This window comes from Paramisgurnus dabryanus, chromosome 7 (genome assembly GCF_030506205.2).
Source record: "Paramisgurnus dabryanus chromosome 7, PD_genome_1.1, whole genome shotgun sequence".
NCBI lineage: Eukaryota > Metazoa > Chordata > Actinopteri > Cypriniformes > Cobitidae > Paramisgurnus > Paramisgurnus dabryanus.
This window is the reverse complement of record NC_133343.1, coordinates 1322897-1467075: the sequence shown is the minus strand read 5'-3', so window position 1 is coordinate 1467075 and position 144179 is coordinate 1322897. Positions and strand designations below refer to the sequence as shown.

Sequence of the window (144179 nt, the reverse complement as noted above, 5' to 3'; positions counted from 1 at the left end):
TACTCTTTATTTTGCCTCAAAATGTATTGCAAGTAATGTTTTTAGTAGGCATGTTTGTTAAAACTAGTTATATTTAATAATTAAAATAAGGCCTAGTAAACTAATCCCTATCTGGGAAACCACACCGTAGAGTTTGAAAGTTAAGAATATCTTAACGTGAGCTTGCATTGTGAGAAAAGAATCAGAAGGCGGTTTTGTACAGTTTGAAACTTTATATAATGTTTCTATTAATAAATGTCAGGGATTGAGAGATCTGAAACAGAATACTGTAGCATTATGTCTTTATTTCTATTGTGTGAAACCATCACAAGGTCAATTCAATCCTTACTGCCTTAAAATGTCACCGGTTGGAAACAGACTTGGTATAGTCACTTCACATGCTCAGTAATTCATATTTGAAAATGATATGAAAAAATAAAGATGAAAAAGAGATAAAAAATATATATTTAAATTAGATTTCTATTCTCATTTTTCGTTTGGGTTTGTGTCTGTATTTAACGGTTGATGGTGATGGCAACCACACCACAATTGCACATCGACTCACAATAACTTTTAAGCATGGACAAAACCCAGCAAGCAATTTTGCTTTTAAAAGACATCTAGCCGTCCAAACACATCCCCAGACGTCTAGGTTAAAACGAGACAAAATTGGTGCTGTGAGTGAAAATTTCATAGACATCCAACTCTAACTCAAAAATAAATCAATAAATGAAAGCAAACAGCTTGTAATCACTTTTGACTTTGCTTACATAATGGATCTCACAACAAGTTATTTTGGCAAAAACCACATTAAATATCAAAATTTCAAAAGTTTATTTGTCTAGAAGTAGGTTACCCAAAGCCTGACTATATCAGATCTATCGTTAACCTACATTGTGAAAAAAATTCAAGATATTCAAGAAAAAAAAGAGGACCGCAAAAGTGCATGTTTGGTTACATGGATGTGTAATATTTCTGTTCAGATTGGCGATGTGTGGTCTCAGTGCTGAGTGCTGTGAAAGTTTGGCTTCGGCTCTCGGATCACTAAACTGTCCACTTAGAGATCTGGAGCTGAGTAACAATGACCTGCAGGTTTCAGGAGTAAAACTTATCTCTGCTGGACTGAAGAGTTCACATTGTCAACTGGAGATACTGAGGTTTGAGTCTCATAACAATGTTTTCAGACAGCATAAATAAGTGCTACTTAACTCATTCCCTGCCAACCTTTTTTTTTTAAAGTTTCACAAAATGGCGAAAATTTTCTCCTTTAAAAATATAAACATACAAATATATCAAATGAAAGAACAGACCCTCTGCTTTCACAGAAACAAATCGGAAAAAAACGTTTCATTCTATCTATATTTGTTCTCTTAACTCTTAAAGGTGCAGTGTGTAAAGTTTAGCAGCATCTAGTGGTGAGGTTGCGAATTGCAACCAATGGCTCAGTCCACTGCTCACCCCTTGCTTTTGAAATGCATAGAGAAGAAACGATAGCCAACACAGAAAAAACATGTCATCGTTGGAGACAACTTAGTAAAAAAGTTTGTCTCTTAATGGCTTCTGTAGAAACATGGCGTCACAAAATGGGCACTTCCATGTAAGGGGACCCTCTGTGTATGAAGATAAAAATGTCTCATTCTAAGGTAATAAACACATAACGGTTCATTATGAAAAGGTCTTTATACACACCTGATAATATAGTTTTGTATATTATTTTGCATTTCTGTCAAGAGATCCTTTTAAAAATTACACACTGCACCTTTAAGTATGGGTATTTTTCTTCAAAAATACAAATTTTTTAGCAAAAAAATGTTGTGAAGGAATTTTGTTAGAGATCAGATTCAGAACGATTATCAAAACATACACGAGTTCAAAAGTAATAAATAATCTTTGCTTCAGTTTTTTTGTAAATTGGGTAAGTGCGGTATTACAGATAACCATAAAACTCATCAGGAACACGTTTTTTTTTTCATGCAAATGTTTTCTCTTAATTGACGAGATAAATCATCAATGGCAGGGAAAGATTTAATTTGGTTGGAAAATAGGGAAACAGGGTTCATACACAGCAAAAGAGAAAGTAACTTAAATTAGTTTATTTTCCCAGAAATGTACACAAAGCAATGCAGGATTTATATTTAAGTTTACACTCTAATAACTTTGGGTCGTTTTAACCCATGGGTGGATTAAAACAACCCAACATTACCTGAGTAAGATTATAAACACAAAGTCAAGCAGAACAGAAGTATATATTAGAGATTGAGTAAATGACAATATTGTGCCCCTTCTTTCTCTCAGATGTGCATGTGTTTTCTGGAGAATGAGTCATGTTGATGAATGTTGATGTGTTATCTGTAGATTATCTGGCTGTATGGTGACAGAGGAAGGTTGTTTTTTTCTGGATTCAGCTCTCAATTCAAACCCTTCACATTTGAGAGAGTTGGATCTGAGCTACAATCATCCGGGATATTTAGGAGTCCAGCGGCTTTTTGATAAACTGAACGATCCAAACTACAAACTGGAGATATTGAAGTATGTTGGACATTGATTTGATCTGTCTGTTTATTAAAAAAACTTTAAAAGTGGACGAGTTAATGATCATTGTTTGTCAACAAATAAAAATAATGCAATAAAGTTTTTATTTTATATAAAAAAATAAAAAAGGAAATGTTTAATGCCCAAAAAAATAAAATAAATAAAGCCATACGTCTCAACTAGTTCAAATTTGAATCCAAGTTTCAAATTAAAATGGCAAAACAATGTTTTTTGTCACACTTTTAGTGGTTTTACCATCAAAGGCCACTAGGTGTCATTGGTTTGCTGCATACTATTGTCACAAATACATAAATTACTGTTACTGCATTATTATTACTACTGTAAAATATGAAAATGACATTCTTGGAGCTTTTCAATGGGTTGTCAAGATTTTTAATTGGATATTAGTGTTAATAACAAGTGAGCCCACCTAAGGGTCCATGACATTTTACACAATTGCCCTCAATACATCATTATTTTTGCAAAGTATTGAGGAAATATGAAAACTGTACTCTTAAAGCTTTCCAACGAGTAAATATTGTTTTAATTTTAGTCTTATTATATCGATTTAATAGTTATGCAAACAGTTATGAGAGTTAAGCGGTTTTAATATTTAAATGTTTACTATAGTAATTAGGGGTGTGACGAGATCTCGTGCGATGAGTTTCCCATTCATTTATTTTATCATTGAGGATTTCTTAAAAAATGTACAAATCTCGTCTCGTCTCGTTCTCGTGAACCCAATCTCGTGTCTCGTCTCGTAGATTAAGTGTCTCGTCACACCCATCATTTTAAAATTGTAGTAATAGTAAATTGTGTGTTTGTTTATAGTGTGGATAACAGGGGAGAGTTCAGGATAACAACAGGACTACACAAATGTAAGTCTACACACACACACACACACACACCCTGTAGTCATTGTTGTTATGTTGTGTTATAAATATTCTGTCCTCTCGTGTTTAGATGCCATTAATCTCACACTGGATCCAAACACGGCCCACCCTGATCTCGCTCTGTCCGAAGGAAACACAAAAGTGACCAAGACGACACTGCGGCAGTCTTACCCTGATCATCCCGAGAGATTCGATAAAGTTCCTCAGATTCTGTGTAGAGAGAGTCTGACCGGACGCTGTTACTGGGAGACTGAATGGTGCGGTTGGAGGCGGACTGAAATATCTGTGACATATAAGGGAATCGAGAGGAAAGGCTGGACCGACAACTGTGAGTTGGGACACAATGAAAAGTCCTGGAGTTCGCACTGGTCTGATAATAGCTTTAGTGCCCGTCACAATAAAAAGGAAAAAGTCATTCGACTGCCAGAAAACAGCGGTAGGAGAGTAGGTGTGTATCTGGACTGGACGGCCGGTGTTCTGTCCTTTTACAGCTTCTCTAAAACGCATGAGATCACACACATACACACATTCAAAAACACATTTACCGAACCTCTGTATGCTGCATTCAGAGTTTTTACTGACCACTCAGTGTCACTGCGTCACATAACACTACAAGAATAACACAGACAGACACATGTTTGATTGTTGTGTTATTTTGGGGGACTTGCATGCTGTTATTCAGTTTAATTCATACTTACCGTATTTCTATTGCGCTTTCCACAAGTTTGCATCGTTGCAGCTGTACAGAAAACACACTGTGAAACAAACAGACAACAAATAATAATGTAGTAATATATAGGGATAAGGGACAAAACACACTATAGATTAATTTGGTTTTTTTAATAGGAGTTCAATAGAGGTTATGCATCGACGTCACTTTACCACGTGAACATGCAGGAGCACGCCCCTTTAAGGAAGAATGAGTGGCAAAACATAAAAAAATGGCTGGGTGCCACCTATAGAGCGGGAGGGTAAAGCTCACTTCTAACGGTGCGTTCACACCAGAAGCGAATAAATCACGCACGTAACGTAGTTGGACGCTTGAACATTTTGAGTTAATTTGCGTGTGAAATTTGCGTCATTTGTGCATGAAATTCAGAAGTGAGTACGCTCAATTTGCCGGCTTTAGCTAGCTTTTAGTCTCAATATGAATATATAACTCAAATTGAGTAAAGAGCCAGGTTGTCCAAACTGCTTACTAATTTTCTTCCAAGCAAGATCCTTTTTATTCCTGTTTCTATAAAAATAGGAAGATGTGTTATACAACTCAGGATGTCCTCATGCAGCAACGATGATTTTTTCCTCCATTGTTGTTTAATTTTTCTGCTGCAGCTCCCTACATCATAGTCACATCACTAGTAGAGCAAGCTCCTGATTGGTTAAAAATCGACAGGAATATCTGTCAAAGTTCAGATTTTTCAACTCACCCAAAATGTTCAATTTGTGTCCTTCTTGCCGCCTCATTTGCTCCATCGGATGTCTATCGCGTCTTTGCGTTGACTTAACATGTAAATCACTCATGCTTAACCGTTCATTAACGTCTTATTTGAACGCACCATTATTGGGAAACGCTAACCTCTTTATCACTTGGGTAAAGTAAGTGCAAATACCCCAGGTGTGTTCAATTGGTTTATGATGTCAAAGCACCCCAAGATCAATTTAAAAAACTGCACACACCAGGTGCTTGCTGTTGTGACATCACAATCAAGATGCATTGTGGTCTATGGAGCAGTCTGAATGGGACAAGGATCTGTTCAAATAAACTTCCCTCGTCCATTTCACTATTAGGTGGCACTGAGTGGCTGGTTTGCCAACCACCCCCAAATACCACAAGAAGAAAATCGTGTTCATGTTAGGCAGACACTCAGGGTTCCCATGGGTCATGGAATTTCTGGAATATCATGGAATTTAAAAGGTCTTTTTCAGACATTGAAAGTCAGGGAATTTTTTCTGCAAGTCATGGAATATCAGGGATTTTTGTTTGTTGCTTTAAATTTTAGTTTCAATTTATCAGAATGTAATCTGTTTGCTAACTTGTTACGTAATGAAAAACTATTTTGCAACTGTTTACTGTCTTGTCCAAAGAAGTGGATTTTTTTTTGTTAATTTAGATTTTTGTAAAAATCTTGCATGCACTTAGAGGGTTTTGCAGCTAAAGGCAGTCACATTTGTTAAATACCAATCAAATGACTAAAGTGACACATTTGTGAGTCATTTGTGAGTTATTATTGACTAATAACCTTTTTATTTCCATTAAAGTGAAAATACTAAAACTTAACATAAAAGCCATGATTAGCCATGCATTTTTTGCATCTGAACACCTCATGTAAATTAAAACCATACAAACAGTCTGATGTTAAGGTGAGATTTGTCATGATAAAAAAGAAGAATCTAGTATTTAAACTAGAAATGATGTGTGTAGTTAATTGGCATGATTGATTCTGTAAGATTAATATGAATGGACGATGCTCCCTTTGTTTCCTGTAGAGTCGACTAATATATATCTGATCTAAGTCATTAGGAAAGCAAAGATATCATTGGTTGTGTTTTAATGAAGTGATCTTTTAAGGGATTAAATGTTCTGCTATAGTAAAACCTAATAGTCCCTGTATTAGGCTGAAAGATTTTTCATTTTGACATTAACACAGAAAGGATGGGTAATGATCTGAACTGAGAGGTGTTTGAAATTGAATCTCTGTAAAGTGCATCTTAATTGGGTGTGGAAATGTGTTTTTTTATTTCTTTCATTAAGACTATAGTCTTTAAAGTCACAGTAATGTATTTTTATATGACTCAAATTCCTGTGTTTCTCTCATCTGTGACCTCTCTTGTTGTATGTTTGATGACACTGTATTGATTTCCCTTTTTGAATGTTTCTTAAAATTACACTTTTTTAGACCTTTTCTTTAAGCTTCAATCTTTCTCAGCAAATATTTCACCCATTACTTTGATTTCATTCATTTTTGTAAAAAAATCCATCTGTGTGATTAAATGAGCTGCTTTAGCATAAAAACAATGAATTACTTAATATAGTCTCTGTTCAGCTGTTATTTATCGTTCAGGTATTAACATTAAGATTTTTTCTCGATTGGGCCAGTGGTTCAGATTTTTACTTGCCCTACCAAAACTTTCACTGGCCCCACCACAAAAAAAACACTAAAACAAATTAGGTCTGGTTAATCTTTATTGTTTTGACCCAAGCTTATTGACACTAAAACTACTAGCCTTTCTCATATAGATTTCAAATATTGTTTAAGTAAACAGTCTGTGTTAAAATGAGAACAAATAATCAAATTATGAGCAATAGACCCTTTTACAGCTCACGTAATCAAATAGCCTGCGCGCGCATTTAGGCAACAGAAGTGGTGTTGTTCCCCATTGGTTCTAACTTATTAGCAACTCAGAAAGTTTATTAAAACGGTTTCCCAGCATCAAAATGTCTGGTTGTTGCGTTTGGTTGCACTTTTAAATAGTATACTATTATATGTATCTGGCCACTTTATTTTTGGCCATCTGCTAACGTCTTTTATCCGCTCCACTATAGCACACGGATCTGGTAGCTGTTTTGAAAAAGTCGATAAAGTTAACTTTTTAAAATGTCTGCATTGCTTATCTGCTGATTTTTGCCAAAATGCACATACATTAACGTACATTACGTAATAAAATTACTTTTCTGAAGTAATGCGTAAAGTAACGCATTACTTTATAAATACATATTATATAAGTTTAAGTAGTTTATAAGTACATATTAATATTTGAGTTACTTTTCAGTTTAATTAATTCAATTTAAAAATTAAAGCTTGTACTAAATTAAACTGAACATATTAACGTAGGATTACACACTCTGTGCGCCTGAGCGGGAACAGTTTGAATCACAAACAGAGATGGCAGGCCAGAGCTTGATATTGCGATCATAAAAAACACCTGCATGACCTGAAAGAGATCAAGCCTCAGCCAAGAAAGAAAAAGTAACTTAAAAGTAACGTAAGCATTTTTTTCTTCATAAAAAGTAACTAAGTAACGCAATAAGTTACTTTTTTGGGGAAGTAACTTAATATTGTAATGCATTACTTTTAAAAGTTACTTTCCCCAACACTGTTAACAATATTAGGGTATTCAGGCCAATCACAACGTACAGATTAGCTGGCCAATTAGGGACACTTCGCTTTTCAGATCGGTGAGCTTTGTACACAATCAGAGCTTTTGAGGAAGGGATGATATCTGGAGCTTCAAAAATGTAAGGTATGTGGAAAGAATGTGTTTTTAACCAAAAACCACGTGAACACATTAAATTATACCAAATACACAAAATAATTTTTTTTAGCAACGAAATAGATGTACTTTAATATTTGAACTCTTCCTTATATGTATTCATTAGAATCTTCCTCTCTCTCTCGGTACTGGGGTGCGTTTCCATCATGTTGTTAGAGCAAATGACAGTGGTATTGTAGTAACCATCAGTAAATAAAACAAGACACACTTAGAAAATGGAGACAGACAGGACTGAATTTAGTTACTTAGTTACTTAATTAGTTCGGTGAAGTTATACATTTACTTGTAATTGCCAAACTGAATGCTGTGCACGGAAGAAGGAATGCAGAGTTTTTGATGCAGGCACCAGCAGCAAGGGAATTACGATGGCGTCGAGCCCCATATGTGATAAAGACAATGTCAGCGGAAACAGCTAGATGCTCACATGGGTTTCAAGTTTCACTACCTCTTTTTATTTGGCAAATGCGTTTCCATCTCCCATTATTTCCATTTATTAGTTTTCGCATAAGTCAAAAACTACCTTAAGTGAGCGTAAAATCTTGTCGTAACTCCTGTTTCTTATGTGATATACATCAAAATGCACATAAAATCAGTGTGATGGAAACTGTATGTGTGTTTAAAATGTCTCATATTTAATAGAAGTAAAGTGTTTGCCAAACGTGTATTTTGCCTTAGGCTTACCATTATAAATCCACACATGTCCTTCGAAAATAGTCCCTGTTGTAAAACAGTGTAAAAGTTAATTGCTAAATATTACAGTCTAGAATGCATGTTAATCTACAAAATAATTCAATGCCAAACACACACACACACACTTCTGTAAATAAAGCTGTTTAATTAGTTAAGGATAATTTGTATAAAAACCATTTTCATGCCTTACTCAATCCTGCCGTGAATATTTTAGTGGATGATTTGTTGCCTCAGGTGAGTTTTGGCGTGTGTGAGCTTCAGTTTGCTCATTTAATGTGAAAATCCCAATCATTTCACAATTATAAATGAATTGCAGTGTTTGAATGTTAAAATCCTTTATACCCGCCTTACTATATTTTACTTTGAAAGCATGTTTGTAACCTAATAGCAGGTTATACATTTTAATTTTCCAGTTTCATGAACTGCATAACCCTCATTATGTTACAATTGTTTTACAGTTCACAATGAAGTCAGAAATGTTTTACAAAACAGAACAAAGGTTGTATTATATCTGATTGTGGACTCATTATTTCGGGATGTGGTTTTTCTAAAGATTTTGCTTGTATTTTATTAATTTTTCTAATGCGCAGACCATTGCATGTACATTTGTCTGTGTGCATGTCTCATTGCATCTCCATTACAGAAACAAAAGCCTCAGAAATACGCTTTCGCTCCTGTAGATGTTGAATGCAGCTTTAATAACCTGCTGTGTCCTTTGAAGATAATGCACCATTAGACTCAAACACCATTCACAATCACACGTGTGTCCATCTCAACGCTTTTCAGAGAATTGGGAATTATTAAAATTCCTCTCTTGTCACAAATCTTTTCAGAACCATATTTTCAAGTTCTATTAATACGGATACACAACAAAAGAAACTAAATGAGAACCTTCTGTTGCCATGGAGCCTAAGGGCTGCGTTCAAATGTTTAATTCTCTCTCGCTCACACGTTCACTGTTGGTGATAATTAAGAGCAAAGGAAAACTGAAGAGAGAAAAAGGAGAATATTTAAAACAAGTTTATGTCTTAAAGTGATACTCCGGCATATAATACAAAAATTACCCCATGATTTACTCATCCTTAAGCCATCCAGATTCATAGGCCATCTTCTTTCAGACAAACACAATCAAAGTTATATTAAAAATGTCCATGCTCTTCCAAGCTTTGTTACGGTAGTAAACATGTGAATAATTGACATATCTGATAGTAAATTTGTAAAATTTGGATGCTGAAGCAAAATCAGCACTGTTTTAAAGCCATACTTCAGCAAAAAATTTAAATGACCCCATGATTTACTCACCCTCAAGCCACTTTCAAACAAACACCGAATTTATATTAAAAAATCTATATCCAAGCTTTATAACCAGGGAACAACTTCTGACTTGAAAACCCAAAAATGTGCATCCATCCTTCAGAAAAGTAATCCACACAGCTCTAGTGGATTAAAAAAGGACTTCTGAAGATAATCGATGCAACCAAAGTCAGAAGTTGCAACAAAAGAACCATTTGTGATTCTTTAAACCATTCAGTAAAAGGTTTTAAAAAGAACGATGGGGCTGGGAAAAACATGAATAGATGAACTATGCTGTAATGACAGTTATCGTGACCATAGTTGACTAAAGATGCTTTTGGGAAACGCACTCCTGGATGATTTGATATCAAATACATTTCTAAGATCAGACAAGAAATGAATGATGATGAGTATTTGGCCAAGGTCAATTCATCCAATGCCATACAATAAAGTGAACAATAACAACCATGTCTTTGTCTGCAGAAATGCATATAAAAATACATAAAGTGTTTGTAATGTTGATTTCAAGATAAAATGATTGACTGACAGATTCTATGATTTTATGAATCTAAATGTCATCTATAATCTCTGTATCAGCTTTCCTGTAGTTCAATCACAAAAATGATTTCATTTGACTGACAGCTGTTAGAAAGCAGCAGATCATCAGAAGAGTCACATGTTTGTTTTATCTCCAGCACACTTTATCAGACAGACGAGACTCACGCGTACACATCTGCATCCTGATATTAATGTCACTGAACTTTAAAATGCTCGGAAAACATCAGAACCAGATATTTCTGTCTGTGGTTATCTCATTTATTTCTGTACCTTTTACATGTAGTCATTTTGTTAAAGTTATATAGTATAGCAGTGTATATATGAAGAGTTTGGTTCCAAAACGCAATAAACGCCATTTTTGAAAAAAATGAGTTACTGCCAGAATCAGTATTTTAACAGGTCAGTATTAAAAAGTAAATTCTTAATTTTACGCAAAATCCAGTATCCGCCGTGTTATTCTGTCATCTTTTCTCCCTTTTTTCCCAAAACGCAATAAACGCCACTCCTCCTTTTTTACAGAACGCAATAAATCCGCTCCAGAAATTACAGCGCACCATTCACGCAATCTAAACAAACAATGGCGGCGCGTGGAGTACACAGAGTCCTAGTTTTCCTCATCTACTTTGTACTTCGTGATCAACAAACAAAATAATACTTTAATAGCATTGATAAACCTGTGATGGTTTTCTGTGACGGGAAAGAAACGTAAGCCATCAACATCTAATAATTTCCGCGAGAGGCACTTTGGGAGACGGGTGCTTGTTTGCCCGGGCCGACAGCATCAAGTTTCTGCATGATAACACATTGACCCCAGGAGATCTTATGAAAAACTTTCCATAATTTTACTCAAAGTCAACGAAAATCGAGTAGGACCAAAACATTTTACAGCTGATTGCTGTGAAAAACATTAAGCGACGACGTCCCAATTATAACCGTAGCAATGACAGTGTTCTTAATATGACAAAGTAAGTGTTTTGATTAATGACATTAATGTTTATATTTTTAATTAGTGTGTACAACTAGTCAACTAAATGAATATAGCATGGCAAAGATGAATGCACATTTATATAGGCGATTGATTCAATAGATTTATAGCATTTTGAATAAAAACTTGTCATGGATTTATTGCATTTTGTGGAAAAAAGAATCAGTTTTTATAATAAATCTTTGAAAATCAAGTTATGGATTAGAATTTTTTATGTTTTTATAACCTAAAGATGCTATGTGAAAGTTTGTAACAGAAAATTGTGGTTTTCATCTTGTCACTTTCTTGGTATAGAAAACACGTTTTTACCGAAATGGATTTATTGCGTTTTGGAACCAAACTCTTCATATGAAGTATGTAGTGTGTTTAAGAGGAATTCATATAGACTCAAAACACAACACATCATGATGTACTTATTGTTTAACATGAGCCTGCATCTCTTTTTTTATATTAATCAGGTAGCTTACTGTATGATAGAGACACAGTTTATGAAAGACAGAGATAATGATGATGATGTTAGAGCAGATTTTATTTTCCTATAAAAACAGAAATTACACTTTTATCTTTGTCTTTCTGTCAGTGCCGTTTCTAGTCAGGTGAACTAGGCGGTCGCCTAGGGCACAACCCGCTGCAGGGTAAAACTATGGTAATACAAATGGTTATTAAAGGCGCTCTAAGCGAATTCACGCGTTTTAGACCATAAATCATTTTTTTTGTTACATACAGCAAAATCTCCTCACTATCTGCTTGCTGCCTGATTGCTGATCAAACTGTAAAAAAACGCAATCTCTGTAGACAGCCTAGGCTCCACAAACTGCAATAAAAACAAACAATATGGAGCCAAAGATTTACAATAGTATAGAACGTTAGATCAATGTTTCGGAACAATACTAGGGGTGCGTCTCATTTCTCTGTCTTACCCCTTCCCCTTAACCCTACCCCTTGGTTTTGCGCGTTCATGTGAGGCGAAGTGGCATCTCAAATCTCAGTTTGATCAAGGGCTAGGGCCAACTGTCAAGGAGTCGCACAAATGAACGTAACGTTATTTTCTGCAGTTTAATTGAGATTATATTATTACACTCATGTTTTATGATACTTTTAATAAAATCGGTTCAAGCTGTTTTAATTGTAATGTTTTTGTTTTGAATCGCTAGTTTAGGCGCTAGGTAGCAGCTAAGCTATGCGCTATTTGTTGGCCTTATCTCAGGCAATCGATACCACAACCAGATACGACTGCATCTTCTTTGTTTATGTCAACCCTTGTCTGTTTACGTAGCAGCCAGTTAGCAACAAGGGAAGGTGATTCAAATGGTAATCGAGTGGTGTCTCATTTTTTAGAGTAACGAGCTGTCTTACCCCTTCACTTGGTTTTGAGGGGCAAGGGGAAGACGAAGACAAAGGGGAAGGTGTAAGACAGGGAAATGAGATTGGCCCTAGGTGTCCAGGTCTTCAGACTTGCCAAACGGCCCTTGCTTGATATTTAAATTCAACCAATACAGTTGTCTTCATATGGAGCCAAAGAGCTAGATTGTTAGATCAGTGTTTCAGAACAATGCTAGGTGTCCAGGTCTTCAGACCTAATGGCTACTCATACCAAACGGCCCTTACTTGATATTTAAATTCAACCAATCCAGTCGTCTTCATCCAATATGGAGCCAAAGAGCTAGATCGTTAGATCATTGTTTCAGAACAATGCTAGGTGTCCAGGTCTTCAGACCTAATGGGTACTCATGTCAAACGGCCCCTGCTTTATATTTAAATTCATCCAATCCAGTCATCTTCATTCAATATGGAGCCAAGGAGCTAGATCGTTAGATCATTGTTTAGGAACACTTTTAGGTGTCAATGCCTTCACACTTAGTGGCTACTCTTGCCAAACGTCCCTCTGCTTGATATTTTAAATCACCCTTTCTTAAAACACACACATTTTTCTTGGAGAAAACAGATTTTTTTGATTTTGTAATGTTTAAATGTAATTTAATTAAAAAAGTAGATGTAAGCATAGCACTGCTTATTCTTTTGTATTTTAGATGTTTACACAAATAAAGTCATATACATTTCGATATAAGCTTGCGTGGGTGAAATGTTCTGCCATTTGGCTTATACTGTTTACATTGTTATAATAGTAACAATGCATGTTTAAAATGTTAATATAGTAAATGTATGATTTTAAATAAAATTTTTCTTTTAACAGTGATGAGTAATTACAAACTTTTAACTACAGGCTTGTCTAAAAATGTACATGTTCATTCTGTGCACCGGTTTTCATGAGATATATTCTTTACATTATAATTGTATAAGTATTTATAATTTACAAGAATAGCTTATATTTTTAGTTGATAATCTTATTTAATAAAGTTTAAAAAAATAACCAAATAAAATATAGGGAGGGGACTGTGCCATGCAAATATGTGGGGTACGGCCTCCTGAGTCTGGCAAGCCCCGCCTCCATACTATAAAAAGGTCGGGATCTCATTTGGGCCCTTACAGCAGTAACTGATTTTCGCAAGGACATCTCTCTCTGTTATATTAAAGCAGCCTTGTTTATTTAAAACAATGGACTCAAGTCTTACTGGTAAGTTATTTTTGTTTTATATGTTTATTTATCAAGTTTGATTAACCAAGTTATCTTCATTTGTAAAACAGGATTTTAAATATATATATATATATTATATATATATATATATATATATATATATATATATATATATATATATATATATATATATATATATAGCAATAATAGGGACAAAATTAAAATGCAAAGTTCAGTTTTAATTTTATGATCTGTTTTTCTTTTTCATTTAAATTTTCGTGTTCATTTTTATTTTCACAAATCTTAAAACTGAACTTTACATTTTAATGTTGTCCCTATTATTGCTTGGGCATGAATAAAAAGCCTTTTAAAAGATTCCTTTTCAAGCTTGCTTTTTTATTTTAATATGGTCAGTCTTGACTCAAGATTATATTGAAAATGAAATGTCAAATCATCAATTTAATTAAATTTTTCAATTTGGCCGGAATGATGCTTCATCGCGTTAAAAATTTAAATGAAATAATTTAATATAAATGTAATTTTAATTATTTTTCATTTTCAAATTTGGGACATATTTTGCGATTTTATTTTATATTTTATAATTTAATTAATTATTTTATAATTTAATTAATTAATTTAAAAAAGTCCAAAAATACCTTCCATAGATACTAGCAACAGCGATCTGCAAGTTAATACGCTGTTATTTTAATTACACATTCTGTTTTTTTTTCTGAAAATGTGATACTTACACTTTACAATTTTTATACCAAATAGTAAATGCCCCAGCAATAAATGAGGGCTCTCAAAGCGTTAATGGTGCCTGTGAACTGCAAGGTAACTATATTATGTGATTTTTTTTACTTCTCTTTAATCTGTATTATTGACTATTTTTGATGTGTCGTAATTCTGTTTGAAAAAACTTTTCTTTCTGTTTTTTATACTTGTAGATGCAGCATTACTAGTTACACAGCCAGAGTTTGCACCACAGAATACCTCTACAAAATCTTCAAGACTTAGTCATAGTCGGAAACGAAAGCAGGCCGGTTCTATTCTCCATGAGAAAAGGACATGCCCGGACAATACACTAGTTTCTGAAGCGCAACCTCGAGATACTGCCACAGATTTTATTAAAACAGTTGGTAAGGGTGATTATGTAGCTAAATATTCGATTTGCTATGTTTAAATACTGCTTTGCTGTAGTGTACTAATTTTACTGTATTTAAAACCTATTAGGAGCTGGAGAAGGCACAAATTCTTGGTCTGCTGCGTTGGCAAGGGTCTCAGAAGCTAACGGTGATGCGATAGTACCGGATACTACTACCGTCCTGACATCGTCTTTGGACCCACATACATCTGCTGTGGTTAATCTGCCACAAGTGGTTGGAGCCGATGTTGAGCCTTCTGTGATTTTTGAACAATCTCTACCTGCAAATCAGGTTCATTTCAATGAGTTGTTGCTGAGTTTGACTGCACAAGTGAAAAGACAGAAGGAAGTTATCGCTGCATTAAATTTGAGGTATACAGATCAAGAGGCATTGTTGAGAAGACAGACTGAAGTTATCGCTGCATTAAATTTGAGGCATACAGATCAAGAGGCATTGTTGAGAAGACGGGCTGAAGGTATCGCTGCATTAATTACGAGGACTACAGCTCAAGAGGCATTGACCAGACTTATATTTGAAGCGCTCCAGAAGAAGTCTAAAGAACAAAAGTTGGTGAACAGAATATTGATTGACCGATTGGAGAACATTGAAAAAACCCAGAGAGAAAAAGTGTTGCAATTACGTGAAATGATAAACACAATCAACCAGATCCATAAACAAATTTTTCAACATGAAGTTATAAAACCTGTGCCTGTTTTGCCAGAGCTCTCACGTCCCCAAATATGTGAAATGCAGAATGAAATGATTCAGATTTTTGAAACAAATTTGTTACAAACAGGTCATGGCGGAGTAAATTCTGCAGATGATTGTAATTCGCCAAATACCCTTACTGGTTTAAGTCAGAGTGACGTAGACATACTAGTGCGTGATGGAGGGACAGAAGGTGTTTAGCATCCACATCACATCTGTTAACAGGTACGGTTACATCAGAGTTTTCATTAACGGTTTTATAAAGTAAGCTGGTCATCTCACATCTAATACGATGTTTAAGTAGACACTTTACCAATCCAGTCGCTAAGCATGTATTCCCCATGGTTTTTGTTAGACTCTAATATGAATATGAATGAAATCCTTACAGCTGTCTACAGCGTCACGGACAATCCTTTCGTTCAAAATATGAAATTGTATTTCTTTTTTTGTTATATTTTTGGCCATTTTTGCCTTTATTTAACAGTGTGTAAGGAGATGATAGGAAAGTACAGGGAAGAGAGAGGGGTATGGGATCGGCAAATGACTATGAGCCGGGAATTGAACTCGGGTCGACGAAAGTCGCACCACATGTCGGAGTGCTGCCCATTACACCATCGGCTCAGACGAAATTGTATTTCTTAAGGCAGGGTAAAGATGAATGTCCATGTATAACTATAGTACAGTAATAATTAATGTTGATTTGGATTAAATAAAGTATGCGGCTCTTCAATGTGGTCTTTGAAACAAATATTTGCCTACCCCTGGTCCAAAGGTGGCACAATCTGGGCACAGTCACCCTAAAATGTGATCCACCAATGATCTGTCAATCTGATGTACAGTATATATGCCATTGGATACTTTATTAGGTACAGCCTGATCCTTATTTACATGTAAAGTTTGCATTTTCAGCGCTCAACCATGACCATGCTCCTCCCAAACTTAAATAAACTTCATAAAAAAGTATTTATCTGCTTTGTTGAATTGAATGCATTTAAGATTTGAGTGTTTCATTATCACATGATTTTTACATGATTTGTGTTTTTTGTATGTAATATTGGATGTAAAATTGTATGATCTTGTTTGGGGAGTGGCAATAGGGCTTTAAATTATGGAGCTAGAAGAGTCTCAATAAAGATAAATGCACACACTAAATTCACATATGCACACACAGGATTCATAAATACACACGCAGGATACACAAATGCACACAAAATTCACAAATGCACACACAAAATTTAAGAAGCACAGAAGATTCACAAATGCACACAAAATTCACAAATGCACACAAAATTCAGAAATACATAACCAATTCAGAAATGCAAACAACATTTACAAATGCACTCAAGATTCACAAATGCACAGGACAAGATTCAGAAATGTATTTCTGATGCACACACAAATATATCTTGATTTACAAACTGTTTTTGGTCTGTGAACTTTACTGCATTTGTGTGTGAATTTTGAGACTCCCCTGACTTGGCTCGACACACAAATGCCTTTTTTTAAACAGGGAATGATCTGCAACCAATTAGATATCTCCCTTGTTTTAGCCAATCACAAGAACGCACCCCACGTGGGGGATTGTTTATTTATAAGCCAATCACATGACCTTTAAGCTGGTTTGCCAACCGCCAATTAAACCGAAAAAGACGAAGTAGTTTACACAGTGTGATATGCGCGTGGTGCGGGCGCGAGCTAAAGTTAGCGCGGTGAAGTTCTGCCTGTCAGTTGGTTGGTTGAGAATAATTGCAGATTATTCACATTGATATTGTAATCATGATTATCTGTATTTGGTGTCCAAACATATGTCCGAAACGCACAAAAATAAGCACATATGGATAGTTGTAATTGATGCTTTTGCCGATTATAACAAGGAGATAACTAGCTAAACACTTTAAGTTCTACATACCGCTCCCCTGTGGTTGCCAGAAGCCATGTTGAGGTCTCAACCAACCAACTGACAAACAGAACTCCACCGCGCCCGCAACCACGTGCATATCACGCTGTGTAAACTTCTTCTTCGGTTTTATTGGCGGTTGGCAAACCAGCTTAAAGGTCATGTGATTGGCTTATAAGTAAACAATCCCCCACGTGGGGTGCGTTCTTGTGATTGGCTAAAACAAGGGAGATATCTAATTGGTTGCAGATCATTCCCTGTTTAAAAAAGGCATTTGTGTGTCGAGTTCACAGACCAAAAACAGTTTGTAAATCAAGATATATTTGTGTGTGCATCAGAAATACATTTCTGAATCTTGTCCTGTGCATTTGTGAATCTTAAGTGCATTTGTAAATGTTGTTTGCATTTTTGAATTGGTTGTGTATTTCTGAATTTTGTGTGCATTTGTGAATTTTGTGTGCATTTGTGAATCTCCTGTGCTTCTTAAATTTTGTGTGTGCATTTGTGAATTTTGTGTGCATTTGTGTATCCTGCGTGTGTATTTATGAATCCTGTGTGTGCATATGTGAATGTAGTGTGTGCATTTATCTTTATTGAGACTCTTCTAGCTCCATATTAAATGGCCCTGTGCCTGAGATTGATAAGAAGCATGGCTGTTTTGGGTGAATCCTCAATGGACTAAAAAACTTTATGGCTTTGTTACGGCTGCTCAGCAACTGAATTTCCTGACTTTGGTGTTGAAATTCAGCTGTGGCTTTGAGACTGACGGTGGGCAAAACATTAAATATTCAGTAGTTTTGAATCACTGAAGAATCTTACAGACATTGGAGAAACTTCACTTCACTGCTCTGAATGTTTTCTGCCCTTTCACGCTTGCTTTCTTTGCTTCTTTCAATTTTTAACCCATCTCTTCTGTCCTCTTCAAGTTTCTTACTGGTTTCTTCCTCTCTGTTCCGCACAATATAGCTGGATTTCAGCTTTTTTACTCAACCTCATGTTGTTGTAGACTCATGACACATTTGGGGACATAAAACTGTAAATTTGTAATCTACTTTTTTATGGGCTCAACAAATCAGTGCTCATGAACAGTCACATAATAAGACTGCAGTAGATTTGGATGTGTCCTAAACACTGAAAGCAAAAACCATCTAACTCCAATGATAGCCATTAAAAACTTACAGTGTATTCTTATAAAACAACATTATTGCAGTCAGTCAGAGAGTTGTTTAATGTTTTCCCAATCTGCTACCTTTGACATCACAGCTCAGGATTAGAGATGCACAATCCTGGATTTTTGCCGATATCCTAATTTTCCACTCATTTTAGGCGATAGCAGATATTAGCTGGCAAAAAGACAACCTGTAAGTTGTTTTAGACATGCCGATAATTTATATAACACTTTTTTGGAGCGCTTTACATATTAAAGGGGGATTCTTCTTAACCACCACCACTTAACCAGTGTACAGTGGAAAGGCTGTTTAGCCTATATATCTTTAAAATATAAAAAAATTAAAGTGCAATTTTAGTCATTAGGAGATGACTGACTATATGTTGTAAATAAAATGTAACAATTTATAAAAAAAAGAGTTATAAACAAAAGAAGTTTAAGAGCTCTACATGTGTTGATCTTTTACACTTGTCCTTTTTTGTGCAATGTTAGTTGAACTATTAAAATTTGGTTCTTGCAATGTTAATCTGCTATTTTTTTATAAAATATAAAAAAATATGTGTTTTCAGTAATTAAAAAGCAAAATACTGGATACAAGAAGTGTGCATCTTTTTTGAAAATGCATGTTTTTATTTATGACCTATAACAAACACAACATAAGTTATAACATATACAATATATAATAGGTCAAAGTAAAAAAAAAAATATAAAGGTAAAAATAGGGGTAAAAGTTTGACCCGCATCGTATTTACAATTTTAAAATCTATTTCTCGAAGAAGAGTAGTCGAAGAGCGCTGCTTTAGATATTACAGATCTCATGATCTATTTATAGAGACGCAATGTATTTTATAATGTACTGTATGTACAAACTACCCCACTCCTGAACCCCAACCATCACAAAAACCTGTCTTAAATCTATGAAACACTAAAAATTGTTTTTAGTTTATAAACCATGTTTATAGCATGGTAAACATGTCATTTTACACTATTCATGTCCCCATAAACCCCACACACATATTTCCGTATTTCTCTCAACGGGTCTCATTAAGAGTGACACTGGACTCGGTCTGATTCATCTCAGATCAGCAGGACACAAACTGATTCACATGAATGAATATAATCTCATGTAATAACATTATCTCTCTCAGTCTGAATGCTTTAACAAAGGCCTCATATGTTTCTTTACTGCTTCAGTAGCTTGTTTTTCTCTGTGAAAACTCAAAGACTTTTCTGTCTCTTAAAATAAAACAGTCGTTCACTTCAATCCACTGAAATACAAAGCATGGGTTTAGTCACTGTAATAAGTTTGATCTTCTTGTCACATACTCACACAACAAACAGTTTGTGGTTTCTTCTGTCAAAACAGCAGACGAGGTGATGATGAGACATTAACATCAACATCTGATGACAGCACATCTGCTTAGAGGAAAACAAAGCAAACATCTACAGAAACCAAAAGATTTCTCTTCTTCCCAACAGAGGCTTTTTAAACATCGCTACTTCAAGTATACACAGCACAATAGCTCCTTTAAACAAGAGAGGAAAAGATATTAAAACAAAAGGTGACAGTGTTATTATCAACCATACACAATACAGATTATCACTCAGTCAATACACAACAGTTATACAGTACAGTTATTCCTCATCTTTAATTCACATGTGGTTTATGATAATAGCTGTGATGAGACATTAAACAGAAATTACTGTGCCCAGAGAAGCTTTCATCACAATCATACAGTCTCAGAATAAAGCTGTCACCGGGGTGATACCCTTTCCAAAAGTGCACCTTTGTACCTAAAGAGGACCTCTGAGGTGAATATCGGTACCTAAATGATAGTTTTTAAAGGGTACTGCCCCAGTGACAGCTCGTGTTTGATATCTCCTGGAGTTTCATGAGAAGATCAGATCTTTTTATGTTTTACTTTCTCTACTGTCTTTTGTCTTTGTATCTCTGCACAATGTAACCATGAAAAGATTACAACCAATGTATGCATTAAATGTTTATACTTGTTCTACAATGTAAAAAGTGAATGTTGGATCTACTTAAAAATTACTTCAATTGGTAACACTAAAAAAAGTTTTATCCATTTAAATTTTCTCACTTTAAGTGACAAATTTAAGGTAAAAAAAATTACTTCAAGTGGGACTGTAAAAATGATGTCAAATCAGCATTAAAAGTAACTGTATGTCAACTTATCAAGTTATTTTAACTTTATCCTGCATGCTTAAGCTTAAAAATTTGCCCTTAAAAGTGAGAAAATTAAAGTTTAAAAAAATCTATTTTCAAGGCTCAAACACACGCTATTTGAATTTGGCTTTATCATTAAAAAAATATTTAAGTTTTTTTTTTTTTACACATTTAACAAACACATCTCTGCTGCCTATGAACACTTAAATGTTGTTTGTGGGATCTACAGTTATCGTACAATTACACCAGAAGTGACAGGAGTGCAAACGTTACCCCATAGGTGAGGTTAATTGTAACAAACAGAGGGTTTTTGTTACACCTGCTAGAAAATGTATATATTATAAATAATTCAATAAAATTCTGTCTATACTAAAGGTGGATATTGTTTCTATATCTGCCTATAATAGATAGATATCCACACATTCATCCATGCATCATCCTTCATCTAACCATCATTGTGTTATGCAGCAATGAATAGAAATTAAGACAAAAAAAATCATAATAGTGAGTTATTTCCCCTGATATTGTATTAACAGTTATCATTTTAATGAAAAGTATTGACATTGTTTTCATTTCATTATCATTGTATACCTGAGACTGTGTGATAACTAACCCTGCTGTGTAAAACTGTTTTCAATTCCAGCTATCAGTTACTAGGAGTTGATGACATGTTTCTGTTATGTTTTAGGTAACAAGACAGAGATTAAAATAATATAAGGTTGGGTTTGGTGACTTACACACACCACATAGAAATAAAATAAACATAAGATGAAGAAATGCCTCCAAAACACTTTCTGTTTAATATCTCAATGAAAACACATCAAAACCTTTCACAAATTCACAAGAGATCTTCTGACAGTAAGAGAAAAAAAGCACAGCTTGCTCGGCCCTGTAGAAATATGTAAAGTAGCCGTGTTACAATTAATCCTGCGTTGCTTTGTGCCCTTCTCACCCCTACTATCAGACTCTTATTGATAGATTAGATATGAGCAGATATTTACTTCAGATATTGTAGTGATTATTACAGAAGTTTATGTACCACACACAACACCATCAGTCAGCCATAAGAACTTCAGACATATTGCTTTTTGTTTAATATACTCAGACGTCATTTTAACTTACTATTATTTATCTTGAAAAAAAAAAGAGTTGCTACAGCAAATATTTTTTTATAATATACTACTATACTGTATTATGCTTGGATGTGTGGATACCCTTCTATCCACACATCAAAGAATACAGTATAGTATATATTATAGAAAAAGTGTGTGCTTAAACTGTAAAAAATGTTTACTGGGGTTCTTTTAACCCAAAATTGGGTCAGATATGGACGAACCAAACGGTTGAATAATTTCAACCCATTTTTTATGACACAATTTCTGTAAAGTTGCGATTTCAATGAAGTTTGTAGATTTAGTGCCTCTTTCTGAGCTCAACAGCGCCGCCTGCTGTTAGACACACAAACCACATACAGGGTTTTATTATACTGTAGGCAATGTACATTTCAAATTTACTGGATGTGAAGCACATATCTGCAAATGTTTTCTAATAAAATGTATTGTTCATATTTGATACCCTGTTTTACTCTGAAATCAGATTATGATTTATCAATGAACTGCTTTTTAACTTTGGATTATTAATAAAAATGATGTTCATTTCAGTACAGAAAGATAAAACAACAAATGTATTTATTACAAAGCAAACATGGAAAATAACCAAAATACATGATGCTAGTTCTCTGTCAGAGACTACAAAAGTTTGAAGTTCAGATATTTTGACTTTTATATGTGACAGTAAAAGCACAATCGTTGTATACAATACAATGTTATTTTCAGCATTTGGTCAGAAAAGGAGAAACACAGGCGTTGGGTTAAATGTTTATATTTGACCCAACAATGGGTTAAAACAACCCAGCATAGGTTAAATCTCTTTTGGGGTTAAAAATATACAGTAACCCAGCATTTTTTAAAGTGTATATATTAAAAATATAGATCCATACAGCCAGACAAAAAAACATTTAATAAGAACCTCTATGTATTAAAGTGTTTATTTAAGTGTCAATGATCATAACACAGCAACACAACTCTGTATTAGAATAAATGTCATTGGGTGGTTTGGTCTAAGTATACCCAAGGATATTGACTTTCTTTCATGGCTGTTTAGATTTGCATGACTCACTCTCAGATCAAAGCAACAGCGGGGGATTCAGTCACTTATCAATAAAATAAAAAGAGTCTGAAGTGAGTCCAGCATTCACAACACAAACACAGTAAATCTGACGTTATTTCTGGGTCAGTGGGGAGACTAATGAGAGCGATAGTAAAAGGAAAACAGCACACACGAGCAGATCCTGATCGGTTTCATCTGACAGAGACAATAACAGACTGTTATAATGGTTTATTTATGGGCTTTCACACAAAACCTTCCAGAGAAAAACAATATAGAAATCTGTTATCACAGCAATGAAACAGCAGAAAGTTTACTGCCATCTTTCTCATCAAAACATGGGAGAAAAATAATCAAATGTACTTCCTCCGGATCACAAAACACAACAGGGAATGAAAATAATCACTGGCAACCGGTGCGCTCGTCTGTTTGGGCACTATACAGAATCTACTTGAAAACAGAACTCAAATCTAAACTAATAAACGTGTTGAATATCTTTCAACAAATATTTTCTAGACTATTTTAAGTCGTAAAGTGAGATGATGTTTTGAAATTGAGCTGATAAATTATACAAGTGCACCAAGTCGGTCAAATGCAAATATTGCTTACATTGTTCAAAACAAGATTTTTTCTGATAAGAGATGTGTGATGTTATCAAGTATCTGTTTACAATATTCACCTCTTAATTCTAAACAAAGACTTTAAAATGTTTTAAGGCATCTTTTATTGACTCCAAACAGCAGGTAAAGTAAATCTGTCAGGCGTCAGTAATTGTGTCTAATGAGATGAACAGAGCCATGAAAGGATGTTGAAGGTTAACCAATCACAGATCTTAATTTCTTTTGAATTCTCATAGATGAAGTGATCCATAGAAAAATGTGTGACCCCACAAATTCAATGTGTTTCCCACACTAATCCTGAATACTGAACACTCTTCTGTATGTATAACTATTAATAAATAGCAATACTTACACAAATGATAAACATTACAAATAATAAATACATTATCTCATGATTGATCTTGGCAATAAAATGATTATTGTTTCAATCTGTTTCAATATTTGTGTTTACAGTTTATAGTCCAGTAGTCCATGGAGAGCCATTCCAGAGCATTGTAATTCATCTCAATGACAGATTGTTTGTTGTATGTTTGTTTTTCATCATCTGTGCTGTAAATGTGTGTTACCGATCATTCAAGAGCGACAGTAAGTGACACCAGGAGACCTGTTAGGTTTTGGCAGCACAAGAAAACACACACATGCATTTCTTTACTAATGACTATTTTAAAAGCAACGGGGGAGAGAAAATCTATAAGTCTATTTCACAAGTCTTCAAAACTAATTGGTCCTGGGTGAAACATCTACAACAATATAATAAATGATTTGGTGTTTTTATTGTATGTTGCAGTTCAATATTAAAACAAAGTAGGTTCTTGAATCTGGAAACAGTACAAGTGTTGTGAACAGAGCCATGTATGTGTGAGAGCAGTCAGTGGATGTCTGGAGTCACATTAGCACGAACAGATTAATGTGTGCAGATCTGACAGTGTATGTCTGTGAATTCATGTGTAAGGCTTCATTCTGATAGAGATAAGAGCTGTCGTGAAACACAAGTTGTCAGTCTATAGACTAAAACATCACTGATGTCTGACACACTTTACATACAAACTCTAACATCCCTCACTCACTCACACACTGAACATTCAAGCAAAAATAATTATAATTGATTACATAAAAACAAATGACACCAAATGACATATGAAATAATCACTTATCAGCATTTGATACCTGGCTTTTCTTTAAGTGTGTAAATATGTTATGATATTTGAGTCCTGGGAGAAACAAGAATACAGGTGTAAATAAACCCTTATAAAAATTAACCACGGTTTTATTGTGGTAAAAGTGTGGTAATGTTTTTTGGTGTATTGATTACTATCAGCAAAACCATGGTTTTACTACACTTACTATTGTTTTTAAATATGTTTTTTGAAAACCATGGCTGTCAAAACCATGGTTATATTGTACTTACTATGGTTTTTTGGTTTAAACTGTAGCAAACCAATGGTTAATTTTTGTAAGGGAATGTTTATGAATCCAGGAATGATTTAATGTTGAGAGGTCTTTATGTTTGAGTATAATTAACACAGTCTCACCCCATTTCGTCAATATTTGACGACACTTGACCATTCGTCATATGTTGACGTGAAGGGTATACCTTTCGCGTCATTTTTTGACGAACTGGGGACTTCAATACTATTACGTCCGTTGCATTCTCTTTCCTATTTTATTACCATTTGCGCGTCGGTTTAGGGTTAGATTTACATAATGACATCCCTACCCAAACCTAACTCTAACCCCAACGCCAGGTGACAACTGTTTCTAACCCCAACGCCAGGTGACAACTGTTTAATTTCGCGTACACTGTTTAATTTCGCGTACACTGTTTAATTTTGCGTAATCTAACCCTAAACCGACGCGCAAATGGTAATAAAATAGGAAAGAGAATGCAACGGACGTAATAGTATTGAAGTCCCCAGTTCGTCAAAAAATGACGCGAAAGGTATACCCTTCACGTCAACATATGACGAATGGTCAAGTGTCGTCAAATATTGACGAAATGGGGTGAGACTATAATCACCAGCTTCACTTCGGTTGACTTTGTACAATATTTCTAAACATCATGGGCATCATGAGATCAAAGACTTTTGTTTGTGACAGTATAGGAATCTGGATTGGTTCATTCTGTATATTTAATCACACTGTGCATGACTAACTATAACTATAAACAGCTGAACAGAAAAACATAACATGCAAAAGCTGCAAACATGAACACATGTTTTCTTTTCTTTATGTACTGCTGAATAAGCTGTAGGAGTTTTAGGCAACACTTGTGTTTATGATTACTGTGTAGTGTATTCATATTTAAAGCACTTGCGCCCTCGTGTGGTTATTGCATGATACAACAATATAATATATATATAATGTATAATAATTCATATTATATTATTACATATTATTATATTATAAGATATTTATTGTATAAATAAACAAATAAATACCTATTGAGCTAAAAAAAATTGTGCATTTGTTTACATTTTAATTTATGAAATTAAAACTTCCACCACCAATCTTTGACACCCATATTGAGATCTCTGAACTGGGATTATTTTTATTCTTATAACAAATTCCTAAATCAAACATTTAATATAGAAATTGTCCCATGTTCTTTTGCAATAGGAATTCTGAAGACACTAATCAAACGTATTTTTCATGCAATTTTTCTGTTCATCAGTTCATCAGTTGGATATCAGTTCAGGACTGGTTAATAGAAAAGGAGGTGTTTGTTAATGGTTTTCCCTTTACTCTACAACATATTTTATTTGGAATATTCAAAGACTGCTATGTTAATATTTATTTGCTTAATAACATTGTAATATTTCGAAAATATTTCATTCATAAAAGTAGATTATTTCAATCCCTTCCACTACTCATCATATTCAAAAATGTTTTTCCAAAGTCCTTGATTAAATGAGAGGTCAGAGTGCAATTAAGCGATCTTTTGATACCACATGATTTGTTGTGATATTGCCCTTAATTATTTTATCCTTTCTTTTTTCTCTCTATCTAAGTTTATGTAAATTATATTTTTATTTATATTTATTTATTTTCTTTGTCTTTTCTCTAAATAATTTTATTGATTATACTGTGTTGAGCCTTACATTTCAATCCGCTTATGTAGAATAAACACATTTGCCTTTGTTTTATCTACAATTTTGTATTCAATTTTTTTTGTTGTATTTTGGACACTAGGTGGCGATAGTGTCCATAAAACCACCTCAAGGGTTCTAGGAAATCGCCTGATGGTTACTTTGCGCTTTTTGATGTTTCTTATCTGTCATATTCATCATATTTTTTGTGTATTCATCAGTATATTATTAATTAGAATAAATTTACAATTAAATAGTTTGAATCACTATTAAAGTTTTACAAAAATGAACTAATGGTCATTTGAACGATTTAAAATTTCTCAAAAAGCCATTTAAATAATTTAAATGTTTACTTTGCAGTTTAAATTATGTTATCAAAGTATTAGAAGTAATAAAAAGTATTTCGATTATTTTTTTATGATATGTTAATGAAGTTTTTCTGTCAGGCGCACGCAGGTCAGGCTGACGGGGTCTTATGTAAGAAGAGGCGCGCGCGAGGCGGAGCGTCATTCACCCGGTTGTTGGTAGTGTATAAAGTTGTCATATTTTCATCTGTCACGTCAGTTTTTAAGTCAGATCATGAATTTGTTTTAAGATCGAGTTTCGTATTATTTACAACCATTGCCTCAGGAAGCGTAAGAGCGCGGAATATCGATCAGTGATCAGTTATCGATCACCATGCCGCCCGTTGAGAATGACACTGGTCGCGAGCAGATCAGATTACGGATCAAAGATCTGATCGATTCTAATCAGGTGCTCGTGTTCAGTAAGAGCTACTGTCCGTACTGTCTCAAGGTGAGTTAACATTCGAGAGAAATTCACGATATTTCAAGTTAAAAGTTACTTCTTGAGCTTTATTAATGTGTTCATGACGTATGTAAGGGTTCGGAGATTTTGATGACATTTTAAACGTCATTTAAATGTCTAACTTAAGTTATTTTGAGTCTTTGTGTACAACTTTGTGTATTTGTCAGGGCCACATATTTTGACAGTGACATGAAACGTGTACATTAACTTAAGTTAACCTGTGTGAACATTGTAGGTGCTATTTATGGGTTAATTTTAAAGGGATAGTTCTCCCCAAAATGAGAATTCTGTCGTCATTTTCTCCCCCTCATGTTGTTACAAACCTGTATACATTTCTTTGTTTTGATGAACACAAAAGAAGATATTTTGAGGAATGTTTGTAACCAAACCTAGCATGAGCCCCATTCACTTCCATAGTATTCTTTATTCCTCCTATGTAAGTGAATGAGGTGCGTGATTTTTCATTTTTAGGTGAACTGTCCCTTTAAGTCTGCTTTATCATTAAATCTGTTTAGGGTTGTGCGTAGGGGATAGGAAATATTACCCTGATAAAAATAACAATGTTGGGTATGTTCTCAGTACAAACAGTGAAACAGATCTGTGTGTATTTGTTGTCCAAGCACACATGGCTTGGGCGAGACATTTCTAACCCAAATATCTCTTAGAAACCTGTTTTGTTTTTTATAGTTACATATATGTTAATCGTTAAGTAAGTGTTTAATGTCATGTAGGATGGTTAAGATGTTGGGTGTGGTAGCTTCATTTCCTAGACAAAAGTTATGGGAATGTTCTTATAGTTATGTGTGTATATGGTTGTTTAGTCTGATGTTTGTTATCTAGTTAGATTATTGGGACATATTGCCTATAGCATGTTTTTCAAAATAAAATTTATTATTATTATTATTATTATTATTATTAAATCTATGATTTTATATGTTGCTATTTAAAAGTTATTCTCATCGAAAAATGACTGAAGTTGTATCGTAAGGTTTTGGTAAAAGGTAGAGATGCACCAATATATCGGCCAATAATCCGTATCAGACAATAAAAGCTATATTTTTTTTACAGCCGATAGTCATGGTGGATATATCCTGTCTATTAAAAGAGATCAGGAAAATGCGTTGAATTTGAGCTCTGTGTATAGAAAATGTAAAGAAATATCACGTGTATATTATAATGCTTAATAATATTAATGGTCATTCTATGAATGAATAACATTCAGAAAATGTAATCTTCAGAGTTAAGTTAATGCAAGTTTACCCACCAAACTATCGGTATCTGGCGATATCAGTCAGAATAATCAGCTATCAGTATCGGTGAAAATTTTCATATCTGTGCATTTCTAATAAAAGGTGTGTGTTTTTTTTTTCTAAAATTGTAGTATTGATTATTTTCATTTTAAGTCAATAAAAGTGTGCATTAAGTCTATATATCAATTTTTTACACATCAGTCATTAAATTGTCACAGATATATTTTACTCATCTCTATCAGTAGCTATTTATTACTTCTCTGTGTTACAGTGAGTTTTTTGTAATGTTTGAATAAGATGATAAAGGACAAAAGTTTGTCGTCATGTTTATGTTATCTTCCTATTGTTAAATGTGACTCGGCTAAAATCCTAACATGGTTTTCTTTCATTTCAGGTGAAGGAACTCTTCAAAGAGCTGAATGTGAAATGTAACGCCATAGAGCTCGACCTGATGGGTAAGATCCCAGAAACTGTCAATCATTTGCATATTTCATGGCGTATCTTAAACAGAAATGAAGAACACAGACATATGGACTATTTTTAACTTGATGTTGTTTTATTAATTGCTACAACAGCTATTGTTTTAATGTATGCAGTTTTACATGAGTTTTACTTTGATTAATGTTGTTTTACCTATGAATGTTTATCTTTTTTATTGCATGACTAGATTTTAAAGGCGTAGTTCTTCCTGTTGTGTAAGTTAACTAAAGTCAGTTAAACAAGATTTGAGTATTTCCACTTTACTTAGTGTACTGATTGATATTATGTCGTGTTCATGGGGTTTTTTGCTCACCTGGCTGAGTCAGTGCTGAAATGATGTCCTGTGGTCTCTAAACATTAACTTCAGAGTTCAGCGCAATGTTCAAAGCACGCATTGAGACCTGCTGAGTCACTCCAGCGTTACTAATGTCTCAAATCATCTTTACATTCATTATCTTTACCCCTAACGTGACCCTGATCGTTCTGTTTTACTGTGAATTTTATCATTATAGCCATCATGACTATATGACAAATATCTCGTAGCTGTTAAACTGATTATCGTTAGTTTCAGCGGCAGACCTGATCCACATCTGATTTGATTATTCATCCTGGAGAGCAGATGATGTAATGGTGTAAGATGAGCTGTGTGATGAACGATCATGTCTGATCTGTGTTTCAGAGGACGGATCCAACTACCAGGACCTGCTGCATGAGATGACCGGGCAGAAAACTGTCCCCAGTGTTTTCATCAATAAGAAACACATTGGCGGCTGTGACAACACTTTAAAGGTAGACATTTACTGATTGTATTTGCTGGCATCTCCCTTGCATGAGCTTCTTTCTACAGAGATGGTTTTAGCGATGTCTGATCCACTTTGAAGCTCAAATGTTAAAAAAAGACAAGCTGAAATAATTTCCGGTCATAATCGAGGTTTTTCCACAGACAACGTTGTACCGTATTTTAAATCTGGAGTATTTGATGTTTATGGTTGAGGTCATGATCCGACTTTCATCTGGGTTTCAGCTATCAACATATGAATGTGTGCACCTGTATATCTGCATCACTGTGGGTTTATGGTGGCCAAAGTCTGAAGTCGATGGTTTTGTGTCTTGCAGAAACCTTTAGATGATCCATCAGTTGTCTGAATCAAATGTGTTCTTTACGCAGCATGCGTATTCATCATGATAAAATGCAGAAGTTAAAAAATACCCCAATTCACTCCAGAGACTTCAAATAAGACCTCAAATGTGTTAAAGAAAAAAAATCATTGAAGTTCTGTCCTGATTTACTCTCGACCTCATCTAAACCGCAAGCTGTTTTTCCTCCCTCGGTTAATCGATCTGAATAATGCACGAGTGCCTCTTCACAATGGCTCTTATCTGTGCCATTGCTAATGATTGTCTGGTTGTCATGGTAACAGGCTCACAAAGATGGCGTCCTGCAGCAGCTGTTGGGTGAAGGGAGCGAGGTGTACGACTATGACCTCATCGTCATTGGAGGCGGCTCTGGAGGCCTGGCGTGCTCAAAGGTGAGGGGTCCGCTCATGTATGTAGTCATAGACCAACATAGCAGCCAGGCCGTTTATCAGATTATCAGATGAGTTTTTGCACATAGTGTTCTGTTCTCACCCAAACAGCAAGCAGCGGCGTTGGGGAAGAAGGTCATGGTTCTGGATTATGTGGTCCCGACGCCGAAAGGCACGACCTGGGGTAAAGAATGAGTTTTTGATGTAAATATATACAATTATTGTGTAAATGTTTGCATTCTTGTAAAGGTATGGTTGTGTGTTTGTAGGTCTGGGTGGCACGTGTGTGAATGTGGGCTGTATACCTAAGAAACTCATGCATCAAACGGCACTGCTGGGTACAGCCATGCAAGACGCACGCAAGTTCGGCTGGGAGTTCAGTGAACAGGGTGAGACACAGTGCTTGTCCGTCTTATGTTACATGCTGATAATAACTGGGTTTTAAATGTTACTGTGATTAAAAAAAACTAAGTTATGACAGTATGTGTTCATGAAAGGGTTACAGTTGTGTTGTAATGTTGTGATTTTTAAGCTGAAGTCTTTGTGTTAAAAAGAGGAAATTAGTCTGACAAATGATGATGATGAAATGTGGGAATTTAAGATTTCATGTGATGAAACTCTTTTGTGAATATTGTAAGACTGTGATATCCCTGTCTGAATTAGACGATGAATAAAAAAGGCAGAACGTTCCTCCCACACACAAGCCAATGATCACAATGTTTTTGCTTTATGGGGTCTCTGAGGTTTCAGCTTCTTTTAATGCATTATGTGTTTTCCTTTTTAAGTGACCCACAACTGGGAGACGATGAAAACCGGTGTAAATAACTACATCGGTTCATTGAACTGGGGCTACAGGGTTGCCTTGCGTGACAAAAACGTCAATTACGTCAATGCGTTTGCTGAGTTTGTGGAGCCACACAAGATCAAGGCAAGTGTGTTTCAATAACACTAAATCTAATATTCATATAACTACACGCACACACACAAACTGAATATTACAAAAGAGATGGCATTGTTTTTATGGTTAGTAAACTTTCATAACATAAGAAATGAGTAAATAACTTTTCAGTAGATATGAAGTGGATAGTTTTGATAACTAACACACAGTTATAGCTCTTTAAACTGGGGTCACACTAGACCAGCATCATATCCAGATTATAACCGGTTGCAGAAACTGGATATGATTTCGGTTCAATTTCTGTCAACGAATTGCTTTTGGACTTCCGTAATTCTGAATGGGCATTTGGCTGGTTTTGTTACAAAGACGGAAGTAAAAGCGCAAATGAATGCTAGGTAATAAAAGTTTAATTTCGTCCTTTAATATAAGTGAGTTGTATTTTGTTTAAATGTGACATAGAATGATTGAATGGGATATCTATCCTTGTTCTGTGATGTGACATGTGGACAACAACATTTTGGTTGGGTCTGTAATGCTTTAGAAGCTTCCTAAAAACCTCTCAGAAAGCTATATTAGGGTGGGGGATTTTAAACGCTTCGTTTTGCACCTGTTTGGCGTCCATTCGTGGCTTAACTGGCAACCTCATTATGAAATGCAAGCATTTGATGCTGATTGGCTCCCTTTGCTGCCTTTTAAAAGAATGTAAAATTCGCCATCTTCAGAACATGGACAGACCAAAATCTTACAGATAGAAGAGCACACCTCGGGACACGACTTCGCGCAATTTACTTCCTGTTGGAGGCGAGAGGCCGGATGTATGCAAATTATTTTGAAGGGGAGGGAATTAAATGAAAGTGGGGGGAGTGAGATGCATTTTACGTAATATGTATCCGTTGTTCAGATTGGGCCATTTTCTGGCAAACATTCCTAAAGGAGGAATTTAGAAGAAACCGAGATGTTCAGAAGGTCTAGCACTTTCGTATATTCGTGAATGAGGGTAGACTACCGTTATTCAACTTAGACAAGGTAAAAAACTTATTTTCATTCTCTGTCACCTTTAAAATAGTAATGAACTCCAAACTAAACATCTGTTTTAAAGTAAGGGGGGAAATCTGATTCTTTATTACAGTAACAATGCGTGTATTTGAGTTTTATATCATAATGTTTGAAATGCATACTGATAAAATGTATACCTTGTAAAAAAGCATCTGCCAAATGCGTAAATTAGTGCCTTATAGCCATAATAAGTGAAAAATCGAATTGAGTAATATTCTTTTTTCAAATTAGCCGATTAATTGAAAGAATAATCGCCCGATTAATCGACTATGAAAATAATCTTTAGTTGCAGCCCTACTGTTATTTTTAGTTATTTCCTCTACCCAGGGTTCCCACAGGTCCTTGAAATCCTGAAAAAGTTTGTGAATCTGGGCCCTGGAAAGTTATTAAAAAGGAACTAGGGTTGTAACGGTGTGAGATTTCCACGGTATGATAATCATCTCAGAAACTTTCATGGTTTGCCGGTATTAAACACTTATTATTATTGTTATTATTATTATTATTATTATTAGCTACAATGAACCTTACATTAATAAAAAACAGATAGGGGATTTGGGTTGAACATATGGTTTATTATATTTTTTTTATTATATTATATTATAACTTTTTTGGGAAAAAATACATTTTCAAAAAATGTAAACTTTGATTCCTAATCTTTTTTGATTCTTTTAATTTTATTATTTTTAATAAAATGTTAAAATACTTCTTAAATTCTCCCAGAGCTGCTCTGGATATATTAATTTGTTCAGATTTTCATATAGTGAGTGAAATGGATAGTTTTTATTATATGGCCTAAGTATAATCAACTTAAATTGATCTGTAATATAAATCACTTAAATGGGCTTCAGTGCCTCTTTTTGCTGCCACTCTTCTTCCACATTTCTTGCAAACTGGATCTTCTTCTTCAAGGGTAACCACGCGTTCGTTTTACGTATTCCCAAAGTATTCCCATACTGTAGATTTTAACATTTTTTTTCTGGGGGGATAGAGGATAGAATTTGTAGTCTCTGACATTTTCTCTGCTGTACATAAACGAGTGGAGTCTAGCAGTCACTAGAAAAATGAAGTTGCATGTGCGTAGTAGCGCAGGTGAGATCTGCTTTATTTATTTTTCAAAACCGCGTATAAACAAATGTTTACGGTATGATAATCGTAAAAGTTAATATCAAGGTATACCGGTATACCGTTACAACTCTAAAAGGAACATAAATAGATATAGGTCATTGAAAGTGCTGGAATCTATGTTGTGTGAGAAATATCAATTTTTCTGGAAAAAAATCCATATTATTCCCTATGTAGTGTAGGATGACATAATAAATCCTCTAGACTTTTTAGGGAACGTGCTAAACTGTTCGTTTGAAATGCTTTTATCTCCTGGATTCAAATTTTGCTCAATACCAAAATGCTTTTTTTGCATTTGTTTGACACATGAAAACTGTTACAATTTATCTTTCAAGGTAACACAATGTAATCTTGCTGTCACTTGAAATGTGTCCCTACATTAAGTGCTTGAATTTGAGGGTATTGGACCTGGAAAGTCCTTGAACGAAGTTTACCGAGGTGTGGGAACCCTGCCTACCAGAAAGGTCACGCTTTGACGTATTAAATATCTGTTGGTCTTACGCTGTCACATGCTGCGAATTTGAAGGTCAAAGTTCACCAAACTCGAACTTTGAACTTTTCACATTTCTGGTCTGAAGCATTCACATACATATGAATGAAAGTCAATGAAAGGAAAAGTCTAGTGTGACCGTACCCTTACTGCGCTATGATGACATCACTACACATCAACCATAAATGATTCTTTTATATGTCAGCGTCTTTTACCAGAAGGATGACGTTTAATATTTTAATTTAAAAAAGCAAGTGTCTTATTTGTTGTGCTGTGTTGTAAATATAGTAATTGCTGAATGTCTTTAACCATCAGCTGTGATTAGATTCACCATATAGCACAACATCACGTGTCTTATTGGTTAAATATGCACTGCAATTTATGACTCTAAAGTCATTAGTTGTATTAATGTCCAGATGCTGTGAGTTAGTTTAACAAATCTTTTGTTTACTCTTATTAGGCGACAAACAAGCGTGGTAAAGAGATGTTTTATACGGCAGCTAAGTTTGTGGTGGCGACAGGAGAAAGACCTCGTTACCTGGGCGTCCCTGGAGATAAAGAGTACTGCATCACCAGGTGAGATGATCTTCATAAACGCTCCCCAGAGACCAGATCAAACCTTACATATCAACTCCAATCATTAATCACCCTCATCAAACAAGGGTTTAGTTAGTTTGTATAGGTTTACAAATAAGACTTTAGTGTTTGATCTAGGCTTTGTTGTATTATTACAGCAAATAAAGCAGGTTAACTTTGTTTGAGACAAAAATATACATGTGATGGATGGTTCAACATGCTACTTCTATTCAAAAGCCTTAAGGTTAATGGGATATTTCAGCCAAAAATTAAACTTACCACATGATTTACTCACCTGCAAGCCATACTCGACATATATGATTATCTAAAATCAGATAAACACAATCAAAGTTATATTAGAAAGTGTCCTGGCTCTTCCAAGCTTTATAATGGTAGTAAATAGTGCTTATGATTTGATATTTTTACTACATTTGCATCGATTGCAGTCAGAAGGCCTTTTTTAACCTCCTGGAGCTGTGTGGATGGACCTTTTTGGCCTTCAAATCTAAAGCACCATTTACTACCATTATAAAACAAATATAACTCAGAATGTGTTTGTCTGAAAAAGATAATGATAAAAATGGAGGATGGCTTGCGGGTGAGTAAATCATGGGATAATCTTAATTTTTGGGTGAACTATCCAGTTAAGGGCACTTTAAAACGGATAGACCTCACTGTGACTGTCCAGAAGTGGCACTAAATTTACTCTGAACGTTTGTGTGGCTTTGTCATTTATCAGAAGAGGAACAGCATCTGTGGTTTTCACAATGTTGACTTTTGTCTTCGTCAGTCTTTATGATGCTTAAACAAACATTTGTCTTGATTTTAAAAGAGGAATAAAGTTCATCTGTATTTTATTATAATTTATTAATTAGTATATCCTCGTTGTATCCTCATTCATTCTCTCTTTCGTGTTTCCGCAGTGATGACCTGTTCTCCTTGCCCTACTGTCCCGGGAAGACTTTACTGATCGGAGCGTCGTACGTCTCTCTGGAGTGCGGTGGCTTTCTGGCTGGTTTGGGCCTGGACGTCACCATCATGGTTCGCTCCATTCTGTTACGAGGGTTCGACCAGGACATGGCCAATCGCGCGGGTGAATACATGGAGACTCACGGAGTCAAATTCCTCAGGAAGTTTGTTCCTGTCAAGGTGTGTGTGTGTGCTGTTATGACATGAATCTGAAAGTATTAGCCGCTATCTGATGCAGCTATGGTTAAAACAAGACTGTGATAAACCTCAGATGTGATTGTTTCTCAGATAGAGGAGCTTGAAGCTGGAACACCGGGCCGACTGAAGGTAACGGCCAAATCTACAGAGACTGATGAAATCATCGAGGGAGAATACAACACTGTGAGTTTGAAAACTTACTACATTGCTTTGCCTGTCTGCTACTTACATAAGCAACACCGCTCTGAAACGTTACGTAGGCAAAGAAAGTTGATCTTTTATATATTTATGTTTTATTTGATATTTCAATAAAAATATAGAGATTACATGTCAGAAGGAACCTTTGGGAACAGACGCCATTTGGTTATTGCAGTCATCTGCATTGTTTTGGATCAGAAGCCATAACTTTGGATGAAGACATTTACATGCACAGAATAAGTGGTTAACTATCAAAAATCTGCTTATAGAAACCTGTTTACATGCAAATCAATAAACCGGCTATGCAGACAATGGCATTTACATATGGGATCTGAAGAATTGTCAGGTTTCTCGTACAAAGCTAGTTTAAAAAGCTAGCGGGAAATCTCTCTTAAGCTGATTGTAGTTTTTTCTCATGTCTGCAGAACCTGTACATATAACGTAAGCTTTTATTTTCGCCCATTGTTTGAGTCGAGCGCAGACTTTTATACATTTCTTTGCACTTACTTTCACGTGTGACGTTTATCTTTCATAACATGCACAACATGAATAAAACTGTGGGAAAGCCGGTTAAGGTGTTTGCATGCAATGCAAAATGAGTGTTCCCACGGGTCCTTGAAATCCTTGAAAGTTTGTGACTCTTGGCGAAAAAAATTCAAGGCCCTGGGAAGTTTTTGAAAATAAACATACATAGATACAGGTCATAGAAAGTGCTTGAATCTATTTTATGCAAGAAGTTTTCTGGAAAAAAAATCCATATTATTCCCTGTGTAGTGTAGGATAATATCATAAAAATTCTAGACTTTTTAAGCACACGTCCTAAACTGTTCGCTTTAAATGCTTATATCTTCTGTATGCGAATGTTGATTCATACTAAAATGCTTTTTTTGCATAGTTGTGTTTGACACATGAAAACGTCTCGGGTTACGTATGTAACTGTTGTTCCCTGAGAAGGGAACGAGAAGCTGCGTCTCCCTTGCCATACTTCCTGCGTCCCTGTAACGCCGTCTTTGGCAATATTTCAGATAGTGATATACTTGCTGACTCTCGCATCACCCTGTCTTTGTCGTTAAGCCTCACCATTGGTTGAATTTGATATACACATTCAGACGCACTTAACCTTGGAGGCGTTCCCAAAGTGTCACCGCAGTGACGCAGCGCGAGTTCCCTCAAAAGGGAACTGTAACAATGTATCTCAAAAGGTAACACAATGTAACCTTGCTCTCACTTAAAATGTGTCCCCACATTTAGTCCTTGAATTTGTGGGTATTGCACCTGGAAAGTCCTTGAAAAGTCCTTGAATTTGAAGTTAACTAAGGTGTGGGAACCTTGTCTCATGTCTACAAAACCTGTACATGTAACATGAGCATTATTTTCTCCCACTGTTTGTGTCGAGCACAGACTTTAATGCGTTACTTTGCACTTATTTCCACATGTGACATTTCTCTTTCACAAGTGGAGGCATGTGCACACGGATAAAACTGCCGGAAAGTTGGTTAAGGTGTTTGCATGCAATGCGAAATCAGGGTAATGAGCACAAAACTACCTGTGCCGATCAGTTTTTGCTTGCGCCGTTTGTGGGCTTCCCTCCTAAAAAAACGTTTATGTTTACATGAGCCCACGCATAATCGGCGTATGTAAAAGTGTATTTTATATTTTTCTTGTCCGGCTCTATTATTTTTTATTATTGTGTGTCACTTAAGTCATTTATTTTATAGACCTTTTACGAGTAGACGTCACAGTTACGTCACTGCAAGCTGTGTGCTCAATGTGGTGGCTGAAAAACAGTGAAACCGTGTTTGCAAACACGCAAATGGTCTATTAGTTAAAGTTATTTTCTGTGGTAATCTTCATTACACCACAAACGCTCTCAGTAGAGTTTACATTATGCCATTTGGCAGACGCTTTTATTGAAAGCCACTTATAGTGCAGTACAAGTTATACATTATTATCAGCCTCTGGGTTCAAACCCATGACCTTTTACATTGCATAACCATAAATCTACAAAATAATGTAACTGATCTTAAACTGGAACATGAGTGTTTGTTTAACACAGTCTCTCTCTCTCTCTCAGGTGTTGATCGCAGTCGGTCGTGATGCCTGTACGGGTAACATTGGACTGGATAAAGTTGGAGTTAAAGTCAACACTAAGTATGTCTACTCCTTCCTTGCAACATATTTCAACCATGACTCCTTCCTGCATTCATTCACAAAGACCTTTGTTGTCATGGTAACACAAGAGTGGGTGTGGACAGCCTGAGGGAGGGCAGGGATTGTAAAGTATCACGGTGAATCAGCAGTTTTCTTACTAAAACAACAACACTTGAACTGAAGACAAATCTTGTGTTTATACAGTTCACTGTGTTACAGGGCTGGGATGTGAGAATATATACACTTATAAAGGTGTGTGTGTGTGTGTGTCCATACATTAGAGATTAGAGACTTGTTTCATCATTAGAGAATGATTCAAACAGTCATATGATTTATAATGACCTCTATACACACATACATACATGCATGACTCTCTTATATTTCACCCATGAGTGAATCACCTCCTGACTGATTCATCTGAATGACTCGAGTCTTTGAATCATGTAGTTTATATGTAGGCGTATGCAAGCTCATTGTGTATCTGTACTGAAGATGTCGATCTTTCTCAATAACTTGAGTTGAGTGTCATTGCTGCTGCGCTGAGATATTTAACATCTGAACTAAAGTGTGTTTGACAGCAGACTTCAGGTCATTTTTTGAGCATGAAAGCTTTTTCAAACCTGGTCAAAATCTAGCTAAAAATCTTTGTCTGGGCTTCTGTTCAAGTGAAATGATAGCAATAAAAACAGACTTAAAGGGGACATTTCACAAGACTTTAAGATGTCAAATCCTAAAGTCCCCAGAGTACATTTTGTGAAGTTTTGGCTCAAAAACCATACAGATAATTTATTACATGTTAAAATTGACACTTTGTAGATGTGAGCAAAAATGTGTCATTTTTGGGTGGGTCCTTTAACAGGGTTTCTGTGGGGTCTTAAAATGAAAAAAAGTCTTACATTTGCTGATCTAGGTCTTAAATAATTGCCTGTTGCTTGTGTATCGTGTGCATTAGACGTGACGTGTCTCCTCAATTTAATTATTTCTAAAATATAACAATGTAATTGTTTTGTGTCTAGATGCACACCAGTAATGTATTTTGTAAGGTATAAATAAGAACTAGTCCTCGGAAACCACCAGTATATATTTTAATATTTTGTTATTTGGTTTGGATCATTTATTTAAACCAATTATTATTCTTTCATCATTATTGTCATTGTAAATTCTTTTGCCCACTTATGTCTATTTTTATTACCAAAATACTAGATTACGTCATCATCATTAATTGCCAAAAAATTGTTAATGAAAACTAGGGCTGGGCAAAAAAATCGATTTTTCGATTAATCGTTTTTTTTTTTTTTTTTTAAACGTGGTCGATTAAAAATCGATTCTCAAAGAGCAGAATCGATTTTTTTTTTTCATATTTATTTCTGCAAACATTGACCGGAGGAATGGAAGCATTTTAGATTTCGCAAGCAAGACCTGTTGTGGCTTTTAATTTCTTTTTATTAATTACCCACTTGTAAACTGCTGTTCACTGTTCTTTTTTATTAATATAGTATGTGTATTAAATCTATATTCATTGAGTTGAATCGAGAATCGAGTATAAAAACCTACCTGAGAACTGGAATCAAAAATTTAATCGAGAATCGGAATCGAATCGATTTGATAGCTTGTGAATCGAAATCGAATCGATCTGGAACATCTGAATCGATACCCAGCCCTAATGAAAACCATAAAATTAAGTTAAATTCAAGGCTATATTCTATTCTTTTTTTTCTTATTAAGGATTTCTTAAAAAATCATCCTGAAGTCTCAAGGGGAAAAACTGTCTCATAATTATTAACAAAGTGGTAAAAGTCTTGTCTAGTCTCTTTCTTATGAACCCAATCTCTTGTTTTGTCTTGCGGGGTGTCTCGTCACACCCTAAGAAAATACATCCTGTTTTTGTCATGAAAGATAAAAGGTCTTAAAAACACATGGACGCATGCACATAGGGCTGCACGGTTTGGCTAAAATGTGAATCACGATTTTTCTCCATGAGAATTGAGATCCCGATTCTCTTAAAAGATTCTCATATTTTCAACAAAATAACATTTATTGCACTCAAGTAACAAAAATGTGCTGCACCGGACTTTTAGTTATAATAAAGTGTCTTCAAAGTCTCTCTTCCTTATTTTAGAAGATGGGTAACATAAAATTTGTTGGCTGTTAAACATAATACAATTAAACAGTTAAACCAGGCTCGATGACGTATGCAGCTTGCATATGCGACCTAGGGGGGCTGCAGCCTTCCGATGAAAAAACGGCCAGAGGTAACTTATTTCCTTGCCTTTTTTCGGAACCAATATTGTTGCATCGTCACTCTCTCCGTCGCCACCAGGATTTTCTGTTTATTATGTGTAATTTTACTTTGACTTTGTGTGACCCTTTATATTTTCCTCTGTGTTGTTACTGGGACAGTAGATGTTTTAATAAAACTGGTGTCCAGCTCCACCGGTCTGAATAATCCACTTCTCTGTTCTCCACTCAGAAACGGGAAGATTCCAGTCAACGATGAAGAACAGACGAATGTTCCTCATATCTACGCCATTGGAGACATTCTGGAGGGAAAGTGGGAGCTGACGCCTGTTGCCATCCAGGCGGGAAAACTCCTGGCTCGCCGCCTCTTCGCTGGATCCTCGCTAAAGGTCTGTCATGGTCTTTAAAAAGCGTTAGACAGAAACTGTGTCAGCTCATGCGATTACTGATCTGTTTTTATCCAATGACAGTGTGACTATGTGAACGTCCCTACTACCGTCTTCACTCCTATGGAGTACGGCAGCTGTGGTTATCCTGAGGAGAAAGCTGTGGAGATCTACGGGCAGGAGAACCTTGAGGTGCGTCATCAGACTGGAAATATTAATAGTGATAATGATAATAAGGGAGTTTTAATGACGCTGGTTTTGTATCTGTAGGTCTATCACAGTTTGTTCTGGCCGCTGGAGTTCACGGTTCCTGGCCGGGACAACAACAAGTGCTACGCCAAGATCATCTGCAATAAACTCGACAATGTAAGACAAACATCCGTCCACTTTAACCCTGCTTTCAAAAGAGTTTTGCCAATGTTCTTTTAGTTTTGAGTTAATATATACACTGGGGATTATTGCTTTTTTCAAAATAACATTATTATTATTATTATTCTTATTATTATTATTTGAATCAGTGTTTATGTCTTCAATAAGACCATGTGTGACTGATGTGATCCTGTCTGTGTAATCCTGTTTAAAGTCTTATAATCTAATGATAAGATTTGATTTCGCATTGATTTCATGATCTTACTCTGTCAATATTAAAGATATCAGGATTATAGTTTTATCACTGAAAGTTCTTTATAGGATGATTTGATGTAGAAAACCATTAATAGCAGAACATTTTAGATCTGTTTTGATTTGTTGAAAAGCATCTTTATAATCTTAAACACATGTAACTTCAGAAAATGTGTGTTAATCCGGTGTTAATTCCTGGTTTCAGGATCGTGTGATTGGCTTTCATTATTTGGGTCCTAACGCTGGAGAAGTCACGCAGGGCTTCGGTGCTGCCATGAAATGTGGGATCACCAAAGATCAACTAGACAACACCATCGGCATTCATCCCACCTGTGCTGAGGTGCGCTCCCTTCAACAATCACTACTTTAATATTCAACCATCACTTAAAAATCAACATCCTTAACTCTTTAAGCATCCCCTTAGGGCAAACAGTAAAAACTGTGTCTGTTTTGATCATCGCTTTAAATCTGATCTCTAACCAAATCTTTAACAAAAACGAAATTTTCTCAGCTTTTTGCTCAAAATTAGGTATTTTTGCAAAATATTGCATTGTTTCTTTCGTCATGTTTTACCCAAGTAAATATCTGCTTCAAAGATGTTAAATGATATACTTTGATGAAAATATATTGTTAAATATACTTAACAATACTTTTTACTGGCCCGAACGTCTCTCACGTTCCTCCCAGGCAGTCCTTTATGTTGAGCCCTGTGGTATATTAAAGCAATAAACCCCGAGAAGCAGTGGGTTACCAGTGCATTTTATAACAGCTAAGGGGCGTTGTTAGGCACGACGCGAAGCGGAGTGCCTAAACCCCCTTAGCTGTTATAAAATGCACTGGTAACCCAACGCTTCAAGGGGTTTATTGCGTTTATAAAACCGTTACTTCATATGCATAACGTTAGCGGGATTTTATCAAATAAAACACAAATAAGTTGTAATTAAATTAGTACAAATATTTAGGGATGTGCATTTATGTCATTTTTTCATTTCGATTAATCCATAGGTCTGAAGAACGAGTACTCGATTAACTGGGGGCGGGGCAATCAAAGGGGCGGGGCGTACACGTCATGGTGAAAATGAAAATATTTTGATTAAAAAACTCAAATAAAACTTAATTTTGAAGAAACTACGACAGAACAATGAAAACAAACTAGATTATTAATGAATTAAATGTTTTTAACAGAAACCTCTAACAGGAAAAGCTGCGTGATGAAGTGAAACTAAAGGGTTAATAAACACAAACCGAAGCCCTTTCTATTTGACGCACTCTGCATAATATTAAGCCTTTATACAACATAAATATACAACGTGCATCTATCTGCATAAAATGCAAGACTTCAACTAAGGTTTCAACTAAGTTATCTAAAAAAAAAGAAAGTTTAACTCCCTTTGTGGATGTGCATCAAAAACAGCGCACTTTTAAACACGTCCAGTCAAAGTTCAAGCTTCATAACATTAAGCAGCTTTAAGTATTTTGCTATCATGCGCGTTTAGCTGTGTCGTGTCGTCCTCTTACCTCAGTCAAGATGTAATGGTAATGCTGTATGGCTCTCTGGTATCTCTTGACATTTGATGTTTAAATATGAGATGATAATCCATTGAACTTTTGACGGCGCTGTACATTTTGCACCTGACTGACTGTATTTCCGAAAATCACGACATCCTTTTAAACCATAGTGCCTCAGTGATGTGAGTTGTGGCTGTCTTCACGGGATCGGCGGGCTGGCGGGCTGCCGCGCATTGCGCGGATCGGCGGGTTTCTGTTGTGCGGTCGCGCGGAATTATCTGTTTGTTTTTGAATCACGCATGGTAATGTTACTGATGTCATACGTCGGTCTGCGTAGCTTGACACGACGTCAAACACGCATCTCCAGACCCAGTCTTTACTACCACATGCGCTTGTAATGCTAACCAGACATCCAAATGCCGCCATATCCACAATAAATAAATAAATAAACCCACATGATCATCGTTTTCGTGATCGATCATCGATGCCACGTTCGAGTACTCGAGCAATCGAGTACTCGTGCCCATCCCTACAAATATTAGTCTTCCGCCAAACAAAGTAGTTCCTCAGAATCAAGTGTGACTGAAACAGAGCGCAGTTCCCAACCAACACAGACACAGCAAAGACACAATGAAAATATGATTTAAGACTGTGGTGTTTATTTTATAAATCACCATTTATCTAATTTATACATTAACATATATATTGTGCTGTTGAAGTGATGATCAAATATGTTTGGAAGCATGCTGAACTCTTTCCCCGTCAGCGTTTTTTTTTTTTTAAGTTGCCACCCAGTTTTAGTTTAATGCCTTGCAGAAAAATGATCTTCTCTAAATAAACATAAAATATCAAATGAAAGAACAGACCATCCGCTTTAAAACAAAAACAAACAAAAAAACTTTCATTCATCCTACCTTCATTGTTCTCTTATCACCTCCCAAATTTTTTAGCTAAAAGCGGAGATAAATCCATTTTTGTGAAGAACTTTTGTAAGAGATCAGATTCAGAGCCTGATGAAAACATTTTCAGTGTTGAGTGAATGCGTCAGTGTTTAAGTTGGGTAAGATCGCCACCCAGTGGATAATAGCGGACGTCTGAACTTGAGTTATAAATTCCCCAGACAACGTTTTCTCTTTATCGACGAGATGACTCAACAATATTTATTGACATTTATCTGGATATCGCCATTAATTGTGCAATTGTAGACAAATAAAAAATATGATTATAGACTGTGGTGTTTATTTTCATAAATCAGTACGCAGCAACAGTGGCACAGTGATACTTATGTAATGTGGTCTGAACCATGAGGTTACCAGTGTATTTTATCATGGCTTAGAACGCGTTTCAACCAATCAGAATGAAGAACCAGAACTGCCCGTTTTATAAATATTTTTTTTACAAATGACTTATTTGTGAGTTTTACTCAGATATATGTCACCACGGAGGAAATAAGACAATAGCTACTTCCGTTTCATGGCAACTCTAAAGTGCCACTGTCATGAAAATCAAGTTTTTATTGTTGCTTATCTCTCGGTGGTGTTTTTAATATGCTTTAACTCTCCTTATCAGCTATGTGTCTGAAACTGCGAATGTGGCATCTATGTACGTGTGTATATAGTACATACATGACTAGTGTGCCTTTAAGATAGGGCGCAGCAGTCTCAAGTCTCTGTTGTTTTAAATTAGAGATGGAGCAGAGGCGGTTCGCTTCCACAACACTCACTCTTACTGCGTACCATGTGAGACGCCCATAATTTGCATATTCATAGATCCACGTTAATAAGGTCTGGGTGTAAAGTAAAGGTCTTTGCACCCTGGGTCTTAAATATTCATCTGAAATTTAAGCTCATTCAAAAATAAATACGACCTTGTGTTGTGTCAATCATGTTTACACACTGCCTCCGAAACTTTTGTCTGTTATAAAAAAATACTCGGATCAGGTTAAATTTTCTGTGTTTGTTTGTGTGCATGCATGACAAATTTGTAGGGTGATGAATAAAAAAAAATGCATACAAAAATTGTGGACTAAATGGGCAAAAACGAAATAAACATTCCAAGTTATTTTAATGCATGAAGAAAAACTTTCACATAAGCAGTTTTGATGCTTAAAGATGAGTTTTATTGATAAAATTATTAATTACAGGATTATAATATCTATATAACTTTGTTGTTCCTTCTCCCTATTGTGAAGCATTGTATTAACCACACAACGTTTTCTTGCGCCTTTTCTTTCTCCAGATCTTCACCACTATGGAGGTGACCAAAAGCTCAGGTGGTGACATCACTCAAGCAGGCTGCTGAGGTTAAACCCTGCTCGTTTATCAGGCTGTCAGTTACTAGTTGAAACTAGTTAAAACTGGGTATCTTCCCTCTCCTCTCAGCTTATGAACATCGAGTCTTTTAGTAATCTTTCTCAGGTCATCCACAAACGCATCAGATTAATGTGATGCCGCTCTGATCTCTGGAGCCTCTCGTGTCTCTGTAGTTTTCCTGTGTCCTCATCCCTTCAGAAACCATCCGGATCCGTTCCTGCTCGTGACGGAAGAGTCCAGAAGGAATTTAGTGATGGGTGAAGTCTAGGCCAAAATGAATGAGACACGATGATGGCCCTTCAGAGGCGGAGCTTCATTAGATTCAAAGAGACCAATGGTGAGGTGAGGAGCTGGTGATTGACAGCCTGTTAGACAGCGGGGTTACTCTGCTCGCATCCATCGACAAAGTCAGAAACGCACCAATGAGTGTCTGTGATTCACATGTACAAAGTTATACGCACACACCTGATCACTCGTGGTGCTCTTTGACGTTTTAGCCCGTAATGCACGTTTAGTGGAGGGCTGGGACTGATGTTTTTCTGCACTTTGACGTAACACACATATTTACATAAACTCGTATAAACTGATGTAGTCGGCTGCATGATGCTTGATTCTTCAGCTTTGGCCTTTAGACGCACAGGACTGCTGTATAACATGAGCTCATTTACTTATTATGGTTGTCGAAGTCTATTTTTCTATATTTAATAGGTTAGATCATGTATTTGCCATCAGTTGCTTCAGAAGCACCGACATTCCAGTCCTGGATTGTTAGAAATGGGATTCACGTCCCCTTTTTGTTATTTTTCAACGTAGTGCTCAAGTAACTAAGAGAAAAGAACTGAGAGCACATGAAATGCTGCACGTTTCTCACTTAAAGTATTGAAACTTAAATCCTGTCCCTGAAAGTTGGACTTGCAAACTACATTTTGTAGTCTGTGATGTCTATCAAAGCACTTAAAAATGACAGAAAATAATCTGTATGTCCATATTTTTATACATATTTCTTCATGACTGGCTTGAATGTTCTTGGAGTTTGATTCATGTAGCTGTTTTTCTTCTGGATTGTTCCTCTGTATCATTTTGGCTTTAAGGATTGTGAGTATTTAAGGGTTAGAGCTGATTTATCTGTTGAATGTACAAACATTTCTACCACATCACTGTTTGTCATTCTAGTCATAAACTTTAATAAACTATTTACTCAAACTTGTTTCTTTTCAGTTTACCTTTACTTAACATTTTAGAGAATAAATTATGTGATTTTATATGATAGATGTTAATTTCTGAATCAACCAATAATTATAATAAGATAAAAATAATATAATAAATATAATAAGAGAAAACATGACTTTCTTACTTAGTATTTTTGTCTTGTTTTTAGTAGAAATATCTAAAAATTCTTAAATCAAGATGCATTTTCTAGATGAGTAAATGACCTAAGAAAATAAGTCTAGTTAGGTTAAAACATACAAAATGTATGTGAATTTGTGCTTAAAACGAGCAAAAAAAATCTGCCAATGGAATAAGAATTTTTTTCTTAAATTTACTTAAGTCATTTTTGCTGAATTTTTCTTGTATTAGTCCAATGGCAGATTTTTTTTTGCTTGATTTAAGCACAAATTTGCTTAAATTTGATACGTTTCGTCTAAAAACTAGACTTATTTTCTTCGGCCATTTGCTGATCAAGAAAATACATCTCGATTTAAAAGGTTTTTAGTAGAAATATCTAAAAATAAGACAAAATTGTCATTTTTGCAGTGTCCCCTTCTGACATCACAGGGGGAGCCACATTTCAATGGCCTATTTCTTCCACATGCTTGCAGAGAGTGGTTTGCCAAAACTAAGTTACTGGGTTGATCTTTCTTGCATTTTGTAGGTTGATAAGCATTGTGGACCCAATTATTGCACTTAAACATGGAAATATTCAGATTTTCATGATATGTCCCCTTTAAACTCAGAAGATTGGATGGGCTTTTTGGGTGATAATGACGTCTCTAAAATAACTCAAGTGTTGTCTCTTGATCTACTTTTTTTGCTACAGTTTGTGATTTGTGGTGGCACAGAAATAAGTTGCCCTTTAATTCTTAGATCATAAAATTGTGCAGGTTTGACCGTATAAATGTGATCGATAATGCTGGAGTAAAAATCTCTCTTCACCCCAAACGTCTAATTCAACTCTTTAAGACTCCCAATGATGTCAATGCTTTCTTTAATTCAGTAAACGCACTGTATTAAACTCTGAGGCTTTCGTTCACCTCAGACAGGCGATTGATTTATGAATATTCACATACATGCAGTGGTTATAAAACGCTTCATTCAATTCCTGGACAGTAACAAAGCCACACACGCGCACACACCTGCTTCTGTGAAGTGCAGGTGTATTTATCTGAGACAAAGAGCGCGAGAGACCCTGAGAACATCATGATAAAACGCTTCATTTTCATCTGTTTCATTCAGTGAATTAATAATCACAGGCCTATAGATCAAACAGACCCCATCTGTTTGTGTGTGTTTGTCCAATGCTGTCCTATCTAAAAAAGAGAATGTTACAGATGTCTCTTTATGATTGGTACAAACTGCAGATAGCAGTGTTTTTAATCCAGAATATAGTCAATTTTCTAAAGATAACTGAGATGTCGTTACTAGTCAGTAGTCACTAAATAAAGTGTTACTGTCTGCTATTGTAATATCAGGGGGTTACAAAAATTGAAAGGCATGTAACGTAAATAAATGACATGAAACAGCTATGTTTGGAGATCCAGAAATTCCTAGTAAACTTTTCCAGATGTATTTGCTGACTAGCTTGAGAATCTTGGTGCAGACTTAATACCACTCAGTAAATATCATGTTAAAAAACACATCTTGTAAACACATCTTATGTAGTTGAACAAGTTAACTTTTTTTAAATGCATTCGAAAAGTATGCACCCACAGATGGTTGGCACCCCCCGCAGCCCCTTTCCGACTCTCCTTTCGATTTATGGGCTGGATAAAGATGATTGGATGGCCACATTTGGCCCGTGGGCCGCCAGTTGACTAGCCCTGCATTATATAGTACACATTTTACACCGTAACATTAGCTCAGTGTAGTTTAAGCTATGATTTGAACTATAAGGTAATATACTTGTTGTTTACTTTGCTTGTTATCAGAAATAAATTACTAAAAGAACTCTGTTGTTATTGATTATTTACAGAATTTACCGGAACTTACATTTGTTCCACAAAAGCCGTTTGTTTATGTTGTTACTGCTGAAACCATCTATACATTGAGCAGTGATCATTACAAAAAGGCAAGAAAACAGTGGCTGGCAGAATCCCATCTCCTAAAAACAGGCACTCGGGATTAATTCATTTACTACAATACACACCACAAACCGAGAATGTGTTAATGAGTCAATCCACAATGGCTGTTTTGAGGAGATTTGAAACATGCTAAACGGAATCTGACAGTCATTGTTTTCTTTGCCTTTTTGTTTTTGAAGTTTTGTATTTATTTGGAAAAACAGCTGTGTGTGTGTGTGTAATAATGAAGTGTTACACTTTTTTATACACCTGCACCAATATTTGTCCTTTTATCAGGAAAGTGTGAATGGTTGGCCTCTAGGATCTTATATTTTATTTTGATTGCGTGTTTAGCGCCACCTGGAGGTCACATGAATAAGAGGTTTTCCCAGAAATTACTCACTTGGTAATAATCACTAACTGCTCAATGTATATCCAACTTCATACACAAACATAGGCAAAGAGTAAAAGAGGAGATTGTTATTATTTTAATAAAAAAAGTTAATTTGTTCCACTGTTATTGATCAAATTTAGACTTAATGTTAGTGCGGTTAACGGCGTGTTTGGCGCAGAGTTTATTTCCCTAATATTGCTGTTTTTCTGGTAATGATAATACAATTTGCATGTCAAACCTGCTTCCTTGCCCGTTTATTCTTGTCATTATGCTTTTATGTTAAGTTATTTGAGAATATTTATTGCCATATGAGATGTTCATTGCCGCTATATGAATACATAATATGCAAATCACATTGTAGGGTATGTGGTACACTGCAACACTTTATACAACCCTGTCTGTCACCTACATTTTCTCTTCAGCAAGTTCTCTTTCATCATCTTGTGTTCGAAGTCCAACTATTGGAAGGGCATCCGTACCTGACCTCTGCAGAAGCATCTAATTGCACTGATTCTGGGTAGACCGAGAGAAGTGCGTAGCTAATGCCAGGTAAGGTCCCACCCTCTTACCTAATGGCATGTAAGGCCTGCACGCAATGCTGTTCCCCAGTTGACATTTGCTTCCTGCGATCTCTGCATGGACACCGTTTGGTTGAAATTTTCACTGCTGACTGTGAGTCTTCAGGAGGACATATCGTCAGATCAGCCTTTGTCGTTTATTCAGCCAGATTAGCTGTGTTTTGTTTGGCATCATCAAGCCACCCCTGCTTGCGAATTTTCTCACCTGTCCCCTTTTTCCACGGCTGTCCACCACAGGCCTGCCTGGCCGCTAAGGTTCTTTGTGGTCTGATTTGGTCTCAAGCATGCAAAGGAAGCTTTGCAAACCCCAGAGAATTGCAGCCCTTGCCTTTTGCTGCCTAAAAGCTTCTGCGATGCCATCTTAATTTTGCTGCGACCCAGTGTGCTGACCTCTTCCTTTCGGATGAGGGACTCGGTGGAGTTGAAGTGCAACTGGAGACCTCCTAGGAGACATCTTCGGGGGCAATACACTGTTCGCCGACAAACCGTCCGCTTCCGGTGACAATGACAACTTGGGCCGCCTTTGGATCTCTGAGGACTGGCAGCCTTCTTGGGGTTACAGAAGACATGGCGGCTTTCGGCTTGGGTGACCCGCATGTGGTTGAGCCATTGATCGCCAGACATCTTAACCCCATCCAGGATGAGAAGATGTGAATTGCTGGCACTCCGGTTAAATTTAGCAAGGCCCTCAACGGCCCCGGCATGGCTTTGATGTAGCAACGGTCCAATGACAAAAACGAAAAGGACAAGGGGGAAAAGCATCTCCTGCCTCAATGGTGGCAGGGAAACCCTCTAACCCGACACCCAACATCCCAAACACAAGTGGCTGGTCTGATGTTCGACCGTTGGGGGCACAGAATCCTTGTTCGTAAGCCACAAGCTCATTAGACTGACTTTCTCCCCCAGAGCTCTCGTAAAAAAGATGGCGGTTTTCTCATGGAGGGGTTAATCCCAGCTCAAGAGGCTGCCCAACCCATGTGTTCAGTGGATATGTCGTCTTCTCCTACGTCCAGGGGTTCAGTTATGAGGAAATGTTCACAAACAATGTTACACAGCACATACATTGTTCCCCTCATTCGAACCATAAACGCTTCAGCTACAGTGTTTCCCAACACAAAACATAAAAACACAATAAAACAAACAAATCAAATGAATTTGTTTCAGAGGGAGCACACCTCTCTGCAGGGGAAGAGAATATGCATTTGAACCCATACATATTGCCCTTAGTTTGTCCACTCGATGGCGCCATTGCACCACAATTGAGTCAACAGAGCACTTGCTGGGATGGAACCAGAACCGTCCCGGCGTCCCCTCTCTCGTAACAAAGGGATGATCCAGGTGCTGCCCCCCAACCTGATAGGTCAGGGGTTTTACTCTTGTTATTTTCTGGTTCCAAAGAAGGATGGTTCTCTTTCCCCCATATTGGACCACCGTGTTTAAATTTTTAAAATGTTAACCCACGGCACTCTGGCCCGCGGCATAAAACAGAACGACTGGTTCACATCAGTCGATCTGAAAGATGTTTTTATCCACATAAGCATTTATTTGCCACACAGGAAGTTTCTGTGTTTCGCATATCAAGACATGTTAGGAATTCACAGTTCTTCCTTTCGGGGTCTCGTGACTTTTTGTCTGTATGTGGAGGTGGCTTTGGCTCCGCTAAGAATGTCAGGTCTACGGATTTTGACATACATAGCGGCTGTTTACACTTGGCATTTTCATCAATCGGATCACAAGTGGACCACATTAATGCCAGGTGTAAACGGTGTTCAAAACATTTTAAGCTCGTCCACTTTCGACCGCCTTTAACCACATTCAAGTGTAATGTTCACTTGATTCACATTCAACCAACGTTCAAGTGAAAGTTGCGCGATTTTATTTTATCAATTGCACTGAAATATGAGAGAAAGCTCTAACATAAACATGTACAAAACACTCCCACTTGCGATTACTTGACAGCAGAGAGACTCACCCACAGTCTCAACAGACCGCCCTCTCAAAGTAATCAGGACAGAAGTGAAAAGTGGACTAAAGAGACGGATTTAAATCCCAAGTGTAAACGTGATGTGTCTCTCTCGTCCACTGATGAAAACACATCTTAATACCAAGTGTACACAGCCCCAAAGATAATTGGCTCATTGTTTTGTCGATACATTTTAGTCCATTATGTGATCTCTGTCGCTCTGTAACATTGACGCGCACCTGGAGGAACACAGACTTTTATGCACAGGGAACCCCCTTGGGGACAGTGATGTTGCAGTCTCAGCTGAGCAACCGTCTCTTCCTTCATAAAGCGCTGCTTGAATGATGGATTTATTATTATTATTAACAACAATCTCGCTTATATTAAACATTATGTATTTTGGCATCATCATTGTCAGTCAGCTCGCCTCACACCCTCTGAAAGTAATAAATAAAATCTGACACCTGCTGCTCTGTGATTTGTTGCACGTTCGCCTCGGACTGAATTCAGGCAGCATTTCGTTTTTAGTGTCGTATCTCTCTAACGAAACTAAATGGTTTAATTGCAAAGAAAAAAATCAAAACGACGGTGGAAGACGGTGTCGCGGTGGTCATGTTCACTTATTTTGCGATAAGTTGATATAGTCATTATCACAACAGGCCTAGCCCTTCCCATAGCTGGATCTCTCCACGCAATGTTTCAAAGAACCAGGGTTACAAAAGTAACCTATTATTATCCTGCTACATGTAATTTATATCTATGATGCAGTAAATGTGGAAATTAACCTTTGTAAATCTGCTGATTTGATCCATTCATGTATCCTGACCACTAGGTTAGAAACTTTAACCTAGGTTAGAGAGAAATGTTCGAGATTTTAAACATCCTTAACCCACACTTCTTATCTAGTCTATCCAATACTATCTAAAGTATAATGATATGTGAAAAAAACACAGTAGGCTACGTTATATTGTTTATTTAGAAGGCACTTTTCAACAGAAAAGTCAGCAGCGGGTCAGCAGTGCACTGCAAACGGAGTATGTGTGAAAGCACAATGGGTGTTTGACGGATTATACCGCAAACGTACTGCAATATGCACCATACATGCACAACACAGAGTATGTTTGTAACAAGCGTAAGACTGAGCGTCTCCAAATTGACCCAAATGCTCACAGCTACCACTATATTTTCCATTATTTTTCAGTCAAATTAAATGTAATATTTTGTTAAACAATTTTCAACAATGTTTGCTGAGGTTATTCAATTCAATAAAAATTGGTGGACAGCATAAGAAGCAGAGTACAGCGGCTAAACTGTACTAGCCAGCTTAGTAATAATGTAACGTATAGACCAGAGTTCTAAGTTAAGCTAATGTCAGCTGACTCCCTAGGGGTTGAAAAAAAACTCCTAGGAGAAAAAACCCTAATTTAATCAGAAAAGAAAAAGTTCTATGAAGAAAAAAACCCTTGAGAGGGAGCAAGACATAGCTGATTATATAGAGGACATACTATATATTAGATACTATATTATAAAATTTCATAGGAATTAAAGTATTTAAAATAAAAATAAATGTATATGAATACAGGTAGATTAAATGGGAAGCGGTCAGTGGTTGCTGGCCAGACATCTGCTGGGAGTCACGTTGAAGGGAGGCCAGTAGATAAGGGATGTAATGAGCTTCATGGCAGCAGGAACTGGGTCTGTTAATCTCTTTAATCTGACATATTTTGTTTGGAGCGATTCGGTTCAATAATAATTACCTGTCATATTGGAGTTTAGCATAAGGAAGTTATTTGCCACCCAGTCACTAATATCGCTAATACAGTCTGTTAGCTTAAAAAACTGTTGGGTTTCACTAGGATGTAAGGAGATGTAAAGCTGCATTGATTGCAGTGAAAACTTATGTTGTGTTTCCTGATAATGTCTCCTAGAGATAACATATATAACGAGAACAGGATAGGACCTAAAACTGATACATGTGGTACACCATATTGAACCGGAGAGTGACATGACTTTTCCTCATTTACATAAAGAAAGTGATAGCGGCTGGTTAAATATGATCTAAACCAGGCTGATGCCTGACCACTGATGCCAAGATAGTTTTCTAGTCTATTGAGTAGGATTGTGTGATCTATTTAACCAAAATCTTTTTACTAAGGTTCTTCTAGAGAGCATCCCAGGATGTTTTGAGAGTTTCTCTAAACTTTGAATAGCCTTCTGTTTTGTGTGTTTTCTCCAATATGCTGTGATCTCGCTATTCTTCTGAAATGATATTGAATAGAACTTTTCCAGATCCTCCTGAAATCTGCCCATAAACCACTTCCAGTAGGGCAGCTGAGAGAAGTTAGGGGTGATTCTCCACTTTGCATGAACTCCCCCTGCGCTTCTGTATTCCTTAAATGGAATCCATCTATCTGAAGCTTGAAACATTTTGGAACTTCTCACTACAGTTGAGCAAAAATCTGTACAGAGAGTTTGTGTTTCAGCATTGTAGAATCCATTAACTCCATTCACTCTGTGGAAGGGAACACTGTGATCTTCATCGTGGTCTTCTATCATGTTGGTGCAGGTTGATTTACAGAAGGGACACTGAACCCAACAGCACTGACAGAAGTGATCGATCAGAATCTCATCTGGTCTGTTGTTCAGATCCAGTTTATCGTTTAGGTTGAACGTATCTGTGCTGAACTCTCTGCTGATGTCAGACATCATAGAAAGAAGTTCTGTTCCTATCGCATTTGTTAGGACTCCAAAATCATCCACATCATCATGTTTCACTCCACTGAAGTCCCTTACAGAGAATATCAGAACATCTGAGAGCTTCTGTGTGAAAAACTCCAACCACATATCCACATTTCCACTGCACTCTTGAACATGTTCAGTAGATCCAAGTGCCGCTATCATGATCATCCTCTGCAGGACTTTAATGTTTTCCTTCATCTTGGGCTGAACACTGATTTTAAGCTCATCTCTCATGTACTGTGTGACTTCATCTCTAATGAAATCCTTATAGTAATCTTTGGGATAATGAATGTAGTAAATGTATGCAGAAAAGTTCTCATCTTCTGCCAGTTTCTTCAGAATATGTATTTCCAGATTTGATTTGTTTCCATTGACTGATGGACAGTTTGATCTTATTTCATCTGCCAGTTCTCTGGCAGCTTTTCTGTAGACGCTCTGCTCAATGGGTTCTTTAAGTTTTTGACAGATGATCTTCCCCAAAATAGCAGCTGATGTTGCTCCTTGACAGTATTTCTGAAAAATGCTATAGTATTCCTCCATCTTCTTCTCCAAATAGAGAGCAGGATCATTGGCTTCTCTGAATATCCTGTGTTGGTTAGTGAATGTCTTTTCTGCTCTCTGAAATACACAAAACACCAAATCAATGAAGAACTTATTCTTGAACACATATTTCACTGGACCCTCTTCGTGTTCTCTTATCCTTGCCTTGATGTAACATGTGAGTTCTTGAATGTGGGTTTTGTTGTAACCCATTTTGGAAATGTTAAATGATGTTATCATCTTGGTTGTCTGGTGGGAAATATCTGTGATCAAGATTTTTATTTGGGTTTCATCCTCTTCAGACAGAACAGACCCAAACGTCTCTTGAGCTGCTTTGAGGACATTTTTAACAGGTCCGGTAAATCCTCTGGACTTTTTTAACAGGACATATGTTGAATAATTTGTAACTGAGAAAATCTCTCTCCTCTTTCTCCCATGTTCTACATGGACACTTTCATAGATATCACTGAGGAACATTTTCACATCTCTCAGTATGTCACAGTCTTTGATCGGTGGAGAATCAGTGGTGATCTTCTTAACGCATTCTTTCCAAAACATATCAAACTCTCTCTTCAGTATTTCTTCATCGTTGGTTTTTTCTTTGAGTTTCAGTGCAAGTTCTTTGCTCTTTTCTAAGAGAGTGTTTTCATGATGTGTCTTCTGAGCATCAATCTTTCTCTTCAGGTCTCGCTGCTGAAGAATCAAATTTAATTTTTTCTTTGTTTCCCATACAATGCTCTCCTGAAGCTCTTGAATTTTTCTTTCAAATGAACCTTTCCAATGAATCCGGATATCAGCATCTGTGTCCTTCTCAAAGAATTCTGACATTGCTTTTTTTACTTCTTCACTTTTCTCCCTCAGTTCTCCTCGAAGATCTCTGTCCTTGATCTCATCTCTCGCTTTATTTTCTATTTGGTTGTGTAGTTTGTTCTCAGCTTCCATCATGGCACTGCGTAGACTCCAGGTCCACTTGCTGTATTCTGTCTCCAGTCTCCTGTATGCCGCAATCTCCAGAGAATTTCTGAAGCTGAACACAAATCTTTCATTCAGTAAAGCCTCCCAAAGATCTTTAATTCGTTCATTTAAGTGTGTCAGCTTCATACCATGGGATTTTGAGGCATGTGAGATAATCGTTTCTTTGAGTTCTTGTATATTTTCACAGTACTTTGGGTTTGGTGGTGCCATGGGTGGATTGCCCTCCCACAGGTGTGCAAAATACTTCACATTATTCTGTATATCAAATTCAATGACATCATTAAAATATTCATCATCACAGACTTCCTCTTTGGCGGCGAGTTTTGTCATCTCATCCAGTGTCTCCTGCAGTCGTCTCCTTCCCTCCATGTTTTTCTCCCCAGCTGTGACGTCTGAAACATTCTGATGTACAAACAGACAGCTGGGTTTCAGTTTGACCTGCTTCATCCTCAGGAAGGCCTGAACAACAATCTGAAGAATGTCCTGCATCTCAGCTGGGTTTTCTCCAAAGATGTTGATCAATGTCAGCTGGCCAAGACCCACAACAAATGTGGCAAGTTCATTGTCATGAAGTCTTGTGGATCTTCCAGCCTGATCTAGAGCCCGAAGACCCTCAGTATCGACAACCAGAATATAATCAAACTTCATCTTATCTTTCATCTCATCTGATACTCTGATCAGCTGCATGAAAGCTCCTCTGGTGCATCTGCCAGCACTGACTGCAAACTGAAGTCCAAACATGGCATTGAGCATGGTGGATTTACCAGAGCTCTGAAGCCCTAACACCGACAACACAAAGACTCTCTGGTCTCCCAGTTTCTGTACGAGTTCATCTAGAACAGCAGTGATCCAGATCAGAGGAACATGAGAAGCATCTCCATCCATCAGCTCCAGTGGAAATCCACAGATCATCATCTCTGCTGCAAGACTCGGGAGAGAACAGAAGTCAAACTGCAGGTCTTGCTTGTTCTCCTTTACAAATAGACATGATTCAAAGATCTGACCGATCTCTCTCATGATGTGCTCCAAGCCAAAGGTTGCTGCTTGTAGTACTTCAGAAATTCTCTCAAGTTCTGTCTGTTCAGTTTTCAGTCGCTTAGATTTATATTTTTCTTTTAGTTCCAAGACTGTTGACCACTTTTCGTTATACTTTTGATGCAGAACAATAAGGTCAGCTGAGGTAAACTCATTTAGGAGGATTATGAGCCATTTAAGAAAATATAAATTCACATTGACATCAGAAAGGTACATTTGTTTTATAAAGAACTGGATGAATTCACTTGTGTAAGATTTTTGCTGATCTTCACGAATTTTCTTCATTTTCGTTTCATCTCTGCTTGTGTCTGTTTCTGTCTCATGTGCTGTTCGATGAAGTTCTTTGTTCTTCTGACACCACTGATGCCAGAGTTTCCCCTGACAGGGCAGAAATGATTCTTTGATTTCTCTCAGATCTTTATTCTCCAGTAAACTCATCATCTGCTGTGCTGCTTCTTTTCCTTTCCTGCAGTCTTCATCATCTTCCTCATCTACTCTGATATTCGAGTGTTTGGACACATCTTCAATTCTGAACTTGGAAGTTGATGGTGAAAATTGGATACAGTCTGATATAGCTCTTCTGAGGTCTTCAGATACATCAGACTGATTTCTGTCCTTCAAACCTATCTTATATTTTCCTTTCCTCATCGTAATAACAGAAGATTCATCCTCAGTAAAAAGGAAAATAAGTGGCTTTTCATCTTTGTACAGGTTTTGAATCTTGCTTGTACTTTCGTCATTTTTGTCAAGTTTTGGAAGAATCGCAACATTGACTGAAGACATTTCGGTCAGAATCTGCAGTTGTTTCTCATGGTCTCCTGCATCACCGTGAAGATTACAGAAGGCAACACAGTCAGTAAATTTATCTGTGCTTTGTCCAGATGGGCAGAACCAGGCGACCTCCACCACCCCGTCCATCAGCAGTCTGGTTCTGCTGCTTCCTGGACAGTTCCTGTGAAAGAACGTGTTGTGTTTCTCATTGATCAGACTGTTCATCAATTGAGACTTGGATGAAGACACAGAACCAAACCTGAAGAACGACACCATTGGAGTTTCTGCTTTGTACACCGGCTCTTCTTTACTGATGATTTCATTGTTAGTATTTGTCATCTTCCAGCTCTTGTTGATTTGTCTGAATGTCCAGAGAGGAAACTCAATCTGTTGTGTGAATGGATGAGGAACAAGCAGAGGAAGAGCAAACTGACACTGTGAGAGTTTATTGACCATCAGCTGCTTTAGGAAACTATCAGCACAATGAAACACAGCCATCTGAACATCCATCGGGTGAACCGGGTCTGGTTTACTTGCTACCTTATTAGATGAAGACACTTCTTTCAACATATCAAACAAGTCTCCTACATCATCAAGTGAGTCGTTGTCTCTCTGTTGTGTGGTATGTTGTTCATTGGTCTCTTCAGTTTTAATGTTTCTTGCTCTGTAGGTCATCATCAGTAATTTCTGTAGGAAAGTCTGAACCAGGTCTTCTTCAGCACAAGACTCATGAGACTTTAATGAATGTGTAGATATCTGAAGAACATCTGCAGCACTCAGTTTATTGTCATGTCTATAATCGAGATGAAGCCTGTCAAAGACTTTGTGTTTTTCACGGACTTGTAGTCTGTCCTCTGCATGAAAGAAACAGAAATAACATAAAAACAATGTTAAAATCTGATATTAAATGTGTTCTCAGTTTATCACACCAGAGAAAATTGTGTTATTGACCACCCAGACGATTTTAAATTCACAACATATAGCCAGTCTTCTCCTAATAACTAAAATTGCACTTTGTTTTTTTATTGGCCTTTCCATTGTATACTACATTCGGATGAGAATGTCGGAGTGCGCTTCCTAGTGGTAACGAATGAAATTAAATTCACTTTAATTTCAACTTTTTAATTTCCTAATGAGCATTCTTGGCATTGTGCATCCACACACTAGTAAAAGTGTAGAGAAATAAAGATGATGAGTTTACTGGAGAATAAAGATCTGAGAGAAATCAAAGAATCATTTCTGCCCTGTCAGGGGAAACTCTGGCATCAGTGGTGTCAGAAGAACAAAGAACTTCATCGAACAGCACATGAGACAGAAACAGACATAAGCAGAGATGAAACGAAATTGAAAGTAACCAAGGGGACTATTTTCGGGCAGTGCATAATATCACTACGCCTGCTGCAGCCAGGTTACATCAGCAAGGTCCTTGATTATTACGCCAGAATGAGAGTATAGTTCATAGCCATATCGGCCTAGAAAATCACAACTTTGAATTTTCAGTCTGTCTTGGTACACGATGTAACTACAGAAGAGTCAAGTTTTAAAAAGGAAAAATATCCAAACTCTTTGGTTATTTTTTTGCGCAATGCTAATGGTCTAATCGGATTCAATGAATTATGCTAAGCTATGCTAAAAGTACTAGCGCCAGACTGAGAGATCAGCTAAATGGATTTCAAAACGGTAAGAATCAAATGTTTTACTCTAGAGGAGCTGGAAAATGAGCATATTTTTAAAAAAGTGGAATGTCCCTTTAAGTGCTGTAATTGGGTCCCCATTGCTTTTATCAATCTAGATAATTTGTGAAATAATAGCATCAAAGCATGTGAAAAAATGCAGCTCCCCTTGTGATGTCAGAAGGTGATCTTATTATTATAGTACCGCCCCTTAGTCTGCACTATCCAACCACTGCACTGCCATTTAGTGCAGAGAGCGAAAATAATTGACAGCACAATTGAGTTTAAATTTCAACAAACCACCATTATGGCGATCAGTGTTTGCATTTTATCAGCTCAATTGCATCTAAAGGGACACACCCAAAAACGGCATATTTTTGCTCACGCCTATAAAGTGGCAATTGTATCATGTTATAATAAATTATAAATATGATATTTTGAGCTAAAACTTCACATATGCACTCTGGGGACACCAACGATTTATTTTACATCTTTAAAAAGTCTTGTGAAATGTCCCCTTTAAAAGAATGTGTTTTTTCTCCCAACATAATATGACCAAAATGAACTAATGTTTCCAAATATTGCAACGGTTTCTACCTACAAACACCAAATAACTGTACTTAAACAGTTTTATTGTTAAAACACAGAAACTCTGATGTTGATGTTTTCTTACCCATGAATGGTGAATCAACAAAGACGGACAGATCAGTTTCTAGACTCATGTCTGCAGGTATGGAGCTTCTCCCTTCTTATGTTCATAAACCTGAGAAAAGATCATTCACTATCATTATTAGGGGTTTAAATATGTTGCCTAGCTTTTAAACCATGTTGTATCTGTTCTTTTTATTTTGCCACCAAAGTCTATGGCAGACATCTCAGGTTACGTACCTAACCTTGGTTCCCTGAGAAGGGAATGCGGTGCTACAATGCTTTGGGAAAAGCCTCAGAGTGGCTGATCTAAAGCATGTGTATCAAATAAACTAATGATGAGATAATGAGCGGTATGCTGTGCGGACCAGGGTGTATAAGAGAGTATCCCAAACTAGCATACTCGCAACCAATTGCCGAAGCAAGTGCCAACAGGGATGCAGAGAGTATGGCATGAAGATGCAGCGTCACATTCCCTTCTCAGGGAATGTATGTAACCCGAGACGTTCCCTTTCAAGGGAACTCAAGCTGCATTGCCATATCAACGCTTTGGGGAACAAGATCCCACGCTTCCATACTACCAAATGCCTGTAGCGTGTATAAACTGAAAGCAGTCAAGGCAAGACTACCTGGGACCCTTAGGAGGGAGCAAAGCCCCTGACCCTAAGGTCTTGGAGGTGGGGCCCTCACAGCAACAGGTGAGGGTATGCTACAAAGCTATAAGCACGTGGGATAGTATCCACTATCCATCAGCTCAAAGTATGCTTGGTCACCGGGAAACATTCCTGGATAAACCAAAGCCTCCACTGTGCAGTCCTGTAGACATGTTTCCAGTGCTTGCAAAGGACCCACCAAATTAGCTTCTACTGGTTTGCACTCCAGAATGAGGGAGTACAAAAAGACCTGCAGAACAACATTCAACCTGCATATTGTTTAATACCAAGGCATATATCCTGGTTTAGGGTACAGAAAGGCCTATTAGGGTAAATCCAAGACACGTAGGAGATACCAACAGGGCCAGAGGGTCTCCCCCCCCGCTTTAGGAAGGTAATAGCCAGAAGGAACACTGTCTAAAAAGACAGAAGCCTGTCTGGTGCGGTGTCAAGCAGCTCGAACAGAGAACAGACTGTCACATGTCGGCACATCAGTGCGGCAAAAAGGTCTTAACCTGCGAGCGCCACAAAGAAAGCGAACCACCAGTGGGTATCTACCCACTGATGAGCCTTCCAAAGGAGTATGGTAGGCAGAAACTGCTGCCACACAAACCTTAAGGATGAAAGGAGTTAAGCCAGCAGAGAATCGCTCCTGCAGAAACCTCAGCACCACATCAACAGGGCAGTTGACTGGGTCTGTCAGGTGAGCTGAACACCAGGAGGTGAAGATTCTCCACCTTAGGACATAAGCTTCCTCTTTGAGGGAGTTTTGGAGTATAGTATGGTCTCCACACCCTCAGTTGGTAGACCTGAGTCTACGAGCCGGGCCCCTTCAAAGGCCAGACCAACAGCTTCCATATTTCTGGATGGGGTGAAAGACTGCACCCTGCCTGAGACAGAAGGTCTCCCCTGATTGAAATATCCCACCAGATGAGACATGAGCTTTGAGAACCATGCTCGGGCCAGCCAGAAGGGGCTACCAGCAGGAGCCGAGCCAGAAATTTTCTCCATAACTTTCATGAGCAGAGTGAATGGGGGAAAATGCGTACAGACGCAGCATCAGCCACATCTGCAATATGGCATCCAGCCCTTGAGGAGCTGGTGATGCCTCAGAGGAAGCCATATGCAGGTGGCCTGGGATCTTAACTGCCCTAATGAGCATTCTTGGCATTGTGCATCCACACACTAGTAAAAGTGTAGAGAAATAAAGCCAGGTTGAATGCCGGGTAGAACCATATACTGGTTAAGTTATTCCCGTGTTGGATGGAGACATAAAAATCTAATGTGAGGAACCAGTCCTCAGATCTGATTAAATCAAAATCTGTTTCAGTCACAGCATGCTTCGGTAGGGGCTACCCTTGGTCTTCCTAACTGGTGAGTTGGGACTGCCTTTCGTCACCGCTGTCCTCCGTGCAAATTCCTCCTGATAGCAGTGGACATAGTGAATCCCCCGAATGAAGATACTCACCACTTCAGTGGACGGGGGCCTCAAATCGTGACACACAAGATCATTGTCTGACTTGTCAAACAATGGCGCACCGGCAGCCGGTCAGGAGAGAAAGACTGTGCATAGTGTACTAACAACATTGTCTCCTCAGAGCTATAACATTGAATAGACACGTGATCACAAGTCTTTCTGACTCATCAAACAATGATGCACAGCTCATTAAGGTCTGACCACGACAAGCTGATATACACATACATACATATACAGGTATATACTGTAAAGAGAGGAGGCTCCCCAGTGGAAACTGAACGTGGAAACAGTAAAAAAGGCGAATATGAGGATGATGCATCTCTCCAGAGATAGACATCTGAAATGTTGATCCTGGCGAGAGAGAGAGAGAGACGGATGTCATGGGTGCAGGTGGAGATACAGCCGCCTGCACGAACATCCTTTTTGAAGAGCAAGAGAGAGACGGCTGTCACGTATCTCCGTCTGCACAAAATAATTTTGGGACTCCCAAGAGTGTGGCATTCTTTTTGAAGAGTGAGAGAGAGAGACGGATGTCACGGGTGCAGGTGGAGATACCACCGCCTGCACGAAATCATATTGCGACTCCGACAAGTGCAGCTACCACTGAAAAGCAGGGCAGCACCCGCGAGGTACACACAACTTCTTAGACGTACTTTAGATTTATGCAAACTTAAGTTACATGTAGTCACTTGCTGGGCACAAAAAGCGAGTTTGTTTGTTTGGAATGCCCTTGTTTACCCTTGGTCCGCGTGGCATCGCACTCATTATCTCATCATAAGTTTATTTTATACACATGCTTTAGATCAGTCACGCTGAGGCATTCCCTAAGGCACTACTATGGCGAAGTAGCTCAAGTTCCCTCAAAAGGGAACCGTATAGGAAATGTGAACACAATCCTACTGGTTTCTTTACTACTAAATGCAAATGCTCTGCTCTGTAATAGGGTGACTTCTTGCGACAAATAATTAATCTATTAAAAATGTTACAACACTAAATAATTAAAAATCAGTTTATTATATTAAGAAATTAATATAATCCCAAACCTGAGCGCTTGTGTGGGTTATCGGTCCATCTCCTAAAGTTTTCTTCCCTCTGTCTCTGTTCCCTGAAGTCACCTGACATCCAGCAAACACATTTGTTATTTTGTAGACTAAAAATAATCAGAGTTGGCATCGGTTGGTTGGTGGGCATCTATCCAAGGTACTATCTAAAATTACATTATCACCGCTGGGCCAAAAGGGCCAACTTAGACACAGCCCAGAATGTATTTCTGCACTCACACATATTGTACTATAGAGAGCAAGAGCTAAATGTATGGAAAAGGGAGAGAAAATCTCAGTTTATTTTATAGGTTAGAAAACTGCAAAACTTGAATCATTGTTGACAACTTCCATCCGGATATCATGGTTAGCTCAGCTGCTTAAATCAGAAGTTCTCAAAATTCTTGGCGTGCACCCCCCCCCCCCTTGTGTACGGTGGAAAATGTATGATGTAAAACAAATAAACAAAACAAATTAGATTATTCAATGTAGTGTTTTTGGTCAGTAGCCTTATTGTTCTGAGATTTAATTACACAGAATTTATCATAAATTAATGTATTTTATAAAATGTCATAAAACTGGGGCCCCCTGACTATCATACCCAACTTTATAGGCTGTTAACTAGACTAAGAAGCTTTGATACATCTACATTACACTACATTGTCATTTTATCATTCTCCTTCTATCACTATAACATACTGTCACTTTGTTTGTATGTTTGCACAACAACGGTTGTTTCTATTGAATACGGGATCTCTAATGTTGTAAATTGTTTTTATACTACAAAGTATTTCAAATTTTTATTGTACTTATTTTTTATATTGCAAAACTTATTTTTTTATTGCAATTTCTTAAATTTTCTGATGTTTATTTTGTGTCAGTGGTACAGATATAAAATTTACTACATAAATTAAAATAACAAAGTGACTTATGGGGCTTTTTTCTTTTTAGTTTTTAATATTGCTTAGAGTCTTTCCATATTGTTTAATTTCTTTAATAGATTGTTCACAATTTTGCTTGGCTTTAGGTCACTATACAATGTGATATTTTTTGAGAAAAATTAAAAGTTGGGGAAATAAATGTATGAACAACTGACAGTAATATATTCTACCGTATATGTAAACTGTCCGAAAAAAGCACAAAATAACTTAAAAGAGAAAATAAAGACATTGTTGCTTTTGTATGTTATACAAAAAGATGAAATGACATGCCTGTAGTACAATCTATGAGTCTGACAAGCGTTCAGGTGTTTTTTAGGGTAATATTAACTCAACATAGTGCATTATTTCTTTTTTAAATACTGTAACACATAGTTTTTGACCAGAAAAATAACAATTATGTATAATAAAGTTAATCAAGTATGTGTGAATTAGTTTGACCTTCTGATTTACAAACAGACATACTAATACAGTTTCCATTGTTAAACAAAATTTTTGCCACTATTTTCAACAATGAAGTCAAGCATATGTTGCCAAAAAACTGCAACCACTTTGCAATTCCAGATTTAATGAATAGCTGTCTCTTTAAAAGAATCTAAAAGGCTACACTGACATCTATATCCATTTTAAATTTAACAAGAAAACAAAATAAAAGTTAGTCTTTTATTATTATTATCATTATTATTCAAGAATTGCACAGTTTACAGAAACTTACATCTTCATTATAAAAATAACATTTTGTGGCAAAATAAAAGTCGATACAAAAACATTACTTCCGGTTTACGTCTGCGGTCACATGGTCCTGTGATTTGTGACGAAAGCGGAAGACATGAGGATGAATCGGAGAGGTCCAGTCTGTTATTGTATTTTTTAAATTTTAGTTTTATAAATCACATTGTCACGCTGTCAGGATGCCGCTGTTCACTCAGAATAAGCGCATGGAGCGCGTGACGTCAACAGCCGAACTCTTCACTAGATTCCCTCATCTGAAGGTAACGTTAACTTACAGATCATCTCACACGATCATACATTCACATTCAGTAAACTAAATAACCGTGTGGCTAACTGTATATGTGTATAGTGTCGTTCGTTTTAATGGATATTTCTCTCTGTCTGTTTATATTTGTGACGATTAGTAAACACTAATTCAACAAGAAACTTCATGTATTCCTGTTCGTCTTCTGTCTCTTTGGAGGCTCGTTTAGTTATCACATTTTGTACTAGTACATATTTATCAGGGTATGGCTATTTGCGATCAAATAGCACAATATGTGTAAGATAAAATATGAAACGAATGTTTTGACCATCAAATATTGTAATTATTAAATTGTATTAATGTATGAGAGATGCATTACAACCTCTGTGATAACTTGTGTCACATTGTCTCAACCAGAGTTTTATGAAAAAGTACACTTGACCTCACACTGCAAAAATGATTTTCAAGAAAAAAAAATCTTAGTATTTTTGTCTTGTTTTCAGTAAAAATATCTAAAAATTCTTAAATTAAGATGCTTTTTCTTAATGAGCAAAATGACCCAAGAAAATGAGTCTAGTTTTTAGACCAAAAATATCAAATTTAGCAAAAAAAATCTTGAACGTTTTTCTTAAACACTAAATTCAAAAAAAATTTGCTTACTCCATTGGCAGATTTTTTTGCTTGTTTTATGCACAAAATCACTTAAATTTGATATTTTTGGTCTAAAAACTAGACTTATTTTCTTGGGTTGTTTTGCTCATCAAGAAAAAGCATCTTAGTTTTTAGAATTTTTAGATCTTTTTACTGATAACAGACAATAATACTAAGGAATTTTTTCTTGAAAATCATTTTTTGCAGTGCAGTTACTTACTTTTCAGTAAATGTCTATGTATGTTATAAAGTTGGCTCCGTAGTGTGGTTCACTTGCTGAAACGAAACTTACAATACAAATATAAAATTAGTCATAAAACCTATTTTAGAGGATTTGTTTTTGTGAAACCAACATCCAAAACCACAACTAGTGAAGCAAACATTTATTGAGGTAAAGAGTTTGTGACAATAAGCCCCAGTCACCTCTGTACTGTACTGTATATGCTGTATATATTGCATTATGTAAAGTGATTGTATATTGATATTCTTCTTAATGGTTTTAGAATTTCTATACATTTGTACTAAAAACAAGACAAAAATAAGAAAGTAATTTTTGCAGTAAACGTGTACATCTTTTATCAGTATGTGTGTTCCCTGAGTTCAAACCCATGATCTTTAGCACTGCTAAGGCAAAGTTACCACTGAGTTATACATGAGCACTGTGTATGTATATAATGCATCTCCTTTCCCTGATGCTTTTCTCTCAGGAGCATGCAAAGCAATTTGCATCCAGAAATTCAGAACCAGTGGACCCGAAACATCAGCTGTATGTCCAGCAGAGAGAGTTTGCTGCCACCACACCTGCAGACAGTGAGTGTGTGAGATATCTCTTCTGTTGTGTGCTGAGATGTTTACACACACACACACACACACACACACACACACACACTGATGTGTCTGTTTCATTAGATTCGGTCTCCATCCTGGGCTCAGATGATGCCACAACTTGCCACTTGGTTGTTCTGCGACACACTGGTAAAACACACAGCAGTGTCTTTATAATATATGATCTTGACATGTGTAAATGTCTAATTCTGTTTGTAAATATCTAATGGGTTATGTTCTTTTAAAGGTAGTGGGGTGACTTGTCTGGCACACTGTGATGGATCCAGAACCTGCACAGAAGTTCCTCTCATAGTCAACGCTGTCACCTCCAGAAGTAACTCGGCTAAAGAGGGCAGGTGCTGTGATGTCATGTGTCTCTTTACTGAACCTAACATGGGCTCAAAAATGCTTGATACAAATAATCTGAGCATCAGACAACTCGCACTACAAAACAGCTCTGTTTACCGATGGTCTGATTTATATTGCACACACAATGGGACACAAATATGTATTTTATGTTACATTTAATTTTGATGAAATCATCAGTAATTATTTTATTTTGAAAATGTTGATCACAACCAAGACCAAACATTTACATTTATCAAATGCTTTTATCCAAAGCACTGCATAACAAGTAGGGTTGCATAATGATTCATTGCAACTAATTGTATGCAGAATAAATGTTTTTGTTCACATCATATACGTGTGTACTGTGTATAGACTAATAATTATTCTTATGTTTAAATAAATTACAAAACACGTGTATGAATATATTTAATTATATATATTTTTATATATATAAAATTAAATTATATATAATATAATGCATCATATTTTTCCTTAAAATTATATGTGTGTTTGTGTTTATATATACATAATTATTATACATAGTACACACACATATATGATGTAAACAAAAACTTTTATTCTGCAAACTCTAAGTTGCAATTAATCGCCTAATTACAAGGTATACATTTTATTATGGGCTTTTGTGCTTTCTGAACCTTATGCACTGCCAATGCAATTCTTTACCACTGAGCTATACAGAAGCACATAAACATAACTACAAAAATATTTTTCACTTGCTATATTTAAATATGTTTTTGTGACAGTTTAATATTAAAGTATATATTTGCTTTAGCATTTACTTATTTCTAAAACAAAGACATAAACTGTCCGTGTCAGTCAGTCTCTTCTGTCTAAGCCGTTCTTAACCAAAATTAACTAGTTTTAATGTTAATATTTAAAGTTCTGACAGAGTTTAACATCATCATGAGATCTTGTGTGTGTTTGTGTCTTCAGATTGGAGCTGCATCTCGTCGGGGGTTTTCTGGATGACAGGAAGACTTCTCATTCTCTCAGTCTCAGTATATTGGGTATGAGATGAAGATGTTTATGTTCCTGTGCAGACGTTGTGCTTGTTTCTAAGTGTTGTTTTGCTTTATAGCTGCTTTTCAGAAACAGAAAGAAGAAATTCACCTAGAAACCTGCTGTATCACCGGTAAAACATTTACACAACTTTTTAATCCTTAAAGGCGCAATTTGTAAGATTTTTGCATTAAAATACCCAAGCACAGTGTTATATATTTTGTTCACATGTACTTCCAATATCCCAAATTTTTCAACAATGTTTGAATTTACAGCGTAACCAGCGTGATTCCCGTGTTCATAGGGTCACCTGTCAATAATGTCATGTCTGCATTATCCTCGCTACTGCGCTAGAAATCATAGATGTTTTCGACTTCATGTAGCTCTGCGCAGACTGATCAGCGAATGACATCATAGTGTCATGAGAATAATTAAAGCAGTACTGTCACATGGCTCTTGCAAGATGTCATTCGCCAATCAGTCTGCGCAGTGCTGCATGCAGAAGTAGACGTTGTTGTCTATCGCACCACTTTATTTTGTTTTCTATCATTATAACATAAAGGTTATAAAGCTTTATTTCAGTATTTCATTTATGAACATGATTTGTGAGTTTTCAATCAGCAGGGAAGGTAAAGACTACAGCTCCTATCATTCCTTTAGCAGCAAAAATCACTTATTGTGCCTTTAACTTCCTGTTGTTTAACAATAAAAAAAACTTTCCTCTCTTCAATAAATGTAAATCACAATGTGACTTAAAGCCTCTGTTTTTTAGACATGAATGATGTCATTAAAGATGGGATCCATCGTCCTGTGGTGTATGGAATAGGTACTGTACAACATCTTACATAGGGTTAGGGTTACATGACATGAACACTTTACCCAGAAGCCATGTTTTAAGTTTTATTGAATGTGTACAATAAGTAGATAAACAGTCAAATATAGAGGTTGTCACATACAGCATTACAGGTGTATGACATCTGTCTGTTTGTCTTTGTACAGGAGTGAATGTTAAAACCGGTCATGTGTTCCCAGCATCATTTATGTGTCGAGGTCCAGCGGAGGAGCTCCGATCTGCTCGCACATTTACTGGTGGACAGGTGAATACACAAAACCATTTAAGCCATGTACTGAATATCATGCTGATATTAAACAACTGTGATATTGATTTTATGCAATAGTACAATAAATTAAATGTATGTTTCATTGGCCGATTAATTTATATATTTTGTGCCTAGCTGCCAATATATTAGAATAGTTCAAAAAGTAGCCAGACGTCAAGCGGTTTATGTATCAAACTATTGTGTAGTGTGTAAGATAAAACAGTGTCCATTGCAAAAAGGCTGTGAATTAAAAAAATGGTTCATGTATTATATATGCAGATGGTTGAAGTTTATGACTCCTGCCGTGAGCTTGTGAAAATCAGTCCGTGCACATGGACACCAGATGATGAGTTCAGCTACTGGCTCTCAGAAGATGATAAAACTATCCTGCAGGTATAAACACGCATCATTCATCTCTATTCTAAATCATCAGCAATCACATTTTCATTGATATTTTAAGATAAAGGACTTAAAATATCCTACAATGAATCATATAATTTACTTTTACGCTACATGTTATTGATTAACTTCAAAAAATGGCTTTCTTACGTAGTATTTTTGTCTTGTTTCAGTAAAAATATCTAAACAATTTTAAATGAAGATGTATTTTCTTGATTAACAAAATGACCTAAGAAAATAAGTCTAGTTTATAGACAAAAAAATAAACAATTTAAGTGAATTTGTGCTTAAAACAAGCAAAATTATCTGCCAATGAGGTGAGAAAATTTTGCTTAAATTAAGTTTAGATTTTTTTCTCACCCCATTGGCATATAATTTTGATTTAAGAATTTTTAGATATTTGTACTGAAAATAAGACAAAAATACTAAGTAAGAAAGTCATTTTTTGCAGTGTTTCTATTGGGTGCAATGCAAAAAATGTCTTTTTTCAGTACAAATATCTTAAGATTCTTAAATTAAGATGCTTTTTCTTGATGAGCAAAATGACTTAAGAAAATAAGTATTGTTTTTAGACAAAAAAAAAAAAAAAAAATTGAAGTGAATTTGTGCTTTAAACAAGCAAAACAATGGCGTAAGAAATTGTTTCTAATATTTTTCTTGACTGAAGTGTTTTAAGATTTTTTTTCTTACCCCATTGGCAAATTTGGTTAAATGCATCTTAATTTAAGGAAATATAATAGATGCTATTTTTACTATAAACTCATGATGAGAGTAAAACATGATAATGTTTGTCAAATATTTTGTGTCTCACCTGCTTCTCTGATGATTGGTCTTAAGAATCTCAACCTTACAAACCAACAGCTAAAGATTTTTATTATAAAGGTTTCTCATCCTTTTAGTCTGATCTTAGCAGATTGTGTGTGGCACATTTTTGTACAGATATAAAGTAAAGCAAAGAGAATTAATATAATTAGGGCTATACACACACACACACACAATAATTACACACAGGACACACACATATATTATGCAAACGCAAACTTTTATTTTGTATGTGATTAATCATTCGCCCAGTCCTAAAATTAATATAAACTGATATGAGCTGTGTGTTTTATCATGAGTCATCTGTATAAGATGAGATGAAACTTCAGCTCCTTATCCTAATGTTTTTTTCCTTATTACATTGGAAATGTTGTCTGTATGTCTATTGTCTTGTATGTTTGGTGAGCCAAAGAAAAATGTCCACCTTGGTGGAAAATAAAGATTTATTTTATTCTATCCTTTGTCAGTATCTGTCCACCTCACCGTATGCAGAACCTCCTCACTTCGTCCAGCACATTAAATCCACCATCCGTTTTCTTCTGGATCATCCCACCACTGACGGTCTGTTTCCTGGCGGACAGCCACAGTTTTACCACCGGTCTGAGGATGGAGAGTGGAAACAGATTTCCCAACAGTAGTTCACACACACTGACCTCTCTGCCCCACCAAAACGCCTTTGATGCCCCCTCTTCATACTGATCTGAGACCTGTTGTGCTGTTTCTTTTTTAAAGGTTTATGATGGAGAAATAGACACAAGTGACGCCAAACAGAATTACAGATTTTTTTATAATATAAAAGTATTACAAATGATTTTAGTTTCTTATATAAAGAAACTCATTCATAAATACTGTACAGATACTGTACAGATATCTGTTCACAGACTCCAGCTGCTGGCCATTACACTGAAATCAATATTCTGTCATATATTTTTATGTCTGTTTCATATTTAATATGTACATAATTTGTAAATGTGTTTACTCATGCAGGGATCATAAGACATACTATACTCTTGTAAATGAAAGAAACAATGAATAGAAACATTAAATGTATTTCTCATTTGACTCTGCTGGAGTTTTATTTCATGAAAACAGATATAGCCTAACCTTTACAACAGTTAACATAAACAAATCATATTACACCATATGTATAATCTTAAAGGGATAGTTCAGCCGAACATAAAAACTTTGTCATCATTTACTCACCGTCAAGTTGTTACAAACCTGCAAACATTTCTTTGTTTTGCTACACATTAAATAAGATATTTTGAAGAAAGTTCGCAACGAAACCAATTAAACTTATTCATAGGATCTACCAAGCAAAACTTTTTTTTAGTTTAAAAGTGATATAGACAAAATTGTACTTTTTGTAATAACAGCTTGAAACTATGGTTCACTTACATTGGTACTTGCCACTTGTAAAACCCTTTTGGGAAAATGTTTGTGATTTTATTTTTAAGAATATTGATGGTGATTATTATTTTGGAAAAACACGTGCTTTTTGGTGTTTTGAAAAATCAAAGAGACATACTACCAAATTTTTTTACATAATAAAATGATTCTTCTGTTAGCAAAACTCCATATTCACAAATGTAAATTGTCTGGGAAAAAACCCCTGTTTCATCTCATTTATAAAAAGAAATGGAACTTTATATTGATTCTATAAGATTATCTTTAACGCAAAAAGCACTGAAAACTTTATTTAATCTGTCCTTTATTTTAATATTTTATTGTACATTCCCCCTAGCATATTTAGTATTTGTTACAATATTGTTAATATCGAGTATTTAATTGATGTTTTTGTTAATTCAATAAAAAAACCGTTGCGCGTGGCGCTGCTCTGCTCGTCACGTGATGACAGGACAACAAACACGTCAGAGCAGGGGCGGAGCAACGTGTGCAGTAAACAGGTCATTTGTCCACTTAAAATCTTATTTTAAACATTACATTTCATGCATAATACGCCATTTGAAAACAAACACACACACACACACACACACACACACACACACACACACACACACACACACATTTATATAGTATAACGTTAGATGTTTTTATGTAAGTATCGTCTTTTCGGTGCAACATCAGTGACTGTCGAAAATCTAATTTCATACGAACCGATGTTCTCCAGAGAAACATTACAAAATCTCACATCAGTGAACTCTTCAAGTAGATAGAAGATGTTGTGGAAGTGAACGGTGGTGATTTCTTTATCCCCCAATGATGGAGTCGAAGAGAAAAGATCTCAGACAGAGACGAGGAAGTTTAGAGAAGAATCCTCCTGACGGTAAGTCGTATTTTAATGCCACTATATTTTAATATCTGCGTATCCATTAAGATTGTTTTATACTTTACAGACAATGAAGACATCCGTGATTCAGTCGTGGCTGCTGTTGGACGTGCACTTTTAGAAATATTTTGTGAAGTTGTAAAAATTATGTTTAGGATTGTTATAAAAGTGATAATATTGATAGGGATATGTGGAGCTATTTTTGGCATAATTGGAGGAGTTCAATATGGAGTCTTAGGAACTTTTGCTGGAATCATTTTAGGGATCATTGTAGCAGTTTTACTTCTTAAAGTAATGACGACATATAATCTTTACATACTAGATCAGTGGTTTTAATCTAACCTGTAACCCACCAACATATTTTTAAATGGAATTATGAGGAAAATAAAAATGGACTTCTTTTACAATTAAAGGCGGAGTCCATGATGTTTGAAAGCCAATGTTGATATTTGAAATCACCTAAACAAACACGCCCCTACCCCAATAGAATCTGGACCTTCTGTTGATAGACCCGCCCCACACATACGCAACCCGGCATTTGATTTGATTTGATTGGCTATAAGTGTGTTTTGGTAGTCGGCCCGTCTCCTTTTCCAAACCGTTTTTCAAACATCGTGGACTCCGCCTTTAAGTAGTTTTTATTTTCCTTGTCATTTTATGAATTTATTGTAAGTTTAATTGAAATATCAAAATAATATTGTCATTGCTTGTCATTAAAGGTGCATTGTGTAACTTATAGAAAGATCTCTTGACGGAAATGCAATGTAATATTATCAGCGGTGTACAAAGACCTTACATAATAAACTGTATTGTTTTAATTACCACAGAATAAGGCGTTTTATCTACATACATCACGGGTCTCCTTACATGGAAGTTGCCATTTTGCGCAGCCATGTTTCTGTCCTATAGAGCATGTTTAAGACAATGACATGTTACAGTAAAGTATGTGTTTCGAAAAGGAGGGGTGAGCGGTGGGCCAAGCAATCTCACTGCTAGATGGTGCTAAAAATCGACACAGTGGACCTTTAATTGGACTAATCAATTTTTTGTGTCAACAGCACAGCGACTATGCACAACCCACTTTATCCCACTGTGCAACTCAATTTTGGAAACCCCCTGCTGTAGATAATGATTGCATATAGGTTTTTCATTTAAATGGTTACCAAATCCATTCTGACAACAGCCTGCTGACTCAGATTATGATTTGGCAGTAAGTCCTGCTGTTTGTGTGTGCATGTTCAGCTGGATCTTAATACTGTGAAAATATGACACAAACTGTATGAACAGAATCCCATAATGCATAAAACTACTGAATATATCTGTAAGTCCTGTGCTAATATTTATTTGAGGAAGAATTCAACCCTTTGCAGTAGTAGTGGAGTTAATAGTCTCATAGTTTTTGGTTATTCGGTTTGTAAAGAGACCAGTGAGTATATCAAGTGACTATCCAGATAAGATGTAGTAAGTGTTATCTGCCAGTAGATGAAATCACAATTACAGTCTTAATAGAACAGACTGCACCTGAATCACTTGTGAGACTGGATAATCTGGTTGCTTCAATCTTATCATCTCATCAGTTACATACCAAAAGTGCAGAACTGTTTAAATGTGAGGTGGGTTAATAAGATATTTTAACCATTTTAACTTTAAACATTTGGGGGGTTATGAGCTTTAAAATTCTGTTTGCATTTACAAAGTTAAAATAAAAGTTTTCATCCCATTTTATTTTAAGCTGCATGTGAAGTCTGATGATATTTCTCCAATGCAAAAATAAAATATATTGTATGTTATGTGTTAAAGAGGTAATGTTAACTGATATAAAGAGGTATTAATAAATGTAACGGGGGACAGGTAAACTATACTATGACAAATAGGGCATAGTAAAATCTTGGGTACACATGCATGTTTTGTGTGTGTGTTTATGTTTGGCTACTTGTGACAGTCAAATGTTTGTGACAAATACATTGTAGCAGAGTAAGTGTAACTCAGAGCTCAGAAACTGAATCTGAAAGGTACAGAAAAAAAAACAAAAAGCAGTGGCCTCCATAATTCTCAAATAGAAGATGTTTTGTGATTGGAAAAACGAAGCTTCTCAAAGCTTTGAATCAACTGAATTGCTTCGAAAAATGATTCACTGTTTCGAGGCGCTCAAAACACCTAAATATGGTGCCACTGTAAACCCAAACAGTACAATGTACTCATTTAAAATTAGTGAACTGTACTCAAACCAGTGAAAAAAGATTATTTAACTTAAACCCCTGTAGAGTGGTGCCAAATCCTGACAAAAAGATGAATCCAGAGGAAACCATTTTCTAAAAACATTCAAGTCCTGTTGAATCAACATCTGTATTAATTTAACTAAGGCCTAGTTCTGTCTTAAGCTAATCCCAGTCCAGGAAACTGCCAAATATGTGTAAAAATAACATGATGCTATCTGCACACTAGAACATAACAACATTTATGAAAGGGAAGGGGGTCTGCATACCTGTTGAGATCACTTCTGTATAACTTTAATTATAACTTTACTAAGACCTCAATGATGAAATGCATCTCTTTATGCTATAAACAGATTTGTGTACTTTATTTTTCCTGTTCCATTATTTGGTTCAGGAACGGTTTGATTATTTTTTTGGTTGGCTCTTTGTGAGAGTAACAGCTATGAAGTGACTTGATGTCCAGAATAAACTGCCAATAGATGGCACAATTACAGACTTTACCAGAACAGACTGTAAAACTAGATTGTAGTTATCTTACCTCTGCCACACACTCCTAACACAGAACTGAAACTACTTTAATACGGCGGAGAAAAACAAATATTAGCTGTAACGTGAGGTAAGATATTACAATATTTTACATTTTCAGATTATTCACATCACACTTACAAAAAGTTTAAAGGAATTCAAATTAACCATGGTTTAATTATAGTAAAAGTGTAGTGATCATGTTTTTGATGTATTGGTTACCATTAGTAAAAGCAGGTTAATTTGGGGTAACCATGCCTGTGGTTTAAGGGTATTAATTTACTTTAAATTAATCCATTAAATAAACTTAATATATATATATTTATTTAATTTAAAGACATCTGTATGATTGTGATGTTTATTAATAAAGTTAAATAACATAATTCTGCATTGCATTGTTTATAAAGTTATGGATAATGTTATTTTAAATTATTTGTAAATGTTATAAAATGAATAACTAGCTATGTTAGATTACATGATTTTCCCATGTTGTTTATTTTTTGTGCCTGTAATTTCTTAAAGTAACAACAAACAAATATTGCATCAAAAATGATCAAAAGTAATCTGAGCCATCCTGCGTCTTACATTTCTAAGTTATATACAATAATGCAAGCATGTGTACAGTGTAACATTAAAACGTGACACAAACGTAGCAATATATTTGCTGGAAATGAAGTCTGATTTCTTTCTATTTTTCTTTGCTCTGTAATTTGGTGTTTTAATGTCTTTTTTACATAATAAACTTATATAATATCATTAAATGTAATTCATTATAAGCACTACTTTTCTATGTTAACAGGAACAACAGCCTGTACTATAGCATGCTGTGATGATATCAACCAGCTGTCATCATGGCTTCTGATTTACCAACATCAGTTTTTGGTGGGTGACTTTAAAACCCTTTCCTTTGTAAAATGTTTTAATTTAAAGAATTATGTAATATTAATTTAACTTTTGGTTTCTGTTTATTATTTACAGAAAGTTCCTCATCAGAGTCAGAGATCAAAATTGTTCTTCTAGGCGATACAAGAGTTGACAAGAGTGACATAGCCAAATTAATTCTGGGCTGCAAGACTCTGAAAGGAGAAGAAATTGGGCTGTGTACTTTATATAAGAGTGAAGAAACAGAAAGAAAGATCAGTGTTGTGGACACACCAGGATGGAGTCCAATTTCAATCGAACAAACAGCAGAGAATATAAAAACAGAGATTGTCAGATGTGTGTCTCTTTGTCCTCCAGGCCCTGATGTTCTTCTTCTGGTGATACCTGTGAAACAAGAACCTTCACCGTATGAGATGACAGAAGCACAGAAGCACATGGAGTTGTTATCAGAGCGAGTCTGGAAACACACTATTGTGCTGTTTGATTGTGAGGAAGAGATTGAGGATTCTGTCATCAACGAACACATTCAAAGTGCACAGACAATCCTAGAAAAGTGTAAACGGTTATGTGTTTATCGTAGGGGTTTCAATCAAATGACAAATCTCTTTAATGAAATAGACGATCTGGTGAAGAAAAATGAAGGAGAATTCTCTATGGCACAAATTTATTATGAAGAGATTCAGCCTGAAACTCAAGTGTTTGATAAGGGAGAGCTCAGACAAAGACGTGGAAGTAAAGAGATGGACCTTCCTAACCGTAAGCATTATTTCATAACACCACAAATCATAAAATCACTTTCTCATTTTCCCAATATATTAAGCTTTTGTTGCTGTTTTCCATTTACAGTAAGAAAACGATTTGACATGGAGGAAAAGAAAAAATCTTTCTGTGCTGCCAACCATGGAGTTTTGAATGATCGGACCATCAAACCTTTCTCAGTGATATTGATGGCTATAATTGGAGCTTTGATTTTTTGCAGGATCTGAAGATGGTGCTTTAGGTTTTACTTGCAGTTTGACCATTTGCATTTGCACTTACATTTATTTATACTCTTAGTCAAAACCACATAGTGATAGTTCGCCGTAACCAGCTTAGTCTCCCATAAGGAGTGGTAAGGGTTTAAGCAGTTCAAACAATAGAGAGAAAAGCTTTTTTCCCCCAGAAATATTTTTGTCATTTTATAACATCTTGTTAGGTCTGTTTTTTTAACACATTTTTTTCTCATTTTACTTACATTGAACGGGTAAGTCCAAGGAGGCTTCCATGTCGTTCAGCCATATGAATGAGTAAGGGATAATGTAGACGCAGCCGGTAGTTATCGGGAAATAAGCCCCGACAGTGTGATCAGGATCTGACGCGAAGCGGAGGGTCTTGTATCACACTGAAGGGGCTTATTTCCCGATAACTACCGGCTGCCTCTACATTATCCCGCTTATTACACGGCTACTTGTCACATAAGAAAAAAAACTGGACGTGAATATGAATTTGAAACATTTTATTGGCATATTTGTTTTAAATTAACATTTTTATCCTTCCGCGAAACTTTGCACAGATGCATAAAATGATCGTAATACCTTATTAAGATCCTCTGCTTCATACTTGTCTGTCTCCATTTTTTCTCTTTTAGCCAGTCTTTGAGAAGTTTTAATGCCCATTCTGTATTTTTTTGTGTGTTGGCTTCGTAGCTGTCATGCTCTTTTTTGTCAAGTTCAGTCTCAGTAAGCTGTCTGTGTCTTGTCGTGGTTGTCCAGTGTCACAAAATGCCGCCAAACAGTAATCTTTATTGATCTTTATTGGCGCGGAGCGATTTTACTCGTACAAGTAGTACCGGCTATGCGTTATTACTTTGGAGCAGTTATTATTTGAAAAGAACGAACCTGCAAATGTCTCAACTGACCAATCAGAATCAAGCATTCCAGAGAGCCGTGTAATAAACTATAATAACAGAGAGGGACAAAAAGCACTAGCCTACCAACGCGTTTCCACAACGCGTTTTTGTCACAAGGTGACGATCTTTTCAGGGGCGGAACCAAAGTAGGGAAAAAGTTGGTTCCGCCCGGAAGTGTTTCCACCCGGACCGGAAAAGATGGACACCGGAACTTCCGGTAGCGCCGCGGGAGGAGAAATCAACAAATCAAGCGCAGCTGTGTGTAGTTAACAAGAGCGGCTGGTGATTGGAGGACACGCTGAACAAGGCAGTATTTAAGACCAGCTTAAATCACAGTTTGGGTGTTGTTGTGTGCAGTGTTGAAGTGCTGCGTTGTATCCGTCTGGTACGCTGGTTGTGGGCTGTTAATCTCTCTCTCTCAGGCTGAAGCTTATATGGCTGTGTGGACTTTGTGAACCTTATTGGTTGAAGGAAGAACGGAAGCGTTGGAAACTGAAACACAACAAAGGAGAGGAAACGGAGTATAGCGGATACCTCCTAAGGAAGGAGGGCGGCCCTACCCCTAAGATAGTGTGGTGGGTGAGCCGAAGGAAAATTGGCTGAAGCTAGTCACAGCGACGAAACTACCGACTAGACCGTATTATCCATCGCCGAACAGACCTCGGCGAAGTGGAGGAAGACGGGCGTCCTATGTGTACACTTGAGTGTAGTGGGTGAGTCTTTGTGCTGTGGAAACTTTCACTTTGACGTGGTGCTGTGTATTGCTGTGTATTGCTGTGTGTCTCGTCAGACAAACCCCCGCCTTCACACACCTCGTCGAGGGAGGACGAAGAGGCTGCCGGTTCTAGTGAATCCAGTCAAATATATGTTGTGAATACGCTTCAGGCCTATAGTAACGGTGTGGTGCCCCGGAACGATTTCCCGTCTTGACATTTGGGTGGATTAAAATGTGGCGGTGAAGAGCTGGAGGATTTGCGGATGTGTGAGTACGACCAGGGGTCACTGTTGTTGATGCCTTCATCTGTGTAATACTTACCGTTGCAGAGAGAGAGGTGTAGTAAATCCCGCCTGTCCCGAGGTCTCTACAAAGGGGCGCCCCTGTCCGGTGTTCGACCGCCCAACTGGTAGCGAGGAGAGGGCAGCGCTCGGCCCGGTAAAACAGTGCGACGTGTTCACCCCTCTGCATCCACCGAGCTCGTCGAGAGGGTTCGCCCCCGACGCTACATTGGAACTGCTTGCTCCGTCGTAAGTCCGCCACCCTGTTTAATCCGAATCAATCTATCTAAGTCATCTGATTGACAGGAACAGAGAACGTGCTGTACAGAATTGGAACGTGTGGAGCACCACGAGAGGAACAACCATTGTCCACCCCGTACTTATTGTACGTTGTATCCAGTGGAGAGGTGAGAATAAACCAGTCCAGAGTAATTGTGTTTTGTGTCCCCGCCATTACCTGTAGAGAGGAAGAGAGAGAGAGAGTGAGCGACACCAAGGGAAGCTGTGTGCAGCCCGTACGTACCATACGTTGAATCCAGCGGAGAGTTGAGAACAGACCAAGTCCAAATAACTGTGTCTCTGTGTCCCAGCTACTGCCTGTGGAGAAAGAGAGAGCGAGAGTGAGCGACACGAGAAGAAGTCGTGTGCATCCCGTACTTACGTACCGTACGTTGAATCCAGCGGAGAGGTGAGAACAGGCCAAGTCCAAATAACTGTGTCTCTGTGTCCCAGCTGCTGCCTGTGGAGAGAGAGAGAGAGAGAGAGAGAGTGAACGACACGAGTAGAAACTGTGTTCACCCCGTGCTTACTGTACGTCATATCCAGCGGAGAGGTGAGAACAGACAAGTCCAAATAACTGTGTCTCTGTGTCCCAGCTGCTGCCTGTGGAGAAAGAGAGAGAGAGAGAGAGTGAACAACACGAGTAGAAACTGTGCTCACCCCGTGCTTACTGTACGTCGTATCCAGCAGAGAGGTGAGAACATACCAGTCCCAGCTAACTGTGTCCTTGTGTCCAGCCTGTAGTCGGCGGAGCAAGGAAGAGGAGATCGCCGCCTGTGGAGAAAGAGAGAGAGAGAGAGAGAGAGAGAGAGAGAGAGAGAGAGAGAGAGAGAGAGAGAGAGAGAGAGAGAAGAAGGAAGGAACCCTATACTTACCCGACTCCATTTCAAGTGAAGGCGAGGGGAGGTCCCTCGCAGTTGGTAGTGACCGACTCCCTGTGTCTGCAGCCACCTGTAGGAAAAGGAGAGGAAAGAGATACATGTGAGATAGAGGAACATTGTTACCACCACCCCCCCAGAACACGCACGGAGGGAAAACCCCACAAGGAGAAAGGTACGCTAAAAGGACACTTTAGGCCCAACACTCATCTTGTTTTATTTCTGCCTCCAGGAGGAAGAGGAGGGCGCCACAAATAGCTAAGACCAGGCAGGAGCCAGAGTCTCACACCCCTTGGTCTGCAGTGCTCTGGACCCCTGTTGTCCCCCCCTTCCCTTCCTTTCCCGTTACTCTTCCGGGCCACGGCCTACCTGGAGGGCAGAGCCGAGAGTATTAGTTTTAATTGCCCCTTTCCCATTTCCCAAGTTCATTTTAAATATTTAAATAAATAAAGTTCTTGTTTTATACTTACCTGTACTCGTTGTTGTCTGGTCATTGGGTTGGCTTTGGGGACCTCCTCGAGGTGGAAGTTGAAAAGGGGCGTGGCTTAGCCTATTAGTAGCCAGCCCCGGGGTGTGACAGATTTCATTCAGAACACGTGAACTAGCTGAAACGGACAAGGAGATCAGTGAGTACATAACGGCTACCATAGTTGCCACACGCATTTGGAAAGGGGAGGTGGTAGAGAGCACTGGTTGTTTGAATGCAAAATAGAATTCCACCACTAGATGTGGGTAAATTCTACTTATTGCCCCTTTAAGCCTACAAACCAAAGCCTACAGAAGCTATAATGACATTAATGTATCATAATGTGAAGTGCAGTTAGCATTTACTGTTAATAATTATTAAAGGCGGGGTGCGTGATTTCGTAAAAACACTTAGGAAAAGGGAGTCGGGCCGAGTACCAAAACAAACTAATCAGCAGTAAGGGGCGTGTCTACTGATCGACATCATGCATGGGTTGCGTATGTGTGGGTCGGGTCTATCAAATGAAGGGTCCAGATTCTATTGGGGTAGGGGCGTGATTGTTTAGGTGATTTCAAATACCACAAATAGCTAAATATATTTATCTTTATTGTAGACTACAAATCCTCCTTTGGCTTCACACTCCATCTCAGTAGGAGTGTGAAGCCGAAAAATGATGGTAAGCACACAGTTAACGGTACCCATTAACAATAGCTATTTTATCATGGTTATAATATAAATATAGAATGTGGACACATTACTATAAACTTAAATATATAACTTAAATAAGGATATCCAGTCTAATTTAAGTTTATATTTATTCAGCCTTAAGAAGAGGTTTCTAAAAGTTGAGGTTTCTCCATTCAAGTCTAAGTTGAGGTAGTTCCAGTCTAATTTAAACCAAGGCATTCCCAGTCAAACTTTAACTGAGACAACTTAAGTGTAAGCATCAACATCTAATATATCATATAATGTTTGAATTAAGAATAACTGACCCATTTCGAATATGCCAAATGTAACAATTTATTATGCCAGGCAGGTTCAACATCAATTAAAGAATACAAAACAGAATATATAGAAGAGAGGAGTCGCAAGCCCGAAGCTCCGTTGAGCTTATCAGCTACATCCTATTTTTTCACTATCTTATTCCTATCTATATAATATAACTTATTAGTTTATCTTAGGAATACTTTACCTTGACGATTACTGAATTGTATTACTAAGCGAAACGATTTTATCACTAGTAACACCCAGTGTTAGCATATAGCCCACTAGCATTTCTTACCGTCCTTTTACTTAAACCTGCCTTCGTTGGCGATGTAATGGCGGATTCATCCGAGGTATGCTTTTCTGATCTTTCCACACCAGATCGGAAAGCTGTGAAGGAGGTGCTGCCCGGCCTTCGCAGAGTCAGCGTGCCTCACATCACCCTGACCTCAGACGCTCGTAGGCGGCCGAGGAGTACTGCGAGCCAGCACCCGTCTCGATGCAGCTTCACGGACCGCGTTCAGGCGAACGGAGACGCCATCGCCCAGCATGAAAACGGTAAGACTCCGCTTGTCATTGTAACCTGCACTACTTGCCACATGTACAGTTTAGCTTCTTCCGTCAGCATAGAGGGGTTTACATGTGCTAAGTGTATTGAAGTAGTAAGGCTGACGGAGAAGGTTGCTGAACTAGAAGCGCGCATCCGAACGCTAGTTGAGGACAGTAAGACCGCTAATGTTAATGTTACAAACACTGTTTCGGGTGCGCCTAGTGTTAAGCGTAATACACATGGCTCGGTTCCGACTTCAGAGTCAAGGCGGCTGACTAACTGGGTGACTGTCAGGCGGCATAGTCACATTCGGCACCCAAATCACGCTCCTGTTTTAATATCAAACAGATTTTCTCCACTCAGCAATACACCGGCTGAGACGTCTGTTAAAAGTGCCCTGTTTATTGGAGATTCTATACTCAGGAACGTTGACATTGAGGCACCAGCTACCATAGTCGACTGTATACCGGGAGCCAGAGCGTCTGACATTAGATCCAAATTAAAAGTGCTGGCTAATGCTAAATGTAAGTTTTCTAAGATTGTTATTCACGCCGGCACGAATGACACCAGACTCCGCCAGTCGGAGATCACCAAAGATACTATTAAAGAGGTGTGTGAAATTGCAAAAACAATGTCAGACAATGTAATTTGCTCTGGTCCCCTCCCCGCCTACCGGGGGGATGAAACTTACAGTAGATTAGTGTCTCTTCATGGCTGGATGTCAAAGTGATGCCCTAAGCATAACGTAGGGTTTATAGACAATTGGAAGCATTTCCGGGGAAGACCTGACCTGCTAAAGAGAGATGGCCTCCATCCGTCTCCGGAAGGTAGTGCTATACTCTCTAGAAATCTGACCAATAGTCTTACTTTTGATATTGTCTGACTATCCAGGGCCCAGGTCAGGAAACAGACAGATCGGCTTACCCATCAGTCTGTTAGCTGCCTTGACATGTCAAGATCACATATATCCCAGCACATAGAGCCTTTTTTACCAGAGTACCAACACATCTCGACTGTGTCTGTTCCTCGAACAAATAAATACAGAGCACCGTTTACCTCGTCTCGTACAAATCTTATTAACATAAAATTAGAACACAATACATTAAAAGATGAAACTCAAATGTTAAAATTCGGCCTTCTTAACATTAGATCGCTTACCAATAAAGAACCTATTATCAATGAAATAATTACTGACCAAAACTTAGATGCACTCTGTTTAACAGAGACCTGGCTTAAAGCAGACGATTACATCAGTTTAAACGAATCCACCCCACAAGACTATTATTATAAACACGTTCCTCGTCTAAAATGGAGAGGGGGTGGTGTAGCTACAATATACAACAAAATGTTCAAAGTAAACCATAAATCAGAACTAAAATTTAATTTGTTTGAAATAATACTGTTAAACATGGAAATAACTGATCGTAACAACAAACAGCTTTCGTTCATTTTAGCTACCATATATAGGCCTCCGGGCCACCACACAGATTTTCTTAAAGAAATAGCAGACTTCCTATCTGAGCTTACAGTCACTGTAGACAAAGCTCTTATCGTTGGTGATTTTAACATCCATGTGGATAACTCAAAAGATGCATTAGGACGTGCGTTTATGGATGTTCTAAATTCTCTCGGTATTAAACAAAACGTGTCTGGACCCACGCATACTCGTAAGCACACATTAGACTTAATTCTGTCACTCGGACTCAATATTAATGACATCGAAATATCACCCCAGAGCGATGCCGTTTCAGACCATTGCCTTGTGTCATACACAATACTTCTAGATAGGACCGTTCAGTCTACAACATGCTACAGATTCGCCAGAACAATAATTTCCACCACTAAAGATAGCTTTATTAGCACTCTTCCAGACCTGTCTCAAATGAAACATGTAGCAGATAACCGTGAAGATCTGGATATTATAATAGAAAACCTGAACAACGTTTGCTCTAGCACGATGGATGCCGTTGCTCCCATACGAAAAAAGAGAATCAAAGAAAAAACGCCAGCTCCATGGTATGACCATCATACTGCAGCCCTTAAAAAAGTAGCTAGAAAAATGGAAAGAAACAACCGAAACACAAAGTTAGAGGTATGGCGTTCAGCATGGAAAGAGAGTGTTCAACACTACAGACAGGCTATTAAAACCGCCAGATCTACCTATCTCAGTACGCTTATTAAAGAAAATCATAACAACCCTCGTTTCCTCTTTAGCACAGTTGCGAAACTGACTAGAAACAAAGAACAAACAGAAACCAATAGTAAATTCCAACACAATAGTAACGATTACATGAACTTCTTTACTAACAAAATTATTTCTATTAGGGAAAACATAGAAACTACGCAAGCAGCCACCACTCTACCCAATAGTACATTGACCACTAGATTATCATACGAACATCTTGAGTCATTTAAACCTACTACAATAGAAGAGCTCTCTAAATTAGTAACGTCATCTAAATCATCGTCCTGTATATTAGACCCCATTCCCACAAAATTACTAAAAGAGGTATTTCATGTAGTGTCCGACACGGTACTAAATATCTTTAACTCATCGCTAGAATTAGGATACGTTCCAACAGCTTTCAAACTAGCAGTTATTAGACCGCTCATTAAAAAACCAAACCTTGACCAGGGAGATCTTAATAACTTTAGACCAATCTCAAATCTACCGTTTTTTTTCTAAAATATTAGAAAAAGTAGTGGCCAGCCAGCTACGCACATTCATAGCGAATAATAATACATATGAAAAGTTCCAATCAGGATTCAGGCCCCACCATAGCACAGAAACAGCGCTGCTTAGAGTTACAAATTACCTCCTATTAACATCCGATCGTGGTGAAATCTCAATCCTTATATTACTAGACCTTAGTGCAGCATTTGACACAATAGACCACAGAATCCTACTCAATAGACTAGAAAACTATGTTGGCATCAGTGGTCAGGCGTTAGCCTGGTTTAGATCGTATCTAACCAATTGATATCACTTTGTTTATGTAAATGAGGAAGAGTCCTATCACTCCCCCGTTAAATACGGCGTACCTCAGGGATCAGTTCTAGGCCCTATCCTATTCTCGTTATATATGTTACCTCTAGGAGACATTATCAGGAAACATAACATAAGTTTTCACGGCTATGCGGATGATACCCAGCTTTACATCTCATCACATCCTAGCGAAACCCACCAGTTTGCTAAGCTAACAGACTGCATTAGTGATATTAGGGACTGGATGGCACATAACTTTCTTATGCTAAACTCCAATAAGACAGAGATACTTATTATTGAACCAAATCGCTCCAAACATAATATGTCAGATTACAAGTTGCCCATAGATGGCTGCACGGTGGTGCCATCTTCCACGGTTAAGAATTTAGGCGTAATGTTTGACAGCAATCTATCTTTCGATAGTCATATCTCCAACGTCTGCCGCACAGCATTCTTCCATCTTAGAAATATCTCAAAAATACGCCATATGCTGTCTGCATCAGATGCAGAAAAGCTTATCCATGCTTTAATGACCTCTAGAATAGACTATTGTAACTCGTTACTCGGGGGATGCCATGCAAATCAGGTAAACAAGCTTCAGCTAGTTCAAAATGCCGCCGCAAGAGTGCTTACTCGATCTAAAAAGTATGACCACATTAGTCCAATTCTGGCATCTTTACACTGGCTACCAGTTAAATATCGCATACAATTTAAAATATTACTAATCACCTACAAAGCCTTAAATGGCCTAGCGCCCTAGTATATTAAAGAACTACTATCAGAATACAATCCACCACGTAAACTGCGATCACAAAATTCTGGTTACTTAATTATCCCTAGAATATCAAAAGTGTCTAAAGGTGGTAGATCCTTTTCCTACTTAGCCCCTAAGCTCTGGAATGATTTACCAAATAATGTTCGAGTATCAGACACAGTCGAACAATTTAAATCTAAACTTAAGACATTCTTCTTTAACAAAGCATTCACATAGAATGTCCAGTAAATGTACTTTTCCCGCAGTAGTTATTTTGTCTAGAGGCACTCACATACCTCATATGGGTAATTTACTCTTGCCGCAATAGTTAGCCTGTCTGGAACCGAGCTGAATTAAACCACTATAATGTATGACACTTGCATTACATGTGAACGGCCCCTACGCTAATAGAATTCTGTTTTTGTCTCCCTGTCTCGTCCTCGACCCTGAGGACAATGAGACAAACAGACCCAGTTCCTGTTGCTGTGAAGGTCATCACACCACTGATCTACTGGCTGTCCTTCAACGTGACGCCCAACCGATGCGCGACCAACGGCCACCGGCTGAACCAGTTTAATCTGCTTACACGCTTCCTATCCCTACCGTGTCTATATATTATAAATATAAATATAAATTTCTCCCTAGGGATTTTTGTCCTTCTAGGAGTTTTTCCCACCGGGTTTTCTCCTAGGGGGGTTTTTTAGTCCCAGGGAGAGTCAGCCAACTTTGGCTTAACTTAGCACTTTACTGTATACGTTACATTATTAATATGCTCGCTTACACGGTTTTTTATCCTTAGCCGCTATATTCTACTTCTTATACTATGTATTGATTTTCAATGTTCTCCTCTTCATCTGCTCATGTAAAGCTGCTTTGCAACAATTAACAATTGTGAAAAGCGCTATATAAATAAAATTGAATTGAAAAATTGAATTGAATATAATTCAATTCCAATTATTTGAAATTATCAACAGTTGCAAAAGTTACAAAGTCATACCTGGCAATAGACACTCTGGCTACAGAGTACATCTATAATAATTTAACCAGCTTCCATTATGTTTAAATACACACAAAGTGTGGGGAAGATTCTTGCTAAAGAATGCTTCCCCGAGTCTCTTGCCAAGCCACCTTATATACACAGAATGAGACAAAGAATAATAAATCTCAAATCAGGATTTGGTTGGTTGGTTCTCGTGACCTGAAGGAGCATCAAATGGGACTGTTAACCATCTGTAATCTAGATCTTCTCATGAGGTGACACCCCTCGCAGGAGTACAGATTATGTCTTAAGTTCTAAACTTTGGTAAACTTTCTCCTAGAATTATAGAAATTAGACCTTTATACCCATCGCACCATGACCTTTAAAACGAAACCAAACATGAAGACGAAACCTTAGTAGCATCACAACACAAAATGCATATGACATTCCATATTCAATAGACCTTTAGTGAACTGGAATTTCAGAGAGGAAGACAGAGAGGTTGAGTCCTGGTTATCAGCACCATCTGGGGATTTTATTGCTTTATGGATATCTCCACAAGCAAACCCAATGCTGATCTCTTGAACAGCTACTACAGGTTGTTGTCTTGGAGGTAGAATGTGAATTCTTTAAAGAATATTTCAGATTTAATCACGGATTGTTTTATAGACACAATCCCATGCAATATATATATATATACCTGCAGTGACATGTCTGGAGGGAAGTTGTTCTGGGGTGCCAAATCCTGACCATAAGCTGAATCCAGAGAAAACCATTCTCTAAAAACATTCAAGTCCTGATGAATCAACATCTGTATTAATTTAACTAAGGCCTAGTTTTGTTTTAAGCTAATCCCTGTCCAGGAAACTGCCCAATATGTGTTAAAATAACATGATGCTATCTACACATCCTTTCTTAGAGTAAAATTAACACATCCTGCAACATAACAAAATAAAAAACAATGGGGTCTGCATACCTGTTGAGATCACTATGGATGTTTGTATAATTAGCTTTATTATAACTTTACTTAGATTTTCAATGATTAAATGCATCTCTTTAGACAAATAAACAGATTCGTGTACTATTTTTTTCCTGTTCCATTATTTGGTTCAGGAACGGTTTGATTATTTTTTTGGTTGGCTCTTTGTAAGAGTAACAGATATGAAGTGACTGGATGTCCAGAATAAACTGCCAATAGATGACATAATTACAGACTTTACCAGAACTAAATCTAGATTGTAGTTATCTTTCCTCTGCCACACACTCCTAACACAGAACCGAAACTACTTTAATATTGAAGTATAGGAGAAGAAAAACAACTAGCCTGTAACGTGAGGTAAGATATTACAATATTTTACTTTTTCAGATAATTCACATCACACTTACAAAAAGTTTAAAGGAATTAAAATTAACCATGGTTTAATTATAGTAAAAGAGCAGTAATCATGTTTTTGATGTATTGGTTACCATAAGTAAAAGCAGGTTCATTTGGGGTAACCATTCCTGTGGTTTAAGGATATGAATTTACTTTAAATTAATACATTAAATAAACTTAATATATACATATATTTATTTAATTTAAAGACAACTGTATGATTGTGATGTTTATTAATAAAGTTAAATAACATAATTCTGCATTGCATTGTTTATAAAGTTTACATGAATTCTGTTCATTATAATTAAATTATTTGTAAATGTTATAAAATTAATAATTAGCTATGTTAGATTACATGATTTTGCCATGTTGTTTATTTTTTGTGGCTATATTGTTTAAAAACAACAAACAAAGTTGCTGAATGTTGCAGAACAACTTTACTACAGCCATCTTGTGTCTTACATTTCTACATTGTCACAATGTTGCAAGCATGGCAAGTATAATGTTGTAACGTTGTAAAAATAAAACATGACACAAAAGTAACCACAGCGTAAATGTGTTTGCTGGGACTGAAGTCTGATTTGTTTCTTTTTTTCTTTGTTCTGTAATTTGATGTTTCAATGTCTCTTTGATATAATATCATTAAATGTAATTCATTATAAGCACTACTTTTCTATGTTAACAGAACAACAGAAACAACAGCCTGTACTATAGCATACTGTGACGATATCAACCAGTCGTCATCATGGCTTCTGATTTACCAAAATCAGTTATGGGTGGGTGACTTTAAAACCCTTTCCTGTGTAAAATGTTTTAATTTAAAGTATTATTTAACATTATTTTAACTTTTGGTTCTTGTTTGTTATTTACAGAAAGTTCCTCATCAGAGTCAGAGATCAAAATTGTTCTTCTAGGTGATACAAGAGCTGACAAGAGCGACATAGCCAAATTAATTCTGGGCTGCAAGACTCTGAAAGGAGAAGAAATTGGGCTGTGTACTTTATATAAGAGTGAAGAAACAGAAAGAAAGATCAGCGTTGTGGACACACCAGGATGGAGTCCAATTTCAATCGAACAAACAGCAAAGAATATAAAAACAGAGATTGTCAGATGTGTGTCTCTTTGTCCTCCAGGCCCTGATGTTCTTCTTCTGGTGATTCCTGTGAAACAAGAACCTTCACCGTATGAGATGACAGAAGCACAGAAGCACATGGAGTTGTTATCAGAGCGAGTCTGGAAACACACTATTGTGCTGTTTGATTGTGAGGAAGGGATTGAGGAATCTGTCATCGACAAACACATTCAAAGTGCAGAGACAATCCTAGAAAAGTGCAAACAATTTGTTTATCGTAGGGGTTTCTCTCAAATGACAAATCTCTTAAATATAATAGACGATCTGGTGAAGAAAAATAAAGGAGAATTCTCTAGGACACAATTTTATTATGAAGAGATTCAGCCTGAAACTAAAGTGTTTGAGGGAGAGCCCAGACAAAGACGTGGAAGTAAAGAGATGGACACTTCTGACTGTAAGCATTATTTCATAACACCACAAATCACCTTCTCATTTTCCTAATGTAACAATCTAATTTAGCTGTTTTTCAGTTACAGTAAGAAAAGGAAATGACACAGAGGAAAAGAAAGAAAGTGTAGTGGCTATCAAGCATGAACTTTGGTATGATGTGGCAGCACTACGTCGGACAATGAAATCTTCCTCAGTGATATTGATGGGTATAATTGGAGCTTTGATTGGTGCAGTCGCAGGGTCTGGACATGGTGCTTTAGGGGCTTGCGCTGGATTAGTTTCTGGTATCATTGTGGGAGGTTTACTTGCAGTTTTGACCATTTACATTTGCACTTACATTTATTCATACTCTTAATCAAAACCATGTAGTTATAGTTTGCCGTAAGCAGCTTTGTCTCCAGTAAGGTGTGATATAAATTTGGGTTTAAGCAATTCAATCAAATGGAATACGGAATATTTTATTTATCCTTTATTCTCTATTTTCCAATATTTCTGTCATTTTATAAAGAGTCAATATCACTATAAAGTGCCTTTTCTGTTCACATCAGAATCACTCAGACATCATGAATATAATCCAAAATAATTCTGAAGTTTTATTATAAATGGCCAAAAAGTAAAATGATAAGTCTGTTGAAATATGTTTTCTCAGTTTATACTATTTTCTTTGATTGAATGTATGCAATTTTGGCATGTCTCACATGTCTTAAGACACTGCTCAGCTAACTTTAGTGTAAAAAGTGAATAAATGACATAAAATTCAAAAACTTTTTGATTTGTCTTATTGTCCTCAACAAGTTATTTGATAAAAACAAATAATTTTTACAATTTATATTCAATTTTCATAATAATATTAAGCATTTTGCATGTGTCCCAAAAACTGCTGTCCACCCTGTCATTTTGGGGTAAACGCTGATGTGACATCATTTGAAGTGCAGACAGTTTGCATTTACTATTAATAATTATTAAGTCTGTCGTGTTTGAGTCTTAACCAGTGGTCTCGGTGATCCTGTCATTTGTATAATATTTACTGAATGGTTATTCATTAAATCTGTAAATTAGATGATTTATTGTAGACTATTCCTCCTTCGGCTTCATACTCCATCCCAGTAGGTGGCGGAAATGCACCGTAAGTTTAACCAACTGCTATAAAACACAAACGAAGAAGAAGAAGAAGAAGAAGAACGGATCTGCGCATGCCCGGAAATACACGTGAAGCTTCGCCAAAACCAAAACTCACCATACACGGGTGAGCTCAAACTGTAGTTTATGTGCTTTATTGTTTCATTTATTAGTACCTATTTATATGAGTCTTATGTGTAGTTTATTGAAGTTATGTTAAACCATCAACGTGTTTTAAATGAAAGTGAATGAATTACAGTTACACCGGTCTGTCGCACTGTAACTATACATTAAAAGAAGTATTAAACTGTGCTCAACTTTTGTTTGACAAAACACAGATGTCATATTTAGTTTTTGAACTGACTTCATGTTTGACTTTTATATAATGTTTTGTTATTTTGACAGTATGAGTATTTAGATAAGAGATTAGATTTATTATGCAGTTTCTTAAAAAGCGGTTCTGTTGTCACATTTGTGTTTATATCTGTTATCTCTGGAGGACTCAGTTGTGAATCATCTATCATCTCTGGTATCTCACTCTCTGCTAGCATCATAAAACACAGTCACAGTATATAAATGTCTTGAAGGGATTCCCAAACTTTTCATTTTGCGTCTCACTGAAATAGGTGACCCATCAACACATTTTTAAATGAGAAAACATGCTTTTTTCTCTTATAATTGAGTATTGTTCATTTTCCTTGTCATTTTATTAATAAAGTGTAAGTTTAATTGAAATATCAAAATAACTTATTGTCTATCATATCAAAGTCATTATCATTACTTGTTGTCACTAATTGGACTAAAGTGTTTTTATATCATTTACCACAACAGCCAAGCGACTTTACGTGACCCACAAGTGTGTCCTCCTGACCCACAGTTTATTAACTCCTGTCTTAAAGCACATCATTATTTCATCATCTCTTACTAATAATAAGTATTTTGTTGTACGTTTGTTGTGTAGGTCAAGATGAGCAAACGTAGATCTGCAGCCCTGACTGAAGCTCAGTGTGTATCTCTGGTCTGTCTCATCTATTATTATTATTTATTCATGATTTATTTTATTTTTTTACATTAAACACATGCAGATATTGGCTGGGAGTATGAAATGTTTCCTGAAAGATTCATTTGTGTTTAATTTCTGAATTGTATTAAGGCTCAAAAGATTCTGCGGGAAAGATTCTGTCATCAAAAACTTCCAGATCGACCTGTGGGTCTGGAGTCACAGCACAGGTGAGCTTATATATAAACACCTGTTGTGTGTGTTTTAACTTTAACCCTGTGTGTGTATTCGTGTTTTAACATTAACCCTGTGTTTTCAGGCACTTGTTGGAGTTGTTGAGGCGTACAGCAGTTCATGGAGAGAGTAACTCTGTACTTATTGTTGGACCGCGTGGAGCTGGTAAAACTATGGTACAAGTTTTTAAATATTTCTTCCTTACATGCCTGCCTGTCTGTCCATCAATTCATTGTCTGTCAGGCTGAAGGGTTGAATCTGCAACAAGGGCATCTACTAGATTTACTGTATTATTACTGTGTTTCAATTCTTAAACTTGTTGTCTTGGTGTCATTTTGTTTTATTGCTCCATATTGTCTGATTTTCTTGTTTCTGGTTTGTTGATAAATAATTTTATAATCACATTGTGTACATTTCCATCTAAGTTCTTGAGCTATGTTGTGAGTTTTGTTATTCACAGTGTTTGTTGTGTGTGTGTAGCTCCTAGGTTGTGTACTGAGTGAGCTGATGAATCTGAAGGAGGTGCAGAAGAATGTTCTCCTGGTGGAGCTCAACGGTAAGAAAATATAATCAGACTTTATAAAAAAATTCATATTTCTTAACTGATTTCAATTGGATAAATGAGCTGAGCTAATGCTAACTAGGGCTGTGCAAAAATATCCATACGGCTAACTATCGTGATAATTTTTTCCACGATAGTGTATAGATATTTCCATCTCTACTATCGATATTTTACAAATTTAATAATCCCTTTGTGTGCGTCAAACAACCTCCTCCGCCGTTGCTGTTGTTGTCACTGTCTAGTTGTCTGGCATATACGCCCAATGTCTCAGAAGTTAGCGGGAGTGAAAAAATGGCAGAAAATTTAAAAACACATTCAGCTTTCAAAGCCGACGTGTGGAAGCACTTTGGCTTAAAAAAAAGAAAAAAGATCAGCTCTATTGTTTTTACATTTTTTATAAAAAAAATGAAAAAGCATTGCAATGTATTGCAACATGCAACGTATTGTATCATATCACGAGGCCCTTGCCAATACCCATCCTAATGGTAACAGTGTTGATTTGGTGATCACAGGTCTGCTGCAGACAGATGATAAAATCGCTCTGAAGGAAATCACCCGACAGCTTCATCTGGAGAATGTTGTTGGAGATAAAGTCTTTGTGAGTATCTGAGGTTATTATTTCTGTTGTTTTTGATATAAAATGTTTTCTGATTAGTTCGTGTGTTTCAGGGCAGTTTTGCAGAGAATCTGGCGTTTCTCCTGGAAGCTCTGAAGAAAGGTAAGACATCGTCATCATCATCACATTGCTACAGTCAGTCTGTATATGTTCTCCTCATTGATGTTTTGTTAGGTGATAAGAGTCGCAGTCGTCCTGTGCTGTTTATTTTGGATGAGTTTGATCTGTTTGCTCATCATAAGAACCAGACGCTCCTCTATAATCTGCTGGATGTTTCTCAGTCTGCTCAGACACCTGTGGCTGTAGTCGGCCTCACCTGTAGACTGGTGCGTCTGCTCTCTTCATACGTCACACCTTCACTTATTCATTTTATAAAGTAAATATACTGTTAGTTATTTATTGTGTTTTACGTGTACATGTTGTGTGTTTTGTCAGGATGTGTTGGAGCTCCTGGAGAAGCGAGTGAAGTCCAGATTCTCTCACAGACAGATTCATCTCTTAAGCTCTTTCTCATTCACTCAATATGTGGAAGCGTTCGGCTCTCAGCTCAGTTTACCTCAGGATTTTCCAGATCCCAAATTCAGTGCTGAGTGGAATCACAGTATCACGGTACAAACACAACAGATGTGAACAAACAGCTTCACTAGATGGAGCTTTATGAGTTATTTACAGCTGATGGTGGTGTCTGATCTGAACAGGTTGAGCATTGAGATGACAAAACAGTGAACACTAGGGATAAAATCGATCTAAAATGTTAAATGTGTAATAGCATCTGCTAACAACTCATTTCTAAACATTAAAAATATTGATCATGCATTTAAATATTGATAGATTGTCACTGTTTTTCAATCTTTCTAGAAATTACGTGAGGATAAATCTGTGGAGGAGATTTTGCGACGACAGTTTAACTCCAGTAAAGACTTTCGGTCTCTGTATTCACTGCTGGTAATCAGTTCATCATGTTGTGTTGATGAATCAGTGTTTGTGTATTCACGTGTGTGTGTTTGTTTATTCATGTGTGTGTTTGTGTATTGTAGTTTTTAGCTGTTTGTCGTGTGTCTGTATCTCATTCGACTCTGCGTGAGTCTGATCTTCTTGAAGCCAGTCGATTGATCACCGCTGATCCTAAAGCAAATATCCTTCACGGTATGGATTCAATATATTTCATGATCCTCTTTATGTAGATCTATTTGAATTGACTTAAAAGATTAAAGTGAATTTAACATACACGCTTACGCACACATTGAATATGTTTGTCCTTCATCAGGTCTGTCTGTTCTGGAGCTGTGTCTTATTATCGCCATGAAGCATCTCAATGACACTTATGATGGAGAACCTTTCAATTTCCAAATGGTCCATAATGGTATGACATCACAAACCCCTGAGATTTAACATGCCCCGCTTCCTAAATCGCATACTGTGACAGTACTGTATGTACTGAATTAGATAAAATGCCTACTTATTAACCATTTAAACACTACCTACTAGGGCTCACTGGATAGTAAAGTGTCTATTGGACACAGAATCAGACACATTAATCGCATCACATACTGCTTTTCGCCTACTATATAGTAGGAAAGTAGGTGGTTTCAGACACAGCGATGATGTTTTGCAGGCCTGGGAAAGTCTGAGGAGTCTATGGAGATTCAAAAAAGCCTGAAAGTCATGGAAAAGTTTTGGGATTGTCTATATAGTTATTAGGGGGTAACAAACACATTAACATGTATTGATATATGCTGTTGATCAAATAACTAACGCTATGATGTATTTAAAGCATATAAGTTTAAATTAACATAGAATTTACCCCTACTAGTTTTACTGGTATTACGTTTTGCATTAATACATGATTGTCATCCATTACCAGTGAATCTTTCTTTTCAATGAGACTGTGATCTGTCTAAATGATTCATTCTCAAGTCAGACTTAAAGGTGCGCTGTTTCAAACAATGACATGTTTGTCCTGTGGCGGCTACCGTAGCCTCACTTTGCGTTTCGAACTCTGCAATTCACAATCCCACCACTAGATGCTGCTAAAAGTCCCACATTGCACCTTTAAACGATTCATTGTGCATGATTATTAATGGATTGTTATATTCACATTCATGCTGAAATAATGTCATGATATTACTTTAATGCTGTATATGTCTGTCAGCTAAAATATAAATGTGCTTTTAATTTTCTCCCTCAGAGTTTACGAAGTTCATTCAGAGGAAATCTCACTCCATTCATAAGTTTGAGAAGCCTGTGGTGATGAAGGTCAGCGTAAACTCTCACATGTTTTAATGTCTCTCACATAGTGTGAAAGATCAGCCTTTGATTTCATGTTTCAGTTGTGATGTTTCCTCATATTAATGTGTAAAATCAATGAAAAAAAGGTGTTTTAACATTTCAGGCGTTTGAGCATCTTGTAGAGCTGGAGTTGGTGCGTCCGGTCGACAGCGCTGCGTCTAAAGTTCAGCGTGAATATCAGCTGATGAAATTAATGCTGGAACACGGACAGGTGATGGAAGCACTGCAGAAATACCCACAATGCCCTACAGATGTCAAACAATGGGCTCTGTCGGCATTCGCCTAGTTCTGTAAATCAACCCAGAAATACTGTGTACAAAATTGTGTATAGTTCACTTTGCAATAAAAGTTTATTTAAATACTGATATGTAATGCTTTAATGGTTCTCTAAGCGAATCCATGCGTTTTAGACCATAAAACATTTCTTGTTACATACAGCAAACATGTCCTCACTATCTGCTTGCTTCCTGTCTGCTGATCAAACTGTAAAAAAACGCGATCTCTGTAGACAGCCCAGCCTCCACAAACTGCAATAATAACAAACTGGCCAAACCTACACCAGAAACCATAACAAAGTATTCTAACCAATAAACGCCAAGAAGGATTTGGGGGTTGGGTTTGGGCGCGTTCATGAAAGCACGGAAGGGAGGGGGAGGAGTTAACTACGCTCAGTTTGTTTGAAAACACATTTCAAAAATAAACACACAGATTCGCTTAGAACGCCTTTAATGGTGATTAAAAGATTCAATGATTATTATAAACACTGCGAAAGCTATCAGTGTTGATGGTCAATAATGTAATATATCACTTGAGAATGTACAAATATGCTAAAATAGGAAATGCTGATGACACAAATGTTTAATGGTTTGAAAACACAAGATGTGTTTTTTTTTACTCTGTTATCTTGCTTTTCTGTATATAAATTATGTGTGAATATTCCCAAACACCTTTAAAATCTCTATATAGGAAATATGACATACTGTAGTAGGCTATGTCTTCATAAAAACATATATATAACCTTATAGTAGGATTAAAGAATCTCCATAGTAGGAATAAAAAATACGATGCATGGGTGCCATCAACTGTGTGCTTACCATAATTTCTCAAAATATCTTCTTTTGTGTTCAGAAAAAATAAAAAATAAATTTATACATGGTTTAATACAACATGAGGATGAGTAAATGACTGAATTTTTATTTTTGGGTGAACTTTCCCTTTAAGAGCACAATGGTGACCAGTTTAATTTAAGGCAGGCACGTTTTGAAAATAATTGTCTTTGAATGTTTGATTCCCAAATAGTTTCAGGGCCCTGTCTAAAACTTTTAATCAAATATAAATGGTGCCATCTAGTGGACTTTCATGAATAACAAGTATGAACAAAATGTACACTCATAATGGCATACATAAAAAAAACAATAGCAAGGCGCACAAATATTAGGAAAAATAAACAAAATATATATAGGAATAAAATGGGGGTCATTTATGCTCTAAAATATCAAAGTCTCTTATCAGTCTAACAAATTTACGAGCCTATAATTTGAAAATGGAAAATAGCTATAAAGAAAAATCGTTTATAAACATAGAAAATGAATGTTAGATGAAAATTAAAAAATGATAATGGATTTAATTATTGTAACTGTAACACACAGTTAAAATTAAAGAATGAGAACCATTATTATTAATAATATTAATCCTATAATCAGTGAAATTTTCCTCACTGCAACCGCTTTTTCATAAACAGTGATCAAATTTTGAAGCGTCGAATCGAATTTGTTCATAAATATAACATTTATTTTAAAGTTAAGAAGTGTAATGACTTAGTCATTATTTACACTGCACGAAAAAATCCACATGGTTAGTTAATTTTTTAGGAGGTACGATGATCCGGTTTGTCTGTGTAGAATTTGTCACGCCTCCTCGATTGTGGTTGGTTGGATGGCTCGGCACCCACGTGGCCCAGATAGATGACATCATGGAATTTAGAACGAGTGACGCAACAATGGTGTGACGCGGCTATATAAAACGAATTCTGCAGGACTGCAAAAAAAAAAAAAACCTGAAAAAAAAAAAAAACGATTTCTGCAGTGTGTTTGGTCATAAGTGGTAGGGGTAGAGGCTGTTAAGGTTGAAAACACTCAGATGAGAAACAATGCAGGACAGGTAGGAGAAATTACGAAGCACAGACACTTGTAGACGATAACTGCTTTTGGTAATATGATAATTAATTAACATGCTTTTTATTACAGTTTATTAAGCTCATACCTGTCAACAAATATTCTTTTTTCCCCCGGACTCTCTTATATTTCACACTCATATCCGCCTCTTTCTCGTTTTGTTATTTAAACTGCCGTAAATTGTATGACCTAAACCGTTAAATAATATTATAAGGTTGTCCAGTTGGCAGATTTTGTAGGAAACGCATCGTACTCACAATCAATACCTCTTACAAATTTATATCCAATTGTGATCTCAACCTGGCAACATACAACCCTATGCACATAGATATCTGAGTAGGCGCGTGAATTTATGATATTAGTATAATTAGTGTAATGGTTCCCGCGGAAAAACATAATTCATAAATTTTGATGGACGGAAGACTTTTAATTTGTTATCTCGAGGCCAAATACAACAACACACATGACTTTTTTAATGTGTATCGTGTGTTTATCACGGGGATATTTTTGGCGTTCAGGAGTCTCTCAGATTTTGGTACCAAAATGTTGACGGGTATGAGCGTTGTGTAAATTGACACAAAAATGATTGATGACAATAATGATTTTTTTTGTCTTAATTGTGCAGCGCTTTCACCCTTCCACCTTTAGTATATAGAAATTGTATTGAATTATTTGTCGTTTAACCAAATTTTCTAGCAGGTGTCACAACAAACCCTCAGTTTGTTACAATTAACTAAACCTATGGGGTAAGTTGTAACATTTACACTCCGGTCACTTTCGGTGTAATTGTAAGGTAACAGTAGGTAGGTCTCAACTTTAAGTATTCATTTGTGTGTGTTGATTGTGTAAAATATGATTTATCTAAACTTAAATATTTTTTTTTTGAATGACAGAGCCAAAGTAAAAATTATATAATTATAATTAATTATATATATTTTTTAATGACATTTAAATAAAGTTACATTGTTTTTAAATGTCCAATAACTATTCAGAAACCCCTATAAGACAGGGGTGGTCGAGTAATGTTAGACCCAGGGATTATATTTGGGTTGCCAAAAAAGTCACTAGAAACATAATTTCTATACATTCTACAGAATCCGTAAATCACAAACAGGATTTAAGTTGAACCATTTGTTTCCAATGCTATACAAAAGAAGGAAAATGTATGCTGATAATTTTCTTGTTTGTCATGCACATCCACAGATGCTGGATTGGATTGAGATCTGGAGAATTTGGAGGCCAAGCAAACGTTGTTGTACATAAATACACAGACAGATAGATAGATAGATGTGTAGTAGGTAGGTAGCTAGCTAGGCTAGTCTGTATTGTAACATATTGTGTAGATAATTTGGTGTAATAAAAATCAAGTTGTCCTCCAAAGAGGGGGGGTGGTGGCGGGCCAAAAAAATAGATAGATACGCAGATATGTAACTAGGTAGGTAGATAGATAGATAATAATGCACACATAACACTGTTTATTACACGGCTCTCTGGAATGCTTGATTCTGATTGGTCAGTTGAGACATTTGCAGGTTCGTTCTTTTCGAATAATAACCGCTCCAAAATAATAACGCATAGCCGGTACTACTTTACGAGTAAGATCGCTCCGCGCCAATAAAGATCAATAAAGATTACTGTCTGTTTGGCGCCATCTTGGGACAAACACTCGACAACCACGACAAGACACAGAGAGCTTACTGAGACTGAACTTGACAAAATAGAGCATGACAGCTACGAAGCCAACACACAAAAAAATACAGAATGGGCATTAAAACTTCTCAAAGACTGGCTAAAAGAGAAAAAATGGAGACAGACAAGTATGAAGCAGAGGATCTTAATAAGGTATTACGATCATTTTATGCATCTGTGCAAAGTTTCGCGGAAGGATAAAAATGTTAATTTAAAACAAATATGCCAATAAAATGTTTCAAATTCATATTCATGTCCAGTTTTTTTTCTTATGTGACAAGTAGCCGTGTAATAAGCGGGATAATGTAGAGTCAGCCGGTAGTTATCGGGAAATAAGCCCCTTCAGTGTGATACAAGACCCTCCGCTTCGCGTCGGGTCCTGATCACACTGTCGGGGCTTATTTCCCGATAACTACCGGCTGCCTCTACATTATCCCTTACATAATGCACAGTATATACATCTATTGTCTGTATTGTAACATATTGTGTAGATAATTTGCTTTAATAAAAAATAAAGTTGTCCTCCGAAGAGGGGGGGGTGGTGGCGGGCCAAAAAATAGATAGATACGCAGATATGTAACTAGGTAGGTAGGTAGAAAGATAGATAATAATGCACCTATTACACGGTATAATGCACTGTATATTAATCTGTCTGTATTGTAACATATTGTGTTTCCTTTAATAAAAATAAAGTTGTCCTCCTAAGAGGGGGGGTGGTGGCGGGCCAAAAAAATAGGTAGATAGATATGTAAATATGTAGCTAGCTAAGAAGATAGATAGATAATGCACAAATAACACTGTATAATGCACTGTATATACATTTATTGTCTGTATTGTAACATATTGTGTAAATAATTTGCTTTAATAACATTTTGCCATGAGCGCCACATCTTTGCCTAAAAAGGCCCACATGTGATTTGATATATTTGGCCCATTTTTGCTATTTTACATGTGAGCCACTTTAGGTTCACATTCCTTTTATTCAGGCCATAAGAAGGCCAGCAGTGCTGCATCTTTGCCTGAAGTGGCCCGCATGTGCTCGCTGTCTGGGATTAATCTTAATAAATTGTATTGTATATATGAAAAAACATTGTGATGTTTAAAAATGTTTCTTTATTATGTGTTAATTAACTATGTTTTTTGTAAAAAAAATAAAAAAAATATTTTCCCTAAAGTTTGTGTGCATGTGTGTGTTTATGTTGACATTTTGTTGCCAAAAAGCCTACAAACCAAAGCCTCCAGAAGCTATAATGACATCATGGGCTGTAATGTATCATAATTTGAAGTGCAGTTAGCATTTACTATTAATAAATAATATATCTGTTTTGTTTGAGTCTCAACGTTATCCTGTCATTTGTATGATATTTACTGAATGTTTAGTCATTAAATCTAATCTGTGCAGGTATACACAGTTTTGTTTGACAGAATTTAGATGTAATATATTTAGCTTTACAGACCCTTTTATTTCTTGGGTAAATGCATGTGCAGTTTTTGTAGCTCTTTGTGGTATTAAACATTTTGAAAGGCTTTAGTCACATATAATAGAAAACAGATTATTTAAACACAAAGTTTTAATAAACACACAGCGGTATGATGGTATGGAGTAATTTCTTTATAAACAACTGTTTGTGATTAGTGACACAAAAAAGCACAGAGCAACATCATGCTAGTCTAATCATTTAAAACCAACAGTCAAATTTACATTATTCATATCATGTACTGTGTGTGTGTGTGTTGGGGATTTACTGATCTGAAATGTCTTACAAAATCTACTTTTCAACACCAATAGTTGGTCTGTCTGTTAATACGTCGAGGGCAAAAACAAGCGACGTTTGATTTCACAGTAATGAGTTTATAATCACATTATTAATGAAATAAATAAACAACTTTAGACTCTGAATGCTACAGTCGCAAGTGTTTCTGCATGTTTGTTGCATAATTGCAGAGCCCTGAATACTGCTGTAGTGTTTCACAGAGAGAGAGATACTGCTTTCTAATGACAGGAGGAGATGTGATATGACGGCTATCACAACCCTACACAATATATGATTGTGTGTTTAAAGGGGTCGTATCATACACCAGTTTTCCTTGATTTCCACTTAGGATGTTAAAGTTTTGGTCTACCTAATTTGTTATCTTTCCTGACCCTTTTCTAGTGCTTTGACTTCTTCACATGTGACATAATTCAGTGTTTTGCTGTTGGCCCAGGTAAAAATAAAGTATGTACTACAAATATACTTAAAATACCAGCAAGTACATTTATAGTACATTGTTACTGTTTGTGCTAAGTAATAGTGAAAATGTTATACAATACAAATACACTTTTTTTTAAAGTATAGTAAAGGCTGTCACAATAATGAAATTTGGCTGACAGATAATTGCCTAATAAATTGTGCAGATTATGACGATTAATTGTCTGTTTTATTGCTTTGACATTTAATTCTCATACGTTTTGTTTGTTCAAGAAATAATTTTTACACATTGTTGTGATTATTAAATTAAATATTTTGCAAGGTTTACCTAGCAGTGAATATTAATACAAATAACACATATTCAAAAGTAATTATTTAATGATAATAGTTCATACTGCTTATCAACGTTTCGCAGCATTTCTTTAAATGCATTTTTTCCCACTGTATTGAATGGTTTTGCAATGTATCGCATTACAGTACACTGTCACTTAAAGGCGGAGTCCATGATGTTTGAAAGCCAGTGTTGATATTTGAAATCATCTAAACAAACACGCCCCTACCCCAATAGAATCTGGACCTTCTGTTGATAGACCCGCCCCACACATACGCAACCCGGCATTTGATTTGATTTGATTGGCTATAAGTGTGTTTTGGTAGTCGGCCCGTCTCCTTTTCCAAACCGTTTTTCAAACATCGTGGACTCCGCCTTTAAGGAACGGCATCTAATACCATCTTGTTTATACAGGCGCTACAGCTCCCCCTTGTGTTTTTTAGAGAGATGTGCAATCATTGCGGTGATTTGAAATCATCGCGATGAGGTCAAACAATCGCAATGAGATGATTATTTAATCATTGTGCCAGCCCTTAGTATAGTTTGACTAATTCAGTGTACTGAGAAAATGGCCTCAGAATAGTAGCCGAGTACACTTCCCAGATAACAAAATTTGTGTGTAAAAATAGTATTAAGCGTGTCCAAAGTGTGTTTCGGTGGCCTTTTTCGTGGGTACACGAGTTGATGGGTTCCCAGACAGCACACGACTCTGGGCCGGATCTGCACCATAGCTGCCGACTTTGCCACAGATATGGCACGGACTCATCTGTTGTCTGGGTTACTGTCAGTCAGATTCTGTTTTAATCTCTTAATGTCTGGGGGGGTGAAGAGTTGATGTACACATTCAAATTAATATACAGTAACTCTGGCATTGGTCTAGAAGCCTAATCATGGTCTTGCTTTTTAGTAGGTTTACCAACAACGGCCACTAGGTGTCAATGGTTTTATGCATACTCTTGTCACAAATGAATAAATGACTGTCACTGTGTTATTATTATTACTGCTAAAAGGTTTTTAAATATGAAAACTACATTCTTATGGTGCATTCATACCAGATGCGAATGAAGCGCGAGTGATTTACATAATAAAAAGACACAATAGACATCCTGCAGCACAAATTACACATTTCGGGTGTTTGACGCAAATCACGCAAGTTGAAAAATCTGATCTTTGGCAGATATTAGCGTCCAGTTAACCAATCAGGAGCTTGCTCTAGTAGTGACGTGATTACAGCATAGCAAGCAGAGGGAGAAATACAAAACAACAATTGAGGTCAAAATCATCGTCGCTGTACGTGGAAACCCAGAGCTGTACGACACAACTTCATACTCTTATACTTTTGTGAGTGTCCAACTACGCTCAATTAATTTGCTTAAGTCATGTCTGGTGTGAATGCATAGTTAGACCTTTCCAACAATATATAGATAAAAATTTACACAAGTAAACTCAAGTGTCCCGCTGACAGGACAGCACCAGTTAAGGGGTTAAACTATAAAGGCTCTTTAACATCAGGACTGAAAACTAAGATAACACTGACAAAAAGATCAAAGCTGCGGTATGTAAGACTTTCGTGTTCATAGCTCAAGGAAAACCTGTTTGATGATATGACCCCTTAAAAATGAAGCAGAAGTAATGAAGTCCAGGAGATGTACTGTATGTTCTTGCATTCAGTAGAAGCTGTGTAGAAAAGCACAATAAATCATAATGAGGTATATACCTGTTTAAAGAGGTGTCTGGTATTGGCATCGACTCTAATGATTTGCAAAAAACAAACATCAAGAAGAGTTTTGCCCTTTCATACTAAAATCACGCAAGTCGCTCTTCTTATAAAACAAAAGTCTTAATGCATCAAAACCATTTGGGTGAAAACAGAGATGTACGGATCCGGTGTGATCTCATTGGGTCTCTTGAGTTCCTCCTCGTGTTTAAAACGTTTTCCTCGTTCTGCCCGTGAGCAGTTTTGTCTCTCACATAACATGAGTCTTCACACGCTACAACGTGATTGGCTGAGAGAGTGCAGCATCATAGGCTGGACTCTTTTGGGGGGAAATCCAGGTTGGTAACCATGGTGACGACAGAGAGGATGTCGTCAGGGGCGATGAGGTTGGTGTTCCTCTGCATTGAGATGATGCGCTCCTCCACGCACCCGGCCGACAGACGCGCCTCGGATTCGTGATCCCAACATTCCTCTATAGTCTCGCAGAGCAACGCCAGACCCTACACACACACACACACACACACACACACACACACACACAATGCAACAATGCTAATTGTAAAAAGTGCTATAGAAAAAAAGCAGAATTTTCAGCATAGTTTTCTAGTCAAAAAAAAGTGTAGTACCGTATGTTTAAGCCAGTGTTCTCTAAATATCGGTCGTAGTTTCTTATGCACGACGACATCTTGCATGTCCTCCAGAGATGGATGAAGACCGGCCTCTTCTTCAAAAGGCATTGAGAACTCATCTACTGGACCTGAGAGACAAACACACACATTTCACAAACATACACACTTGCACACACACGTGATAACACCAGAGAATGAGGTGAGGTGTTTGGTACCGTCGGCCGCTGTACACCGTGAGGTCACTTCCCACAGCACCAGACCCACTGAATACATGTCGATCCTTAAAAACGCATCCCGCTGGAAACTGATGGCTCCTTCTAACACCTCCGGAGCCATGTACCGCCGCGTCCCAACCTTTACAACAACACAACAATGAGTTTTTCATGTTAACTTCACTTTCAATATGTCATATCCATATAAAACCGTGTGCATGTGTCTTACCTGTCCGTGTGTATCACCTGTTGACTTTCCTGCTTCGAATTTCAATGCCAAGCCAAAGTCTGCAATACAGGCGGTTAAATCGCTCTTTAACAGCACATTCTTACTCTTAATATCCCTGAGGGAGAAAATGAGAGGAAAATTAAATGACGTATAGCCTAACACTGCTAAAAATATACAGTTGAAAAAATGCTTCTTCATTTGTAAGTCGCTTTGGATAAAAGCATCTGCTGTTAGATGAAAGATGAACAGATAGATACCTGTGTGCGATGGCAGGTTTGTGTCCGTCCTTTAGGTTTGGTAGGTCCTCATGTAAATATGCTATCCCACGCACAAACGTCTGAGCTATCAAACACAACTCATTCCAGGACACAACATTAGCCTTCAGAAAATCTGTCAATGAACCCTGCATACAAACACACACATATATGTAAAAACACAATGAATGCAAACTGTGTGAGAAGAGCTGATGTTTTTGTCATGTGACCTCATCACGTTACATATTTAATTCATGTGAATGCTGTTTTGTCATGCAAATAATTATAGTTATTTTGCATTTAAAGCCACACTCCAGCCAAACATCACTCCATGATGTATTTAGTTATTACAGTTTATAAAGTTTAAAATCCGCATATTTTTCTTACACAATGCACTTTTTAGGGGTTTGATGTCAAAAGTTGTTTCCTGATTCCTGTTTTTATTATAAAGCTTGGAAAGGCAAGGACATTCACTAAAATAACTCCAAATGTGTTCGTCTGAAAGATGATGGACATGTGTATCTTGGATTGCTTGAGGGTGAGTAAATCATGGGGTCATTTTGATATTTGGCTGAGCTTTTTTTTTTTAAGTTGCCCGCCAGCATTTTTTGTGATTTTCACAAAAGTTTCACAGAATGCCTTCCAGGAAAATGTTCTTCTAGAAATATATAAACATACAAATGTTTTGTTAGAGAGCAGATTCAGAACTGTTATCAAAACATACACAAACTTTTAAATGTTATGCATTTCATTTTTGACTCAGTTTTTATAAATTGGCTAGTGGATAATAGCGGAATTACAGATAAGGAAATGTTTTCTCTTAATTGACGAGATAACTCAAAAACATGTCTGGTAAATAAGAAGTCTAAAATCATGATTGATACAATTTTTAAAACTCTTTCCCCATCATTGACAAGTTATCTTGTCAATTAAAAGACAACGCTTCCCCGCCAAAGACAAGTTTTCACAGCAATCCCTAATTCTGCTATTATGCAGTAGGTGGCACTGTTACCCATTTTATAAAACGGCAGCATCTACGGATCCAAAAGAAGTAAAAACTCTGTGTATGTTTGGATCATCGCTTTGAATCTGATATCTGAAAAAAGCTTACTATAAAATTTTTATTATCTCAGCTTTTAGTTCAAAATTTTTAAAGATACCTACCCATATTTGATCTGTATGTTTATATATTTAAAAAATTACTGGCGCTGGCTGCAACTTAAAAAAGTTTGACTGAATTTATTCACTCTTTCCCTGCCACTCACAAGTTATCTTATCAATATAAAGAAAACATTTCCCTGCCAATGACGCTTTCCCAGCGATTTTTTACAGTAATCTGTAATTTGGCTATTATTCACTAGATGGCGCTCTTACCCAATTTATAAAAAAACTGAAACAAAAACTTATTTAATTCAGAATTAAAACAGAATGAAACTTTTTTCCATTTTTTTATTTTGTTTTTGAAAGCAGAGGGTCTGTTCTTTTATTTAATATATTTGTATGTTTATATATTTATAGAAGAAAATATTCCTGAAAGGCATTTTGTGAAACTTTTGTGGGCAACTTTAAAAAAAAAAGGCTGGTGGGAAATGAGTTAAATAATAATGCAATACTGAAGATAAGAAAACAAAAGTGACTTTTCTGAAAAAAGCGTGTTTGTGTTTCTTTACCTTCTCATGATACGCAGTGATGAGCCAAAGTTCAATGTCAACACCGTTTCCTCTTTTTTCTGCTCCGAGGAATTGAAGAATATTTTCATGTTTCATTCCACTCGCGCTATAAATCTCATATTCATTCTGCCACGACTGCTTATTCTACAAGATCACAAACAAACACAAACGTTTACTACAAGATTACAAACAAATGCACACTAAGTTATAAAACAAAAAATGCATCTTTAGATGGATGATTTCTTGCATATAAAAACTTGTTTTTACTTTGTTAAAACTCTAAGCCAAGCAGCCTATAATTAATACAATTCATCACAATTATATATATTATTAATAATGTAAGTAGTTTTTTATATTGCTGTTGCCATTGTTGTATAACAGCATTAACCCTTTCAAAGCCATGTGTCTGAGAATGTTGTATGTTCTTGTCAAATCACTGACATCACATGTCTCTCATATCTTACTGCTTTATTATAATCCTTAAATCTTCTCAATATAAATGTAAAGGTCTGTTACCTGAACAGGAAAGATTTTTACAGCCACAGGTTGATTAAAGAGTTGTGCTTTCCACACACAGCCGAATCGTCCCCGAGCTTTGACCTCCAGCAGCTGCAGAGGTTTCTGACCCAATAACGGAGAGGGAGGCGTCATTCCTGGATCCTGAAAAATACACAAAAACAACCAAAAATCAGCAAAGGGGTTTTCATCTTTTTTACTCCCAGACACAAGACCTGCAGTCCATACTGAATACATCTGAACAAATCCAAAATAACTGCAGGCACCATAAACACATAAACAGAAATCAAATATTCATCCATGCCAGCTGAAAGGGAATAAAAGAAAATATACAAAATAACATCAAGTTACAAAAGTTTGTAAAAGTGAAGAAGGGTAAAGTAGATGCAGATGATGTCAGGACGGTTATGGGTTAATGAAACTCTTACCTCGATCATGATATGAAAGGGATGCTACCAAAAGAGGAAGAAAGTGAGTTTATTGTTTCTAGCGAACAAAACATCACAGAATGATGAAGAGAGAATGAAAGACAGAGATATTCATGTGGTGATGTCTGTGAGAGGAAATAATATCGTCCAGTAAAAACACACAGAACTCAGCATGAAAATGGTATTTGTCATTTTTGGTCTTGTACTCATTTGTCCTGTACCTTTAAACGGTATATATTAGTATGGGTTAGTCATTAAATTCTCAAAAATGAAGGTGCTTAAATGTTAATAAAAAAAGATAATAAAAATATATACTAAATACATTTTATAGAAATTAATGTTCAATTGAATATTTTTTTTTTAAATTTGGAAATATATTTAGTTTTAACCTTCATTTGTTAACATACATTTAAAAATGTATTTCAAGGGCAAGCAAATACATTTCTAATTTTACATCCCATATAGCAAAACATTTACTTTAAGTTAATTTTATAAAGTATATTTTTGAAGTTGAAAATATATTTAATTTTAACATTTTTAAAACTGTTAAGTTTACAGGTTTGAACAAAAAGTTTTTCTTCCAATCCAACATGAATATATTTCCCTGGATTGAAATATATGGAGGGCTTAATATTTTCTAATGCTTTAAAATGTAATTACTTTTAAAATACATTTCAAAATATACAAAAAAATGGCCAAAAAAATATATCGGTGAAAAATATATTTTTGTAAACATATTCCAAATTATATTTCAGCACATATATTTTTGGCCATTTTTGTATAGTTTGAAATATATTTTTTGCCATACGGGAAAGTTTTTCTTAGTAGTAATTGTTTTAATTACCTTCATCTGGTAATGTTTTAGTGTTAATCCAGTGGTCATGGCAGATTAAACAAATAAAATATATTTAAATATTTTAAAAGTTTTTTTAATTTTGAAATCATTTTTTGCACCTTATGATATAATTATAATTATTACGTAGGAGCAGGCTTCACTCAATTTATTATATATTATAAGAGTGCTTGACCAGACTTATAAATGATCTCAAAGAACAAAGAAAAGGGCCGCACTTTGCATATAAAAACTTATTTTTTATTGGCACAGACGCGTTTCGGCTTTGCGCCTTCCTCAGTGTGCTTAAGTGAATGAACATTCCAAACTCATTCATGTATATCTACCCCGCCATACACCCACACAATCGACCAATGATAATGTCGTGTCATCCCATTCATCAATCATTCAATTAAAACAATTAATATAATCATCATTTTTTGTTTTTTTGTTTTTTAACACATTGTACACAGAACTACATCAGAAGTACACCAAAGTTACTCAGATCAAGTGAACCAATAACAGTTTTTTACAAAAAACAAGTCAATGACAATTCTTCATTCATGCCATTAGGTGTGCATGTATTCAAATTAAAAATATACCACGCCTCCCTCTGTAGAAGGCGGTTCTCACGATCTCCTCCTCTCATAAGCCGACTAACTGTTTCTAAACCCATAAACCTAAGTGTGTTAGCATCATGTCCTGCGCTGTTAAAGTGTCTTGCTACTGGGGACCTTTCATCATTCTTTCTAATGTTGCACTTATGTTCACAAATTCTGGTTTTCAATTGGCGTTTAGTTTTGCCCACATACAATAACCCACATGGGCATGTCAGTAAATACACCACAAAGGAAGTTAAACAAGTGATTCTGCCTTTCACTCTGAACGTCCTGTTAGATTTTGGATGCGTAAAAGTTTTTTCAGTGAGCATGTAATTGCATGCCACACAATTAAAGCACTTAAAATTGCCGTCTGGGATTTTGAAAGAAAGACGCAGCGGACTCGGCGCAGGCAAATACGATCGCACCAAACGATCTCTCAAATTAGATGCTCTTTTATAACAAAATCGCGGAGGGTCTTGGAAAGCATGACCGATTGTGGGGTCACTGCTTAAAACGTGCCAGTGTCGTTGAACGATATGTTTTAATGAATGTGATATGTGTCCATAAGTAGACACAAACGTAATTGGAGTATCTGTATGTGGTTTCTGCGCTCTGTCAGTCATTATATTTGTGCGTTCGATGTTGCGTACCCGCTCAAGGCAATCTCGTAATAATGTGTTATCATATCCCCTATTTGCGAATCTTTGACATAGCTCTCCTGCCTGTCTTTCAAAAGCCTCTTCACTGTCACAAATACGGCGTACCCTTAGTAACTGACTATACGGTAAACTGCGTTTCAGTGATGGTGGGTGAAAACTCTTGTAATCTAGAAACGCGTTACGATCTGTCTCTTTTCTATAAATCTCAGTGTGTAGTACATTATCACATTTTTTAACCCATACATCCAAGAAAGCCATGGCATTGGGATCAGAGTTTAAGGTGAATTGAATGGAAGGCAGTCTAGTGTTAACATAATCATGAAAAGCTTCCAACTCTTCCTTCGTTCCCTTCCATATAAAAAACACATCATCAATATATCTGTACCATACCTTAAGATGTTTTTTGAAATCATTATCGGAATAAATAAAATCATGCTCGAATTTTCCCATAAACAAATTGGCATAATTGGGTGCCATTGGCGAACCCATGGCAGTTCCTTGTGTTTGTAGATAAAATTTATCCTGAAACATGAAATAGTTTTTGGTCAAGACATCATTAGCCAATGAGATTAAAAAATCAGTGTGTTCCACATGATGGGTCTGCAGATAGTACTTTAAAGACGCTAAACCCGCTGTGTGTGGAATGTTCGTATACAAACTTGTCACATCCATTGTACATAATATATCAGATACATTCACTTCTCCTATACTAGATATTTTTTTCAAAAAATCTGTCGTATCCTTCAAAAAAGATGGCAGTTTATACACAAGATCCTTTATATGGCAATCAATGTATTGTGAAAGAGGCTCTGTTATAGATTGATTGCCAGACACAATAGGACGGCCAGGTGGATCATTTAGCCTTTTGTGAATTTTTGGAAGGGTATAAATGACTGGTCGTACTGGGTTAATCTGTAACAAATATTTATACTCTTTGTCATCAATAATTGCATCATTCAGTGCTTTTTTTAATTTAGATTTTATCTCATTGCTAAATTTCATAGTCGGATCAGCAGATAAACACTTGTATGCATTTTCATCACCAAGTTGTCTCTCTATCTCTGCAACATAAGACAACTTGTCCTGAATGACAATAGATCCACCCTTATCAGCAGGTTTAATCACAATATCATTGTCCAGCATCAACTGTTTTAAAGCCTCTTTTTCAGAAATTAAAAGGTTGGGCCTAATTGAATAGTCCTCTCTTCTCACATGGCTAAATGTGTCTTGTTCCACCAATCGACAAAACGTCTCTAGTGAGGGACTGTTAACCGGAGGAAGAAAAGTACTTCTTTGTTTAAACACAGTCTTTTTTGCGACAGGGGTGCATTCCTGGGTTAGCGTCTCTTGTTGAGTATACAGTCTATCCGTCCCTTTCAAATAAAACGCCCTCAGGCGAATGGATCTAAAAAATTTAAACATTTCTACTTTCAAAGTGAAAGGGTCATTTACCTTTACAGGAACAAAAGAGAGGCCCTTGGATAGCACGGAAAGTTGGTCTTCACTTAACTGTTTAGATGAGATGTTAATGACGTTGGTACTGTCACTTACTATCTTCGCGTGTTTATGTTTCTTCTTCCCCCTCCGCGTCTTGCGGCTGTGTGTTGGTCTGTTACTGGGGCTGCCATAGGAGGCGGACGCCGGTTGCGTAAAAAACGGGTAGTGACGGATGAGTCGGTGTCGGTGCTCAAATCCCCAGATGAGGCAGTACTGGGTGCTCTACGCTGTCTTTGAATGACTCCGTTGGGGCCTTGTTTTCCTCGAAGCCAGGGATACACAGTTTTGTTCCTATAATCCATCGTATCTCTCCGGTATTTATCCATTTTAATGCGCTGTGTTTCAGTTTTATATGTACTTATTTGTGCTTCACACTTATCCAAAAGTTCTTTGAGCTGTGCCGAAGAAAACCTGCTCTTAAGTTGTGTCTCGAGATCGGCAATCTCCTCACGAACTGTAGTCAGCCTATTATTTTGGTTATCAATGATAAGCAGCATCAGATCAAGGGAACATTTGTTAAGTATATCGCACCACTTGTTGCAGAAATCCGGATCATCACGACCCAAAGTGGGTTCCTTCATGATGCGTAATCCTCTCGGTATACGTTTGTTGCGCCAGTATTGTGAAAGTACGCTACCATGGAGCAGTGCTCTTGTTTCTTTCTTTCGGAGATTTTCCAGCAGATTATATTGCATCTCCCAGGTGTCGTTCGGCATTTCCATAGTAGTAAGAGGGAAGAGAATTCGTGTAGAATCCTGATCGGTGTATGCGAAGGTGCTGGCTCTCACATTAGTGAGGCGTTCAACTTCTTCATATGACATAGTTGGAGGAGCTCCGCTCAATGATTTCTCAAACAATTATTACGTAGGAGCAGGCTTCACTCAATTTATTATATATTATAAGAGTGCTTGACCAGACTTATAAATGATCTCAAAGAACAAAGAAAAGGGCCGCACTTTGCATATAAAAACGTATTTTTTATTGGCACAGACGCGTTTCGGCTTTGCGCCTTCCTCAGTGTGCTTAAGTGAATGAACAGTTTTTTACGCAACCGGCGTCCGCCTCCTATGGCAGCCCCAGTAACAGACCAACACACAGCCGCAAGACGCGGAGGGGGAAGAAGAAACATAAACACGCGAAGATAGTAAGTGACAGTACCAACGTCATTAACATCTCATCTAAACAGTTAAGTGAAGACCAACTTTCCGTGCTATCCAAGGGCCTCTCTTTTGTTCCTGTAAAGGTAAATGACCCTTTCACTTTGAAAGTAGAAATGTTTAAATTTTTTAGATCCATTCCCCTGAGGGCGTTTTATTTGAAAGGGACGGATAGACTGTATACTCAACAAGAGACGCTAACCCAGGAATGCACCCCTGTCGCAAAAAAGACTGTGTTTAAACAAAGAAGTACTTTTCTTCCTCCGGTTAACAGTCCCTCACTAGAGACGTTTTGTCGATTGGTGGAACAAGACACATTTAGCCATGTGAGAAGAGAGGACTATTCAATTAGGCCCAACCTTTTAATTTCTGAAAAAGAGGCTTTAAAACAGTTGATGCTGGACAATGATATTGTGATTAAACCTGCTGATAAGGGTGGATCTATTGTCATTCAGGACAAGTTGTCTTATGTTGCAGAGATAGAGAGACAACTTGGTGATGAAAATGCATACAAGTGTTTATCTGCTGATCCGACTATGAAATTTAGCAATGAGATAAAATCTAAATTAAAAAAAGCACTGAATGATGCAATTATTGATGACAAAGAGTATAAATATTTGTTACAGATTAACCCAGTACGACCAGTCATTTATACCCTTCCAAAAATTCACAAAAGGCTAAATGATCCACCTGGCCGTCCTATTGTGTCTGGCAATCAATCTATAACAGAGCCTCTTTCACAATACATTGATTGCCATATAAAGGATCTTGTGTATAAACTGCCATCTTTTTTGAAGGATACGACAGATTTTTTGAAAAAAATATCTAGTATAGGAGAAGTGAATGTATCTGATATATTATGTACAATGGATGTGACAAGTTTGTATACGAACATTCCACACACAGCGGGTTTAGCGTCTTTAAAGTACTATCTGCAGACCCATCATGTGGAACACACTGATTTTTTAATCTCATTGGCTAATGATGTCTTGACCAAAAACTATTTCATGTTTCAGGATAAATTTTATCTACAAACACAAGGAACTGCCATGGGTTCGCCAATGGCACCCAATTATGCCAATTTGTTTATGGGAAAATTCGAGCATGATTTTATTTATTCCGATAATGATTTCAAAAAACATCTTAAGGTATGGTACAGATATATTGATGATGTGTTTTTTATATGGAAGGGAACGAAGGAAGAGTTGGAAGCTTTTCATGATTATGTTAACACTAGACTGCCTTCCATTCAATTCACCTTAAACTCTGATCCCAATGCCATGGCTTTCTTGGATGTATGGGTTAAAAAATGTGATAATGTACTACACACTGAGATTTATAGAAAAGAGACAGATCGTAACGCGTTTCTAGATTACAAGAGTTTTCACCCACCATCACTGAAACGCAGTTTACCGTATAGTCAGTTACTAAGGGTACGCCGTATTTGTGACAGTGAAGAGGCTTTTGAAAGACAGGCAGGAGAGCTATGTCAAAGATTCGCAAATAGGGGATATGATAACACATTATTACGAGATTGCCTTGAGCGGGTACGCAACATCGAACGCACAAATATAATGACTGACAGAGCGCAGAAACCACATACAGATACTCCAATTACGTTTGTGTCTACTTATGGACACATATCACATTCATTAAAACATATCGTTCAACGACACTGGCACGTTTTAAGCAGTGACCCCACAATCGGTCATGCTTTCCAAGACCCTCCGCGATTTTGTTATAAAAGAGCATCTAATTTGAGAGATCGTTTGGTGCGATCGTATTTGCCTGCGCCGAGTCCGCTGCGTCTTTCTTTCAAAATCCCAGACGGCAATTTTAAGTGCTTTAATTGTGTGGCATGCAATTACATGCTCACTGAAAAAACTTTTACGCATCCAAAATCTAACAGGACGTTCAGAGTGAAAGGCAGAATCACTTGTTTAACTTCCTTTGTGGTGTATTTACTGACATGCCCATGTGGGTTATTGTATGTGGGCAAAACTAAACGCCAATTGAAAACCAGAATTTGTGAACATAAGTGCAACATTAGAAAGAATGATGAAAGGTCCCCAGTAGCAAGACACTTTAACAGCGCAGGACATGATGCTAACACACTTAGGTTTATGGGTTTAGAAACAGTTAGTCGGCTTATGAGAGGAGGAGATCGTGAGAACCGCCTTCTACAGAGGGAGGCGTGGTATATTTTTAATTTGAATACATGCACACCTAATGGCATGAATGAAGAATTGTCATTGACTTGTTTTTTGTAAAAAACTGTTATTGGTTCACTTGATCTGAGTAACTTTGGTGTACTTCTGATGTAGTTCTGTGTACAATGTGTTAAAAAACAAAAAAACAAAAAATGATGATTATATTAATTGTTTTGATATAATTATAAGTAATTAATTTAATGTTTTCATCAACTCATGAACCCTTAGCAATACCCTTGAACCCCATTTGGGATACCCTGCTATTGAAGAACCATTTTTAGTCCCCCCAAAAAACATCTCTTTCATACATTTTTATAATCTAAAGACAAGTTTTTTACTACTTCAGATGTTAAAGTTTTTTATGGAGCCTTTCAAACAAACAATAAACAAACAAAACAAGAAAAAAACATGCTACTTTCATTTGTTATCTTTCTATGACCTCTTAAATATGGGTAGGTTTCTTCAAAAATACAAAATTTTTAGCAAAAAGCTGAAATAATTGCATTTTTGTAAAGGAATTTTGTTAGAGATCAGATTCAGAATGATGATCAAAACATACACAGAGTTTAAAATGCTGATAAATTCGTTTATGCTTCAGTTTTTTATAAATTGGTTATAATCTATTATCTAGTGGATAATATCGGAATTACAGATTGCCTTGCCAGGAAAGCCTCATCGGCAGGGTAATGTTTTATCTTAACGGTGGGGAAAGAGTTAATATTGTGTGTCTCAATAATAAGTTGGTGTATTTCCCCAAGAAGATGAATTTGAAAACAAAGTTTTTGTCAATGTGAAGTTCATGAAAGTTTAATAAGTAAAAAGTGTCAGTCTACACACACATACAGAGGTTCATATAGAAGGTCTGACAAAAGGCCGAAGGGAGGCTCATTACCTGTGATGGTACGAGAAGAGGAGGATACGACAGTCTGAGATGCCGGTACATCCAGAACGAGATGAAGAGGACGACAGCAACCGCCATGATGGGAATGAGAGAGTACAGCAATGTGGGAAACATCTCAGGCTTCTCTGGGAGAGGGCTTGATGTGGCTGGAGAGAGAGAGAGAGATTGTGTATATATGGATGTGCTGAATGTGTGTTTATATCCAGCAGGGGGCTCCAGAGGTTTAATGTGTATAATGTGTGTGTGTGTGTGTGTGTGTGTGTGTGTGTTACTCACTATGTATTATCTCTGGTCTGTAATGTAACTTCTCATTGCACATGTTGCCCTCACAACAGCAGAAGTAAACTTCCAGATTCTCCTTACGCTCCACACAGTCACCGCTGCAGAGAAACAGTCGTTACATATTCATTTTTCAGGACATAATAACGGGTAAACACATTTGGGTACACACCAAAAGTCACGGATCAAAATGAAGAAACTTCTCAATAATATTTCTAGCGATTGCTCTTGAGACCGATCTGAGCGTACCTGTCGTAACAGTTGACATCATCGAGCCAGCAGCCCTGTTTGACCATCTCAATGGTTCCCGACTGATTCTTCCAAGTAGAAAAACAGTGTCTGCGTTTATCTTTCTCTCCGTAACACGTCTCCACGCCGCTCTGGTTTGTACCGTCCTTTTCCCAGCTGGCATTATAAAAGACACACTTTGTGTCTGAACGCCCGAGGATCGCACCTGAACAACAGATGAAGAGTAAAGGTGTGAGAACATTCAAGCTCATACAGTAAAAGGTTTCTCTATGGTGAAGGGTTTATCAGATGTTGCATTATGTTAAATCAAAACCTACTCCATGTGGTTGCACATAATAGGCCCATTTTTGTAATGGTGTGTGTGTGAAGTTTCAGTTTAAAATACCTGACAGATCATTTATTATAGCATGACCAAAATGCACCTATTTGGATGCGACGCTCTGGTTTAATGTCTGTACCTTTAAATCCAAATGAGCTACAGCTCCACACTCCTTTACCGCTTTCAGTAAAAATATTCCTGTAAATACAGTCTGACACAAAAGTATCTTTATCCGAATTAGCGCTAACAAACACATTTAAAAAAGCTTTTTGAGTAAAATTAACCAGTTATTTATTTGTGTTGGGTGGGGCTTTATCAGTGTGACATCACATTAACAAGAGAATCAAAACGGCTTTGGTTTAATGGGGTTTAAAAAGAGGTATTTTTCATTGTAGGTTGGTTGTTCAAACACACTGCCAGGGCTTTGAACCAGATTTTTGTCCCAATTGGTTCATTTCCAAACAGAAATAGTATTTTAACCTTTCCGGTTTTCGGTTTAACCGTAAAATTGACGTTCCTGAACCGGTTAGAACAAAAAAAATTAAGTTTCCGAACCTGTTAACTCTTTCACCGCCAGCGTTTTTTAAAAAAGTTGCCAGCCAGCGCCAGCGTTTTTCATGATTTTCACCAAAGTTTAATGTCTTCCAGAAAATGTTCTTCTTTAAATATATAAACATACAATATACCAAATGAAAGAACAGACCCTCTGCTTTCAAACTAAAAAAAAAAAAACGTTTCATCCTACCTTCAGTAGTTCTTTTGCAATCAGCTTTTGAATATGGGTAGGTTTCTGCAAAAACACCACATTTTGAGCAAAAAGCAGAGATAATTCAATTTTTGTGACGGACTTTTCATAGAGATCCCATTCAGAGCGATCTTTAAAACAGACACGGACATGCAGCCGCTTGCCATAGGGCAATACTTCCGGGTTTAAAAAGTTGCGGAAGGGCGCCACCTAGTGGATAATAGCGGTATTGCGGAAAGACGGAAAAACTCGTCATTGGCGGGGGAAGCGTTTTCTCTTGATTGACGAGATATCTCGTTAATGGCGGGGAAAGAGTTAATAACGTTCCATGTCAGCTGTGGGACATACAAATAAGTACGCTGATCCTTAGGACATTAAACTTAAATTATTAGTCTACATACTGCATGTTAATCGAGGTTACTGTCTCTTTAAGATAAGCACGGACATGGTTTCTGCCACTAATCTATACAAACACTTAAGACATAAACAAATGTTTTTATTAGAAAAAGAATACTGTGGTATTTCGAGATCATTTTCTTTGAATGTGTCCTGTCAAGAACAGAAAGATTGTTCGCTTGCTTTTTGAAACGCGTCTCCCCGTGTATGCACTTTTGAGTGCACTTAAACTTGCTGGGGGCAAGCTTCCATTTCTGAGCGAACTTTAGTGAGTCATATTGCACAGAAATCTTGTCAAAGAACAAAAAAATTACGGTATTAACATATATATTTCTTTAAAGTTTCTGGTTTCGTTTCTGTTCCTTGAAAAACATCAGAAGTTTCTGGTTTTAAAAGCCTTGCACACTGTCAACACACATTTATGTCCCAACTTTTATTTTGCATGATATGGGCCCTTTAAAGAAACACAGAGTATATAAAACTTTGTTTGAGACCTACAATAGCCTACCGTCTACAGTACATTTCTGCAAACACCTTCAGATCAAATGATTAGATCATGAGAAAGATTTCAGTCAAGAGACCCTAAACTTTTGACCGATAGTGTGTACAGTATGTTAACAAATGTTTTCTATGTCTTTATGAAGCACTGTATAGTGTGTGTGTGTTTCAAAGACAGGGCTTGTATTTCATCTTCAACAGATCACTGAGGGTCAGGAATGCTGGAAAGGCGAGACGTGCATCAATCGGACATTTCTGCTGACAGACGCCTTTGACTTCACTCAATAATTCAACACATTGAACAGATTTCCATTCACTGCGGCCCACAGAACATTCAACGGATTCCACAGACGCTTCGCTCACACAAACATTAAAAGCCTTTATGAGGCGGCAGGACAGAGGCGAGATTATAAAATAATCATGAGCTTTCATAAATCACAGGAAGAGAACCCCGACAGCCGTACAGCTTTCTCAACAGATATTCCTTCATTATTTCATTACTAAATGTCAATCTTGTGAGTTTAGAGATTGGTAAATGGATGTAGTTGTACTTTCAGGAACCTTCTTAATTTCAAACATGTCTATTTATTTTCTTAGGACATCATAAGATCTCTAAACTCCGAGGAAGATGTGTTCATGTGTGAGCATCACCAGCAGAGGGCGCAAAACACTCAACCACTCACTAACCAATCACAACGCTGCACCTGGAATAACACGGTAAATCTGAAGCCTAAAATGAATCATTGAGGTAAAAATGTCTTACATGTAATACAATCAGTCATATTCATGTCAATGTCGGTCTATCATTGACCAATCTGAACAAACAGCACAGCACAGAAATACTAAGCAGATGTCCAAAAATGATGAATTTACTGTGAAATTACAGCCTAGAGCTACAGATAACACACATCTGCTGGACATTTACTGAAGATTTGTCTACATCAGATAGAAATGCACATATTTATCAGGTCAATGCAATACAATATTTCAGTCACAGAACCCAGACAACATCAGCTTTTCTATATTTACTGTACTGATGTGGAGGGATCATTTATAGAATGGATATAAACATGGTAAAATGTGTTATAGTACACAATTAGAAAAATCCAATTATTGTAAACATATTGTAAATTATTATGAAACTTGGTGAATAACAGATGTTTAAACTCTAAAAGTAATCAATCTTTATCAGCTTTGTTGCCAAAATGTGAAATTTACAGAAGTATTAAATCATTAATGAAAGTTCAGATTAACATCACTGGATTAACACGCACTTTCAATGAAAGATGCCCACTGCACTTCTCTTTACATCATATGTGCCTTTCTTATGTATTTCTATTTTTTTATGTAAGTTGAACTAATGTATACTATATTCTTATAACTTCTTTCATAAAAATATATATTTTTAACAACCATAAACTTAGAAATAGTATTTTATTATGTGTACTCAGATGTGTCCAAACACTGTAAATAAAAATCTTTGCTGCCTTAAAACTTTAAATTGTTCAATCAACTCAGATTTAGTCATTTTAACTTACTATTATTTATCTTGACAAGAGATGAGCTGCTGCGACTTATACAATATAGTTAAACTAAGTTATAACAACTCATCTCTAGTCAAGATAAATAATATGTTAAAATTAGTTAATTGAACAAATATTTTTTTACAGTGCACGCAGTCAAACCAGCAGCCGTCAGTCACAACATTTGCAGAAGAAACACCTACAACTTAAACAACCAAACCTAAGACAACTGAACCCAAAACAACTGAACCTGAAAAAACTCAAACCTGAGACAACCAAACCTGAGACATCCAAACGAGAAACAACTGAACCTGACACAACTGAACTTGAAACACCTGAACCTGAGACACCCCAAGCTGAGACACCAAACCCAAAACAGCTGAATCTGAAACACCAAAACCTGAGACACTCGCACTGGAAACACTCAAACCTGAGAAATCCAAACCTACAACACCCAAACCTGAGACACCTGAAGTTGAGACAGCTACACTGAAACAACCAAACCTAAAAAAATCTTACTGGAGACACGTGACAACCGGAATCACTTGAACCAAAGACATGCAAATCAGAAACAACCAAATCTGAAACACCTGAACCTGAAACACCCAAACCTGAAACTTTCAAACCAGAAACACTCAAAACTGAGAAATCCAAACCTTACACAACCAAACCTAAAACACCCAAACCCGAGACACCTGAACACTGGAACCACTTGAACCAGAGACATCCAAGTAATAAACAACCAAATCTGAAACACCTGAGACAGCTGCACTTAAAACAACCGAACATGAGACACCCGAACCTGAAAAAAAAATCTTACTGGAGACACCAGAAACACTCCCACCTGAGACATCCAAATCAGAAACAACTGAACCTGACACAACCGAACTTGAAACACCTGAACCTGAGACAGCTTCACCTGAAACAACAGAACCTGAGACACCCAAACCTAAAAAAATAAAAATGCATCAGAGACACCTGAACACCACAACACCTGAGACACCCAAACACCAGAATCACCTAATCCTAAAACACCTGAAACCGAAACACCCGAGACAACTGACCCTAAGACAGCTACACCTGAAACAACCAAAACAGAGACAACCGAACCTGAAAAACCTGAACACCGAAACACCTGAACCTTAAACAAATGAACCCAAGACACCAAAACCTGAAACACCTGAAGAAGATGGTGTACACATTTTTGAACCCCTAAGTCCTAAAGCACAACACAGAGACACACACATATAAAATAAACAATAAAAATACAATCAACTCAATCAATAAGCTCAGTTCCAGTTCAGTAGTAGGCAGTTTACTTAAAACTTTCCTTTACAAATGACTAACATTACTAACTTCAACATTAATGCCTTTTCAAAGAATTTAAGCATTTCTTCACATTGAGATGTGTTAATTTGACTGTGTCTGATGTGAGACTGTGACTTGAATCAGACAGACGGTCCTGATGTGAGATCAGAAACATGAGCACCACACGTTCTCCAAATACTACAGTAACAGTGTACAGATTCACATCAAAGATCAGTGCAGAAGACAACAATGAAATAATAAATATACACATGAATAATAACTGCTGCAGGAAATCATGAGGGTCAAATCCAAAGCAGACGATCAATAACATACTGTAAAATCTGCACCCCTCTCTCTCTCTCTCTCTCTCTCTCTCTCAGATTTATCAAATGAAATGCTTTCGGTGTCTATAGTCCTACAGTCAGTCACTGGAATGTTCCCAGAGTTTTTGGCCTCCTGCTGTGGACAGACTGGAGCCAGTGTGACTGGACGCAGTGGGACACATCTGTCTGAAATGCACCCACATTACCAGAATTCTGAGTAAGCCAATGGCGAGAGAGAGAGAGAGAAAGAGAGAAATAGAGATGATGTTCCTGCTGTTATTATGACTGTAACATATCAGAGAGACTCTTACAATAAACTATTAAGAATATATCTGTGAACCTGGACCTTGTCTTAAGACACATGGGTTTATTTGTACAGTAGCAATAACCAACAATACATTACATGGGTCAAAATGATTAATTTTTTATTTATGCCAAAAATCAGTAGGATATTAAGTAAAGATCATGTTTTACGAAAAACATTTTTCTGTAAATATATTAAAGGGATAGTTCGGCCAAAAATGATTTATTCACCCCCAAGCTGTCCGAGTTGCATATGTCCATCGTTTTTCAGACAAACACATTTTCGGATATTTTAGAAAATGTTTTAGATCTTTCAGTTGATTAAATGTAAAGTTACGGGGTCCACGACCTTCAAGTCCAAAAAAAGTGCGTCCATCCTTCACAAAATAAATCCAAACGGCTCCAGGATGATAAACAAAGGTCTTCTGAGGGTAATCCGCATGGTGTTGTTGTAGAAATATCCATATTTAAAACTTTATTAATGTAAATAAATACCTTCCGGTAGCGCCGCCATCTTAGTGTACGCACTTTTCTTAGTGACGTATGACAAATTCGGAGGGGGGGCACAGAGCAGCAGCAGAGTAGCCTCCATAGGCTACTCATCCTGATTGCGGACGCGACTAAGATGGCGGCGCTACCGGAAGGTAGTTATTTTAGTTTTTTAAAAGTTTTAAATATGGATATTTTTATTTAAATATGGATATTATTTTTTGGACTTGAAGGTCGTGGACCCCGTAACATTACATTTAATCAACTGAAAGATCTAAAACATTTTCTAAAATATCCGAAAATGTGTTTGTCTGAAAAACAATGGACATATGCAACTCGGACGGCTTGGGGGTGAGTAAATCATGGGTTTAATATCATTTTTGGACGAACTATCCCTTTAATACTTTTTGTGCGTGGATGCAGTTGCTAAGGACTTTAAAAAGGCGATTTTCTCAATATTTAGATTTTTTGCACCCTCAGATTACAGATTTACAAATAGTTGTATCTCTGAAAACTATTGTCATATCCTAACAAAAAATACATCAATGGAAAGCCTATTTATTCAGCTTTCAGATGACTTATAAATCTCAATAAAAGAAATTGACCCTTATGCCTGGTTTTGTGGTCCAGGGTCTCATTTAACTCTAACTTTAAGGAAAATAAAGAAATGTTTTGTAAAAAGAGACTTTACTCTGTTATCAGGACCATTTCTCATTAACATTGGACATTTTTTTAATTAGCACTACTACTAAATTAGTATTTATCAATCAGTATTTGTTATGTTATCATTATTGCTGATTTAAAAAAGGAAAATCGCTTTATATTATTGTTGTCAGTACTATACAGTAACACAGTAATCTAATATTACTGTAAACATTACAATATTACTGCTGGTAAAAATTACTGGAAAAACATATACATTACAAAAAAATCTAAAGATAAACATTTGGATGCAAAACAGCAAAGAATGCTAAAGTGTTTGATTTCCTAACTAATGTTGCATAATGCAAAAAGAAACTGCAATTGTGTTTGTCTATTGCCACAGAAATGACACATTTCACTTGAGATGGTCTAAAAAAATAACCTTATTTTGTTTATACAGAATTTCACATTTCTTTATCTTCAAATATTAATGTTTTATCTGATTAGTCGATTAATCGATTATGAAATTAAGCCCTACTATAATCTGCGTGACCCTGCCTTTGCTTTTTTATGAGGTTCCAAATAAGCGATTATAGTCAATGACGTCGACTTTAAAGAGTAACTAAACCCTAAATCAACTTTTTTTAGTTAATGATCTGTAAGAATGGGGCTTTATTAGTGCTGTTCGTTGATTTTAGTAAGTTTTTTGACATTTGGATGTAAAGTGTTTCAATACTACAATATATGGTGTAAAAACCTCTGATTTCTGCCCTCTTCAGGTTGAACGGTGGCTACTGCAGTTGAATTTTCCTATTGGATGGTGGGTCCAAAAAATGACTCGTGACGTAAGCAGGTTCAAGATCACCACGCCCTTATTACGATCTCACCACACACTTAAGTTCGTCCCCTCTATCTCCTTGGGATCTGCCCACTTTTCTTGCATTTTTCAAATATTGCCAGTGGGTGGAGTCAGGCTCTGACCAGGGGTTTAGTTACGCTTTAACGGATATCCCGTGCTCAGGGAGTAGGGAGCAGTGAACACTGCGTAGGGAGGGACCCTGTCAATTGGAACGCATCCTATGGCTTGCTGCAGGCATCAGCGTGTGAGGTTAGCAGAGGGATTAACTCACTGACTGTAACCTTGACATAACTCTGTGTGAGCTCACTAGGCTTATGGTAAAGAGGATAAAAGCTACTGTAGACCTTTGCCTTATTTCAGAGATGAGTGCAAAAGAGAGAGAGAGAGAGAGAGCGATAGAGCGAGAGAACGAAAGCACATTTCTGCATTTGCTCTTCATTGAATACAGTAAATATTGTAACTTGTTACTACTGTACTGTAAGAAGCAGGCACCTAGCAACCATCCAGAAGACTCTAGAAACCTCATAACAACGCCCTGAAAACCACTCACAACCTTGCACTGGTAACACAACTCACATCCTCTATGGAAAATGTTAAAGATCTGATTGTTATTAATGCATTGTGAGATACGGAGAAGACGGTGGCGAGTTCTGTGAAACCATATTTGCGGTTGCCAGATGTCATGATGAAACTCATACAGTAAAACACACATCACTATAGCACAATCCGGTACATCAGGAAGATGAAACACAATGGCACTTCAGACTCCTTGAGTGACCTTGAGCATCTTTATAAAAAACCCAAAAGCCAGATCTCACTTCAGACCATCTTCTCATTTATGATCCTAAACCTGAACTAAGCAGAACAACAGGTTTATTCTGAATATCTGTCTAACAATCTCTTTCCTCATAGATGTCAGCAAACCCCAAGGCATCTGAGGTGTTTGTCAATATGGGATGGGCTGATCACAAGCAAAGCTCCGCCCACTTTACAAATGAGCCAATACAAATCAGTTGCTAGATTTAGTTAGATGACCAATTTAATTCAATGACCAGTTCAGATCTATTAATCTTACCAATAAAACAAGAATAAAAACATTATGGTTGTTAACTCTTAAATGGGCCTACAAGAATCCAAACAATTAGATTATTATTATTATATCTGTTATATATGTTTAAGTATACCCTATGCCTATCATATGTACTAGATATACACACTATATACCTAAATGTATATGTGACCCTGGACTACAAAACCAGTCATAAGTCACACGGGTATATATGTAGCAAACAATACATTGTATGGGCCAAAATTATATATTTTTGTCAAAAATCATTAGGATATTAAGTAAAGATCATGTTACATGAAGATATTTTGAAACTTTCCTATCGTAAATATATAAACACTTTATTTATCATTAGTAATATGTGTTGCAAAACACTTAATTTCGACAACTTAAAAGGCGATTTTCTTAATATTTAGATTTTTTTTAGATTTATTTAAATAGTTGTATCTCAGACAAGTATTGTGCCATGCTTACAAACCATACATCAATGGAAAGATTATTTATAGAGGTCATCCGATATGCGTTTTTTGCCGATGTTGATATTAAGAAAGCTGTATGGCCAATTGGCCAATATGTTATCACAGTAAATAATAGACAAACAGAAAATTGTTATGCATAACATTTATAAATATATCCTATACTTTTACAAGACATAATTAATGTGGATCTGATATCTTATGGTACTGTTTGAAAAAATGTGTTTAACTAGTGTGGTGTTGTGTGTTAGACAACATAACGTCATGTTAAAAAGTAAATAATGATTGGTCATTTTACTGTCTATCAGACTTTGGCTTTACATTGAGTGACACTGAGTGTCTTTTTATTACAAACATCAAATTTTAGTAATAGAGAAATTCACTGGTGGATTGAAAGATTTATCGGCCGATGCCGATAAAAAATCCTAATATTGGGCGATATATCAGCCTCTGCAATAATTGTCATGTTACTATTTATTTATTTAGATTAGGGATCGACCGATATGGATTTTTTTAGTGCCGGTGCCGATTTTTGTTTCATCAGCCTTAGCCGATGACCGATACAGCCTGCCGATTTTCTTGAGCAGCTATTTGGAGCCGATACTGCTTTTGCTCACTCAGTTTACATCATAAAATGACACGATGATGCCAAATGTTACAAGTCTCAATTTTAAAAAGTAACATTTATTGAACTTGATTGAAAAAAAAAATAATTGTTGTTTTTAGTCACATGACCTGCTATCGCTTGCGGCTTCCAGCACTCTGTCTGTAAATAATGCCGGAAAAAATTGGCGAATACAGCAGCCACGTATCGGCCGATGCCGATACACATTACACATAAAACTTGCAAAAATCGGCCAGATATACTGGCCGGCCGATATATCGGTCTATCACTATTTAAGATTATTTATATAAAAATTAATTAATCTCCAATGGATCAAACAGGAAATAGTTTTAAGTAAGGACAAGAAACCAAGCCTGTTTATCACAAAATTCAGCAAAATTGTACACAGATGTGTTATAAATCTTGCGTTTCAGACGCAAGATATAACTTATTTTAATATGTTAAAATATTTCAATTATATATGCATGCATGCATGCACGTGTGCATAATAAAAGTAAATGTAACTTAAATATTGAACTGTGTTGAACTCTATACATTTGTATACCTTAAGCATATAGGTCAAAAATTACATAGATGAATAGTTAAGACTATATTTTGTTACTATATGTTTCTTGACTTTTCTTTGTTTCATTTCCATTGTGAAGCTGCTTTGTAACAATGTAAAGAAAATTGCAAATAAATTTGAACTGAATTAAATAACTCATAAATTTCCTAAAATGTATAACTAAGCATGCAGATTTATGATTTTGCACTTACGTATATAAATGTATATTTAGTGTGAGTATACATGTAACACCCACAACATATCATCATAGCTAACATGTAACACAGAACACACAAAGTCTTAACAAGCAAATCCCTGACTTCAATAACAAAAACTGTTACATATAATCAATAACCAATGTTGACTAGGTAAAGTTGTGTGTTTGGATCACCAGACAACAGTAATGGTAGTTCTTGTTATGTTATTTGGTATAAGACACACATGTGTTTGCTGTAGTAATGATGTCTACCCACCTGAGGAGCAGGATATAAGGAATATAGCCAAAGCTAGTTTGCTGTCTGTCCTCATTTTCAGGCCAGAATCCACCAAACACCAAGCTGATAATCCTCTCTCTCTCTTTAATATCTCCAAAAGCATGTATTTGTGAGCAAACAGGTCCGGATCAATGTGTAAGTCTATAAGAAAGGTTTAGTGTTTTACAGATACGACAAATCCCCAGGCAGGAGCTCAGTGTGTGTGTTTCTGCTTGCATAGGTAAAATATCAAACATGAACACAATCATAATGTATTATACATGAAAGGACAGCTGTATGTCCACTCCAGACTGTAACTTATGCAGCAGTATCGATCAGTGATCACTTTTCTCTTCTGGACACAGAAACATCCCTCATGTTGAGTCTATGATCACATGTATGATATAAATCCACATTCATGTCGATTCCAGACGGTCGTGAGTTTGAATAAATCTAAAGGTTTATATAACCACAGTCCTGATCTTCATTCCTGAACATGGAATATAAAACGAGCCCTTGTTTTTCAATGCATAGAGATTCAATAACCAACACCTAAAGCGAACGAAAAGACCGTCTTATTATTGTCAGATTAAAATATTCCCGATAAAGTCCCGACAAGCTCGTTTCGTCCGTGTATCCAAATGATCCCTGATCAGGCAGAGCAACTAAAGTACACAAGCTGATCCCAGTACAGATAATCACGAGTCATGTTCTGTATGCGGACACGAGGCGTCAGATGTGTGTGTATATATTCTCCAGTGTGCGTCCTCAACACAACATGGCGTTCAGCGCTGAGTGTTTTGGTTTTTTCCTCCTCTGTCCTCTCCTTCACTCCTTCACTCTTCTCCTCCACTCCTCCTCTTTTCCATTCTATCATTGGGAAGTTTTCATACCTGACTCTTGAACGTCATAATGGATTTATTCCTCCAGGGGGCGCTGTGAGGCTCAAATAGTCCAATTTTTCACTGAATTGTTTGTTAAAACGTTTTAATCTCAAAGAAGTCTTAAACATTTCGTTTAGTTTACGAAATATATGCATGGATATACATTTACATATAATTACACAATCATTTTAAATAAACAAAATAATAATTGTACTTGTATGCACTGTGATTGGTCGAGCATCACTAGTGGTGAGAAAAACAACAGATGCCTTGTGACAGCGGCCGTTCGTCAATCCGAAGGCTGCAGCCTGCGGAGGTCGCATATGCAGGCTGCATACGTCATCAAGCCTGGTTTATTTAAATTAACTACGCATTACATTCGCAAGTCATGCGCATATAACAACAGTTTACGATTAACTAAGAATAACTGTCAACTTTATAAATGTTTATATTCTGAAATAAGACAGTCTTGATGACGTGTGCAGCCTGCAAATGCGACTTCCGGAGGCCACAGCCTTCGGATTGAGAAACGGCCAGCGTTATTAACCACAGTATGGACAATAATTTAAGCATCGCTAAATTTTATTATTCATTAAATTGAAATTCACAATAAGGAGATTAAATAGTATAAATATAATTTAAAATAATTGTCCTTACTAATTACATACAACTCAATGACCAATGTGCCGTTTGCCATTCCATGCTTATTTTATTTCTAAGCAACCTTACGATACAGTGAATATAGGCTTTTGATTGACATGTCACCGCGTCAAATTGAAAGAAGGGAAGCGCAAGACCCGCCCTTTAACTGATGGTTGTAGACGTCTTAGCTGTCCAATCGAAGACTGCTTGAAAATAGCTGGAACCAATCAAAGAGAAGACTGATCAGGCCAAGGGCGGGACTTCAAGGGAATCAAGTTCAATAAAGCAGCGCATCAGTCATTTTAGGAGGATTTACAGCATTTATAATAATAATAATAATAATAATAATAATAAGTGTAATTAATAATAATGATTTATTTTAACAGTTACATTATTTAAAAATAAATTAAAATGTAAAAATCCAAATAAAAAAATCAATTTCCTTGAGAGACATAACAGTAATGGATCCAATGGTATAGAGTTTATCTCCTATCTCCATATTTTGTGATTTTTTCTTTTTTGTATAATAATTATTATTGGTCACCCTTTATGTTTGTCAGTGGGTTTTGCAAATATTTATATTACAATAACTATTAAAAGTATTAAAAAGTGATTGTCAACTTTAATGCACAGTGTGAAATTTTAAAATGTAGTTTTTATCTAAAAATTTCGACATACAAGCTATCGGAAAGACAGTGACGATATTTTGCAACATTTCCTTTAAAATAAACAGAGAATATTTCCTAACACATATTTTCTTAAGTAGTGATGAAGATGGTGTTAGACAAAAACGTTTTTTTTTTACTGCAGTCACCACTAAAATGTGTGAAAATGTTGCAGATGTCATGACCTTTGTAAAGAAATAAAAAGGTAACATATAGGTCAAATCTAAATGTATTTGGGTCAGCTAGAAAGATATTTAAATAATGATACTTTTTTAGTTGGTTTTTAAGGCTGTAACAATATCATTGGTGAATGTGTGAGTAGTTTGTTGTAGTTTTTATTTTATATAGCCTACATTTTATATAAAGGTTGCCTTGTATAGTTTTTAGGCAGGGCAATTTACATATTTCAATTTTTATTGATTCATAATTTGGTAGACTTTACTATGAATCCAAACTGTGCCAAATTGTCATACTGTACATATATAAGGCTATATGTTGATGTTTATGTAAGTTTTCTTGGCCCTGACTATAAAAATGCTGGCTTATTTTTAACCAGAGACACAATCCGTTTGGTTGTAAATTAACTTATGTTGGGTTGTCTTTACCTATTGTTGGGTCAAATATAATCATTTTCTGGGTTACTTTAACCCAACAGCTGGGTTTGTCCCCGTTTGACCCAATGTTGGGTTGAAAATAACCCAGCATTTCTTAGAATGTATATACAGCATATATATATATGTCAGAAATATTTAAGCAGCATCAGTAAGTGTCAGCGCTGACAGATGAGCACACAGTGAGTTATTTCTGATGTGCACTTGTGTTTAACTGTACTGTTACTGTATGAGAGACACTCCTAAAGTCACAGAGGTTAAATAGTTCAGTGCTGATTTTGATAGACAGTCTGTGTTGAGTAATAAATCATGCATACACACATAAACACACACATAGTGTTCTACATTTATCCTTCAACTAAAGTCTGTAGCTCTTATCACTAAGACCGATGGCATTTCGTATTGTCAACAGAAACTTGTCATATAGAGTAAGTTGTGTTTCATGAAGGTCAAACATTTATCCAAACCTGCAGGATTAAACTAAAACATGAATAATGAGAGACGTACAGAGCTGTGCATGTTAGTTCAGCTTCGTGTTTACTGTTCACTCATAAATCTAATACACGGGACAGAACGGGGCCGGATAACACACAAAAAACAGGTAATGAGGGAGGGGTATACAGACCAGTTAAACCCTAATACAATTTAACTCATTTTTTAAATCCAAAACCAATATTTCTTTTAGAGCGACCCATGCACATTTGTGGCTCTTTCACACCACAAATGAAAGTGTTTTAAAATCAGATAAAGGTATTAAAATCATGTTCTGATTATAATCGTCTCTGATTCATTTGCATTTTTGGCATGGCATGTATTATTCCCAGCATGCACTACTAGGGTACACTCTCAAAATAAAAGTTATCACTGGGACAATATATTTTTTAAATATGTACCATTTTGGCACAGATATGTGAGGAACCAGAATGTAGCTCTAAGCTACCAATATGCACCTTTTAGGTAAAAAATTTACATTTTACCCAGTGACATCTTTTGTCACAATGATCATACTCAAGTTATATCTTTTCCTTTTCTGTGGTTATAATTATTCAAGCATTTTCTTTTACAGAAGCACTTACAGTAGTAAACTTTAGGAGTTTAGGACTGAAAGCTGCATTCCACCAAATCTATGATTCTGTTATTGGATTCAGTTAAAATCCATCATGAGCTTTTTAAGGGTGTGGAAGTTTAAGGCATGCTATAACATTGACCAGAGGGAGAATTCCAAGAGTTACAGTTACAATTCAATTCTATTAAAACATTCCTACTTACGAATTCATTTAAAGCTTAAGATTTCTCATTAAAGTATCAACTTGTCTTAGATGTTTCATTTAAAGTGACTTAAAAGTAGACATAACGTAGACGACTTCTTTTCTTCTTCTTCTCCACCTACGCTACAAGGTGGTGATAACAGCTCTTTAGTGAGTGTGGTCAAAGGCCAGATCTTTTGCTTGTACCCATGTGATGTTAAGGGAACTAAGGTCAATGATAAAGGTTCAGTGCTAGGTCAGATGTTATCGGCCCCTCCATGTGGGACCAACTGAAATGCCACCTGATTTCGATTTGCATAATGTGTCCAAAAATAAGTATGTGTAATGAATAGTATGTCTTACACCTCAGTATGCAAAAAACAGTATGCACGATATACTCAGGGTTCCCACACCTTAGTTAACTTCAAATTCAAGGACTAAATGTGGGGACACATTTCAAGTGAGAGCAAGGTTACATCGTGTTACATTTAAAGATACATTGTTACAGTTCCCTTTTGAGGGAACTCGCGCTGCGTCACTGTGGTGACACTTTGGGGACGCCTCCAGGGGTAAGTGCGTCTGAATGTGTATATCAAATTCAACCAATGGTGAAGCTTAACGACAAAGACAGGGTGACGTGGGAGCCAGGAAGTATATCGCTATCTGAAATATTGCCAAAGACGGCGTTACAGGGATGCAGGAGGAAGAATGGCAAGGGAGACGCAGCGTCTCGTTCCCTTCTCAGGGAACAACAGTTACATACATAACCCAAGACGTTTTCATGTGTCAAACACAACTATGCAAAAAAGCATTTTGGTATGAATCAACATTCACATACAGAAGATATAAGCATTTAAAGTGAACAGTTTAGCACGTGTGCTTAAAAAGTCTAGAATTTTTATGATATTATCGAACACTACACAGGAAATAATATGGATTTTTCCCAGAAAACTTCTTGCGTAAAATAGATTCAAGCACTTTTAATGACCTGTATCTATGTATGTATATTTATACAAAAACTTCTCAGGGCCTTGAATTTTTTCCCCAGATTCACAAACTTTCAAGGATTTCAAGAACCCATGGGAACCCTGTATACTGTACTGTTTCCAATGAAATTTCTTAGTATGCATGGGACGGACACTACATAGGAGGCCATGGGAGCTGAGGAGCCACCAAATCTATGAACTGAGCAACTCTTTTAATACAAAGACATGCATTCCCCTTAGTATCATTGTACTTGTTTTACAACACCTGAATAAATTATGATCGTGTTTGTCGTGATCACATCAGAGGTCAAAGAAGCATGACAATGAAAACATTGAAGTTGAAGTGCAGGTTAAGCAGATGTGCTGATCCGACACAAGTCTTCATGTTTGGAAGTCTGTACTGTGTCCATAATTAGCTTCATGCCAACTGGGATAAATGCCAACACCTGCACCAGACAGAAGCTTGGCATACAGATACCCACCAACCACCACCCGACGGTTATCCGGTTCAGATGCTCAGCTGTGACAGAGATGAGATTTACACCCATAAACGCCTCAAACCACAAATAAATTAAATACATTGACCTTGACATAAAGATCAGCAATACATGAGATTTATGGGGGATTAAGTTTTCTTTCTGACATTGCCAACATACTGCTGTGTGAAAAGAAAAAAATCAAATAGTGCTAAAATACTATAAAACTAATGCTTGAATTAATTTATTGGATATAAAACATGAGGTTATCCTGCTATATTGTAAATACAGTGACAGATTTGTTTGTTCTTTGGCACGCAGAAGAGTCACTGTCAGAAAGAGATGGTCACAAGCTATCACTAGGGCAATACTCTTTAAAAGTCCTATGATATATAATTTATTTGGTACCAGTATGTACTGAGGCACAGAATGAGAGATGTATGGAGCCCATAAAGGGACACATGAGATGCGAAAAATACAGTATATATATATATCCATAGCTTTGATAGCAAACCTGAACTCACAAAAGGGTTCGTGAGTGAGTTAAATATTTTTTCAGGGGCTCCGTAGAGATGCTACTAGTACTACTAGTTAAGATTGTTTGAGGTCATTTGTATATACAAATGACAGATATCTTCTAGTCATGTTCTATAATATCATCTGGAAACTCAAATTTGGTACTCCATGACTCAACCTGGACTTGATTTAAACTTTTCTTTAAAAGTTATTTGTCAGAATATATGGCTCCATAAAGAAACAAAAAATGATTATTGCATTTCTCCAATGAACCCTATAGCACCCTTTACATTTAAACTTTAAAGAGCTGAGAGACTTGACTTACAGTAGAGCTCAACCTCAGGGATTTATGAACAAGTCACACAGGAATTTAACCCTCGGGTGTGATGATAATTCTAGATTTGATACACATTCAGGAAATTAGAAAACATTTCCTCCAGGCTTAGATGAATGATAGCTACAGTTACTGCATGTTGCAAACTGTACCAGAAACAGAATCTAAACACGTAAAACCATTTAAAGGTTCAGGGTGTCTCATTACATGTTTACACGGATCACAAATCTTCTGCGACTGTTTTCAAAAACCTCTTACCAAACGCTCTGTTCTACATTAAAAACATTTCTATAGGATATTATGTTCAGTGACACACGCATGCACGCACACGCACACACACATATCTAAAGCTTTGCACTTCATCATTCAGTATTTCTGGACATTTCTGCTGTGGGTTTAATTCAGTCGTCTGTATGTTTGATGTGGGAGTTTCTGTCTCAGCCTTTGTTCCTCCACATCCATCTGAACATACACAGGATTTTACTCACAGTCACTGGATGAGGGAGTACAAGGGTGTGTACTGTACATGTGTGTGTTTGTCAGGGTGTGACAGAGGTCATGACCTTTCTTACTGTAAGCATTATTATTTATTGCACGTATTAAAATAACACACAAAGACTGATAAACACATTAGCACACAACTAAACTCAAATGTACATTATAAAACGGGCAGTTCTGGTTCTTCTACCTGATTGGTTGAAACGCGTTCTAAGCCGTGATAAAATACCCCGGTAAACCCACGGTTCAGACCACATTACAGAAGTATCACTGCGCCACTGTTGCCGCTTACTGATTTATGAAAATAAACACCACAGTCTTTAATCACATTTTTACTTGGTATACAATTGCACAATTATGCTGATATCCAGATAACTGTCAATAAATATTGTTGAGTCATCTCGTCAATAAAAAGAAAATGTTTCCTGAGGAGTTTCTACCTCAAATTCATATTTCCGCTATCCACTGGGTGGCGATCTTACCCAACTTAAACACAGACGCATTCACTCAACAAAAAACAGCGTGTTTTCATCAGGCTCTGAATCTGATCTCTTACAAAAGTTATTCACAAAAATGAAATTATCTCCGCTTTTAGCTGAAAATTTGAGAGGTGATAAGAGAATGAAGGTAGGATAAAACGGCTTTTTTAACATAACGGATATTTTATGTTTATTTAAAGAATATAATTTTTTCTGTAAAGCATTAAACTAAAACTGGTTGGCAACTAAAAAAAAAACACTGACGGGGAAAGAGGTAAGCATGCTTCCAAGCATATTTGATCATCACTTGATTGATATAAATGTTAATGTATAAATTAGATGAATGTTGATTTATAAAAATAAACACCACAGTCTTAAATCATATTTTCATTGTGTCTTTGCTGCATCTCTGTTGGTTGGGAACTGCGCTCTGTTGCAGCCACACTTGATTCTGAGGAACTACTTTGTTTGGCGGAAGAGTAATATTTGTACTAATATAATACCAAATTATGTGTGTTTTATTTTATGAAATCCTGCTAACGTTATGCATATGAAGTAACCGTTTTATAAAAGCAATAAACCCCGCAAAGCAGTGGGGTTACAGTGCTTCGCGTCATGCCTAACAACGCCCCTTAGCTGTTATAAAATGCACTGGTAACCCACTGCTTCTTGGGGCTTATTGCTTTATTAATGAGCAGAAGAAGTTAAAAGGAGAATCTTTCGGCATGCGACCCCCCTTGTGTAGGTGGCCCCTCTTTGTACCCTTCGTGGCACAATCAAATTCATAAAAGTTGAATTAAACAAAACGTATCAAATGATACAATGTAGTGCTGTTGGTTAGTAGCTTTATTTTTCTGAGGTTTAAAGAATTTATGATAAATTAATGTAGGCCTACTTAGTCATAAAACTGGGGCCCCCGGCACAATCTTGCGGCCCCCAGATTGAGAACCACTGTGCTAGATCCTTTTATTTCATACCAGACAAACACCAGGGAAGATGAAATTTAAATTTAGGTTTTAAATAGTTTTCTTGCTACTGCATGGTGCAGTTTTGTCCAGTTCAAAAGTTCAGTGAAAGCTAAACTCATCTTATGCAAGACCGAACTAAAGTTTGACTCTTACACACACTCACATGAGGACCTGATTTAGTTTGGTCACACTTTCAAAAACCTGAGACACAAAGAGAGAGAGAGAGAGAGAGAGAGAGAGAGAGAGAGAGAGAGAGAGAGAGAGAGAGAGAGAGAGAGAGAGAGAGAGAGAGAGAGAGAGAGAGAGAGAGAGAGAGAGAGAGCAGATAAAAGGGTCATTGGGTGCACACACGCCCATGTGGCATGTTTATGAATTCTCATATCACAGTTATTTAAATGCAACTGTACCATCTGCCCATATACACTCTTAAATATCATTAAATGACATCATCATCTGTTAATGTTCACATTGCTTACATCAAACACAGTGTCAGTAAGTTCATAGACTTACATTGCACACACGCGCACACACCTGTAAGTGTTGCTGAACAGATAAAATGAGATGTGTCAGTCATCCAGGGAGAGATCAAGCCCATTTGATTTCCACAAAACCCTTGCAACACACACACGCACACATGCACGCGTGTGCTGACCTCATATCTGAACATCTAATCTACAATCCCCATGAGAATGAAGACGTTACTGGTACGATGAGTTTTTATCAGGTGCTTCTGCACACAAACTGTGTAGACAAAGTGTTTACACTAAAACAGATTTATCTTAACCTTTCACACAAACCACTAAATCTTAATCTAATCTAAGTGTGTTATTAAGTCTGTCATCTGCTTGCAGAAACCTGAGACATGAAAGGAGACTGTAAGTTTTTCTGAATTGCTAAAACACTAAACCCAAATCTCTGAACCAAATTCATAGCGGCCTAAACCCATTTGTCAAATCATGCACTCTTTTTGTAAAATTCTAAACACAAACTTCTCACTACAACACACATTTCACACTGCAATGCACTTGTTTTATAAATGCTAAACACAGGTAGGCAAAAGTTAAACAACTACAACACCGTTATCATCGAGTAAACACAACAACTCAAAACTCTACACACTTTTATCTAATGGTATTTTTTTACCAATTGTGTGAATGGGAAACAGTCTGAGAGGAAGATGAAGAGTATGAGGAAGAAAAGGACACCAGAGACAATGCAATTGGCAAACTTTGCAGTTGGATTGCTGACTTTTTACAAAATACAAGTGCTGCTTACAGTAATATAGAAAACGTACTACAGTTTTTCTGAATTGCTAAAACACATTTTTTGAAACCATCACTCATTTTCTCAAAACCTTAAACACAAATCCCAATTTTAAACAAAATTCACAGAACCCCTGACTCTTCCATCAAAATCAAACAATTGTTTCAAAACCATTTCACTTGTACTCAAAATCAAACTAAGCTTTCAAATCATACACACATAAGTCTATAATATAAAACACTACAAGCATCCATTAGACACTACCTTAAAAAATGGAAAACACAACATCCAGGAGATCTGCTTACAGAAAAATACATGTATATTGTATATAACAACACACTTGACAAATACTGTTAAAAATCTCTATTACTGTAATCACAAGTTTAGTTCAGTGAATATAGTGAATACTTTACTGTAAGTACTGCAAGTAATAGTAAGTTTTCAATATTACTGTAAGCAGCACTTGTATTTTGTAAAAAGTCATCAATCCAACTGCAAATTTTGCCAATTGCATCGTCTCTGGTGTCCTTTTCTTCCTCATACTCTTCATCTGCCTCTCAGACTGTTTCCAATCCACACAATTGGTAAAAAATACCATTAGATAAAAGTGTGTAGAATTTTGAGTTGTTGTGTTTACTCGATGATAACAGTGTTGTAGTTGTGTTTAACTTTTGCCTACCTGTGTTTAGCATTTATAAAACAAGTGCATTGCAGTGTGAAATGTGTGTTTTAGTGAGAAGTTTGTGTTTAGAATTTTACAAAAAGAGTGCATGATTTGACAAATGGGTTTAGGCCGCTATGAATTTGGTTCAGAGATTGGGGGTTAGTGTTTTAGCAATTCAAAAAAACTGTATTACTTGCAATACTTACAGTAAAGTATTCGCTATATTCACTGAACTAAACTTGTGATTACAGTAATATAGATTTTTAACAGTATTTGTCAAGTGTGTTGTTTTATACAATAAACATGTATTTTTCTGTAAGCAGATGTCCTGGATGTTGTGTTTTCCATTTTTTAAGGTAGTGTCTAATGGATGCTTTGTAGTTTTTTATATTATAGACTTATGTGTGTATGATTTGAAAGCTTAGTTTGATTTTGAGTACAAGTGAAATGGTTTTGAATGAATTGTTTGATTTTGCTGGAAGAGTCAGGGGTTCCCTTTCAATACGGTTCACTTCGCATTGCGTCAGTTAGCTGACGCTATGGGGGAAACTCCTGTTTACTCCGTGACTGAAGCCTATTGGTTAACGTCTGTACAAAGTACAGACCAATGACGTTTGAACCCGCGCGCGGGAGGAACGCGTCCCTATATAAGCGCGGTTCAATCGTCAGGAGCTCATTATTTTCTCCTTCAGCGCGAACCTCTCGCTGCTCCGAAGAAAAGAAGAAGCCTTACCTCGCCGTTGACAAAAGCCCTGCAGCGGAGTCCAGGCCTAGCGTCTTCCCCTGCCGTTTTCCGGCTGAGAACCGAAGATAGCAGAGTCCAGGTCTAGCGTCTTCCCCTGCCGCTTTCCGGCCGAGAACCGAAGATAGCCTTCGCTTGCCGTGGTACGAGCCCTGTGCAGCGGACACGCCTGACGAGGTCTCCCCTGCGGCCGCCCGGTAAGATCAATATTTTTAATATAAAGCTATAAGCTAAAAGAGCAGGCGCTGTTGTAATAGCGTCCAGCACAGCGGCTCGGTGAGCCTCTCTGCTATGAATTTCCTCCGAGCGCGTTACCGGTCTGGCACCTCCCACGCCGGGACCGCGCTTATGCTTTGGTTGTCTTATCCATGTTTCGTGCTCCCCCTGCTGTTCCTCTCTCGCCGGGATGAACACACGGCGAGCCATGAGACTAGATGGATGCATAGACAAGCACACACGGACTAACCCCCCCTGTGTTCTGTCACACCGCAACCGTTCATGCTTACAGAGTCCCTTCGCTCCTCTCAAATTCAGTGGCGAGATCTCTGGCACATATATTAATCCCCCGAGTGCATCGGGTGATACCGTCACGACGCATGGCTGTTCTGTCTGTGTTGCTGCTCCCCTCTGCCGTTCCTCTCTTGTTGAGATGAACAAGCGGGGAACCGTAGACCTGGATAGATGCATACGACAAGCAAACACGGGCGGTCTGCCCCTGTCTCTGTCATAGCACAGCCACTCGTGCTCCACGCTCGCGGAGTCCCTCGCTCCTTTCCCCACAGTGGTGAGGTCTCTTAACGGCTTAGCTAGCACGCGGTATTACGGCTCGCTGCCTCTAAATGCAGCTGTCCAGTGTTCAACGATTACAGAGCTTCATGCCCCTCCCCTCTGGAGCGGCGCGATCTCATTCGTCTGCTCGATAGGGCCGATTCGCCGCTATTGGAGCACCAAGAACACTCATTATAAGAGAGCTTCATGCCCCTCCCCTCCTGGAGCGGCACGATCTCATTCGTCTGCTCGATAAGGCGGACACGCCTCTATTGGAGCGCTAAAACACTTATTATAGAGCTTTACTGGCCTGAGCCGATCTCACTTCAGATAGCTCATTTTTCGTCTGCCTGGTAATTTCTCTCTGGTTTAGACGGAATCAGAGGCAGAACGAATTTGTTTATAATATACTGAGGCCCGAATACCTCCCTTTATTCAGTCCCGTCCTATATCAGTGCGCTGAATATTGGTACATTCTTATATATATACCCGGTTTTTCTGCCCTTTTAATAAACGGCAAAACCGCGGGCCTCACGGCAGACTTCCTCTCTGCGATGGGTTCAGTCTGACATTAAACCACCTAGACATACTACCCTGCTCCGTGAGCCGTTCGGTCACCGTCACTACTGAGGCTTGTGCACCTGAACGGCTGAGCTCTGGTCTCCGCAGCACAGCTGCATCAACAGAGAACGAAACTGTCTGGGAGAAAAGGGGTTATGTCGCGCCTCGGCTGGACTGCCCTGTAATGTTTTCTGTGTGCTGTTAATCCAAACATACTGTGTAATACTGTCGGCTATGCGACCTCACTATAGTGGCGAACGGTATTTAATTCCTCTAAAAAGAGTAATTTCCGTGCTTACTATACTGTGTATTGACACCCACGGTTGTACGGTGTCTCTAAACACTTTATCGCCTTACTGACAAGCAATCAGTAATACGCACACACGGCCCGCTGTCCATAATTCTATCGACGCTAGCCGAAAAGACCCCGGTTTGGCCATATACTGTGTATTGACACCCCACGACTGTACGGTGTCTCTAACACCTTTCTGCCAAATTCGCTCGCAGCCCACCTCAGTTTCTCCGCTACGATGCTGATGGCGCAAACGAGCACGGTCTTACGGCTGTTATTCTCTCTTCCTAGAGGAAGGACAGCCTCAGACTTTTGCATGGCTCCAAGCGTTTGAATCGCGCCCTCTCCGGACGGCCACTCAAAGGCTTACAGCCAAGCGGTTTATGACGTTTTTCGGCCATATAGCTGATTTATATTAGCGGATCCGAAGACGCTCACACCTCCGCTCCAATACTCGGAGATATTAAGGGTAATATCAACCTCAAGTGAGCTTGCTACCCGCCACAATAAGTTTCAAAGCTTAAAGCGCGCGCACAGTCAGACGCGCGCGGCATCTCGTTTAAGACGGGCACACGTACCCCTCTAACGAGCCTCAGAAAGCTGAATATCGTGGCATTCTGTTCATAAGTCCACTTCAGTTTGACTAAGCAAAGGTCCCGCCCCGAGCTGACGGCCGGGAAGCTTGCTTAAGTTACACACGGCTGCATGAAGTGCTGTCATTACGGGCTAGCCCAGCATTTGCTGTGGGTTGAACACGCTTTACGACGGCAATCAGCCTTCGGCGCGTGGAACGCCGTTTGTCTCATATAAATCACCTTGTACTGTGAATACGGTACATTAAGAGGATGATTTAGCACTGCAGCACTCTCGACCGTGTTATTGTGATAATGCGGTCGGGCAATCTACGGTGGTTTCATTATTTACCGAACCAGACTGAGATCTCGCCCCCTGAACAAGCTGACGAGTCATCTCCTTTATAAACTCATTGCATCGCTTTATAAGCTATGTTCAATCAGAGTGATACGCATCTCATGCTTAAACTACCGATATTAACCCATTACGATGGGCGTGCGGAGATGGCATCCGTGGGACACGACCTACATTACGTGCCTTATGACACATTGACACAAGCTGCTAGGACCCCTTTCACGAGGCGTCCTTATGCAAAGTCTGATCCATTCTGTCTAGTGACATTTGAAAGTCAAAACCCCCCGCGAATCGCCGGTGGAACACTTTTCTCCTCACTACAGAGGCACGGCGGCTCTCTCCCCTACCTATATCTATGTGGCCGTGATAACAGCGAACCACGCTTTTACGACCGACCATTCATTTAATTCACAAGCCTGTCATCTCTCAGATGCGGACAGCGGCGGTAACAGCGAACCATGCTTTTACGGCTGGCCATTCACTTTATTCATAAGCCTGTCATTTCTCAGATGCGGACGGTGCCCGAGGCACAGCGCTCTGGAACTGTCCAAGGTCCTGTATGACACATACGTCTGACGTACATCAGACGATCAGCTGTTTATCTGCGTCACAGATCACTCACTAGAGCACCTGTCAATACAGGCTATTTATGGATCGTTGACGTTATCACCTCCCGTGACAATTATGCTCACTTGTCTTAGAGCATGCATGGTCTTAGAGGTTTCTCATTTGACAATTGTGACACGGCCGGCTGGTCCCCGCCGTCCACGTTGTCAGTTTACAGCTTCGACATCCCTGCTTCGCGCACTACTGAGGTTTGTTGCATTAAAGGTGCGCCCATTAGCTCACCTGTATGCACGATATGGGTTTTAATTATATGCGTCCACCGTGCGCTTAGAGAAGCTCACATGTACACGCTATAACATTTTGGTATACAATAAGATGCGCTTGGGAAAGCTCACCTGTATACACAGCTGTGTTATGCTTTGTGACACATACATTGTTGTTCATCTGTGTACGTTCACGGTGCGTTTGGTGCCCACCGTTACGTTCATCAATCATATCTGTACACATTCACGGCGCATTGTGTGCACTGATTTATCTACACGCATTCACGGTGCACTGAAGAGTTCACCCGTGTGCGCACAATTTATTATCAGAACACATGACGGCGCGCTCGAGAATCTTGCCGGCCTGTGCATTATAACACTCTGATTCATCTATATGCATTCACGATGTATTCAAGTGTTCACCTGTGCCCGTGCAATTTATAGTCAATACACATTTACGGCGCGCTTGGAAAGCTCACCGATCTGTGCACTATAATACTACCTATATGCATCCCGATGCGCTCGAGGGTGCACCGGGGTTCACACTATTGTGGTATCTGTATAATCCCACGCTACGAACCGTTCTGCCGCATATTATAGTCAGATCGGCCGTTCGTGAGCTTCGCAGATCACTCACTACGTATGTCTGTTGCTAACAGTGGTTATTTAGATGGATCGTTGAAACCATCGCACTGGCTCACGCCCCTCTATGAGCTATGTCCTATATAGAGCCCACTCTGTGCGAGTTTGGCTTCTTCATGAACTTGGTCTACAGGGGTATCTATATCTATATTTAATATCTGCTACGCGGCCGGCTGGTCTTCGCCGTCTACGTTGTCAGATTGTACAGCTTAGACGTCCCTGCCCTACGAGCGCAGGTTCTCTCGGCTCAATCATGCACGCTCATGCGTTTTATGTGTACACCACGGTGCGCTCAGCGAGCTCACCAACGTGACTCTGAATTTACTTATCTCGCACAGCCGCGGCGCGTACCTCGCCGTCTTGTGCTATGTTATGTGCCCCCGGTGCGTTTAAACCCCACCGTGTGCGCGTCAACAATTTATATGGTGCTTACACATTTGCTTTTAAAGCTGTGAATATGCCGGGTATAGGGCCACACGCAGTGTCTCTCCGGTAAGGCACTTCAGTACGTTGTGTATGCACGGCGTGATGGGATTACGTTCCCCCATAGCGTCAGCTAACTGACGCAATGCGAAGTGAACCGTATTGAAAGGGAACGCTTAGGTTACTCACGTAACCCCGGTTCCCTGAAATAACGGGAACGAAGCATTGCGTCTCTTGCCGTGCTACAAACGTCTACGCAGCGAGTGTTATTCGGCTGCGCGCTTCAGTCGAATAATAATGAGCTCCTGACGATTGAACCGCGCTTATATAGGGACGCGTTCCTCCCGCGTGCGGGTTCAAACGTCATTGGTCTGTACTTTGTACAGACGTTAACCAATAGGCTTCAGTCACGGAGTAAACAGGAGTTTCCCCCATAGCGTCAGCTAACTGACGCAATGCTTCGTTCCCGTTATTTCAGGGAACCGGGGTTACGTGAGTAACCTAAGCGTTTGTAAGTCATCATGTGACCTCATAACATGGAGGTCTATGGGAATTGACTCCCTTTTAGAGCCAATCGATGAATTGCAGTTTAAGTCACTTCTCGATAGAGACTGGAAGGTTGAACTCATCCTGTGTGATTATTGCAACATGATCTCATGCAAAGTTGTGTTAAAGTCACAAAACAATTAGATTCATTTCAATTTATAACGAATTTCTATAAATAGTTTTTTGTGTCCGTGGCACGACTTTCTTTTTTGTGTCATTTTATGCATTGTTTTCTCTTTTGTTTTCTATTTTTAAATAATTGTCGCTTGGGGTTAGATTTGAGGTTTGGGTTAGGATTTACTTTCATGTATTGGTTTCTACATGTTTTTCTTCCGCTTTTAAAACTATTCTCGCCTGGAGTTGGGGTTTGGGTTAGGATGTCTAAAAATATAACAGAAAGTGATTCTAACCCCAACCCTAAGCGACAATGGTAAGAAAAAAGAAAAAAAAAAACAATGAGAAAAAATAAATAAGATGACACGAAAAAGAAAGTCGTGACATGAACAACTAGGTTACACTTTATTTTGATAGTCCACTTTAGACATTTTACTAACTATAAATAACTTTGCAACTACATAGCAACTACCTTTCAATAATTTGCAACTATACGTCAACTAACTGTCATTAGAGTATTAGTAGACTGTAAGGGTTGGGGTTAGGGAAGAGGTTTGGGTTAGTGGAATAAGTTGACATGCACCTGCAAAGATACTTATAGTCAGTTGAATGTCTGTTGAGATATCATCACAATAAAGTGTTAGTAGATATTAAGCAGACAATCTACTAATTCTCTAAAGATTGGTAGTTGATAAGTAGATGCAAAGTTACTTATAATTAGTAAAATGTCTAAAGTGGACTATCGAAATAAAGTGTTACCAACAACTATTAATAGAAATTTGTGACATTGGGGGTAAAGGCACAAAAAGCTATAAATTAATAAAAAAAATTGTGACTATAACACAACTTTCTGTGAGATCAGTCTGGTTTATTTTGAGTTGGGTGCCAGTGACAACAGAATTGCAGTTGGTGCTCTGTATTTCTAGGATTTCACAACATAATGATTTGAAACAAGGCCTTAAAACAAAACTATCGATATCTGCAGAAGTACTTGAATATTGACATTGGCAAATACATTTTGTATCTGTGCATCTCTATTAATAACTTGTTAATAACTTGATTCCTGTTGTCAACAAGCACACGCACTCACACACATACACAGAGACACGCATGCACACATACAGACACACGCACGCACAAATGCACACACACACACACACACGCACACACACACACACACACACACACACACACACACACACACACACACGCACGCACGCACGCACGCACGCACGCACGCACGCACACACACACGCATACACACACGCACACAAACAAACAGCCAAACTACACTTGAAAGCGGAAGTCAAGTTTGAATAACATGTCATATAACCAGGTAAACAAGTGTG

The 144179-nt window shown here is 37.1% G+C and overlaps 10 protein-coding genes across 10 annotated transcripts in view; 8 read left to right on the top strand and 2 right to left on the bottom strand.

The window, feature by feature from the left end:
• Nucleotides 1-6432, top strand: part of LOC135783232 (protein NLRC3) — an 18659-nt gene extending 12227 nt beyond the window's left edge. Inside the window, exons 9-12 of the mRNA XM_073815319.1 lie at nucleotides 963-1136; nucleotides 2335-2508; nucleotides 3343-3389; nucleotides 3475-6432. Of these exons, the coding sequence (XP_073671420.1) occupies nucleotides 963-1136; nucleotides 2335-2508; nucleotides 3343-3389; nucleotides 3475-4025 (946 nt within the window). The 3' untranslated portion in view covers nucleotides 4026-6432. The remainder of the gene's footprint in view (nucleotides 1-962; nucleotides 1137-2334; nucleotides 2509-3342; nucleotides 3390-3474) is intronic.
• Nucleotides 6433-13758: 7326 nt separating this feature from the next.
• On the top strand, nucleotides 13759-16499 carry LOC135783293 (uncharacterized). Its single transcript, XM_065293983.1, has 4 exons — nucleotides 13759-13777; nucleotides 14513-14572; nucleotides 14686-14877; nucleotides 14972-16499. The coding sequence occupies exons 1-4, from the start codon at nucleotides 13759-13761 to the stop codon at nucleotides 15790-15792; spliced, it is 1092 nt and encodes a 363-aa protein (XP_065150055.1). The 3' UTR covers nucleotides 15793-16499.
• Nucleotides 16500-27208: 10709 nt separating this feature from the next.
• On the top strand, nucleotides 27209-46710 carry txnrd3 (thioredoxin reductase 3). The gene is made up of 16 exons (XM_065293895.2): nucleotides 27209-27511; nucleotides 29168-29228; nucleotides 29933-30042; nucleotides 30675-30782; nucleotides 30891-30963; nucleotides 31049-31168; nucleotides 31565-31707; nucleotides 34806-34921; nucleotides 35845-36070; nucleotides 36179-36271; nucleotides 38361-38437; nucleotides 40908-41064; nucleotides 41146-41253; nucleotides 41332-41427; nucleotides 41888-42022; nucleotides 45430-46710. The coding sequence occupies exons 1-16, from the start codon at nucleotides 27395-27397 to the stop codon at nucleotides 45490-45492; spliced, it is 1803 nt and encodes a 600-aa protein (XP_065149967.1). The 5' UTR covers nucleotides 27209-27394; the 3' UTR covers nucleotides 45493-46710.
• A 5964-nt stretch (nucleotides 46711-52674) lies between these two features.
• Nucleotides 52675-63371, bottom strand: LOC135783235 (interferon-induced very large GTPase 1-like). Its single transcript, XM_065293896.1, has 3 exons — nucleotides 63271-63371; nucleotides 60123-60212; nucleotides 52675-58630 (listed from the first exon to the last, which is right to left on the bottom strand). Exons 2-3 carry the CDS (start codon nucleotides 60169-60171, stop codon nucleotides 53823-53825), a joined length of 4857 nt encoding a protein of 1618 aa, XP_065149968.1. The 5' UTR covers nucleotides 60172-60212; nucleotides 63271-63371; the 3' UTR covers nucleotides 52675-53822.
• A 1636-nt stretch (nucleotides 63372-65007) lies between these two features.
• ntan1 (N-terminal asparagine amidase) lies at nucleotides 65008-71408 on the top strand. The gene is made up of 10 exons (XM_065293897.1): nucleotides 65008-65197; nucleotides 66540-66642; nucleotides 66742-66807; nucleotides 66905-67013; nucleotides 67960-68033; nucleotides 68105-68158; nucleotides 68798-68851; nucleotides 69025-69122; nucleotides 69405-69518; nucleotides 70814-71408. The coding sequence occupies exons 1-10, from the start codon at nucleotides 65117-65119 to the stop codon at nucleotides 70982-70984; spliced, it is 924 nt and encodes a 307-aa protein (XP_065149969.1). The 5' UTR covers nucleotides 65008-65116; the 3' UTR covers nucleotides 70985-71408.
• Nucleotides 71409-75197: 3789 nt separating this feature from the next.
• On the top strand, nucleotides 75198-90650 carry LOC135783238 (GTPase IMAP family member 4). The gene is made up of 4 exons (XM_065293901.2): nucleotides 75198-75468; nucleotides 89080-89170; nucleotides 89267-89920; nucleotides 89997-90650. The coding sequence occupies exons 2-4, from the start codon at nucleotides 89140-89142 to the stop codon at nucleotides 90269-90271; spliced, it is 960 nt and encodes a 319-aa protein (XP_065149973.1). The 5' UTR covers nucleotides 75198-75468; nucleotides 89080-89139; the 3' UTR covers nucleotides 90272-90650.
• On the top strand, nucleotides 75457-80769 carry LOC135783240 (GTPase IMAP family member 4-like). Its single transcript, XM_065293902.1, has 4 exons — nucleotides 75457-75468; nucleotides 76177-76259; nucleotides 76356-77015; nucleotides 77106-80769. The coding sequence occupies exons 2-4, from the start codon at nucleotides 76229-76231 to the stop codon at nucleotides 77243-77245; spliced, it is 831 nt and encodes a 276-aa protein (XP_065149974.1). The 5' UTR covers nucleotides 75457-75468; nucleotides 76177-76228; the 3' UTR covers nucleotides 77246-80769.
• Nucleotides 79723-86973, top strand: LOC141282438 (uncharacterized). The gene is made up of 3 exons (XM_073815318.1): nucleotides 79723-79831; nucleotides 80160-80475; nucleotides 82132-86973. The coding sequence occupies exon 3, from the start codon at nucleotides 82350-82352 to the stop codon at nucleotides 83028-83030; it is 681 nt and encodes a 226-aa protein (XP_073671419.1). The 5' UTR covers nucleotides 79723-79831; nucleotides 80160-80475; nucleotides 82132-82349; the 3' UTR covers nucleotides 83031-86973.
• Nucleotides 90651-91039: 389 nt separating the features above from the next.
• On the top strand, nucleotides 91040-96101 carry orc4 (origin recognition complex, subunit 4). The gene is made up of 14 exons (XM_065293898.1): nucleotides 91040-91162; nucleotides 91997-92053; nucleotides 92189-92265; nucleotides 92355-92445; nucleotides 92750-92825; nucleotides 93344-93429; nucleotides 93501-93549; nucleotides 93622-93773; nucleotides 93883-94056; nucleotides 94306-94392; nucleotides 94485-94593; nucleotides 94715-94810; nucleotides 95636-95703; nucleotides 95840-96101. The coding sequence occupies exons 2-14, from the start codon at nucleotides 92003-92005 to the stop codon at nucleotides 96020-96022; spliced, it is 1299 nt and encodes a 432-aa protein (XP_065149970.1). The 5' UTR covers nucleotides 91040-91162; nucleotides 91997-92002; the 3' UTR covers nucleotides 96023-96101.
• Nucleotides 96102-102312: 6211 nt separating this feature from the next.
• On the bottom strand, nucleotides 102313-127612 carry acvr2ab (activin A receptor type 2Ab). The gene is made up of 11 exons (XM_065293903.2): nucleotides 126753-127612; nucleotides 116164-116368; nucleotides 115912-116015; nucleotides 115627-115781; nucleotides 107350-107493; nucleotides 106834-106977; nucleotides 105167-105312; nucleotides 104910-105024; nucleotides 104684-104822; nucleotides 104466-104596; nucleotides 102313-104339 (listed from the first exon to the last, which is right to left on the bottom strand). The coding sequence occupies exons 1-11, from the start codon at nucleotides 126874-126876 to the stop codon at nucleotides 104145-104147; spliced, it is 1602 nt and encodes a 533-aa protein (XP_065149975.1). The 5' UTR covers nucleotides 126877-127612; the 3' UTR covers nucleotides 102313-104144.
• Between the last annotated feature and the right edge of the window lie 16567 nt (nucleotides 127613-144179).

Coding starts and splice junctions, on each gene's coding strand:
- LOC135783293 (XM_065293983.1), top strand. Junction 14,573..14,685: donor TGGTGCCTGTGAACTGCAAG/GTAACTATATTA, acceptor TTATACTTGTAG/ATGCAGCATTACTAGTTACA. Junction 14,878..14,971: donor AGATTTTATTAAAACAGTTG/GTAAGGGTGATT, acceptor AAAACCTATTAG/GAGCTGGAGAAGGCACAAAT.
- txnrd3 (XM_065293895.2), top strand. CDS start 27,395: ATGCCGCCCGTTGAGAATGACACTGGTCGCGAGCAGATCAGATTACGG. Junction 31,169..31,564: donor CTGGGAGTTCAGTGAACAGG/GTGAGACACAGT, acceptor TTCCTTTTTAAG/TGACCCACAACTGGGAGACG. Junction 36,272..38,360: donor TCGAGGGAGAATACAACACT/GTGAGTTTGAAA, acceptor TCTCTCTCTCAG/GTGTTGATCGCAGTCGGTCG.
- LOC135783235 (XM_065293896.1), bottom strand. CDS start 60,171: ATGAGTCTAGAAACTGATCTGTCCGTCTTTGTTGATTCACCATTCATG. Junction 58,631..60,122: donor TGTTGATTCACCATTCATGG/GTAAGAAAACAT, acceptor TCTTTCATGCAG/AGGACAGACTACAAGTCCGT.
- ntan1 (XM_065293897.1), top strand. CDS start 65,117: ATGCCGCTGTTCACTCAGAATAAGCGCATGGAGCGCGTGACGTCAACA. Junction 68,852..69,024: donor TCCTGTGGTGTATGGAATAG/GTACTGTACAAC, acceptor GTCTTTGTACAG/GAGTGAATGTTAAAACCGGT. Junction 69,519..70,813: donor ATGATAAAACTATCCTGCAG/GTATAAACACGC, acceptor ATCCTTTGTCAG/TATCTGTCCACCTCACCGTA.
- LOC135783240 (XM_065293902.1), top strand. CDS start 76,229: ATGGCTTCTGATTTACCAACATCAGTTTTTG. Junction 76,260..76,355: donor TTTACCAACATCAGTTTTTG/GTGGGTGACTTT, acceptor TATTATTTACAG/AAAGTTCCTCATCAGAGTCA. Junction 77,016..77,105: donor AGAGATGGACCTTCCTAACC/GTAAGCATTATT, acceptor TTCCATTTACAG/TAAGAAAACGATTTGACATG.
- LOC141282438 (XM_073815318.1), top strand. CDS start 82,350: ATGTACAGTTTAGCTTCTTCCGTCAGCATAGAGGGGTTTACATGTGCT.
- LOC135783238 (XM_065293901.2), top strand. CDS start 89,140: ATGGCTTCTGATTTACCAAAATCAGTTATGG. Junction 89,171..89,266: donor TTTACCAAAATCAGTTATGG/GTGGGTGACTTT, acceptor TGTTATTTACAG/AAAGTTCCTCATCAGAGTCA. Junction 89,921..89,996: donor AGAGATGGACACTTCTGACT/GTAAGCATTATT, acceptor GCTGTTTTTCAG/TTACAGTAAGAAAAGGAAAT.
- orc4 (XM_065293898.1), top strand. CDS start 92,003: ATGAGCAAACGTAGATCTGCAGCCCTGACTGAAGCTCAGTGTGTATCT. Junction 92,826..93,343: donor TCTCCTGGTGGAGCTCAACG/GTAAGAAAATAT, acceptor TGGTGATCACAG/GTCTGCTGCAGACAGATGAT. Junction 93,430..93,500: donor TTGTTGGAGATAAAGTCTTT/GTGAGTATCTGA, acceptor CGTGTGTTTCAG/GGCAGTTTTGCAGAGAATCT.
- acvr2ab (XM_065293903.2), bottom strand. CDS start 126,876: ATGCTTTTGGAGATATTAAAGAGAGAGAGAGGATTATCAGCTTGGTGT. Junction 105,313..106,833: donor TCACTGCGTATCATGAGAAG/GTAAAGAAACAC, acceptor GTTTGTATGCAG/GGTTCATTGACAGATTTTCT. Junction 104,597..104,683: donor ACGGTGTACAGCGGCCGACG/GTACCAAACACC, acceptor TTTGTCTCTCAG/GTCCAGTAGATGAGTTCTCA.